Source organism: Martes martes (genome assembly GCF_963455335.1).
Source record: "Martes martes genome assembly, chromosome: 7".
NCBI classification, from domain to species: domain Eukaryota; kingdom Metazoa; phylum Chordata; class Mammalia; order Carnivora; family Mustelidae; genus Martes; species Martes martes.
The window spans coordinates 79211826-79333721 of record NC_137894.1 but is presented as its reverse complement, the minus strand read 5'-3'; the positions used below and the strand labels follow the sequence as shown (position 1 = coordinate 79333721).

At 36.4% G+C, this 121896-nt stretch overlaps 1 protein-coding gene across 3 annotated transcripts; it reads right to left on the bottom strand.

The window, feature by feature from the left end:
• Positions 1-4687: 4687 nt before the first annotated feature.
• G2E3 (G2/M-phase specific E3 ubiquitin protein ligase) lies at positions 4688-63948 on the bottom strand. 3 transcript variants are annotated; one of them, XM_080807896.1, is made up of 15 exons: positions 63836-63946; positions 43814-43854; positions 39973-40070; positions 37396-37497; positions 33359-33483; positions 31948-32113; positions 24438-24544; positions 23646-23762; positions 19767-19891; positions 19531-19663; positions 16535-16842; positions 14237-14418; positions 10653-10825; positions 5993-6183; positions 4688-5192 (listed from the first exon to the last, which is right to left on the bottom strand). In XM_080807896.1, the coding sequence occupies exons 2-15, from the start codon at positions 43848-43850 to the stop codon at positions 4936-4938; spliced, it is 2121 nt and encodes a 706-aa protein (XP_080664022.1). In that variant the 5' UTR covers positions 43851-43854; positions 63836-63946; the 3' UTR covers positions 4688-4935. The 3 variants fall into 3 exon arrangements, with proteins under 3 accessions (XP_080664022.1, XP_080664021.1, XP_080664023.1); XM_080807895.1 differs by lacking the exon at positions 43814-43854 and having other exon boundaries at positions 63836-63948; XM_080807897.1 differs by lacking the exon at positions 39973-40070 and having other exon boundaries at positions 63836-63921.
• Between the last annotated feature and the right edge of the window lie 57948 nt (positions 63949-121896).

Sequence of the window (121896 nt, the reverse complement as noted above, 5' to 3'; positions counted from 1 at the left end):
TTCAGGGAAACAGGCAGTTTTGGAGCATTGCTCTAAATTCTGGCAGATTTCCCAATCTCATCCGTTAGGCAAGATGGTCTAGTTTTATACTGATTTTGCCTACATGTACACAGGAGCTAAGAAGCTACAAAATGGCAAATTGGTAGCCTCCTCCCTTTCTTTTAGGTAACTCCAAGATCACATAACGGGTGGGGGAAGTTGGTGGACAGAGCTGGTATTTTAGCAGTCCATCGCCTTAACCACTTGGGGACCTCGTCCCCAGAGCTGGTATTCTAACGTGCGGGTGAAGCCATGATTGACAAACGTATCTGCTGATTTTAGTTTTTGTGTAAAAAAGTTTTTCGACTTTGAGGTATATCTGACAAAATTTGTAGTTTACATAGTTATGATTTAATAGAATTATAACACTATTAAAGGATTCCCCCCATCTAGTCATCACATCCATTACCTCAAATATTCATCTTCATTTATTTTGGTGAAAATATTTAAAACCTACTCAGCAAATTTCAATTATACAATAATTACCAACTGTAGTCACCATACTATATATTATGTCCCAGGCCATATTCACCTTACAGTTGAAAAGTTATCACTACATCAAATGAACTAAAAAAAACAAAAACAAAAAAACTCCAAATTCATGTAAATAGACCAAGAGTGGCTACCAGGGGCTGGTGGGTGGGAAAAATAGGTTGATAAAAGATTATGAACCTACATTCTTTACCTTTAGGAATTGCATCATCTCTCATTTTTACAGCTAACTGGCATATTCACTAAGAAAATTTTTTTTATTCAGTGTTATTTTGAAGCAATATTTTGAAGGAAACACCAATGATCTAAGTGTACTGTAATTAAACAAATGACAATTCCTGCCCTAGGGAAAAATTCTACTTCATTGCTTGTTCTCATGGAATGTAAAACATACATTTATCTTCTTCCAATATGTGAGAGCCCAATCTTGTGGATTTGGGTACTTTCACTTTCAAATGCAAATCTATCAGCTAACCATGTCAGTTCTATCACAGACTTCTTCCCTAGACTGAGTCATATTAATATAAAACATTAAGACAATGTTTAACATTTATATACATATGAAATGATAAAAACTGTTTTGACTAAGGTGTGCACATAGGGTGGACAAAAAAACCTTATAAAAAAAATACCCCACAAAATGGTGGCAGTAGACAAATAGACCCTGTAAGGCTGAGACTGAGAAAGGAATTTGTTACGCATTCTTAGAATCAGCAAGAATCAAACTATGGCTTCAAAGTGTTAACCTAATTTACTGTAGACTTTTAACTAACTGGCTCTACCTATCCAGATTTTTGGCTTAAATAATTTATTCTGGTAAACTATTATTTTACATTAGGGAATAGTTTTAACACAATGTCTCAATATGGCTATTTAAAGAGAGGTTCTCAGGTGTCAGTCAACAACTGCTTACAGGATCTCTCAAATATGAAAAAGATCTTGTTTATCTATTTAGCATTGTCAGAATCTTAAAATCCTAACGAGTTATTTAAAATAGTTCATATAAGCACTTCACATTTAGTAGCATGAACATATTTATTTAGGAATGTCATTATCAGTATCATGTTTTCTGGTTACATCTGAAGTCAAAAAAAGGGGAGGGAGGAATAGGCTGCCACATCAACTATCACCTAGCATAATACCTGGCATACAGCAGGTACTGGATGGAATATGTTTGGCAATTGGAAAAGATAACAGTCAAAATGAGAACTTGAAAATTGGGTCTTTTCAAGCAATCCAAATTTTTCTAAACTACATATACATTCAAGTAATCCATTATACAATGTGATGTTCTACTTTGTAATGAATTACTTAAAGCATAAAACTTTGTATTGCATTACTTAAAGCATAAACACTAATTTAATAGCTTCTTGTAAAACTAACAATGAAGAAAGTGATAATCCCTATATAAAAGAATTACATTTAAATGGAATTTTGTTCTAATCATTTTCTTACAATGACTAAATACTAAAGGCAAAGTCATGGAGAAAACTTACCTATTACAATCTCCTTCACTTCGCGTTCATCACTGAGTACAATAGCTTCCACAAATTTAGGGAAAGAATTATTACAAGTTTGGCATAAAGTAGAAGCCAATGTGAATTCTCAGGTTAGTAATCAAATGAAGGCTTTTTACTTGACCCAAATAATGGCTTATTCATAATATAGAAATTAAATATTACAATGTATAAAATCATAACCCAGTTTCTGATGAGATATTTTAAAGAAACTTTAACCTTAAATACTAAAACATTAAAATGACTACAAGAATAGTAAAGAATTGTATAAAAGGTCTTCAGATGAACTTCCCATACCAAAAGGTTTAAAAAGTGTCTAAAAACAATGAATTTAAAACTAATCAAAGACTGTTAATAGATATACAATAGATGACTTTATGGTTTTCCTCAATATTGAGTATAGAAAACACACTCGAAATATAGGGCATTTAGACAACTGAAATAGTTAAATACAAATACACATTTATAAGGGTTTATAGCATAATTACTTTTAAAAATCAATGTCAGCAAGAGTTGTGTACTGGTTAGAACAATGAACAGAAAAAGAACATCACAGTATCAACCATATGACAAAGTAACACTGCAGAAAAATAAATAACCTATAGGATTCTCTACTATGCCTTGACTACACAGACTAACTTAAAACTCAAACTAATGGAACATCCTTAAACCTAGAAAATGTTTTGTAATGAGTATGCATCACTTTAGAAATGTGAATATATGAAATTATTTACATCACACCACATCCCAAAGGCCCTGTCTACACATAAAATAGTGAAATGAGGAACTGAAATACTTTTTTTAATTATAGTCAACCCAAGCACATCATTTCCCTACCACCCCACTCCACCCAAAATCTGTGTGAATGTTCATCAATTTTAATTACCACTGTAGGAAAAATTAAAACTACAAATGACAGAAAATAGCTTTAATTAGATTTTTTGGTTTCTATTTGTTTAATGGCTTTTTAAATTTTATAAAAACTGGGTACGGTTGAGAAATATCCAATTTATCAACACATTTGGAATAAAAACTATATGGCAAATTTGAAGTTTAGATATTCAAACTCTTAAACAATCCTTGAATTACTTTTGATGATCTAACAATGCAATATAAGACGGGGGCACCCAGGTGGCTCAGTCGTTAAGCGTCTGCCTTCAGCTCAGGTCATGATCCCAGGGTCCTGGAATCAGGCCCCACATTGGGCTCCCTGCTCAGAGGGAAGCCTGCTTCTCCTCTCCCACTCTCCCTCCATGTATTCCCTCTCTCGCTGTCTCTCTGTCAAATAAATAAATAAAATCTAAAAAACAACAACAACAATAACACAATATAAGACAAATAAATGCCTTCTATAATGTTCTTAAAAACTTCAAGTCAAAATGAAACTTTAATTTGCTGGGTCTGTCAATAAGTATAACAAGGAAAATTATACTAGGAATATGTTTTAGCTTTCCTTTGGTATTAAAGAGTTACATCACCAGTATCAAATCAATCCTGTTGTTTTTCTTTGAAAATATCAATAATTTAAGGATATCTTGGGAAGGATGAGAATATGATGATAGTTGATAACTGCTTTTGTATATAAAAAAATGTGGTTAAAACCAACCTCTCATAATGATTTAACTCTCATGCAATTTAAATTTACTTTGGTGGAAAACACATTTATGTTTGATAATGGATTAGGAACATAAAACTTTTCCACTTTCTTCTCTTGCAAGAATACAAACATGGGGACATAACTATGGGACTATGTATTTTCAAATTGTTATTACATGATTTCTTGTTACTTTAAGGTATTCTTTGACTTTCAATAACAATAAAGTTTAAAAGGAAAGGAAAATAGTTTATAGTAAGAATAAATGAAACATACTAGTTAATTCTGCACTGTGAGATTAGAGTGGGTTTTTCATTCTGTTTGTACTTCTTTCTTACACATTTTTCCACTGCTTATATAATAAAGATATCTTTCAAGAGCAAAGAAGGTAATGTATAATGCAATGGTACCAGCTTACCTATCATACAACCAACTTGATAATAAATGTCAAAGACTCATGGTAATCCACAAAGATAAATGACACACCCCAAATGATATCAGAATCTGAATCAGACATAATGTGGTTTTAATACCACACATGGGATATAGAGAAAAAAAGAAAGTCCTATGATCAAAGCCAAGCCTTTAAACACTTTTTAAGTTATTTTCAAATATATTTTATCCACCTCAGAAGTGTTCTTAAGACTATGGAATGTCCATAGGTTCTTACAATATTTGTGCAATTCTGCTTTTTCATAATACTTCCCATTAGGCATAGTCTAATTGCAGTGTGGGTCTGTTTCAATATAAATCAGTAATCTAAAAACATTTTTAACCAATTCAGTGCCATCCTAGGAAAAATATTTATAACACATACCCCAGAATATATGCCTTTGATTTATATAACACGATTTATCAGTTTGCTTTTCTATTTAATGCTTTAAAATAAAATAATAATTTGCAAATTATATAAAACTAGAAAAATCATTGTGGCATCCTATAGCTAATCCTAATTTGCAGAAACACTGAATACAAGTTTTTTTCTTTTATATATATATATATATATATATATCTCAGGTTATTATACTTGAACAAAGTCTGTACAGCTGTTTTAAAACTATTTATATTAAAGTTTATGATGCATGTATATTAAGAAAATAGAAAAATATCAACTTTGACTGGTACACATTAACAAAAAATTTTTTAGCTTAAGTGGCCAAAAACATTCCTTTATGTTCATATAAATTTTATTGGGCCAAGAAGCTGACAAGTTTGTTCAAATAATGGACAGATTTCTGAAACAAAAAGTATCAATAGCAGCTTTTAAAGAAGCATTTCTTTGTTCAAAACATTTTAATGTCCAATGTAGTGAGAACTTCCTTCCTTTTCTAGTCTTAGGGTGTTTCTTATGGCAAAGTCCATATTTTCTTGAAATTCTTGATATGTATTGGTGATTGGAAGAGCTAAACAGTTATTACACTTGTTCCCAACAGGAAAATCCATATGAAGGCACTCAATTGAAGGAGTGGGTTTAAATCCTGCAGGTGGAATGGAACTGCAACCGGTTGCAAAAATAAGAATGTCTTCCATTGTTATTGCAGATTTACCATCTGAAAAGTTTACCAAAAAAGAAAATCCACGTTATATATATATATTACTATCAATGTAGATGCTTTCCCAACTAGACAGGGAATGTTTAAGAGACTCTAACATCTATCTATCTTGGGCAAAATAAATCACCAGATCAAGCACAGTAACAGGAAAATAATACACTTAATAAATGTTTACTTGAACCTCAAAGTATGACTCAGGAAGTCATTTAGTTGCTACTCATTATATATTTGAATGTCTTCTCTAATATAAAATTATTATACAATCCACGAGGTTCAGGGGGTATGATAATAAAAATAATTTTAAGCCATTTTTAGATCATCACTATTTGACACACTAGTTCATCAAACTCAGAGAGGAAAATTAAGTGGTATAAACTAACTGAATAAACTAACTGAATAACCTAGCTAAAAAAGAATTTCAACTCATATCATATTAAACAGGATGATTTTACACTGCTAATGCTCAATGATATTTAACTTAAAATTGAAAAAGATGAAATAGAAGATAATTAGCTTTAAGATTATGCTGTGGCAGTCACCCATATAAAGTTTTCTAGGAAGAATGCCTTTTACCTCAAGTTATCTAGAGGAAAACAAATTGCAAAATTGAAATTTACTCTGTAATCTTTCCTCATCACTTTGAACTCAGTCATATACACTTGTCTTGAAAAATATTTTGTAAATGTGGAGTTAGCAGATGAAAGTCTTATCATCAAAAAGCAAAACTCAAAGAAATAAATTAATATACCAAAACAAATGTTTTATGACAGTTAAATAAAAATAAAACATCCGCATACCCTCAACAGCCTGTAGATAACTGTTCCAAAATCCCAAAGCCTGTACGTCAGATAATGTGCGTACTGTAAAAAGATCACTAAGGATTTTTGCAGTAAGATTCTCAGGTTTATGACAGAAGATGCTATAAAAGGCTTCTGGGTAAGTCTGAATTTTCTCCAAAACACCAAGAGTTTTCAGACCCTGCTTAAAACTTATAAGAAGATAAACAATAAGCCAACATTCATACATGTGTTTGGTATTACAACTACAAATTAACATTTCTAGCTAACTCACTATCACACATAGTTATATGTGAGGAAAAAACATAATAATATAGATATACATGATACGATACTTTTAAATCAATAACAAGCAAGTATATTTATAAAATTTTATCTGCCCATGCTATTTGATTTTGTAAGATAGTTTTAAAACTAAAACAATAAAAAAAAGAAGTAAAATTAAGCTAACAATTTTTAAGAGGAAAAAAGTAGACATGTGAAAGTATTTTATACTTCACAGCTAGAGTATAAAATGAAGTTTCCTAGAAACTGCAAAGAAAAAGAGTAATAAATCTTAGCCACAAAAAAATTCAAGTATGTACTGCTAAAAAGAAATTAACAAAGGCAAAAACAAAGTGGTAACATATATGACAGAAAACTAATTTCTCTAATACACAAAAAATACAAATCATTTTTCTAAAAGAACAATTTAACAGGAAATTAGCAAAATATGAAGGGATAATTAACAAAGTACAAGGAACAAGTAAATTATTTTAAATGCACATTCTCACTCGTTAGGAAAGAACAGAGGTATATTTTTATCTATCAGACTGATTAAGCCCTATCTGTGGCTCTGGATCCCCTACCCACCTCCTCAGGTACCCTGTTACAGATTCATCCCCCCTTCTACTGGGTTATTCTCAAGAGCACAGAAATGTGCTTATTTTTTCCATCTTTAAATGGAAAAAAGATTCATTCAACGCCATGTTTTCCTTTAAGACAACCTATCTGAAAGACTTACCCACATTCACTATCTTCCTTTGCTAATTTCCAACTCACTTTTATTCTACTCTTGTCTACACCTGAGGAAAAACTGCCCTAATTTATGAATGATCTCCTTCTATGGCATCAGTCTTCTGATTTCCCTTCTTTAGCCAGATCTTTTCAGTCTCTTACAAAGCTGCTTCTTTCTTTACTTTGCTTTAAATGTTGATGTTTGTGTCTCATGGATCTGTAACAAGGCCAATTTCTCTTCTCTCTTATCCTCTCCCATGGCTGTATTTAGCAGGTATACACTCATCACTATAAAATCTATTATTTCAGTGAGCCTGGGTGGCTCAGTCAGTTAAGCATCTGCCTTCGGCTCAGGTCATGATCCCAGAGTCCCAGGATTGAACCCCACATCGGGCTCCCTGCTCTAGCAGGAAGTCTGCTTCTCTCTCTGCTCCTCACCCTGCTCATGCTCTCTCTCACTTTCTGCCTTTCTCTCTCAAATAAACAAATAAAAATCTTAAAAAATAAAATCTGCCTTGTCTTTAAAAAAAATTAATTAATTAAAAATAAAATAAACTCTAGTATCTCTAGCCCAGAAATATATCCAACAGGCTAATGGTAGCATATATTTCAAGTACTCAAACTTACTAAGTGCAAAAGAAAGTTCATCACCTTACTACTAAAATCTAAACCATAACTGATGGTATATGCCTCTATTACCCATCAAATTAGTATAGCTGAATCTAAAAGTCCTCTTTAACTGTTTCCTCTTCCATTTCTTATTACCAAGTCCTATGAATTTCCTTGTCTGAAATCCCTTTTATCTGCTCATTTCTCTATATACCGCTTTACCACCCTATTACAAACCACCTGCAGAAGAACTGCTTTACCAGGTGTGCAAATTCCCGAGTTCATTCTCCATGTTGTAGCTCCAGGGACGTGCCAGAAATAAATCCCAATACTGTCATTTACCCTGATGTAGACTGAATGGAGTCCTAGCCCCCCATCCCTGCCAATAAGTCTATATCCTATTTCCTAGAACCTATGAATGTGATCTTATTTGGAAAAAAATTCTAAACAGATAAAATTAAATATCTTGAGATCATCCTATCTAGATTATTGGGACTGGCCCAAAATCCAATGACAAGTGTTTTTACAAGACACACACACAGAGGAAAAGGCCACGTGATATAGATTCTAAAAATAGAAGTATTTACCACCATGAAATGATCTCCAGTATATATTGCCAATTTTTAAAAGTGACTAGAAAAGGGTGGATGTAATGTTACTATTTATCTAATAAAAGAAATTACTACAGACGCACACATATATTTATCTATCATTTAAAAAACCGACAAATAATGGCTAAACAATGTCACTAAAATGTTGACTTCATAAGGGGATGAAAAGTGGATGTGATAAGGATGAAAGCTATACTTCTTTGAACGCAATTTGTATCACAGAGCTGAGTTCTTTTGATATACTTTCATTATAAATTTGATTTTGGAACCATGTAAATATTTTACAGAACCTTAAAAAATTTTTTTTTAAATCACTAAAAATGAAATAAAAAATGAAAATAAAATGTATATATAGCTCATAGTAGAACACCACAGAATAAATATTCCAAATGTCTTTAAAATATAGTAAGTTGGGGCACCTGGGTGGCTCAGTGGGTTAAAGCCTCTGCCTTCGGCTCAGGTCATGATCCCAGGGTCCTGGGATCAAGCCCCGTATTGGGCTCTCTGCTCAGCAGGGAGCCTGCTTCCCTTCCTCTCTCTCTGACTGCCTCTCGGCCTGCTTGTGATCTCTGTCTGTCAAATAAATAAATAAAATCTTTAAAAAAATATATATATATAGTAATTTGACTACACAGCCCTAGAAAAATAATGTTAACCTGTTTTCAATAAAGTTATTGGTAATAATGTTGGTAATGTTACTGAGACTACTGTTTATGAAATGTGGAATAAATGAAGTCAGTAATTATTTCAGTAAATATTACTGAAATATTTCAGTAAATATTTCTAATTATTTAGAATAGTCTAATTATCCTGTGTTGTTGAGCTGATAACGGAGGTTCTCAACATGGGACAAAGAAAAGGTTAAAAATCTTATAGCAGTGAATTTGAAGTATCAGTAAAACTCAAGATGTATTTTACCTTAAAAAGCTGAAACCAAAACCAAACCAAAACAACCCTATATGTCCTAGTTTGGGTCCACTGAAAAGGCCTACGAACACTGAACAATCTGGCAAAAAAAGCATCCCTAGCAACCAGACTGTATTTTGGAAATCTCATTCACCATTCAAAGAAACAAAGGTTCCTCAGTCGAAAATGCACACAATGAGCCTTAAATACCCTGCTATATACCAAGAAAGCTATCAAAGATCATTAAGGTCAATATCAAAAGAACTCAAAAGAAACATAAGAACATTTACAATGGCCAAACATGGAGACAATGAGAACTCCAGTAAGTTTAAGAAGTATAACAGTTGTGAACACATCAAATATATTTAAATCCATAGGTTAATGATACTTAAATTTTTTTAAAAAAATGATCACTTCTGAGATGGTATTACGTTTGGAACTTGCTTGAAAATAATCCTGGAGTCAGGGCGCCTGTGCTCAGTCGGTTAAGCATCTAACTCTTGGCTTCGGCTCAGGTCATGATCTTACTGGGTGTGGGATCGAGCCCCACATGGGTCTCATTGCTCAGTGGGGAGTCTGCCTGAGCATTCTATCCCTCTGCCCCTCCCTCCACAGGCACTTGCTCTCTCTTTCTAAAATGAATAAATATTTTTTAAAAATAAAAGAAAGAAAAGAGGGAAAGGAGGGGAAGGGAAGAGAAGAGAAGAGAGGAGAGGAGAGGAGAAGAATCGAATCCTGGAGTCAATAATAAAGGTAGGCCAGATGAACAAGACCTGCCACAGGTTGACTGGTAATTATTAGATCTGTGTGGTAACTGCATGGTGTACCATTCTCCCTATTTTCATATACATTTTATACATACACAAACAGAAAAATGTGAGAATAACTGTAAGTTTACAAACTTCTTTTAAGAATTATAAGAACAAAAAGTCTGAAGACCAGTGCTCTAAGGTAATGAAGAGCAAGACTCTTATCTACCTTGTTAATCAAAGAATGTTTAGTACCCATTACCTAGCAGACAACAGGTACTCAATAAACAGTTATTAAATGAATGAAAGGAAATGGAAGAGTTGACTTACATGCTAAGAATTTAAAATTTTTTTTAGAAGGATAATTATAAATTGAACTAATGATTACTTTTCCTACCCAAGCATCATACATTCACACCAATTCTGTATAAAATGGTTAGAACGGCAATCATTCTTAAGGCATTACTTTTAAAGCATTACTTTAAAATAGCACTTAATGGAGGTGCCTGGGTGGCTCAGTGGGTTAAGCCTCTGCCTTCGGCTCAGGTCATGGTCCCAGGGTCCTGGGATCAAGCCCCACATCAGGCTCTCTGTTCAGCAGGGAGCCTACTTCCCCCTCTCTCTCTGCCTGCCTCTCTGCCTACCTGTGATCTCTCTGTCAAATAAATAAATAAAATCTTTTAAAAAAAATTAAAATAAAAAAGCACTTAAATTTTTATCAAATATATCTCATTGTAAGACAATCACTTTAAACATGTAATTTGAGAGAATCACATATAAACAACTTACCTTTCAAAGGGTGCTTGGACTCTCTTAATTACATGATAAACTAGTATGTCTTTTGCCAACATATATTTATCACTTAATGAAGTTATAAGTCTTAAACATCCAATAAGCTCTAGGTAGTTATAGCATTCATTTACTACTGAGTTTAAGTCAGCCACATTTGTTGCAGTATTTACCTATAACAAAGAAGAAAATACACCTTTACTCATTTACTTGTAAATGATTTTTACATTTCAAATAACACTTATTACTTTATACTCAATTCTGGAGAACACCAGTGTGGAGTGAAAGTATATCAAGAATTATTTTTCTAGAATAAAGGACAATCCAGTTTAAATAATATTGTCAATTTCTGCCTTCAAGAAACCTATAGTAAACTGGTACTTTAATATAGGAAATTATTTACATAAGAGATAATAATTGACACAGAACAGTTATATAGCACTAGAGAAGTAAGTGAAATAACCTGAGATTTCATGAAAGAGAAAGAATATCAGCTGTTAGACTTGAATGAGGGCCTTAAAGACTTAATGAGGTACTTAAAACAGGGATAGAATCAAAATAGTTCAGGAAATAGTATAAAAAAAGGAACACTTGACCATTAATGTGCCAGACACTTTCATATAGATTAGCTCTTTAAAAGAGTTACACAAGGAAAGAAAGACTAAAAACAGGAAGCAGTCAATGGTCTATTTGAATACAAATTTTACTTTTTATATCTTCTTTCCAAAAAAACTCTTTCCCAGTGATTTATATGATTCCCCTCATTCACTTCAGATCTCTGTTGAAATTCCAGAAGTTCTTCAACTACCCTGTTCAAAATACTACCTTCACACACTGTCACAAGTAGTTGGGTAAATATTACCTTTGTTCCCAAACCCACTACCCTGAATTTTAGTTGACAGCCAAACTTTCCTTGCAGCTAAATCTGGCTGTATGTGACTGAGAGCTATCCAAAAGAATGTGAGTGAAAATGTGTCAAACTTTCCAGAACTCTATTTCTATTTCTTCCCTTAAGAGCAAGCCTCATGTAGATGAAGATGATATCCTAAGTGATTACACAGTGAGAGGAAGGAATCCAATTCCCTAGATGTATCATAACCATATTGCTAAAATACAAGCTGCTTGAAAGGCCAGACATCTTATGCTTTGTGGGCCCTAACTACTCAACTCTTCCACTATAGTGTGAAAGCAGTCATAGGCACATAACAAATGGTAAGTAGGTATGGCTGTGTTCCGATAAAACTTTATCTACAACAAGAGAGGCAGCAGGCCAGACTTGGCCTGTATCTATAATTTGCCAATCCCTACACTAAAATCTAGATAACAAATTTTAGAGAAATAAAACACCTGTTGGGGTCTCTGTTACAGAAGCATAGCCCAAGTTCCATCTTATTATACCCCAAACATTATCTCCTTTCTCTTATTCTTTTTACAATACATTTTACTATACGGCAGTATATTATATATTTATCTTCTGTGTTTTCTCTAAAATGTAAATTTCAAAGAGGCAGGGACTTTGGTTCACTACTATATCTTCAGTGATGAAACAATATGAGGTACATAGTTATTTGTTGACTAAATGAACAAACATTGGATAGGAGCACAGAAACAATAGATAAATCCGTGAGAAGAGCTAGAAGTCTTAAATACCCTAATGAATAGCTTGAACTTTGTTCAATAGGCAATGAGAAGCCATTGAAGATTCCAAAGAAGGCAATGTTGTCAAAACTATACTTTTAAAAGAATCATCCTGATTATTAGAATAATATCCTAATTGTTTAAACCTAGAAATAATTTGAGTTTGGTATAGTAAGTACATTAGAAATAAGAGGAAAATGCTGAAGATAAACTTCACTTTTAGAGACAGATGACTTGATACATTCTGATAAGTGGAATACGGCAGAATGAAAATGACACTTCTCCAGAAAGGCATGGAAATAAGAAATCTTTTGAAAAGAAAAATCAGGCAAGCAAGCAAACAAACAAACCAAAAACTCTGGGGGAAAAAACAGTTGGCTTAAACATGTTGGACTCAGTGTGTTAGTAAGACGCAGACCCTATCTAGATATAAAAGTCTAGTGGCTCAAAAACAGAGGTCTGGGAATCATTCAGAAAGGTTATGGGCAGGAAGCAGCTTTCCAAATAGTACAGAGGGAGAACTAGGATAACACAGATTAATAACCCAAGTTTCAGGAGTAGGAAGAAATGCAGTATTAAAGAAAACAGAAGGGATGAATTCAAAGACAGTGGTGATCACAAAAGGAGATGAGGAATTATTAGGAAAGAAAGGCCTTTGCATGCAGTGATTTAGATCCCTGGAATCAGCTAAAAACTAGCTGACTTGGAAGAATGCTCTGTGGTAACAGAAGCCTGAAGTAAAGAAATGAGCAGGAAAAGAGGAAGCTGAGACAGTGAAGTCATACTAAAGTACGTGTTTTGGTAAAGAGGAAAAAAGGAAAACTCACTTGAGTTAAAGGATAAATTTTAGGATAAGACATCTTGGGCCAAATAAAAGGACACACTTCCATGTTATTTACTTTGTGATTTTGAAACTGAGGCTTAAGATTAACTAAGGTCCCCAAGGTCACAGAGCTTATAGTAGCTATTTCAAACTAAAATCTGACTTCTGAACATTTGCTTTTTTTTTTTCTTTAAGATTTTTATTTATACATTTGAGAGAGAGAGAGAGAGTGAGAGTGAGAGAAAGCATGAGAGGGGAGAAGGTCAGAGGGAGAAGCAGACTCCCAGTGGAGCTGGGAGCCCGACGCAGGACTCCATCCCGGGACTCCAGATCATGAACTGAGCCCAAAGCAGTCACTTAACCAACTGAGCCCCCCAGGCGCCCTGAGCATTTGCTTTTCACCATTAAACCATACTGCCTATTAAGGGAGACAATGGATAGAGTAGGCTTAAGCAGGAGGGAGGATAAAAGAAAAAAAGTTGGACGACTTTCATTGTCTCAATTAGTTTCCAAATCAGTAACATGTAGGCAATGATACTTAGAGGGCATTATTATAACTAAACTGAGTTTGTACAGGTAATATGTAGTACAGGGCTTAATAAATGATAACTATTTTTAGGTAGAAACATTGAGTCTCCCCACTTGTTTCCATAAAGAAATTCAGCCTGGCCCTTCTCTGCACCTATCACACTTATCTCCCTGTAGGAGTGAGACTAAGTTTTTTGAGTGGTAAGCTAAGTCCTCCCTCCTTGCAGATCCACCTGCCTATAGAAAGTGCACTTTCCCCTGCTATCTAGCAGACAATAAGGAACCTGCCTTATATTGTCTCTGGCAGGGTAGATAAATCCATTTAACTCTGAGGGGTGGTAACAAACCATTCTGACCACAGACTAAAGTCAAATACATTATCTAACTGGCCATATCAACATTAAATGTGGCCCTTTGATCTTAGCTGTCTAACCTTAACATCTATCTCTTAATTGTTTGTGAACTCTGCTGGTAAACAGAAATATTGATACCTCTTGATACCCGCACAAAGAGTATTATTCTATTGTAGATCCATCATTTACATTCATATAACTAGAACGTAGTCTGATTTTTAATAAATAAGTACATTTCTTACCCTGATTATAATTTGTGCCACGTCAAAGTCTGAAACATCATCTAAAATTGGTTGGGTATTTTCTGGTCCATAAACAAGGCAGTTATACAAGGTTTTAGAAAAGAAACCAGGTGAAGGACCACCATGGACCAAAGAAATAGCAAGGATTTTGCCAGCTTCATAGTAAAGATTCTCTTTCAGAGCTGTAGATACAGATGAAAATACATCAAATATAATTCTTTTATTATTATAAGATAATCATATATAATGAATATATATACAGTAAATTAAAAGCCCCCAAAAACTAAGAATTAGATAAATGTAAAATAATTTACAGAAACTAGAATCATATATAAAATACAGATCTCACCTAAATATATTTTTCTGAATACAAAAATAACCTATAATAGAAAAAATGTAAATACAGGAAAATTTAATAAAAATTACATATAATACCATCACAATAACCAGTATGCACATTTTGATGTGTATTTCTAGTATGTATATTAGTGCAAATAGTTTGACTTGTGCTTTTTTTTTTTACTTACTATATTGTAAACTTTTTCTATATTATACACAATTATTCAAATCTACAGTTAATGACTGATTAAGACTAAATTATAGATGTGCTGCAAATCAGACCATCTCCTTATTACTGGCTACTTTGTCTAAGTTATACTTTCAACTATATGAGACACAACATTATAATCAACATCTATTCCCATATTCTTTTTTATATATCTTTGATTATTTGATTAGTATAGAGTCCTACATATGCTGTTAGGAGGTCATAGGATATAAATGTTTTTAAGGTTGTTAATAAATAGGGATAAATTATTTTCCAAAATGGCACAAAGGTACTCCCAGGAGTATATGCTATCTAACCATGTCATCACAGCTTTCAGTATTTTTTAAATTGTCATTTAAAATGTTTTAGCTATGAAGCAAAATAAGTCAGAGAAAGACAAATACGGTATGATTTCATACACATGTGGAATTTTAAGGAACAAAACAAACAAGCAAAGGGGAAAAAATGAGAGAGACACAAACACACAAATCAAGACACCAACTCTTAATTAGAGAGAACAAACTGATGGTTACCAGATGGGAGAAGGGTGGGGAGGTGGGTGAAATAGGTGGTGGGGATTAAAAACTGCACTTGTCGTGTTGAGCATAGGCTGATATATGTACGTGTTAAATTACTACCTTGTACACCTGAAACTAGTATAACACTGTATGTTAACTTAAAATAAAAACTTAAAAAGTTTTAGCTACCTTGATAAATCAAAAAGATATAATGTAAATTTTCCTTTATTTCTCTTAATATTGTTAAGAGCAAATTATTAATAAATAACATTATCACTACATGAACTAATAAGAAAATCTCAACAATAACCTTATATGCTATGTATTAGCAGTAATACTTTCTGTATCTGTTAAATGAATTCCAGAGAGACTATGTAATTAATCTAAGGAAATAAAGCAACTGAAGTAGGTTTGTACAAAACTGGATTCAGATTTTGTGAATTCATGCACTCACCTACTATACCAAAACTGTCTTGAGTTAATGTTACTTATTATTTAGAATGATTTGTTTTAGGGAGTTTTGAATTAAACAGTGAGTACTACACATAGTACAAATAAACCCTGGTAGTTTCTCAACTATTTTAATGACACTTTAGGCAACAATAAGGAAGTTCTAGGGACTATACAGGAGAAAATTCAAGTGGAATGAAATAAGTCTTCTCACTTGTCTGAATTTCCTATTACAGCAAAAGTGGTGTAAAAGCTCCTAAAAAAGAATGCTAGAATTAATCACTCTTCTGAAATGCATTTTTAAAATTCATCTTAAGACAGAAAAGTATCATATACATATATGTGCATGAAAAATTCTTGAAAGCAAAAATACATTAAAAAATCTGTTAGATGAGGACCAGAAAATTATGTGATAAAATCCTAGGTTGTGAAGAAACATCCTATCTGCAAATTCCAAAGATGTGAACAAGAAGGGCTCAAATAATCATCTGTTCCATTTGGTGACTCTATTCAAATGAATATAAGGTACATTTTTAAATAAGTTATACTTAATTATAAATTCACTCTAAGAAGGATATTACTAAAAAAAATTAAGCATATTCTTAAATAAAGTTTCCACTAGAAAATTTTAAAAATACCACTCCCCTTTCTCTACTCTTCCGTGATTCAATCAGTATTTTACAACCAAGTAAACTATACATTTTGACCACAGGGACTAAATATTAATTCTAACCAGCTATCTCTTTCACATGGTATATTCAGCAGATACAATAATAAAATTACCTTGAGAATTTAGAGACAAATTCTTTGACAAGGACCCTTCAAATATTGGTGAATTCTCAAGATGTTGCATTAAGAGACTTAGGAATTCTTGCTTTGATCCAGGATGCTCTCTTCCAAAGTTATCATTTTCATCGACATATGCTACTTCAATTGTGTATGAAGGATTAAAGTTTTGATTTCTGAATCCATCTAAGGCACTATTCCAGACATTGGCTTTATTAATCCATAATCTTTTAGTTTTTTTTTTAATTTGAAAACCTAATTCCACCATTATTGTTGAAACTTCTTTTCTAAATTTATTGCCTTGCCTATAAGACATGAATTTAAACATAAAAGTTAAGTACTCTAAAGTACTTTACATGACAGAGCAGTTATTCAGCCAATAAAAAATAGAAAAATTAATTAAAAAGGAAATTCTTTCCCAGCTCCCACCCAAAAACAGACAACAGCTGCCACCAGAACCAAAAAGCTATTTGACTTGATTCTAAATTCTTGACTCCCTCCCCAATTTCCTACTAATTAAAATCTAGTATCATAAATGATCTATGAGAATACCAACACATCACTATTTCAAATTTGATAAATTCAGTGGATTCAGATGTAAGAATCAGAAGCTCAGAATCCTACCCTCCTGGCCAATGGCTCTAACAAATAGTTGCTTCAAAAAACAAAAACAAAAACAAAAAAACCCAGTTGCTTCAAGTTTACTAGATCCTTTAAAAAATAGAACAAATGTAATCTCTGCTTACTCTATGAGAGAACCATAGTTTTAAGAGAGTACACAATGTATTTCTCATCATAAAGTTAGTTAACAGTAGAGTTAATATTATGAACACAACTCACAACCATTTCAATAGTACTTTTTAGTCTATAGCTATAATTCTTAAAGTGTGGTTCCAAACCAACAACAGCAACAGCATTTGGAAACTTGTTAGGAATGCAAAATTTTTTCCAAAGACTTTAAAGTAATCTCTACAACACCAAATGTGGGGCTCGAACCTACAATCCTGAGATCAAGAGTTGCATACAGCATGGACTGAGCCAGCCAGGTGCCCCAGAAATGCAAATTTTTGAGCCATGACAGCAAGTAAACAGAATCAGAACCTCTGAGCATGAGGCCTAGCAAGCTGTCTTATTAAGATCTCCAGGCAATTGTACGGACCAATCAAATGTCTCTGCCTCAATTTCTCCATCTGTAATTGAAATTAATGTACTCAAAATGATCTCGTTTGGAGCAATGTCCATGGATCATCTTTCTACATCAAGTATAAATTTTTCTCATCATAAGACATTACAATGCCCCAGTGAGGATCAGGCTTTGCTTTTTCTTTCTTCACACACCCCCTATTCATTAACCCAGGTTGCAGAAAAACTTAAGTCTTTTGGAAGTAAAACAATCCTTCAGAAACATGCCTTTGTGTAGCAGGTTGATTCCTTGGCTCCTACCTGGAATGAAAATGCTGTTATTCTTTTAGAATATGATGTTAAAGCCTGAAACAAGGAATCAAACTTCCCTGGTATAACATCTTTGGAAACCTACATATTAAAAGTTTTAAAAGTAATGTGAACATCTTTTTTGATACTAAAAATATTGTAAAAAATCTGTAATAAGTTTTCAGTTAACACAAGTGATATCTTAAAACAGCAATTCTTCACTTTTTGAATAGTACTTCATATTCCACTTCTATCTATAAATCTACTTATCAAGTATTTTTGCAGAAATTCTCTTTACCTTCTAAGTTTTAACTTGATACTATTTTTCTTTAAGATTTTATTTTAGAGAGAGAGTGTGCATGGGTATACGTGCTGGGAGCAGGGGATGTGGGAAGATGTCAGGGGAGAGACAGAGGAAGAGTGAGAGAATCTCAAGATTTCGTGCTGAGCACGGAGACCCACGTGGGGCTGGATCCCAGGACCCCAAGATCATGGCCTGAGTCAAAACCAAGAGTTGGACAGACACTTGACCAACTGAGCCACCCAGGTGTCCCTAACTTGATACTATTTTTAACAAAAAAGTACTTCATCTAGCTACTTATGTTTTGTGTATTTCTTCTAAAAGCTACATATACTTAAAAATTCTAACTTAAACTGAATAAATAAATACCTGGACATGGTACTAAGTTATAATTCTAGTCTTATTTAAATGTTATGAATGATTTTAAAAGTTACTTATTTTACTACATACAGTGGCATACACCTGTAGTCCCAAGTACTCAGGAGGCTGAGGCAGAAGGATCACTTGAGCTCAGGAGTTCTGGGCCGTCGTGTACTATGCCAACTGGGTGTCTGCACTAAGTCTGGCATCAATATGGTGACCTCCCAGAAGCTGGGAACCACCAGGTTACTTAAGGACAGGGTGAACCAGCCCAGGTAGGAAAATATGTAAGCAATAATACCACATAATAATACTTGTAAGTATGCCTTGAAATTTCTAAAGAGGTGACATTTAGATCTCCAATACTGACAGCAAATATATTAAGCACATGATTACACAATTAAAAAAAAATCACTATATTAAACATGATTCCTTCCTTTCAACCAAGTAACGTGGTGTACTTGATATTTTATACTACCTTGACAATGATCTATAATATGTATTTTATATCACGATTCAGTATACAATAAAATAAATTTCATATATATCCTATTTGCAACGCAATCTTGTATTTTACACTCTATTCTATGTTGTTTTGTTTTCTTTTTATTAATGCTGGCTGCAATGACTTCATGATCAAATCTTGGTCCTGCAGTTTGAAAAACACTCTTCCAGAATACTAAGGTCAGTTAATATTCCAAGTGCATATATATATATACCACTTCCCAGTCTAAATTTTCTCAAAATAGAGCTTTATAGGGATGCCTGGCTGGCTCAGTTGGGAAAGCATGTGACTCTTTAGCTGAGGGTAGTGAGTTCAAGTCCCACATTGGGCACAGAGCTTACTTTAAAAAAAAAAAGGAAAAGAGTTTTGTATTTTTCTACATTTCAAAATACATACCTCAGGAGATCTTTATGCTGGGCTCCAGGTGACTGTCTGGGTAATTTAGGTGATGATTCTTCCAACAAACAATCAGTTATTCCCACACTGTTAGTGTTGGGTAATGTATGTTTTTTGGCTTTTTGGAAATCTTCTGTATATTTAAAACCCAATGTTAACATTACAGATATACAGGAAGAATTTTAAAATAATATACATTTCAAAAAACATCTTTATTCAAAATTACAAAATATTACCTGAATTGTAGAGAATACCTCTACATTCCAAACACTCCCAATTTTGTTCCCATGATCGTAATGAGGAACAAGCTAAATGTGTTCCGCTAGAACCACAACACTGACAGCGCTTTATTTCCCATTTGCTGAGGACATAAACAGAAGCAGATGTTTACATTTTGGTATTAACTTGGTCTAATTCCAACCACCTGCACTGCCACAGGACATACTGCCCATCTCACATATAAACAACTATTCTTCCAAAGGAGGGAAAATAAGATTATCTGCTTTGAAACTACATTACTCTTTTTCTTTTTTCTCTTTCACTTATGTTTGTAACCTCCTCCTCTAAATATTCACTAACTTAAAATACCTAAACTAAATATATGCATGTATATGTACATACACAAGACCATAAGCACCAGAAAGAATAGGATTAAGGAGGAAAAAAATTTCTTTTATATTTGGAAATTACTAGCTCATAGGGAAATTGCTATATAAATGTAGCCAACATGGAAGAAGCATCAGTAAATACATTATCTTACTTAAAATATTTTTTTCACATTCATTGTTGAGGAATTACTTCCTATAAAACTTGTTTAGGCACCCAGTATTGTGCAGCTCAACAGGATCCAGACTTACCATCTTGCCCATATTTATATTTTCTTATTTGCTCCCTTCCAACCCCACCTCCATGTTTCTCTACTGGATTGTGTGATGTATGCCAGTCCATACTCACATTTTTTGTATAGGTGTGGGGCCTACTTTTGTTTGGTTATGAGTATACTTTCTATGAATAAAAAGAGATATACTCCCTGAGAGTGTGGATGTGTAGGTGATGAGAGAGGTAGTTGGGGGGCACCTGGGTGGCTCAGTTGGTTAAGCATTTGACTCTTGATTTAGGCTCAGGTCATGATCTCAGGGCCGTGAGATGGGGTCCTGTGTCAGGCTCCATGCTGGGTGTGGAGCCTACTTAAGATTTTCTCTCTCCCTCTCCTCCTGCCCCCGCTCCCTGCGTGTATGTACACAATGCTCTGTCTCTCAAAAAAAAAAAAAGAAAGAAAGAAAAAAAGAGGTAGTTGGATACCCTCCCCTCCATTAGGTGTGGGTGAGTCTCTCTGTGTGGATATGGGTATGGAGGTGTGTGTCCTCCCTGCATGTCTCCCCCACTTTCCCAGATAGTTCTGCGAAATGATGAAAAGAAAGAGAAAGGACAACTAACATGAGTGCTTACTATATTCCAGCCCCAGTTCTTAGTCTACATAAAAAGTTTAATCCTCATAATTTTAAATGATAGGAAAAATCGCTATTATCCTTCATTTTATTTTTAAAGATTTTATTATTTATTTGACAGACAGAGATCATAAGTAGGCAGAGAGACAGAGAAGGAAGCAGGTTCCCTGCTGAGCAGAGAATGAGACATGGGGCTCGATCCTAAGACCCCGGGACCATGACCTGAGTCAAAGGCAGAGGCTTTAACCCACTGAACCACCCAGGCACCCCTTATCCTTCATTTTAAAGAGGAGGAAACCAAGGCATGAAGGGGTACATAACTTGCCTAATTAAATTCACATGGCTGGTAAGTCCCAGAGTGGGGGCTTCCAACCTAGTCTACCTGGCTTCGGACCCATTCTCCTAACCACTACACCATGGTGCCTTTCAGCAAAACCAGCTTCCTATCACTAGGATGAGGGAGTGAGATTAAGAAAGAAAAAAAAAAAAAAAAAAATTCAGATGGCTAGTATTGTGTCCCAGGAGAAAAGACTAGGGAAAGCAATCTCAAGTAGCCGCCAGAAAGGAAGAGAATTTGATAGATACTGACTGGGTGATCAATAATATATAAGCAATATATACAGGTTAACTAAAAGAGCCCAAAATAGCGGCACCCGGGTGGCTCAGTCAGTTAAGTGACTGCCTTTGGGCTCAGGTCATGATCCCAGGATCTGGGATCGGGCTCTTCACCAGGCTCTCTGCTCAGCCAGGAGACTGCTTCTCTCTCTCCCTCTACCTGCTGCTCCCCCCGCCATCTTTTGCTCACATGCTCTCTCTCTCTGTGTCAAATAAATAAAATCTTTAAAAAAAAAAAAAGCCCAAAATAAATTTAGAAAATATCAATATTCGTAAATGTATTGTTTCTTACAAATCTAAAGTGCCTTATTTTTCACAAAGCACATTTATATACATTATCTCATCTGTGCCTTAGCACAACCCTTTAGAGGTTTACAAACGAATAATCAGGGTCACCAGTCACATAAGCAAGAATATACCATACCTGACATCTTCAGTAAGATCTTTGCCCTTAAATAATTTTTAGTCTAATGACAAAAACAAATTCCAATAATGTCAATTACACTGTAACAGGCAAACAAAAGAAAAAACCCAGCCCAGAATGGGAAATCAGGAGTGGTAATAGCTGCTTAGGGAAATTTCTCAAAACTGGGAAGACATCAGCTGCAGCTTTGCAAATAAGAGATAGCATACTCAGCAAAATCACTTTCCATGAGAAACAAGGCTCCCAATATTCTGCCTTGCATTTTAAGTTTCAGCTTGCGATGTTAAGATTGTATAACAGATATTAAAAATTTATTGAAATATCCTTCATAAATTCAAGAAAACTGAATTTGTTACTGTTTATTCTGCATCTTAAAAAATGAAGACAGTCTTGGGGCACCTGGGTGGCTCAGTGGGTTAAAGCCTCTGCCTTCGGCTCGGGTCATGATCCCAGGGTCCTGGGATCAGGCCCCGAGTTGGGCTCTCTGCTCAGCGGGGAGCCTGCTTCCTCCTCTCTCTCTGTCTGCCTCTCTGCCTACTTATGATCTCTATCTGTCAAATAAATAAATAAAATGTTTAAAAAAAAAATGAAGACAGTTTTGATTTCTAGTATCCAACACAGTATAGTGTACATAGAAGGCACAAAATAATGGTCGACTTAGAGACAGTATCTACTGACATTTCAAAATAATAATCAATAAATTTCAAATATCAAACCCTTTTTATAGTGATCCAAAACAACATTGCTAGATTACTTTAAATTAAGCTCTAGAACAGTGCCATCCAATAGAAATACAATGCAAGTCATTTCTAGTAACCTGATTTTAAAAGGTAAAAGAAATAGGTAAAATGAATTTCAACATTTCTAAATTATTATTTGCTTGACATGTAATAAATATAAAAAGTTATTAATAAGATACTCTTAGTTCTTTTTGTCTTACTATTATGGGCTGGATTGTGTCTCCTCCAAATTTATAAGTTGAAGTCCTAAAACCCAGTACACCTCACTATGTGTATTTGGAGACAGGGCCTTTAAAGAGATAATTAAGATAAAATGAGGTCATATGGGTAGGCCTTAATTTAGTATTACTGGTGTCCTTATAGGAAAAGGAGATTAGGACAGACAGAGGGACAATTATGTGAGGACACAGCTTGTAGGAAACCATGTGCAAGCCAAGGAGAGAGGAAACAAAACCTGCCAATACCTGTATTTTGAACTTCTAGTCTGTAGGATTGTTAGAAAACAAGTATCTGTTGTTATGGCAGCCATAGCAAATTAAGACAGTGAGTCTTCACTATGTATTTCACAATTATAACACCTCTCAATTTGGAATAGCCACATTTCAAGTGCTCAATTAGCCACATGTGGCTAGTAGCTACCATATAGGGGAGTGCAGCTCTAGAAAATGAAGCCTCATGAAAATACACCACAGAAGTAAGTTACCAACTATGCTGATAGCAATAATTTCTCTGTAAACAGATGTAAACATGCATTTAATAAATATACTCTTATCAAGTTAAAACTTCAAACATCCTAAGAGCAAAACTACATTTCTTTAACTAGAAGACCACTTCCTCAGCTGACAGTTTAAATAAGTACAATAAGCACAACTGGACTTCCCAATATACCTATCAGGTGCATTATAGTCTCGCCCTTCTTTGCAACGACATCTTCGGACATCACAATGCTCATAATGCTGCAGAAGTTCTTGATAAGCATTTTCCTCTAATTCCCAAGATGCATCTCTGTAAACAAAGAAAGATATAAAACACACTTTGAACCAAATGTTACATAAAAGGATTAGTAATGAAATCTAAAAACAAAAACTTGTCACACACTTAGGAGCAAGGAAAAAACTTTTTCTTTCCAGGATTAATCATTCTGTTCAAGATATGTATCTATTAGAGTCATTTTATCCTGCAGTTAATTATTCTCACAGTGAATTTTCAAATGTTAAATGAAACATTAGAAATTTTTAAAAACTTGCATTTTTCCTAATATTTCACTTCTAATTTTTAAATTTCAAGTTAATAACATTATTTCTGGATTCCTCATCTATAAGTAATAAGAAAATCCTTATTATATATTTTAAACCACATCTTGATTCTCTTAGATAATTTATACATGCCATTTTGAAATCTATTATACTTGTGTATAAGTCAATCAATTAATATTGTACACACTTGAGGTATTTATTAAGAGACTATAAGTCAACTAATGAGACATTAAAGTCACAGTCCCTGCTCTTAAGAACTAGCAATCTGGGAAGGAAAAGGAAGCAGTGGTAGGGGCAAGTTTCAATTTCCCCATTTAAGATGACTGCTTCTCTGTGACAGACGTTAAGTGATTACTTCCATTGTTATTAAATCCTACATTTAACGAAAATAAATCTTTTTGTTAAAAGACTAAATGGTACTCACTTTTCAGGAATATGAATTCCCATTCTTAGCATCTCTTTCTGAAATATATCACTATTATTGCATATTGTGCATCTAAAGAAAAACACTCCTGCATTTATTGCTTGAACCTATCACGGAAAACAGGAAATCTGTTGTTAACAATTTAACCAGGTATCAGGTCATAAATTATAATAGCTAACAGAATATGTGCTACTTTTCACTTAATATATTATGAAAACATATTTTCTATGCCAGTTCTCAAGCTTTGATAAATGAAGTTATTCTACTGCTAAAATTTCGAGATCCCCCCCCAAAGTTAATGAATTGGCTGTTCTTAGCTTTACATCTATCTTTCTCAACCTTTTCATTCAATGTCATTTCCCCACATATCATGCTGTCCATCACTCTTAGTGAATAAAGCAGTAAAAATATCGAATTACTTCATCTAGGAGGAATGTTTAAGTGTTACTTTATAAAACATCCTTGATACTGTTTTTACCTCAATCTCTAAGCTAGTATTCCTCCTAAAAGGGGAGAAGTATAAAACCTACTCTCACTGCTTCAGTAGATAGATATACGGAAGCCACAGACAGCGTGAACTCAGGAACAGAAAAGTATAAACCTACTAGAAAGAGTAGCCAATCCCTAAAAACAAAACAAAACAAAACTAGTAGCACACACTTAATAACTATTTAACCGGTACTGTGTCAGTAACAAACACTAGTTTATGTACCAAAAATAGAAACAAAATAACTTAGATCCTATTTTTAAGGAATAATGGTGAGATACAATTATATTACTTTGTAAAATGTGTGTGTGTGTGTGTGTGTGTGTCTATGTGTGTTTTAAAGTATATACATGGAAGAGAAAGGAATAAGTACCTAAGCCTATGTAAGAGTCTGACAAAAATGTCAAAAGAATAGTGAGGTCAAAGTTAAGTTTGGAAGAAGAAACAAAGGTTTGCCAGGAAAACAGGACAAAAGGCATTACAAGGATAGGGAATTGCGTATATCAAGTCTCTATGGCAAGAGTACGACATGATCCGGGAACTAATTAATAATATGCTTAGGGATTACATAATGGCAATTATATTACGTGTCTAACTCAGTAATGAGATTAGACAGAAAAATCAAAGCCAGTATTGTATGTGAAGAATTAATATAGATTAAGGTATGCAGGAGAAAAGGCCAGTTAGTAGGCCCCTTCAAAAGTCTAGTTATTTTTTTTTAAGTGTCTAAAGTTATATCACAGAGGGTTTAAGGCAGAGGTTAGGAACAAAAAAAGATATATAAAAAATATCTATTAGGTAGACCTGATAGACTTGGGGATGGTTTATGAATGATAAAGAAAACAAAAGAATTCAGGTTCAAAAAGCACCCGCGGCAGGGCACCTGGCTGGAGTGGTCAGAAGAGCATGCAACTCTTGGGTTTCAGGGTCATGGGTTTGTGTCCCACATTGGATGCAGAGATTACTTAAATAAATAAATTAAAAACAAGCAAGCAAACAAAAATTAGTCGCAAGTGGGACATACACACAAAGAATGTGGGAGGAAAGCAACCAGTTACTGAAATGTCTGAACCTAAAAGGCCTTTAGGAGTAATTGTACACAGATATCAAGATCTTAGTAAATAGATATGATACAAGGGAGTGCCTAGTATGGAGCCAAAAAAAAAAAAAAAAAAAAGAAATAGGGCATAAAGAAGATACAAGACCACTGCAATGATGGAGAAATCCAAATGGAACAATAGTGGCAATTCTCTATACACACAGAATGAGAAGTTAGCTTTAAAATACTAATCTGTACTCTCTCCTTATAAAATCCCAATGTATATAGCATTGTAGAGGCCACAAATGATGAAATATGCTTAACTACATACAATCCTCATTCTATTATATAGGACTGTTCTTCCTTCAACTCTTGTATTAATGAAGTTCAGAGATTAAAAATATTTTTCTTCAGGTATTGTTATATAACAGGGTAGACTCCATTCACTATTACAGTTAAGACTTGTGACAAAGTGGAAAAGGCACTGTAGCTCCTTTACAGAACATGACTCAAGAATTAGTTCTTACTGGTCTCTAATGAAGTAACAATTGCATGCTCATATTTATTTATGTCATAGAGAAGTGTTCATGTGGCTGTGATTTTGTTTTACATTTGCACAAAGTAGACCTACATTTTTGTAAGTAATATTATTTTCACTTTTTAAAAAAAATTTTTTTTAAAGATTTTATTTATTCATTTGACAGAGAGAGATCCCAAGTAGGAAGAGAGGCAGGCAGAGAGAGAGAGGAGGAAGCAGGCTCCCTGCCAAGCAGAAAGCCCGATGCGGGACTCGATCCCAGGACCTTGAGATCATGACCTGAGCCGAAGGCAGAGGCTTAACCCACTGAGCCAGCCAGGCACCCTATTTTCACTTTTTAATGACAGGATTAGATATTTGGTATTTTCAGTGCTCACAAAAAGCTCTATGAATACTAGAGTCAAGTTTGAGAACCTCTCTGCATCTCGTTACTAACAAATAACTGAAGCAAATCCTTTTTATTTTCTTATTTGTTGACTGAGGCAAATCTTAATTGTTTTGAAAAATAACATGCCCTTATAAAATTAACAAGATGACATATTTGACAGCAATTACATTCATTCAAATACAAACTCTTAATTAAGATAAATTACTTTTGTAAAATTCTCATACAATGTGAAATTGTTCCTCATTAGGTAAAGATAAGTTTTTATGCTATTTATGAACTACACTCCCTAGATACTTTTATAAATACTTCTTTATAAGAAATAACAGAATATAGGGACGCCTGGGTGGCTCAGTTCATTAAGCGGCTGCCTTCAGCTCAGGTCGTGATCCCAGGGTCCTGGGATGGAGTCCCACATCCAGTTCCTGGCTCAGCAGGGAGCCTGCTTCTCCCTCCCACTCTATCTGCTGCTCTCCCTGTTTGTACTCTCCCTTTCTGTTAAATGAATAAATAAAATCTTTAAAAAATAATAATAATAATAATAATAATAAAATTTATAAAATTTAGCCAATAGGCTTCATCCAGACACTTTTAACAGAATAATCCTAAATATAAAAAAGTTCAAGCCTCGTGCAAAAAATTAATCAAGTACTTTTCTTTAACCAAATTATGTTTTTATTAGTAAAACAAGTAAAAATAGTTTAATCAATCTTCACACAGACTGCAGATGAAGGCGTAGTTTTAAAACAAAATGCACCACATATATAAGGGCTTTGGTTCTATGGTCTCATTAACTAGAATTGTCACACTTCTTTCCATATACCAGATGCAAAGCCTGGAAGTCAAGGCTTTGATACTTATATAAATCACCTGTAATAATCCTACTTATTTAAAAAATATCCATTTGCATGATCATAATCATGATCTCCTACCTTTTGTTACATTTTCAGCATTTCCCTTTACCCCACTGTAAGCATGGATATATAATTTCATAATTTTTTTTAAATGTATAGTTATTTCTTTTTCTTGATTTCATTTATTTATACATATTCCTGGCCATCTGAATATTTGCTCTTTATAAAAATATATTATCAGAATAAAGAGATGGCTTCAGTGTTCAAATTTTGCTTTTTCTTTTTCCAGCTTTTCTTCAGTTGTCCTAAATATGATTACTTTGTTTTACAAATACACGATACTGCCATCAAGTCATGTTTAGATACTGAGGGTCCCAACAGTAAGGCATTTAAACCTCTCTGGAAACCAAAGCTGTCGGTACTGCTGCTATTGCTGGTTTTGAAAACTGTACTTTCCCAATAGTAATTTCTTGTGAAAGTTCTGTGGGACACCAGGCAGATGAAACAAGCTTAATCTTGTTGCTCTATCATTGGGTTAAAGATATTTTAAGCTTCCCTGTGGAAGACTCGCACTGTGTCGTGTCACCTACTTCTAAAGTCAATATATGGTGTGACTTTATAGACATGAGTCTTTTAATATCTCCTGCAGTTCACTGGGCACCATCTGTCTGCATCTTCGTAGAACATCAGCACTGACAAGGGCAAAGTACAGAATAAGTAGAGGAAAGTTATTTTGCGCAGTTTCATTTCACTAAATGAAATGAAATAAAAGTTTTATCTTAAGGCACTTCTCTCAGGTAAGGCTTATTAAAAAGGGACACACGTGCTTAATCACTAAAAGGGGAAAAGAAAATAAGTTAACAAAAGACTACTGAACTATACATATAGAAGAAAACAATAAAGAAGAAAAGAAATCACTTAAACTCAAGAGACTGGTACAGTAGGAAAAGCTTTGGGATATTTCACTGTATGTTTTTATAGACAATGCAAGCTGCTTTCCTTTTCATCTTTATACCCTATATGCAGGCTGGCTTCACAGAGTGGAGACATTTTTAGGGAAGACAAAGAAAAGGCCAAGAGTACCAGGAAATCATGAAGTTTGTCCCCTGTCCAATGGCACCATGAGGCAGCTGTTTTTAAAGAGTTAAACCTTGTTTCTTTTCTTAATGTAAGTAGTGTTTCACCTAAGGCTTTAAAAAAAAAAAAGAAAGAAAGAAAGGTATGAGGTGCCTGGGTGGCTCAGTCAGTTAAGTGGCTGACTTTTGATTTTGGCTCAGGTTATTATCTCTGGGTCCGGGGATCATGCCCCATGTTGGGCACTAGGCTCAGTAGGCAGTCTGCTGGAGGATTCTCTTTCTCCCTGTTCTTCCTCTGTCCCCTCCCCCACAACACTCTAGTTTTCAAATAATCTTAAAAAAGAAAGAAAGCCTCTGTTCTATTCCTTCATCCTATCAAAATTCAGTAGTGACATGAGGGGCAAAAGGTATTGGGCACTGAGGGTTATATGTTAGTGATGAATCACTAAAATTCTACTCCTAAAACCAGTATTATACTTTATCTTAACTAATTTGAATTTAAATAAATTTTTTTTAAAAAGGTGCTGGGAACACCTAGGCATTAATACATTGAGAATTGTCCACAATGGGATCCTGGGAAAACTACATGATTAGGCAGCAGGCAATCAAATCTTCAGAACTGTCCATGACATTGGACTGAGGTATTACCACCTCTGTGGGCTGTTATTTAACATTAGCAGAACACCATCTTGCCACACCTTCAATTTGACAAAATCCTAGGAGGCTGTAGAACTTTGATGACAGACTAGTTTCTTGAACTTCAGATGTGATTTTAGAGACATAGGGCCTTTTGGCTCAGAAATGCCTTGGCATCTTTCACTGTTCACAGCAGATTGAGGCAGTCAAGGATGACTCAAAGAAATACAGCCAGTACAATTCCATGGAGACCCCTCATCATTTTCTGTGTCTTGAGTCCTTGTTTTTTTTTTTTTTTTTAAATTAACATATAATGTATTATTTGGCCCAGGGGTACAGGTCTGTGAATCGTCACACTTACACACTTCGCAGCACTCACCATTGCACATACCCTCCCCAATGTCCAAAACCCAACAGCTGTCTCCATACCTCCAGCAACCCTCAGTTTGTTTTGTGAGATTAAGAGTCTCCTATGGTTTGTCTCCCTCCCAATCCCATCTTGTTTCATCATGCTGAGCGAAATAAGTCAATCAGAGAAAGACAATTATCATATGATCTCCCTTATATGAGGAATTTGAGAGGCAGGGTGGAGGGTTTGAGGGGTAGGGAAGGAAAAACTGAGTCCTTGGTGTTTTAATGGTGGACCCTTGATCTTTGGGTTTTGGTGGTAGAGGATCTACAAATCAAATTCTGTCATAAAGTTACTAATAGTACTAAAAATAAAATGTAGTCCTTGTACCTGAAAAAGATAATTTCTTTTGTAAATGTCAATGTTAATCTGGAGTTGTCTATTACAGATTCTCAACGGCTGCCTTTCTCTGAGTGAAGGTATTTGGGATATGGAATTTGATCTTTTCAGGTACCTTTGAATTAGATTATTTTCCATTTCATTGACCTCAGATTTTAGTTTACCCAGCTTTTTCTTGTGAATGTCAAGTTCTCTTTGAAGTCGTTCCATTCTGGTCTTTTGGTGTACCAACAGACCTTGAGTGTAGGCAGCAGCAAAAAATCCCATACTCAACTTCTGTGCTTCACTCATTCTATCCACATGTGCTATAAAGTAGGGTCCATTAAGATACTGAATATTCTGTTTCTACATATAATCAAGATGGCGTAGAAGATTTATAACTTCAAAGGCAGGGGACATCACCCCTAGTGAAACTGCAGGGGTTTAGTAGGATAAACTATAATTTTGAAAGTATATTTTGCACTAGGTTGAGTGATCACTACTTAAGAAGTGGCATAATTACTGTCTATTGCTCGATTCACTCATGTACTTTGACTATTATTAGTACTTTTAAGACTTCCTTGAAATATAAGGGGATTTACAACATCTCCTAACTTTCAAAAATACTTTTGTGAATAACCTGTAATCATTAATAACATTTTATTTTACTAAACAATAATAAAAGTCAAGCTCTAAAAAAAAGTGTTAAATTTAATTAAATCCTTTGTTATTTGGCATTCTATTAACTGTAATTATCTATCAGTTGGCACTTTCACACATGTACACTATTATATTTGATGTCATTAATAAGTGAGACCTTCCTAAAATCTTCAAGAATTTTCTGAATCAAATAAATATTAAAGTGTTTAATGTTATATGTTTTATGATATTTGCCTAAAAACTCGTTATTAGGTGTGCCTAGGTGGCTTAGTTAGCTAAGCATCTGTCTTCAGCTCAGGTCATGTTCCCTGGGCCGAGTCATGGTCCCTGCTCAGCAGGGAGTCAGCTTCTCCTTTGCCCTCAGCTGTCCTATCCCCCTCCCCTTACCCCTCCCCGGCTCATGCTCTCTCTTTCTCTCAAATATATAAAATCTTAAAAAAAAAAAATCAAAACATCAGGTCATCAGGTTTGACATATAAGGTGGCTTTCAAAAAGAATACCTTTAATTCAATAAACAGTAATCAGTCCCTGTCAAGAAGCTGTGATCAAGTGTTTACCATATTTTCTTTAAAAGGCCTCAACATTTAAATATCTTAGCTTCCCATTAAATTATCATTTCACATATCTTGGTTTTCTAAGCTTAAATATGTAAATGAACTTGGTAATTAAATCTGTGTTTTATTCATTGTGAAATACAAACAAAATCCTTAGGTCAAAACAACAAAAACTTTTAAGTGTAAATATACATTAAAAGGTAGTGTTCTAAAGTATTTATTAAAATATTAGTTGTACACTTTAATAGAACAAATTTTGTATGTAAAATGTGCTATAATAAAGCTGTTTTTAAGTTACAAGTAGAGGTTGACACAGGTCAACTCTTTACAACTGGGGTGGCTGGTTGGCTGTCAGAAGAACATGCAACTTTTTTTTTTTTCCTCTATGGCAAAGGAGACCTGAGACGCGAATATGCAACTCTTGATCATGAGTTTGAGCTTTATGTTGGGTGCAGAGATTACATAAATCAGTAAGTAAATAAACTTAAATAAAATAAAATTCAAATCAGCAAGGAACAAATTTTATATCAGAAAAAGCTTACAAAAGAACTTACCTGTAAACAGTCTCTATGAAACCAAGCGTTCTTACAACAAGGACTTCGTAATATGCTATAAGTTGGAACAGGCTCAAGATATTCCAAACAAATGGTACATGGTAAGGAGTCTCTATAATTATTAGATGTAATTATTTGAACAGGTCGATGTTTCCAACAAAATGACCTAAAAATGTAAATTATTTAAAAACAATACTTAATGAATTACAAAACACAATGAGGCTAGCATTACAATTCACATTTATAAGAGGAAACTCATTTGTATCTCCCTCATAATTAACCTACAAGACTGGAACTTTGGCACTCTTAATCAGTCTCACAAACTATGACCAAGGAGAGCAGGACTTTCAGAATGTGAACTTTTTGGTGCTAAGACTTAACTCCTAGAGGGGCACCTGGGTGGATCAGTTAATTAAGCGTCTGGCCTTGTCTCAGGTCATGATCCCAGGATCCTGGGATTGAGCCCCACGTTGGGCTCCCTGCTCAGTGAGAAGCGTGCTTCTCCCTCTCTTCCCTGCTACTGCTCTCTCTTAAATAAATAAAATCTTAAAAAGAAAAAAAAGACTTAACTCCTAGAATTTCAGTAACTAGTATTATGTTGAGAATTCTATGTAATATTGTTAGCAACACCATTATACTCAATATTACATAAAATTAAAGAGGGAACGTAAAAAGAAATATTTTAATTATGTAACATAAAATATAAATAAAAACCTATTCCTAGCCCACTAAATTTATTTCCATTTGCTAAAGTCCAGTTTTATACATGCTAACAATCCATTAAATAAGTCAAGAACACAGAGACTAAAAGAAATAGAACATTCATAAAATCAAATACTAAAATTCATAAATCTTGATGTTTAAAGCTGGATTCAGAAAGTAAATATTGTCAGGAGCACTTCAGGGCACAATATTAACTTTTTTGGACTCCACCAAATTTAAGTGCCTTCAATTTACTCAATGAGAAATACATACGGCCTTTGGAAGAAGAGTGGACCATAAATCTTAAGAGTGACATAAAAATCTAGAATTATGTAAGCTGGAAATTTTATAAAATATTAATAAATTAACAGTTTCATATTATATTCTAGAGCTGAAAATTGAAGGTGAATATTAATTGTTAAGCCCAGTTAAGACTGGCAGTTCCCAAGACTTTGCAGATAGAGATGACTCCAAAAAGGAAGAGGGAAGCAACTAAAAAAAAAAAATATATATATGTATATATACACACACATATATATATTTATATATACACACACACACACATATATTATATATTATGTAACATATACATGTAAGCTCAGTACAGCTCTGAAAAGAAATTTTACAAAGGATTTATATCATTGGGATATCCATATCCATTTTCCACTTTTCCTTAACACTTATCTTTCATATTCAGTGATTAACTTACGCAAAATTGCCAGTAAATTGGAAAATACATTCTCTCTGAAGTCCACATGGGAAATGATAACTTCGTTTACATCGGGGTGTAACACATCCGATTGAAGCACCAGTCTTCTTGCAAATACAGCATTTCTAGAAGAAAACAGAGGTCATAACATACAAAATCTGAGTAATATAGTATGACTAAGGTGTAAGTGAATATTCCTGTGGGCAGTGTGAAAATTATTTTCATCACACAACAGCTATGATGATGGTTTATTTAAGCAATTTCTACCCAGAGACAGTCTAAAGACACTAAAGACTCACTCCTATAACAATTTCTGGTAAGAGTCATCTCTAATCTAACATGTGGATAGGACAGAGAAGCTTCTTTTCTTCCTAACTGGCTAAAATATTTTCAACTGAAAGGTTTGTAAACATAATGGCTATACATTAAAGTCTCAAATCTCAATTAAAAAAAAACACATAAATAGGAGGCGGCGCCTGGGTGGCTCAATGGGTTAAAGCCTCTGCCTTCAGCTCAGGTCATGATCCCAGGGTCCGGGGATCGAGCCCCGCATCAGGCTCTCTGCTCAGCGGGGAGCCTGCTTCTTTGCCTAATTGTGGTCTTTGTCAAATAAATAAAAATCTTAAGAAAAAAAAGGAAAAAAAATAGGAAATATTCATCAAGGAGAACAGCAAAACAACACTAAAAACCAATCTGTGAAAATAAATCAGCTAGGCTCACCCTATTCTAACCAAATGAAAGAGTGTTACATACCCATAACAGGTTACGTAGTGACACCCCTCATCCCCCACAAAGATATGTTCCAGTCCTTATTCTTGGTACCTATGAATGTGACCCCCTTTAGAAATAGGGTCTTTGGGGGCACCTGGGTGGCTCAGTGGGTTAAAGCCTCTGCTTTTGGCTCGGGTCACGATCCCAGGGTCCTAGGATCAAGCCCCACGTCTGGCTCTCTGCTCGGCAGGGAGCCTGGTTCCTCCTCTCTCTCTCTGCCTGCCTCTCTGCTCTGCCTACTTGTGATCTCTGTCAAATAAATAAATAAAATCTTTTAAAAAAATAGAAATAGGGTCTTTGTTTTTAAATATTTATTTATTTTAGAGAGAGAAAGCTAGCGCCTGTGCAAGTTGGGAGAGAAGCAGAGGGACAGAATCTTCAAGCAGACTCCCAACCAAAGACAGGGCCCAACTTGGGGCTCAATTTCACCACCCATGAGATTATGACCTGAGCCAAAACCAAGCGTGGTACACTTAGCTGACTGAGCCATCCAAGCATCCCAGAAACAGGGTCTTTGTAAATGTAATTAAGTTAAAGATCTCAAGATGAACCCATCCTAGATTTAGGGTGGTCCGTAATCAAATGACCGGTGTCCTTATAAGTGAAAGGGAAGGAAATTTAAGACATATACACACAGACGGGAAGACCATGTGAACATGTGAAGCTTGAAGCAGAGACTGGAGTTATGTTGCCACAAACCAAGTAATGCCAAAGGTTACCAGCAGCCACCAGAAACTTGGAGAGAATCACAAATAGGGATTCGCCCTCAGAGCTCCCAGAAAGAACCAATCCTTCTGAGAGCCTGATTTGAAATTTCTAGTCTCAAAATTATGAGAACAAACTTCTGTTTTAAATGACTCAGTTTGTGGTATTTTATTATGGTAGCTCAAAGGAAAAAAATACGGTACTGCTGCCACTAACTAAAATAAAACAGTAGTATATGAACACAAAGACTTAGATGATTCAGTCATTACTAAGATACAGAGCAGTACCTAAAACATCTTGGAACCCTTGAAATAGCCATTATAAAATGGTCACTGATGAAGGGATTATACAGTCTTACACACACCCATGAAGTAACACTAGGTTACTGGAGAATACCTTGCCAACATGAGGCTCTTCCAGTAAACTGACATAAGGAACTTTAGCTTAATGTCACAAATGGAGACAACTTCTTCAGGATAAAGATATTCTCCAAGGTTCACAACAAGGGAGTCCGGGTGGCACAGTCGGTTGAGCATCCGACTCAGTTTCAGCTCAGGTCATGATCTCAGAGTTGTAGGGTCAAGTCCCAACTTGGGCCCCACGCTTAGTGCAGAATCTGTTGATATTCTCTCTCTCCTTCCCCCTACCCTTCCTGCTGGTGCTCTCTAAAATAAATAATCTTAAAAAAAAAGGGGGGGTTCACAATATAGTCAGAGAGGATTCAGATGTTTTAAGAAAAAGGCATTTCCAAAACTGAAGGTTGTTGAAATGGAAGGGGGTGGGAGGGATGGAGCAGCTGGGAGATGGGACACCAGGGAGGGTATGTGCTATGGTGAGTGCTGTGAATTGTGTAAGATTGATGAATCACAGACCTGTACCCCTGAAACAAATATTACATGTTAATTAAAAAAATAATAATAATCTTGGGGCGCCTGGGTGGCTCAGTGGGTTAAAGCCTCTGCCTTTGGCTCAGGTCATGATCCCAGGGTCCTGGGGTCGAGCCCCACGTCGGGCTCTCTGCTCAGCGGGGACCTTGCTTCCTCCTCTCTCTCCGCCTGCTTCCCTGCCTACTTGTGATCCCTGTCTATCAAATAAATAAACAAAATCTTAAAAAAAAAAAAATCTTCAAAAATAAATAAAGAAAGAAATACCCCCCAGATATTTCCAAAATGCAAGGAGACCTTTTGAGGTCATCTTTCACCACAAGTTCACTAACATCAGGAGGTTGAGGAATTTTAACACAAATACTCTCACATGGTCCTTAGATAAATGCCACTGCTAACCCTTCTCCCAAGATTTTCTCTTGTGTCCCATAGCCTCTATTTTACCATCTGGTCCCCAGAATCCTCAACATCTTCAAAAATAATTGCCTCCATTTTTTTTTTTTTTTTTTGCCTCAACTAAAATAAAGGTTTCTATATGGTTGCTTCCCTGGTAGGATTTCTTGAATGAAGTTACTTATTTTCCCATCCTCCTTTACTCTTATCCAGACTTGGCAAGAGTTAGGAGTAGGGTATCGAAAAAGGCAAGGGTGGGGGGATCAGAACATTATTTTAGTTCTCTGTTGCAGATTGTAGGCCACAAATTTGCCTTCATTCTTCAAAGAATCTGGTCCTTTGAGCCTGATGCTATTTAACCTCTGTCACCTACTAACTTCCTCCACACTTTGGCACCTTTCTCTATATTTATCTTGCTACCATTGTAAACAACTTCTACATTGATGAGACAACCTTTGACTCCTTCAACTATGATGGGTCAATACCTTCTATCACCACTCCAGTATAATAATGAATTCTCTCATTACCCAAATCTGCTCCTCCATTGAAACCATCAGTTCCAGCTATATTCTCTGAAGAAAATTCCCTGTACTTCCAACATTCTCATTTTTTTTAACCTTATCATTTTCTAACTCATTATTCCTACTCAGACCAAATGGAAACCTAAAATCCTCTCCTTGCACTTAATACAGTAGGTATCAAAGAGAAGATTTACAAACTACAATTAAATGAACAAGGGGTTAAAGTGTAGAATACTTATCTTGAAGAACATGAGAAGGCAATGAACAAAGGTACACAATGTCACAGAATGTCCACAAGAGATGGAGATATCATAAATTACTGGTCTGCATAGCTGTGTAATTTTTACCTCAACCCATCATGTCAACCCAACAACTGAGGTATAAGAATGAAAAGTGAACATCCAGGTTGACTGAGTGGAAGTATGGTCATTATTCTGATGGTAGGAGTGGGTGAAATGATGGATAGATTGGAATAAAATAAGGACGTGAAAATAGCATTGTCACATCTATTATTCAGGGTTGGTTAATCTCACTTTCATTTGCAAATAGTTCTTCTAAAATTTACCCAAAAAAACACTTTTTTGTAAATTTGCAAATAGTTCATTTAAAATTTAAAACAATTTCTTCTGAAACTTACCTTATTTGACAAAAATAAGCATTTGAACATAAAATTAAAGTCTTTTAGGTTTCCAGAACAGAAAAAACTTCCCTAGTATGATTATATTTATGGTATTTAGTATAATGAGTAAAACAATTTACTTACCAGTTTAGAAGCCCTGTTCACTTCTTTTCTGATGTCTTCTATTAGAAAACCGTAAACTCCTTCTTCTTCTTTACCTCTCTGCCAAATTCCACTTGACATCAACTATAAATATATTCTCAATTAGAAAACAGACTTTAAGAAATTAGAATATATATATACACACATATCTGTATTTATATACATATATATGTAAAATGTGTGAATATATGAACATATATAATGCATGTGTGTTTATATATATTAATATACACATATAACATATATAATGTTCCAATAAAAAATGGACATAACTTAAATTTCAAGCAACTCATATATAAGTTATATTTCATGGTCAAAGTAAGAGGCTACTCACATTCTTTGATTTGGAAGACACTATACATTAATATAGCTCATGTAACCAAAGTGATTTCTAAAAGTATTCTAGGAAATAACAGAAAAAGGAAGAATGCAAGGCAGAAAACATCTATAATGAAGATTTAGGAAAAAAAGGTGGTAAATGCTGAAAGGTGTAAATGTAATAATAGTAAACTTTTAGGAGCTAATTCAGTTTATCAGTGCTATTTCAGGCTAACTTTAAATGTAGCTGGATTCTGAATCATAAAAGGTGTATTTATGGAAACCTATTGAATCATGGTTAACATAAATGTTTGAGTTTTTAAAAATCTTTTAACTTCAGTTTAAATATGTTAAGGAAATATGAATCAAGAAAACACATGGAACTGTGACTAAGAAATCCTGGCTTGCAAACCAGGCTCTGTGTCCAACTTTCTGGAACTCCAGGCAAGTAATTTAATGTCTCTCACCTTAAACACAAAAATAAACACTGTACTAGGTTGTCTCTAAGTCTCTTTAAGCTCTAACATTCCATTACCATTTATAACATTACTGCACTTTCCTGTTCACAGTGAAATAGGATCTTGTAAGTGTTGAACTTAAGGTGGGTATCTTTTGAATTATTATATTCATTAATGAAAAACAGAATATAAAGGATATTTGATCAAATTAAATATATTAAATAATTCAAAAATACTTCAAATTTGTGATTAGAGGATTATTTTAATCAGTATAATATATCCTAGAGAAAACAAAAAAATACATATTACTTAAGAATTAGTTAAGAAAAAAAACCCCAATGACTAATAAAATAGCTCTCCTAATTCTACTGCATAAAAAGTAAAATAAACTCTCCAAAAAATGAAAAGGTTTCCTTTGGCGATACAAAATATAAGACTTCCAACTTAGAAACAAATTTGGAATGCCAAATTCATGTTCCCTTAAATCTCAGTACAAAGTAATTAAGTTCCTAGACCAATCTAGAAGTCTATTTAACCCACAGAGTACTTGAGACACAAAACTGTAGTCTTAGAGAACCACCAAGAAATATGTTAGATGGTTTCTCAAGGAAACATCTAGAGTTTTAAAAATGGATGCTGGGTGGATATAACAACAGATCTACAAACTTGTTGATACTTCTTCCTTTAAGAGATGGGGCCTAACTCCCTTCTCTTTGAATGTGGGCTAGCCTTAATGACTCACTTCTAACAAAGAGAATAAAGTAGAAGTGAAAGTAATATGTGAAGACTAGGTCATATGGTTATATCTTGGTGTCTTGTCTATCCGTCCGTCCCTCCCTCTTTTATCACTTGCTCTGGAAGAAGCCAGATGCCATGCTGTGAGTACCCTATGGAGGTACCCAGGAAGTAAGAAATGGAGGCCTCCTGTCAACAAAAGCCATGTGAGTGAGCCATCAGAAGTGGATTCTCCAGCCCAGTCTAACCTTCATGTGACTGAACCCTGGCTGACATCTCACTTACAACCTCATGAGAGCCCCTGAGCCAGAACTACCCAGTTCAGCCAATACCAGATTCCTGACCCTCAGAAAATGTTAAGGAAAATAATTGTTTAAGCTGCTAAAATTCAGGATAATTTAAGTGGCAATATATAACTCATACAGTATTAAGAAATGCTGTGTCTATTAGCTGCAGCCTTGGCATGCTAAGGCAGTGATGGTGCCATTAATATCTTAAGACACAGGTTCAGGGAGGTGAAAAGTTGGTGGAGGGAAGGGGAAACAAAGGAAAGACTAATTCTCAGTACGAAACCACTTTTTCTTTCTTCGGAGTAACCCATAAATTCATCTACTTCCTTGCCCACAAATTTTTAATACCTTTATTTAGAACTTTTCTTTCCAGGTTATCTGCAAAATAAAATACTTCCCTTCCTCTCCCTGAACCTTCAAGCAACTCTTTTCTGAGATTTATCACTAGCAATAATGGAAAAAAAGTGGTAAAAAGACAACTCCCTTAGAGACCTAACCATTTTTTTCCTTTTTTCATTTAGGCCCTAAAGGGTAGGCAAAAATAAACAGATAATGATGACAGATCTTCCTACATACATACCAAATAATTTCACAATCTTACAATTTGATAAATGAATAACCTTATTTTATATATATGCAAAATCAGATCCAGAGAAGCAAAATGACTTATACAATTCTCAGAAACCAGCCATCAAGATCTAATTGTCTTCTTTAGAAGAATATCAAATTTCCAGGATTTAATTGTAAATTATACTCACCAAACAATAGTAATGTACAGTGAGATTCCATTTCTCATTAGTTTTCTTTTCTCCATATTTATTAGGACAGTCATCATTTTTTCGACAAAAAACACAAGCTAACAGTGAAAAAAGTAAATAGATATAAAAAATATTTTTAAATTTTTAAAATAAAACCTATGGAACTGGAGCTTCTCTCAAGTGATGTATTCAATTCTTTCTGAGAGCAAATCACATTATATCATCAGTAACTTAAAAATTTCTAACACCTATTTCTAAAGCAATAAACATCACTGTTTTAGACTTCACATTTTAAAATAAATTTTAATGATGAATTCCAGTGCATAATTAAAATGGCAACTTGTAGGGTAACATCACAGAATGTAACGGATTAGGAAACTCCAAAACACTTATCTCCCCACTAAAGCAACAAATTAAGCTGCAAAAACTATCAGAATCAACTTTTCAGAAATTCTGAAAGCTAATTTTAAAAATTACAACAATTAGGAGAATGCTCAATAAAGAAACAGAATGGTAAATTCCAGTGAGCACTTTGTGGCATTTTAACTTACTTGCCTACCATCCCCCACTCTTCATCTGAGCAATTAAGGGCCTTAGGTATGATGGCCCATGTTCCAGGTTTGCACTGTTCAAGAGGAGGTAAAATGAACCTCGTTCTTAAAGAAAAGTGATTATGTGGTTTGATCTGTGTGGTGGATCCCTGAGGGATGGGCTCAGATGCCTGCCACTGTTTTGCCTGCCTCAGGACTTTCTCTGTCAAAAGCATTTAAGACTAGATGAAGCACCTGGAGTAAAGGGGAACAGACAGGACAAGCAGATGACAGACCAAAAGACCAAGGAAAGAAGAAGTTGGGAAAAGGAGATACATGGGTAAATAAAGGCTTTGAAAAGCTCCCGCAGATAACAGGGAATCTAGAGGACGCACACAGGCTCAAGGCTGGATGATCTTTATGTAAGCCAGTATGAAAAAAGAAAGACCCCCAGATCAGTAACAATTTTAACCTTAAAGAACTAGAAAAATAAGAGCATATTAAACCAAAAGCTAAAAGAATACTGAAAGATACTAACTGTCTTTACTATTTTAATCATCAGGGAAATGCAAATCAAAACCACAATGAGCTATCATTTCACATCCATTAGGATGGCTATAATCAAAATGTAAAAAAAAACAAATGCTGGCAAAGATATGGAAAAATAGGAATCCTCACACACTGCTGGTGGAAATGTAAAATGGTACAGTGACTTAGGAAAAATAATTTGAGAGTTCCTCAAAAGCTTAAACATAGTTACCATGACACAATACTTCCACTCCTGGGTATATATGCCAAAGAACCGAAACTGGATGTTCAAACAAATACTGGTATACTAATATTTACAAGAGCACTTTTCTCAATAGCCAAAAAGGGAAAATAAACCAAATGTCCATCAATGGATGGATGAACTGGATAAATTAATATGTTATATCCATACAATGGAATAGTATTCAGCTGTAAAAAGAAATAAAGTACTGATACCTACTACAACATGAATGAGACCAGAAACATTATGCTAAGTAAAACAAGCCAAGCACAAGAGGTCACATACTATATGACTCCCATTTATATAATAGCTTATATTTTCCAGAATAGGTAAATCCACAGAGACAGACAAAAAAGCACATTGGTGGTTTCCAGGGACCAAGGAGAAGGGAAATGAAAAGTAACTGCCTAATGGGTAGTTTCCTTTGGGGATGATGAAAATGTTCTGGAACTAGATAGCGGTGATGGTTGTACAACATTGTGAATGTACTAACTGCCACCAAACGGCACACTTTTAAAATAGTTAAAATGGTTAATTTTATGTTTTATATATATATATTACCATAACAATAATAATTTAAAAAGGCAAATTGTAGAGTCAGGGAGATCTGAGTTAAATCTTGGTACTACATTCTTGCTTGGCTAACCTTGGAGAAGTCACAAGTATAATTAAAAGGGTATGGCAGCTACATATAACTGAATAAACATTAGTATAATTATCAATCTTTTCTAACTTATGATGTTAACATATACAGATAATTTCTAATAACATATTAATAAAACAATGAGAAAATCACTGGCTGAAGAGAAAAAACTGAGAATCTCAAGACAGCATATGAAAGGAGATTGAAACTCTAAGTGATTGCATGGAACAGAAACTCCCCATTTGTTCCAACCCCTAACCGATCCACACTGAATTATAACGTAAGGAAGTAATAAACTTTTATTGTGTTAAACCAGTAAGACCTCAGCATTTACCTATTACAGCAGCTAGTTCTATTTACTAATTATTTAGCCAATATATATAATCAAGAATGGATATTATGCATTGAAATGGTACATTTGTTAACAGGTTAATCACAAAATAGATTTCAGGACTAGAAAAAAACATCATGAGCTCATATTTAATGTCATTAAAATATCTCTCCTATATTTGCCCCCCCTCACTACAGGTTAATGAGATAAGCCATAACTGAAAGCCCTTTCCTCAATCTTTCAAAAGATTAAAACTCCCCTTTTTTCTGACATAAACTCCAGAAAATTGCCATTTGTTTATTGGACATCTTATGCCGGCAGCTCTCACCTTAATTCCATCATCCCCAGTGCCTATACTCTTAGCTGTAAATGTGCATACAGCTCTCAAAAGGAAAAGGAATACAACAAATGAGCTGAGACTTGAGAACAGAAGTACTCATGATGAGCGCTGGATGGAGCTGCTTTTGATATTACGCTGTGGACCAGTAGCTTTTCCATTTGTTCCCTTTCCCTCTCTTCATCCAGTATATGGAGACACTGGATGCAGAACAGACTAGGTTTCAGGCATGCATTTTTTTTTCAGGCCTGCATTTTTATAAGTAGGCTGCTTTTGTTCATATTTGTACTTAGTTGTTTTTTAATTTTAATATTTAAAATTCAGTAACATTGTTCTGACTTCACTAAACTAGGATCACCTTCTAACTATGGCAAACGATACTGGCTGTATTAAAATGACAAACACATTCATGTAAGTAAAACACTAAGTCAATCTTAGGAAGAATAAGAGTAAAGGTAGTATTTTCAGCCCACAAATACATGAAGGTAGACCATGAATTACTAAGTTTCAGAACAATCAGCACAGTAGACAGAAGTCTACTGGTAGAAGCAGAAAAGCAAAGTAGAGGGAGGATTAAGAGCACAAATTTCCTTACCCAACACGATGTGGAGTTAACAGATACTCTCTATCAGTGATGGTCAAAACAGGGTTTTAAGTATCATATTTTAATTTGTGAGGCAATAAAAAAATAAATCTTAAAAAGGGTAGATGAGAGGAGTAGTGGCAAAAGAATATAAAATAAAACAACTTAAATTTCTCATTTGCCATGGTAGCAAATAAATACATACTGTTAAAACTAATAAATGAAGAAATCAACAACTAAAAGCAAAAGTCTCTGAATCTATTTTAGATTATTGTGAGCACCTACAGATGAGTTTTCCTTTTCATGTGAAGTTTTGTTTAAAATGTTTAAACAATTTTAACCATAGTTTAAAACGGTCTCACCTGCCTTTTTCCTTATATAAGAAAAAGTCACACAAAAAGATGATAAAAACATATAGAGAATACAAATAAAATTTGGCAAATTGTCCCCTTACAGCAGATTTTTGTTGAAATGAATACACGTAATACTATACTTTCATATGTGGATGAATGAACAAAAGCACGGATTAGGGAACTCATTCCTATATTTTGAGTCAGAATTCTAAAAAGTTTTTATAATAAAAAAGCAAGAATAAAATATCTTAATATTTTAAGTTATATTGGAAAACGTTTTAAGTATTTTACTTACCGAGATTTTGTGAGGCACCAGGTTTATTTTCATTCATTTTACTAGGAAAAATGAGAACATACAATACAGCCATCTTAATTTCCAAAGTTTCAAATTATCCACCTTAATAAAATTTAGTCACTGCATAATTACAAATAAGTTGTATAATTATTTATTTCCCCTAGTACTTAATTTTCCTTACCTTTCACACATCTAAAACCACTGGTTTTCAACAAACATGTTAAAGTCTGAGATCAGTGTTAAAATCAGAGGAAATGTTTTTTAGTGGTCAAGAAGATTAAGATGGCTACTGGGATTTAGTGAAAAGACGTTAAGACTGCAGGATAACCTTAATGCACCAAAAAGACCTACACAACAAATAGTCTAGACCTCCAGATTTCCAGCTGGACATTTGAATAGGTTAAAAAATATTGTAATTACAAATAACATGGAGGACATGGGGAAATGGAGAGGAGAAGGGAGTTGAGGGAAATTGGAAGGGGAGATGAACCATGAGAGACTATGGACTCTGAAAAACAATCTGAGGGTTTTGAAGGGGAGGGGGGTGAGAGGTTGGGGGAGCCAGGTGGTGGGTATTATGGAGGACACGTATTGCATGGAGCACTGGGTGTGGTGCATAAACAATGAATTTTGTTACGCTGAAAATAAAAAAAATTTTTTAAAAAAATTGTAATTACATTAGCCTAGAACCTAAGCCCATTTGACACATAAACACAAAGTCTTTTTTTCCTTGCTATTTTAGAACAAAATTAATTATTTTCAAACTACAACTCCTATGTAAGTCAAGAAAATCCGTATTTTAGTTTTGTTTATAACTTTATCAGGAGTTGTTCATTATTTAGGGGGAAAAAAGTTGCATCATCAAGAGCAATGCCACTGAGTAGCCTACAAAACAATCCTTATCAAGCTATATTTGTGACTTGCATTTGCAGGGATTCTTCACAGAGCTGCAAGCATCTGCCATATCACATCTTCTAGTACAACGTTCAACCTTGTGCATACTGAAAACAGTGATCTGCCTGTCTCCTCACTCCCTACTAGTTAACAAAGTTAACTTATATTCATTACTGAAATATACCTTTTTCTAATTGTTCTCTAGTTTGAAAAGATCAGAAGAACATTATCTTAACTTCAAAGTTTCACTTTACCAAAAATATATAAACAGCCTACTTAAAATGCAATGAGATTCAAGTAGACAATTTATGTATAAGCTCTTGGAATTTAAGTAGAAAAGAATAAACTTAATAATGCTATTGGGTAAATAAATGTAATCTCATTTTATTTTTCAAACCAATGCTCAGAGAAGTTAAATATCTGTCCAGAGTCAGAGCTCATTAAGCAGGAAGAGACTAACCTGTAACTGAGTGACTATGCCATTTCACATGAAAATAATAAAAGACCACAACAAATAACATAGAATATTAAAAGGCAAAGAAAGGACAAAAGCACCCTGCAAAGATTACTATCAAATTCCATCAATGCTTTTTTACAATTTGGAATTTATATTTCATACTGATTGTAAGAATTGTTTTGGGTTTAAATACTGATTTTCTCATATCACTTTTGTGTTTTTATAAAAAATCACAGTCCAAATTTGGATCATATTGTGTCCAAGCCTTCAGTATTTCCTGGATCGTCCTTACAAAAAATCATATGTGCCAACGAGATTGGTAGTTCTTAAAAGAATCCATAAAACAGGGGTGCCTGGGTGGCTCAGTGGATTAAAGCCTCTGCCTTCGGCTCGGGTCATGATCCCAGGGTCCTGGGATCGAGCAGCGGGGAGTTGCTTCCCCCTGTCTCTCTCTGCCTGCCTCTCTGCCTATTTGTGATCTCTGTCTGTCAAATAAATAAATAAAATCTTTTTTTAAAAATCCATAAAACAACTAAAGAGCCCCACAGTAAGTAAGCTTTGCAATTAAGTAGGTCCAGCCTATCTTTCCCATCTCCTCCCCACAATCATTCATGCAATATTAAAGTAGTATTTTAGTGTTTTCTAGGGGTGCCTGGGTGGCTCAGTTGGTTAAACATCTGCTCGCTAAGGTCATGAGGGTCCTGGGATTGAGCCCCCCATTAGGCTCTCTGCTTAGCAGGGAGTCCGTTTCTCTCTCTCTCTCTCTCTCTCTTCCCATCCCTCTACCAACTCGTCCTCTCTCTTTGGCTTACTCTCTCTCAAATAAATAATATATTTTTTTAAAAAGTATTTTCTAGAGGTTTTTTTGTTTTGTTTTGTTTTGTTTACTTTTAAGAAGCACAACTTTTACTCTACAGGCATACGACAACACTTTTGATATTTATACATGTTCCTACAATGACTGCGGACTGCCCCACTGGCCAAACTAAGGACCACAACCTGATTTTGTTTTGTTTTAATTTTTTTAAAAAAGATTTTATTTATTTATTTGTCGGGGAGAGAGAGAGCACAAGCAGGGGGAGCATCAGGCAGAGGGAGAAGCAGGTGCCCCGCCGAGCAAGAAGCCTGATATGGAACTCGATCCCAGGACCTCGGGTTCACAACCCGAGCTGAAGGCAGACGCTTAACTGAGCCACCCAGGCGTTTTAAAACATGCTAAAAGATGTATGTAGATAGGGGTCCATCTTAAAACTGATGAAATACAATAAATACAAAAACTAAATGCCTCTTTTATTAGGAGTTCTTTATAATTCAACTTCCTTTTTCCCCCCCAGTTATATTATTTTCATTGCTTCAGAGGTAGAATTTAGTGATTCATTGGTTGCATATAATACCCAATGTTCATTACAACAAGTGCCCTCCTTAATTTAATGCCCATCATCCAATTATCTACTTCCCCCTACCCACCTCCCCTCCAGCAACCCTTGGCTTATTTCCTAGAGTTCAGCCTCTATAATTCAACTTCTGATGAATTCTGTATAAAAATCTATTCACACATAAGTATTCAGGAAAATTCCATAAACATAACTGTAGTTCACCTAAACATAAAAATTTTAATTTATAAGTGATGTTTAATCAATATCCAATAACAAAGATTTACATCTGAGAGCCACTCTCTCCAGTTTGTAATTCCTTACCTTCTCCCAAATTGCAACTGTTTTTTTACTTTAAGCTTCATTGTAATTCAGAATAATGATTGAGGTCCACAACACAGACAACTATAATAAAGATGTCTTAAATTCTCTTGATGACCTTAAAGCAAACATTAACTACATATTACTTTGTATTATGTTTATTTCAATTTTTTAGGTCTTCAGCTACACTGGCAAATTCCCTAAGGGTAAAATTCCCGTATCATTCAGCACAGTGCTAATACATGTTTTTTTAAAGATTTTATTTATTTATTTGACAGACAGAGATCACAAGCAGGCAGAGAGGCAGGCAGAGAGAGAGGAGGAAGCAGGCTCCCCGCCAAGCAGAGAGCCCTATGCGGGGCTCGATCCCAGGACCCTGGGATCATGACCTGAGCCAAAGGCAGAGGCTTTAACCCACTGAGGCACCTAGGCGCCCCAGTGCTAATAAATTTTTGAATATGACTGATACATATTCCAGAGATATTGATATGACAGGCAATGTTCTACATTACATTTTCTATGTGGCTACATCTCTTCCTGTTCCCCTTCCCACCACAAGGACCCAAGACATCTGTTGGTGGATAGTGGGATGAAGTTCTATCTAGATCTTTGTAACATATATCAGATAATTATGTTACCTTAAGAAAAAAGGTGTCTGAATTTTTTGTTATTACTAGTCTCAGAATTCTGCACTATAACAACAGCTTTCTCCTAATTACAAATAAATATAAAAGAATTAAAAGTGAACATCAATCTCACGTCATACACACACACACACACACAGATATACACACACACAAATATCATAGAAGTATGTAGAGAACCATGCTGAAAAGCCTCCAAATGTCATTGGCTATAAGCTGATCACAAGAAAGATCTCCAATGCTAGCAAAACACATATGGGCAAGATTTTTCCTATGTATGCCAATACCTAAAAAGCACTTTATGTAGCTTTTTAAAAGTGTATTAATATACACAATTCCACATAGACCAATGGAACAGAACTAGAAAGTCCAGAAATAGATCTTTTCCCACTTATTCAATTTTTAACAAAGGTAACAAAGCAATCAATGGGGAAAAGAAAAGCCTTTTCAACAAACAGTGATGGAAAAACTGAATATCCATGTGGAAAACAAAGGAACAAATGAACCTTGATCCATACTTCACACCATGGAAACACTAATTTCAAATGGATCATAGACCTAACTGTGTAAGCTACAGCTACATAAGTTTTAACAGAAGAAGTAATAAATTACACTACATAAAAATTAAAAGCTTCCATTCATGAAAAGATATGACTAAGAAAGTAAATAAGTATGCCACAGACAGGGAGAAAGCATTTGTAAAAGATGTGTCTGACAAAGACTTGTACCTAGAATATATAAAGAACTCCTACAACTCAACAAATACAAAGCAAACAATCCAATAAAAAAAAAATGGGCTAAAGATATGAACGGACACTTCATGAAGGAAGATAATGTGAATGGTTAATAAACACATGAAAAGATACTCAACATCATTTGTAATTAGGATAATAAAGATTAAAACCAAGGCACTGCTGGCTGACTCAGTCGGTAGAGCACGGAACTCTTGATTTCAGGGCTGTAAGTTTGAGCCCCAACATTGGGTGTAGAGATTACTTAAAAATAAAATCTTTAAAAAAAAAAAAAAGATTAAAACCACTATGACAGACCACTTCACACCCACAATAATGGATAAGATTAAGAAGACTATCAACACCAAAGATTGGAAAGGATGTGAATCAACTGAGAAACTCACATAAATGGTTGGTGGAAATGTAAAAGTGCAAGTTCTGGCACTTTCTTAAAGGTTAAACATATACCCAATACACTAGCCTTTGATGCAGGAATTTCACATCTAGTTATTTATCCAAGAAAAATAAAAACATAGAAGCCTTATGCAAGAATGTTCATAGCCTTCTACACGATACTCCAAAGCTGAAAACCACTAGTTTACCACTAAGAAAATGGATAAACAAATTGCAGTTTACTGATAAAATACAATACTACTTAGCAATAGTGACACCTGGGTGGCTCAGTCTGTTAGACATCTGCCTTTAGTTCAGGTCATGACCTCAGGGTCCTAGGATCTAGCTCCACATCAAGGTTGCTGCTCCGGGGGAAGTCTGTTTCTCCTTCTCCCTCTGCCCCTACCCCCACCCGCCCCATGCTCACCCTCTCTACCCCAAATAAATAAAAATCCTTTTAAAAAGTACTACTTAGCAATAAAAAGGTAAGTGCTGTAAGATGCAAAAAAACAAACGAACCTCAGAGATATTCTGCTGAATAAAAAAACTACATACCATTCATATTTATATTATTCCATTCATATATTCTGAGGCGGGCAAAATTAATCTACCATGAAAATATCAGAACAGTGCTTGTCTCTCAGTCAGGGAAATGACTGGAAAAGGATATGAGGAAACTTTCTGATATATCCCATTTTTGCTAAGAGGACCTAAATCATTAACTGATACAGAGAAGAAATTTCAATTTCCAAAAAAAATACACAGCTATAGATATGGGTTTTCTGAACACAACATTTCTCCTTCCTCTTAATTTTGTAGTTTTCAAGGAACAACACCATAGGTCCACTGTGTAGTCCAGATCTGATGCTGACTCCTTTAGTTTACACACAGCCCTGGCTTTGCCTGACCTTATCAAAACACTAGTTCATTTAAATTTCACCTAAATGTCACCATTCTCTAAAATCCTTTAAGAAATTGTTTTACCCTTTGTTTGGTGAGAAACCCAGTGGTTCCTCTGGTCTGCAATCTCTCTCACTACAATGAGTTAATAAACCTAACTTTACCACATTGTACAGGTTTATCTCTGGTGGTTTTCGGCTTTTAGGTCACAAAACAAACAATTGCTGAATATTATTCAGGAGTTCTGTATACTATTCTTATAACTTTTCCCTAAGTTTAAAATTATATCAAAATTAAAAGCTACCCCCATACTGGATGTTCTAAAGATAGTACATAATTCATACTTTCTACCAGTTGACATTAGCCTTCTTCTTAATCCCCAGATCTGAAATAAAACTTTTTTCTAAATCCTGAATGATGATCATTTTCAGTCTCCAAAACAAAACTTTAGCCAAAAAAAAAAAAAAAAAAAAAAGAGGGGGCATCTGGGTTGCTCAGGTCATGATCCTGGAGTCCTGGGTGAGTGGTGGGCTCTCTGCTCAGCAGGGAGCCTGGCTCTCTCTCTCCCTTGGCCCCTCCCCCCGACTCATGCTCACTCTCTCTCTCTCTCTCAAATAAATAAATAAGTAAAATCTTTAAAAAAAAAAAAAGACTATTCACATATTTTAAAATTGATTTTATCATTTGTTTTCCTTCCAGTGTATGAACTTTGAAACTTCCTAAGTGGAAGTAGGAAAATAAGATTATGTAAATCTATGTCTCAATTAACAGCCCTAGTCTCAACAGACTCGGTCTTCTAAATAATAGCAAACTATTCTCTCCTTCCTTGAGACACCATGAAAATTTAATGAAGAGTTCCAAGAAGCCACTGTCAAAAAGTATTCTGAGTCTCTTCCACTGCTTACCTCCACTTAGCCAATCAGTGATACTCCTCCCTTCAAAAGGTGAAGGCTGATTTCCCTCTCCTTGAGGGAGTAACTTGCTTAGTAAATTGCTTCTACCAAAAAGGCTCGCAGAAATGACAATGTATAACTAGGTCATAAAAGTCACTGTGACTTCCTCCTTACTCTCTGTCATGGAGGAAGCTGTCAGGATATAAAAACTTTGAAGATGCTCCTGGGAAAGGCCTACTTAGAAAGAGTGAGCCATTTTAGAAGGAAATCCTCCAACACCAATTAAGCCTTCATATAACTGATGACTAGCTAACAAACTTGAGAGTAACTTCATGGGAGACCCTAAGCCAGGACAACACAGCAAAGTTGCTCCCAAATTTCTGACCCACAGAAACTGTCAGATAATGTTTGTTGTTCTAAGTCACAAAGTTTTGGGCTGATTTGTTACACAGCAACAGAAAACTAATACAATAAAGTAAGCCAAATTCCCTTCTTGTTATAGCTGGATGGCTATTCCAAAAGTTTTTTGGTGAGATTTTCAGCATTTTCAATATATAAGATTGCGTCATCTACAAATTAGACAATTTTACTTCCTCCTTTCTGATTTGGATACCTTTTATTTCTTTTTCTTACCTGATTGCTCAGGCTAAGAATTTCAGCCATATTACATAGGAATGGTGATAGTGGGCACTCCTGTTTTAATCCTGATCTTACAGAAAAAGCTTCCAACCTTTCCCAGTGAGTATGTTAACTGTGGGGTTATTATGTTTGGCCTTTAATATGTTGAGATACGTTCCTTCTGTACTCAATTTGTTGACAATTTTTATCATGAAAGGATGTTAAATTTTCTTAAATGCTTTATCTGGATCTATTGATATGACCATTTGATGTTTATTTCTCATTCAATTAATTTGATGTTACACATTTACTGATTTGCATAGATTGAACCATCCTTGCACCTGGAATGAATTGCACTTGATCATGGTGTATGATTCTTTTTTAAAAAACTGAAGTATAGCTGACATACAGTATTAATTTCACATGTACAACATAGTGATTCAACATTTACAAACATTACAAAATGCTCATCAAAATAAATCATTACTATCTCTCCCCATATAATATCACTGATTATATTTCCTATACTGTACTTTTCATCCCTCATGACTTCTTTATTTTATAATTCTAAGTTTGTACCTCTTAATCCTCTTCACCTATTTTACCCATTCCCTCTCATACCCACCTGCTCTGGCAACCATCAGATTGTTCTCTGTATTTGTTCTTTGTATTTAAAAATCTATTTCTGGTTTTTTTGTTTTGTTTTTTAGATCCCATATATAAGTGAAATCATAAGGTATTTGCCTTTTTCTAACTTATTTCACTTAGCATAATACCCTCTAGACCCATCCATGTTGTCACAAATGGCAAGATCTAATTTTTCATGCCTGAGTAATATTCCAACATGTATATACACATACCCCATATCTTTTCTATCTATTCATTTGTAGAAGCACACTTGGGTTGTTTCCACATCTTTTAAATAATGCAATTAATATAGGGATGGAGGTTATCTTTTGGAATGAAGTGTTTTCCTTTTCTTCGGGTTACTATCCACATGTGGAACTACTGGATCATATGGTATTATGATCATTTAATGTGCTGTTAAATTTGGTTTGTGGGGTATCTTGTTGAGAATTTTTTCACCTACACTCATCAGGGATATTGGCCTGTAGTTTTCTTTTCTTATAGTGTCCTTATCTGGCTTTGGTTTCAGGGTAATGCTGGCCTCAGAAAATGAGCTTGGGAGTTCAATATACAGTTTCAAAAAGAAATACAACAAGACCAACAAACAAATGAAAGAAGGGAAGCTGGGAAAAAAACTACAATTCTGCAGAGTGTCCCTCCACATATGAATTTGAAGGATCCCTGGATAGTCAAAACCAAAAAATAAAAAGTGAGTGATTTGTACTTCCCAATTTGGACACTGACCACCACAGTTATAGAAACTGGAACAGGTTAGCACTGGCATGAGTATAAACATATGGATCAAATGAAAAGAAGACTACAGAAATAAAGCCATACATCTAAGATCAATGAATTTTTGACAAGTGTGCCACGACTATTCAATATGGAAAGAACCATCTGTTTAATAAATGGTGGTGGGACAAATGGGTAACCTGGAATGAAGCTGGATCCTTACCCTGCACTAAATGCAAAAATCAACTCAAAACAGACTGAATGCTTAATACGTAAGAGCAACAAGTATAAAAATCTTGGAGGAAAACCACAGGGTTATGTAAATCCTCATGACCTTGGATTTGGCAATGGTTTCTCATATGTGACATCAAAACCATAAGCAAACAAACAAAAAACAAAACAAACAAAAAAGCCCAAAATAATTTGGACTACACAATCAAGAGAGTAAAAAGACAATCCACAAAATGGGAAAAAATATTTGGAAATCATATACCTGATAAAAGAGCAAGCATCCAGAAATAGATAAGAAACTTTTAGAACTCAACAATAAAATGACAACCAAATTTAAAAACGGGCAAATGGTGTGAATAGACATTTCGCTAAAGAAAGTATTTATACAATCAATAAGCACCTAAAGAGATGCTTAACATCATTAGTCATTAGGAATATGCAAATTAAAACAATAATGAGATACCACTTGATGTCCACTCCAGTGATTATAATTTAAAAACCAAGAATATAGATGGGTGCCTGGGTGGCTCAGTCGGTTAAGCATCTGCCTCCCGCTCAGGTCATGATTCCAGGGTCCTGGGATCAAGCCCTGTGTCAGGCTCCTTGATCATCAAGGAGCCTGCTTCTCCCTCTCCCTTTGCCTGCCACTCCCCCTCCTTTTGGTATCTCTCTGTCAAATAAATAAATAAAATCTTAAAAAAAAATTTTTTTTAAAGCAAGAATAGAGAGAAATTGGAAACCTCATATATTGCTAATGGGAATGTAAAATGGAGAACCTACTATAGAAAATAGTCTGGCAGTTGCTCTACACATCACATGTAGAACTACCATATCACCCAGTAATTACACTAGGTACTTACCCAAAAGAACTGAAAGCAAATTTTCAAACAAAAACTTGTACACAAATGTTTGTAACAATACTATTCACAATAGCTAAAAAATGGAAATAACTCATTTGTCCATTAAACTGATGGTATACAAAATGTGGTATACCTATAGAATGTAATAGTCAGCTATTAAAAAGAATGAAGCATGATATATGCTACAACATGGATGAACCTTAGAAATAAGCTACGTGAAAAGGTCAGAAATAAAAGGTCACATATTATATAATCCCATTTATATGAAATAACCCGAACATGTACATCCATAGAGACAGAAAGCAAAATTATGGTTTCCAGGAACTGGGGGAATAGAATACATAGAATGATTGCCTAATGGGTATGAGTTTTCCTTTTGGGGTGATAAAAATGTTTTGAAACTAGATCAAAGTGATGGTGATCGTACAACATTGTGAATGCACTAAATGTCACTGAATGGTTAAGATACTTAATTTTATGAGTGAATTTTATTTCAATAAAGTTAAATGTACATTTATCATATGATGCAGCCAATAATAATAAAGACATGTCCATAGTGGCTAAAAAATGTCTTATTCTTATAGCCAAAAGCCATAATAAACAACCTAACTGCCTATCAACAGACATTGGATATGATAAATTGAGGTATATTCATATAATGGAATACCTTTATTAAAAGTAAACTAAAGGGGCACCTGGGTGGTTCAGTGGGTTAAAGCCTCTGCCTTCGGCTCAGGTCATAATCTCAGGGTCATGGGATTGAGCTCAGCAGGGAGCCTGCTTCCCCTTTTTCTCTGCCTGCCTCTCTGCCTACTTGTGATCTTTGTCAAGTAAATAAATAAAATCTTAAAAAAAAAAGTAAACTATATCCATAAATGGGTGAATTTTACTCTATACAAATTCTATTACCCGAAAGATACATAAAGATAATATCTTTGTTAAAAATAAAGATATTTGCTTAAATTAAAAAGAAAAGCAGCATGTGAGCAGGTTGTTAAGTCCCCACTCCATCCTGACAGCAAGAGCTGAAAAGACTGAGAAAAAAAAAAAAATCAACCTTTTTTGGATCAGTAAAAGGTAGAGGGACCAGACAAACCACTGCCCCCAAGACAGGTGAGCACAAGGAGTCACAACTTACTCTAGCAGAGACTTACCAGCTGGAACCACGGTGGGATCCAGTGCTGGGGTAGAAAAACCTGAACTGTAATTGAGTAATGGCTGGAGACTCAGTGTTGACAATTTGAGAGTTAAAAACATCAGGGGGATGTTATGGGGACTCCCCACAATATTATTGAGATTTATCACCAGGAACTTGACCAGGATCTCAATCACAATCCCACAGTAAATATCATGAAAGAAATCTTGTCATTCTGGCAGAAGAAGAGAAAAGGTACCATTCTGAAATATGTCAAAGCATTCTGTTCTTCTCACTAAGGCCTGCCCTCAGGAGAAATGAGTTAACCAGAGCCTAACCTGCTAGGGTATTATCAGAGCCTAACTGACCTGGGGAAAAGGAAGTAACTGACTCTAAGCTACTCTAGCCATCCTATCTCCTATGAGGGGGAAGATGGGGGAAGTTGAGAAATAAATGTAAGTTCACAGACATACGCTCACGAGAAGACTAAGACCTAATCATAGGACTACTGAACTCTTTCCCTTCACCCACACCTTAACACAACATTACTAACAGCCTATTTACAGTGATTCCTTTTACCCAGTCTGGCTATCAAGAAAAAATTACAAATCACTGTGGCAAAAGGAAAAATTCAAAAAGACAGAGCAAACATCTAAACCAGACATGGTAGGAATGTTGGAATTATCAGACTGGGAATTTGAAACAACTCTGATTAATATGCTAAGGGCTCTAACAGATAAAGTACACAGTATACAAGAACAGATGGCAATGTAAGAAGAAAGATGAAAATCCTAAGCAAGCACCAAAGAAATGCTAGAGGTCAAAGAACATTGTAACAAAAATGAAGAATGTCTTTGATGGGATTCCAGGTAGACTGGACACAGTTAACTAAAGAATTTCTGAACTTGAAGATATCTCAACAGATACTTTGAAAACTAAACAAAGAGAACATTGAAAAAAGAAAAATAAAACAAAAAAACAGAACAAAATATCCAAGGACCTTGGGACAATACAGAAGATGTAACATAAACATTTTAGGAATACTGTAAGAGAGGAAAGAACAGAAGGAATATCTGAAACAATGTTAATGATGAGTGCCTGGCTGGCTCAAATGATAGAGCATATAATTCTTGATCTTGGGGTCATGAGTTCAAGCTCAAAAAAAAAAAAAAAAAAAGGCTAAAAAAAAATTAATGACAAGTCACTGTCAAACATCAAACCACAGATCCACTATATTCAGAGAGCACCAAGCAGAATAAATGCCAAAAATCTATACCTTGGTATTTCATTTCAAACTACAGAAAATCAAAAATAAAGAAAAAAACACCTTACTTATAAAGGAAGAAAGGAAGGAAGTACATCTGATGTCGCCTCAGAAAGCATGCAGGCAAGAAGTATTGAGGGGGAAAAAAAAATTCCAATCCAGAATTCTGTCTCTTGCAAAATTATCCTTCAAAAGTGAAGAAGAAGGGGCATTGGGGTGGCTCAGTTGGTTAAGCATCTGACTTGATTTTGGCTCAGGTCATGATCTCAGGGTCATGAGTTGGAGCCCTGCATCAGATTGTGAGCTGGGATGGAGCCTGCTTGGGATTTTCTCTCCCCCTCTGCCCCCCAACCCCAACTTGCACACATGCACACACTCCCTCTTAAAAAAAGAAAAAAGATATTTCTCAAACAAAAATTGAATTTGTTGCCAACAGACCTGCTTTATAAGAAATGTTAAATTTTTGAAAGAGAAGGAAGATAATATTTAGGAATTCAGATCTACATAAAGAAAAGAAGGTCATCAAATAAGGAATAAATGAATGTAAAATAAAAACTTTTATTTTCCTTATTAATTGACCTAACAGAGAACAGTTTGTTCAAAATAACAAAACCAACAATGCTCAATTATTGTACTAGTTGTAAATGCATATTGCAAATTCTAGGACAACCACTAAAAAGTTAGGAAGGAAATATAGCTAATATCCTAAAAATGAAAAAAAAATCATATGAAATGATTAATTAAAACCACAAAAGGCAGAAAAAGAATGGAGACAAATAGGAACAAAAAACAAAGGCAGCAAATAGAAAACAGTAACAAATAGAGTAGACATTAATCCAACTATCTCAACAGTCATGTTGAATGTCAATGGTCTAAATGTACTAATTAAAAGACAGATTTGTCAGGCCAGATCAAAAAATAAGACCCAACTATATGTTTTCTACCAAAAAATCCACTTTAAATATTAATTAAACATAAATGGATGGAGAAAAATACAACATGCTAAGACTAATCAGAAGAAAGCAGGAGTAGCTATATTAATTTCAGACAAAGCAGACTTTAAGGAAATTACAAAGGATAAATAGGGCATTAAATAATGATAAAGGGATCAACTCTCCAAGAAGATGTAACAATACTTAGTATGTATACACCTACGAACTATGTTTAACTATGTTAAATTATGTGAGGCAAACTATGGGAAGCAAAAACCAATTGCACTGTAAAGAGAAACAAGTAAATCCATAACCACAGTTGGAGACTTAAACACCACTCTATCAGAAATGGACAGATCTAGTAGGAAAAATCAGTAAAGAACTGATTTGATAGTTGAACTGAACATCATCATGAAACAACTAGATAGAACGGACTACTTTATCCAACAACAGCAGAATGCATTTTCTTCTCAAGCTTACATAGAGCATATGCCAAGACAGACCATGTACTAGGCCGTAAGACAGTCCTTAACAAATTTAAAATCAAAATCAATGTCTGCTCAGACCACAATGGAATTAAGCTAAAAATTAGTAACAGAAAGATAGCTGGGAAAACTGAAAAATATGTAGAGATTAAACAACACAATTTTAAATAACACAAGAATCAAAAAAGAAATCTCAAGAGAAAATACAAAATATTTTGAACTAAATGAAAATGAAAACACAACTCATTAAAATTTGAGGGATGCTGTGAAGCAGGGCTTGGAGGGAAACTTAGATCATTGAATGATATTAGAAAAGATCTAAAATGACTCATCTAGGGGCGCCTGGATGGCTCAGTGGGTTGAGCCTCTGCCTTTGGCTCAGGTCATGATCTCAGGGTCCTGGGATCGAGCCCCATGTCGGGCTCTCTGCTCAGCGGAGAGCCTGCTTCCTCCCCCTCTCTCTCTGCCTGCCTCTCTGCCTACTTGTGATCTCTGTCAAATAAATAAAATCTTTAAAAAAATAAAATAAAATAAAAAATAAAACTTTAAAATGACTCATCTAAGCTCCTACTGTAGAAAACTATAAAAAGAAATTAAATCAAAGTTAAGTAGAAGAAAATAAATAAGATTTAGAGCAGAAATAAATGAAATTGAAAACAAGAAATCAATAGAGAAACAAAACCAAAGCTGGTTCTTTGGAAAGATCCATGAAGTCTAGATGTGCTAAGAAAAAAATCAGAGAGGACACAAATTACTAATATAAGAAATTAAAGAAGGGATATCATGACAGATTCTATGGCATTAAAAATATCATAAAGGTGATGATATAAAAATACCATGAAGGTGATGAAGATGCCTGGGTGGCTCAGCCAGTTAGGTGTCTGCATTTGGCTCAGGTCACAATCCTAGGGTCCTGGGATGGAGTCCCACATTGGGCTCCTTGCTAGACAGGGAGCCTGCTTCTCCCTCTGCCTGCCTCTCCCCCTGCTTGTGCTTGCACTATCTCTCTCTCTTTGACATATAAATAAAATCTTTAAAAAATAAATAAAATAAAGGAATACCGTGAACTCCATGCACACAAATCCAGATGAAATGGGCCAATTCCTTGAAAGACAATTTGCCAAAACTCACACAAGGGGAAATAAAAACTCTGACTAGGACTGTATCAGAGAAACTGAATCAGTAATTAATCACCTTCCAAAAGAGAAAGCACCAGGCCCAGATGGGTTCGCTGGTGAATCCTACCAAACATTTGAAGAAGAAATTATACCAATTCTCTACAACCTCTTTCAGAAGATAGAAGCAGAAGGAATGCTTTCTAGTTTAGGAAGCTATAAACTATCATCATTACCTTCATACCAATGTCAAAGACATCACAAAAGAATTTCAGACCATTATCTCTCATAGATGCAAAAAACCTCAACAAAATATTAGCAGATCAAGTCTAACAATTTATTTAAAAAATTATACACCACAACCAAGTGGAATTTACCTCAGTTATGCAATCACGCTCCTTGGTATTTACCCAAAGGAGGTTAAAATTTACGTCAAAGTCAAGGTGTTCACATGTTCACACCATCTTTATTCACAAATGCCAACCTTTAGAAGCAACTAAGATGTCCTTCAGTAGGTTAATGGAAACTATGGATCATCCAGACAAACTATGGATCAAAAGAAATGAGCTATCAAGCCATGTAATGATGTGGAGAAAACTTCAATGCATATTACAAAGTGAAAGAAGGCAATCTGAAAAGGCTACAAACCATATGATTCCAATTATCGGATATTCTGGAAAGGGCACAACTCTGAAGACAGTAAGAAGATCAGTGGTTGGGAAAAGTGGAGGAGTGTAGAGGATCTTTACAACAGTGAAAATACTCTGTATGATAATATAACGATGGACACTTGTCATTATCCATTTGTACAAATCCAAACAATGAACAAAATCAAAAGTGAACTGTAATTTCAACTATGAACTTTGAGTACTTGTCAGTTTAGGTTCAACAATTTCAACAAGTGTACCACTCTAGTGGGGTATATAGATAACGGGAGAGGCTATGCATGTGTGGGGACAATCATTATCTTCCCCTCATTTTTGCTATCAAGCTTAAACTACTCTAAAAAAATAGTCTTAACAAAAGGAAAAGCAATAAAGTTAAGTTTTACTGACTTTTTTTTTTTTAAGATTTTATTTACTTGGGGCGCCTGGGTGGCTCAGTGGGTTAAAGCCTCTGCCTTCGGCTCAGGTCATGATCCCAGGGTTCTGGGATCGAGCCCGGCATCGGCATCGGGCTGTCTGCTCAGCAGGGAGCCTGCTTCCTTTCCTCTCTCTCTGCCTGCCTCTCTTCCTACTTGCGATCTGTCAAATAAATAAAATCTTTAAAAAAAAAAAAAGAAAAGATTTTATTTACTTGACAGAGAGAGAGACACACAGCAAGAGAGGAAACACAAGCAGGGAGAGTGGGAAAGGGAGATACAGGCTTCCTGCTGAGCAGCGAGCCCAGTGTGATTTGGGCTTGAACCTAGGACCCTGCGATCATAACCTGAGCCAAAGGCAGATGCTTAACCACTGAGCCACCCAGATGCCCCAGTTTGACTGACTTTTATAAACTAGTCTCTGGAAAACAGGTTGCCCTCCCCCACTGTTTATTGGCTTCGTATGCCACACTTTCTTATTCATGATTCCACTGTGATCTCAGCAGTATAAGGACCTTTCTGGCTTGGCTCCAGTAGTTTTTGGTATTTCAATCCCAAAATTCAAGAAGAAATAATCTGAGTGGTCTAGATATTCAGCTCTTATTCAAATATCTGGTACTACTTTGGCTGGAGAAGGTGTGTGGAATGGGAGCATATTAGGATCATAAGCTCCTTAGACCAAACCCTACCCAACGGTCTTTAGAATGATGTCCCTATATTTTTGGGCAGCTTTTTAAAGAAATGATTATGGGCAAAGAGATCAAGTAACCACTATTCAAACTCAAAAGGAAAGGCAAATTTTGCTGTTTTTTCACTCCCCAATATTTTCTTAATTTAGAATTGAATTAACATAGAAATGAATACTCATGTATGTACTTCTCAATTATAAAGTTAACTACCTAATTACACTAAACATTCATTCTTACTCTAAAAAAATTCCACCAGGAGAAAATTAAATGCAAAAAAAATTTTTTTAAGTTACTAAATCTTTTGATGACTATTTTCTTCATCTTAATATGGGGATAATAGTAAAGTCGCTATAAGGAATAAGTGAGAAAGCATGTATAAAGCATCTGGAGTTCTGTGAATGTTAGTAAATAGTACTTGTAATTTTTTACCACTTGAAATGTCTTCTGAACCTACAATTTCTATACATGTTTTTCTGTATTTGTGAAATTTATAGACCATATGGTATCACTAAAATCTCTACTAAACTATCCAGAATTACATTCAATCACTTCAGAAAAAAAAGTTTAAAAATAAAACAAAACAACCTTCCTCAGTATTTCACAAGACACAATGTGTTAAATTGTTAAAATAACAAGCACTCACGAAACATATACAGTTTCAGAGTACAAAGACACTCACTGTTCCTGAACCAAGAATTGCAGATATAAAGACAAAGAGGACAAGAGCTCTCAGTCTAGTGCTATGTTTACAACTAAATTGCACTGAGGAAACACTCCGCCTGGGGAAGTCTAGGAAAGTATTGGAAACCCACTGGGTAAAATCTTACAGGGACCTAAAAAAGTTGATCGCAAAGTATATATAAAAATGAGAGAGGGGCGCCTGGGTGGCTCAGTGGGTTAAGGCCTTTGCCTTCGGCTCAGGTCATGATTCCAGGGTCCTGGGATCGAGCCCCGCATCAGGCTCTCTGCTCAGCATGGAGCCTGCTTCCTCCCCTCTCTACCTGCCTCTCTGCCTACTTGTGATCTCTATCTGTCAAATAAATAAATAAAATCTTAAAAAAAAAAAACTAATGTATAAATAAAAAAAAATGAGAGAGAACAGATTTGGACAATGGTACTAGTATGGATAGAAACATCACTGGTTGGAAAAGAGTGGTGGAGTATTATGAAGCTTGCAAACAGAGGCTGGAACCAGACTGACAGAGCTTTGTAAAAAATGAAAAAGTTAAGAAATCTTGAATTATATGTGGTAGACAAAGAGGAGTGATCAGAGATTTGTAAAAGGCAATATTTGGAAGGATGGACTGCTGAGAGGCTGGAAGCATTATTTAAAATAATAATGACAAAAAAAGAGACATAAACTTTATAATTAAATGTAGTTTCTGAACCTGGTTCAAACATTTCGGTAGTTGTGTAAGGACTGAACCCTCGTAGCCTCCATTTTCTTATCTGAAAATAGTAAATATTGCAATGTTATATGTGAAGATTGAGATAATGTATATAATGTGGCTTGTACAATGCTAAGTAACTCAATATAATCGAAGATATATGTATCATTTACTATGTGCTACACACTAAGATTTTTATATGTGTTGAGTCATTTGACTCTCACAATAATCCTACAAGGTAGGTATTGTTATTATCCCATTAACACAGGTCAGGGATTTGAAACACAGAACGATAAAGCAGCTTGCTTGGGTCATACAACTACCAACTGGTGGAGATGAAATTCGAACTGAGGCAATGTGACTCCAGTTCCCTGCCCTTAACAGTATATTATAATGCCTCTCTAGGAAAGATCAAGTCAGTGCTCTTAAAACTCTTGTCAGAGGGGAGCAGTTGGTTGGGCTGCTGACTCTTGGTTTCTACTCAGGTGGTGATCTCATGGGCTGGGAGATCAAGGCCACGATGGGCTCTGCACTGGGCATGGAGTCTGCTTGGGACTTTCTCTCTCACTTTCAAATAAATAAATCTTTATTTTTAAAAAAAATTTTTTAAAAGATTTTATTTATTTGACAGACAGAGATCACAAGTAGGCAGAGGCAGGCAGAGAGAGAGGGAGGAAGCAGGCTCCCTGCTGAGCAGCGAGGCGGATCTAGGGCTCAATCCCAGGACCCGGAGATTTTGACCTGAGCCGAATGCAGAGGCTATAAACCACTGAGCCACCCAGGTGCCCCTAAATAAATAAATCTTTTATTTTGAAGTGTAGGAATCAGCACCTAACGAACCCTTCAAGGTAATATGTACACAATAAAATTTGAAATTCGCTAATGATTTAGGTAGGTAGAGCAAATATAAATGAAAAAGTCCAGGTAAGGCCAAGAAACATATTAAAATGTAGAAACTAATTTTTTAAAATTAACTATTTCCTGGTAACTCATGTAAAATGAGCAGAACAGCTGTCTGCAATTCTTAGGAAAGTACAGCTAATGTCTCTGCTGCAATCTTACACAAATCTCTACAATCATAAATACTGAATATTTAAATCTATTTTTCCTGGCTAATAATGAAACAAAAGTTCACTAGCAGGGTTGGGAGAGTAGGAGCAGCCAGTAATAGATGAGAAATCTCTACTTTTTAAAAGATATTTATACATTTTTATGGTACTATACCCTGGTGTTAAAATCTTAAAAGAAACATAAAATACCGGTTTCTATAAAACAACACATAAGGCAAGATGTAAAAGTTCTATACATTTAAACTCATTTATATTTTAGATGTAGGGTACACACTTAAACTACTCCAGAAGAAGGCAGACTTTCCTATGTGGTTAAACAGCGTTTGATATTTGAGGTAGTTCACCAAAAAATAAAATAAAATAAAACAAACAACAACAACAAAAACCAAAACAAACAAAAAATAAAATCCAATTCTGGAAACATTAGTAGAATGTTTCCATAATAACTCCACAATAACCCTGTTGGCCAATGAATGGGGGAGGTGAAAAGGCAGATCCGTGGAATTAGCTAAACCTTATCCCTATTGTTACCAAACTAAAACCTTTATGACTTACCGCTGTTACTGTAGTCAGTTTAAATGACCAAGAGCCTCGGATTTTTGCGGTACAAGAAAAAAGTCGATCGTGAAAGAAAAATATCCGGGTTTTATATACAAAGGATACTCAGATTTCAGTTTAAATCCCCACCGGGCATTTCAAAGACTGTCACTTCCCCTGCGGTCCAGAGTAATAAAGACTACGCTGAGTATCCCTCTTAGGAGGAACTCGGAGCCATGTACAGTACAGCATCTCCTCATTCTAAACCTGCCCCCAACCTTCCATCTTTAATAAAGGAAGATTCTTTTACCTGTCGTAACGCTTTCGCAATTAGATCTAACTACTGTTCAGCTTCAGCATTCGAGTCCAACTGGCGGAAATACTAAACTGCGTTTACCAGAAAGATTAAACTAGTCTTAATGTAAGGGGCGGGGGACCTCGGAATCCTCAGTATGTTCTGAGTTGGCTCGTGTGCGCCGTCCTGGGAGACGCTTCCCAGCGCCCCGAATTCCAGCCCAACCCCACCACCCGACAACCCCAAAGGCACTCCGAGGCCTCCGCTGCGCTGTCCCCCCTCTCGGGTCTGTCCCATCCAACGGCCCGAATTCTGTCCCTGGAATACTCAGTTACTTCCCGTTCTCCATTCACTCACCAAGGAGCGCTAGGCAGAAGTTCCAGAACGATCGTGTCACTTTTCCCTTCTTTCGCGGAGCCGCAAAGCAGACCGCGAGCAACCCCATCCAACGGTCCACAAGATTCAAATTCATCTACTTCCGCCTGCAATCCGGAAGGTGCTCTAGGCTCCGCCTCCTGTGTGGCGGGGCCCGCGGCATCGCGGGACATGGGGGTGGGTGAAGTACGCAAGGCTTTTTTCTGGAGGAGTGTGTTCTCTGTTGTGCTGCTTGCGCTTCAGTGTCTTTTGTCTGTGTTCTTACTTCGCAGGTCATAGAAGAGTCCTGGCATAGAGTCGGCGTTTCTGCCCGGTGACTCTTGAGAGGATCTTTCTGTTTATGAAATGGACAGAGACGCACTGAAGTTTAGTTCCTTCAAGGACTGGAGAGAATAAAAGCACTAATGGGGCCCTGACGTTTTTACTCCTCCCATCGCCCCCGCGTAAACAACTACAGCGAAGAGGAAAAAACAAACCCTGCGCAAACCCATTTTCCCTGGGCCACCTCAATTCCCGCACAGTCAGGACATTTAACCTCCCCTCCCCTGTTTGAGGAAGACAAAAAGCCAAGCGCACCAATCACGCTTATTCCAATCACAAACTGAAAGTAAGTGGTGGTCTAACGAGTTCCCGGTACCAAATAAAGTACTTGAGGATAAATGTTAGAAGGCGACAAATCCCCCCTCCCCCCTGCCTCCGATAAGAGACTATTTTACATGATTATTACGTAGTTGTCCTGTGAGATTCTTAGGAGAACAATGTCATTTTCCTTTACCAAGGACTGCTTCTGAAGGGGGAGGAGAGTGCGTCAGGGATCTATAAGAAAGGAAAGAAGACAACATTTTTTAGCCCCAAACCCCTCCAAAAAGGAAACTAAACAACTTTTTTTTTTTTTTTGACATTGCCACCAGATAATCCTCACATCTGATAGTACTGATTTACCTAAACAGAGCATTTCAAACCAAGCCGTGACAGAACACCTTCGGCTTCTGTCAAAACTACAATTTGGAAGTTTAGATTTCTATGAATTTGTTTTACAGATAATCTGACAGAAGGGAGTATAAAGCTATTAACGGGTGTACTGTATTTAACTGTGGAAAATAGGAAATAACGTGTTTATCAATAAGGAAATGATTAAATAAGTTATGATACTTTAGGATCTGATACACTCAACACTGTACAGAAACTAAACATAAAGATGTAGGTCAGTAGGTACTCAAATGAAATATTAAAAAAAAACCCGTAGAAGAACTATATATTGTATCATTTAAAAATATGTGTATGTACATGGCATACAAAGTTTCCAGATGGACAGTAGACTGTAAAAAGTTACCTCTGATAGATTGGTGAATGGAGATGTGAAGAGACTTTATCTTCTGCTTTATAACCAGTTGAATTTTTAAAATAAGAACATGTTTTACTCTTGGAATTTTAATTGTTTTTTTAAAAGAAATTGTTAGAAATTGTATACTCTAGATACAGAATCAGACTTAATAAATGTATAAAAGTATAATGTTTGAATAGTCTGTCTCCATTCATTCATACATTCATTCAATAATTATATGGTAATGGTTTGACCACACATTTTATCATCCATGATATGTAGTATTATTTAATGTCATTATTTAATGTATTATTTAATGTATTTAATATGGCCACATTACATACATTGCTCCTTCAAGTTCTTTGAAGGCAGAAATGATGTCATATTTTCCTATGTCTCTCATAATTCTTGGCAACTTCCCACCATTAAATTTCATCCTTCACAGGAATTAAATTCTCAAGTTAATCTGAAAGCAAAAGTTAAATATTCAAATTGCCCTTGAAAAGCCCCCAAGACAATTATAAAATAGACATGTTTTGTATTGTCTTAACTTACTTTAACTGTTAACTTTTGTTTTAGTGTTTTCCTCTGAGTTTTCCTTACTCAGATTTTCTTTTTGGACTCTAAATAAATTCAATTTCTTCCACCAAGATGTTGACAAAGTTATTACTAGCAGCCCTGCCATCAGTCAGATCAATGATATTAATTTCTCATCCACAAAGGAAGGTCCCTTAAAGTCACTGACATATTTTTTTCGCAGAGGACTAGCCAGGCTTTATTGTATAAATTGTCTAGGGCTTGTGTTTATTGAGTGGAATATCAGGTGATTTGCACTTTTTAAACTTTTACCCCCCCACCAAGAGTGTATATAGATGATTTTTGAATACAATCAGTATTCAAGTAATGCTATAGCATTTCATTAACAAAGAGGACCTGCAATAAATACCCACTGACTAAATCAAAGAGCCTAAGTAATTAGACTTAAGAACATTTTAAAGAAAATATCCAGGGGCACCTTAGTGGCTCAGTGGGTTAAGCCTCTGCCTTCAGCTCAGGTTATGGTCTCAGGGTCCTAGAATCAAGTCCCGCATTGGGCTCTCTGCTTGGCAGAGAGCATATTTCCCCCTCTCTCTCTGCCTGCCTACTTGTGATCTCTCTCTCTCTGTCAAATAAATAAATAAAATCTTTTAAAAATGTACATTAAAAAAAGATAATATTCACTACAGGATATATTTAAATCTAACAAATCAGGCCATCAAGCTGTGCACTCAGATACCTAATAAATTTTTTAAATTAAGTAAAATACACTGATATGAGTATTCCTCTTACTAAAAGCTACAAAAACTGGAGGAAAAAACCCCACAAAAGTATCTTATTTAGTTTCCAATAACCCCTCAGTAATCTGAATTAACTGAGAACTGTCCCATAGAAAATTTGAATCATATCTAATATAACCCTCTCTCTTCCCTGCTATCCTCCTCCTGTTCACACTATATGTTGCAGAAAACAAGACAAAAACAATTCTGGGACCAGTGGTCATCAGTTCACACACAAGAGCCAACACAAAGTGCTTTGGCAGAAGAGCTCCTAGAACTTACTTTGAAAGGTTCTTATCATAAGCAACATGACTGACAAGAACAATAAAATGCCTAGAAATAAATGTTTTTAAAGTACAGGATATATAAAAAATCTGAGAATATAAATGATTTCAATATTTACAAATGGAAGATGAATATTTAAGAATGGTTTAGAGAAAGAAGAGTAGCAGAAGCTGGTAGTTGGCAATGTGTCTTACTAGATAGTAAAACTTAACACAAAGCTATTATGATCAAGGAGTTGTAATGGAAAAAATTATTGGCATTAAAAAGGATAAATACATAGAGAATGCAGAAAAATTCAACTGTACTTAGAATATTAATATAAGGGTGGCATTTCAGTTTAGTGGGCAAGGAATATTTTCATTCATTAATTGGCAAGAGAAGGCAATAACTGGCTATCTATCTGGAAGATAAAAAGTTAGGCGTCTACCTGGCACCATATGGCAGATAAATTCTACAAGAATTATAGGTTGAAATATAAAAATATAGCAAAAGTGTATTAGGAGAAAAATTAGAATAACTGTGACTTTAGGTAAAAGAGATTTCTTAAGGAAGGAAGGAAACTTAGAAGCCATAAAATAGAAGATGCATAAGCCATGCCAACACTTCGGAATAAGAATTATTTTGAGCTGAAGGCAACTGAGAAACAAACACAGGAAGAACTCTACCTTCCCCCATCTAACAAAAGCAGGGCATAAATTTCCCTTTGCGAAGATGTTCCTTTCTTCTCTAGTACCCAAAGGAGGAGAACATCCCTTAGCACTGGAGATGGAGTTGGCAATGGCATAAAAAAGTCTTACTAAATAACATTTATCTACCGTTAGTTTCCCCCATTCCTACAATTTCCACTTCTGGAAACCCAAACTCCTCTTCCTTTGTCTAGTCATTTCACAATTTATTCTCCTTCATTAAAATAGCGTAGAGGCTCTCAAGCCTAACCACTTTTTTGAGTCTTTACTTTTTTCTGTGGACCCCTGTGCATGTAAAATTAAAAAGAAAAATTTACAGCTTTCTTCCTGTTAGTCTGCCTTTGCCAGTTTAGTTTGCAGGACTCCAAGTTCTACCAAGAGGATAGACGAAAAATCTTCCCTCTCCTGCAAATACACATGGCTATGTTAAAGCTTAAAGTATTTAGATGGCAAGATTCACCATCAAACCTCAAAAGATAAATGAAAGAGTTGTGATAACATTTAAAATACATATGATTTAAGGTTAACAACTGTAATGTAAACAATTTTTATAATTTGATTTTTTTCAAAAAGTAATAAAAATGAGCAAAATAAGGGGCACCTGGGTGGCTCAGTGGGTTATGCCTCTGCCTTTGGCTCAGGTCATGATCCAAAGGTCCTGGGATGGAGCCTCTCTCTGCTTGGCAGGGGGCCTGCTTCCCCCATCGCCCATCTGCCTACTTGTGATCTCTCTTTCTCTCTCTCTCTCTCTCTGTGTCAAATAAATAAATAAAATCTTTTAAAAATTAAAAAAAAATTTTAAACGAGCAAAATAAGTGATGAGGCAAAGAGAAAATGAGAAAGGACAATGAACAAGAAAATACTCAAACTTACTACCACACATCCAAAAACCAATTTTCCTTTCTTGGAGTGGCAAAAATTGAAACAAGTCATAACCTCTAATACTGGGAGGGTGTGGTGGTAAAATGCACATTCTTGTCTATTGGGTGCATGCATTACTACAACTCTTTGAAAAACAACTCTTTGACCAAATTTTCTCACCTTTGGGATTCTCCTACAGAAATATGCATGAGAGTATGTTTTGAGGCACTCCTAATTAGAAACAACCATCCATCAAGAGGGAGGTGATTGAGAGTTAGGGTACATCTATACTATCAAAAGACTTCACAAAACTGTATTGCTTTGTCTCCTAAACTATTGCCTCCAAAGTTAGGGCTATTGAACCCCCAAAGACATATAAGTGAAAATAAAGAATGGCATTATTGAATTAGAAAAGTAATAATATTCTGCTCTACAGTAATACTGATAAACCTGGCCCTGCAAAATGGCATTCATTCTTACATTAGCACTCACCAAGAACTGACATACATTGATGGACTAAATTGTTCTTTACAGCAACTCATTCCTCCCTGAGTTAGTCACATTGAACTTTTGGTAATCATTTCTACCTTTCACATGAGTCAGATTTTCTTTCTTCCTTCCTTTCTTCCCTCCTTTTTCCTTCCTCTCTCCATCCCTCCCTCCCTCTTCCTTCCTTCCATCCCTTCCTTCCTTCCTTCCTTCTTTCCTTCTTCCTTCTTTTTTTCTTTGACAGAGACAGAGTGAACAAGGTTTAGAGCACAAGCAGGGGGAAGGGCAAAGGGAGAGGGAAAGACAGACCCTTCACTGAGCAGGGAGCCCCACTTGGGGCTCAATCCCTGAGCCAAAGGCAGACTTAACTGACTTAGCCACTTAGATGCCTTAGCCACCCAGGTGCCCCAGATTTTCTTGATCCTCGTCTCCTAATGACACTTAAAGCAAACAGTTAACCCAGACTTTCAGCAGATCCTTGTCTCCCCTTATTCCCTGGTAGGTCCCTAAATGTCTGTTCACCCTGAGGATAAACTTTTAGCTTTCCGCCATTAAATCACTCCTTATGAATCCCTATTAATATTGTGCCTGGTACCCAAGGTTACCTCATCTAACTCTCCTCACTGGTGACCGTCCCTGAGACCTTGGAATGAAACTTTTTATTATATCAAGTTTCTTGCTACTCAGAACCCTATCAGAGTTATACAATGAGAAATGTACCTCTAGAAGAGACCACTCAGAGTCTAATCAGGGGCACCTGGGTGGCTCAGTCAGTTAAGCATCTGTCTTTGGCTCAGGTCAGGATCTTGGGATTATGGGATTGAGCCCCGAATGGTGCTCCCTGCCTGACAGGGAGACTGCTTCTCCCTCTTCCTCTGTCCCTCTCCCTGCTTGTGCTCTCTTTCTTGTTCACTCTCTCTATCTCTTTCAAATAAATAAATAAATAAATAAATAAATAAAATAAATCTTGGGTGCTCCTGCTTGTGTACTCTTTCTTTCTCTTCTTTCTCAAATAAATAAATAAGTAAATAAAATCTAAAAAAAAAAAAGAGTCTAATAAGAGGCATACTCAGGTTCTTATAATAGGATACCTAGCCTAGAAACAGCATGGGTGTGTTTGGGTTAGGGTGGGGAGGGAGGAAAGGAGAGGGTTGGGTATTGGTAGCTGAGGAGTTAAGCAAGCATGTAAAAATAGTGTAACTTTTATTTTTCCCAGTCATGATTTCACACTTCTTTCTTCAGCATCTCTTATTTTGTCATTATAGACTTGACTCAAATGTCAACATACTGCTTTACCAAAAAGGTATTTCTTTTGGAGATTATGCTAGGGGAGCAACAAACTAGACTAGGTCCCATTTAGTCTGTCAGCAAATTCTTTAGACCTGCATTGCCCAAGACAATTTGTTAGCCACAAATAGAGTTTTCAGTTTTCTGGTAACCACCTCAAAACAAACTAACAAACAAAATAAACAGATGAAATTAGCTGAAATAATGTATTTTATTTAACCCACCATATTTAAAATATTTAAATGTTAATATGTAATCAGTAGAATCAATTATTCATGAGATATTTTACAATCTTTTTTTGTGTTAAGTCTTCAAAATTGATTGACAATTGACTATTGAACAATATGGATTTGAACTGTGCAGGTCCATTTACATGTGGATTTTTTTCAATAAATACAGTAATAGTACTCTAAATGTCTTTTCTCTTCCATATGATTTTCTTAACATTTTCTTTTCTCTAGTTTACTGTATTGTAAGAATACAATATACAATATATACAATATACAAAATATGTGTTAATTGACTATTTATATTATCAGTAAGCCTTCTGGTCAATAGTAGGTTATTAGTAAAGTTTTTTGATGAGTCAAAAGTTATACATGGATTTTTTTTTTTTTAAGATTTATTTATTTATTTATTTCACAGACAGAGATCACAAGTAGGCAGAGAGGCAGGCAGAGAGAGTGAGGAGGAAGCAGGCTCCCCGCTGAGCAGAGAGAGCCCGACACGGGGCTCGATCCCAGGACTCTGGGATCAGGACTCGAGACGAAGGCAGAGGCTTTAACCCACTGAGCCACCCAGGCGCCCCATATACATGGATTTTTTACTGCATGGGGAGGTCGGTGCCCCAACACATGCTATGTTCAACAGTCAACTCTATATTTTACACTTACATCACATTTCAGTTGTACTTCCTAGCCGTATTTCGAGTGTTCATAGCCACATGTGACTTGTGGCTTCAATACTGGCCAGCACAGTTTAAAATATGTCGCAATTAGTCCCTCCAAAGAATACAGGCTACCAAGAGACTCGTTTCCCCAAATTCTTTTTCCCTAACTCCTAACAAACATTTGAAAGCATGAAATAGAAGTAATTATCTTTTCTCAAACTAACTTTGTATCTTAACTATTCCTACTCTACTCACGATCTTGTTAATTCTTCCATATATACCTCAGATTTGTTGTTTTCACTTTCTTCTTTAATGACCCTCTCTGTGCTCATTTTTCTTTTCTGTTCCATAGGCTTTTTTCTACAATTCTCAGTAATATTCAAATACTTAGGAATATACTTATTTGCAAAACAAATTAGCCCATCTAATTGATCACTTCTTATGTACGAGTCATAATGAGAATACTGTGCAAAATAAGTATATGGCCATTATTAGTGTCTGATTCCATGATCAGTAAGTATTTATTAAGCATCTACTATGCTATCAGCAGTACTAATGAATTTCTGAATGGAGTTTTCCCTGTGTACACTAAAATATTCCGTATATTAGTTTGCCTGACCAGTCTTTTTACATCAATTTTTAAACTTGAATCAGCATACATTTTAGAAGAAGTAGGCTGTTTGCTACCAAACAGAATTCTTTTCCTCGGTGTCTCAGTCACATAAATGTTTTGATCTAAATTTTTAACCTAACTGTGGTTTGCTGTCTTTTAAGTCAAACACACCACCTCCTGGCAGCAGGAAGCACCACCCAAAACAGCAATTTCAGGTTTCTTGTTTCAGGGTTGTTTGGATAATAAGTAGGTTTATTAACAACAGTGATTTGGAATGATACCATTCCTGCTGGGTAACTGTGTGATTTTAGCAAGAAGGGCCCAAAGTTTGTTTGTAGCCAGTATGAAACATGGTGTTCTAATATAGGTCAAAGTTATGATCTGTTTTGTTAATATTCTTCCTCTCTAGACTGGTGTTTCAAATGGTTGTCTTGTTTGCTTTTCTTAATTGCTGTCTTTTGGCCTGAAGTGTTTACATAGAAATCAGAGCCCTCTTCCAGTTAAAAGTAACTCCACATGCAGGCACACACATTGGTAATGCCACCCACAATAAATCCAGTAATGAATAACATGTTTGAACTGAATCTTAAAAATTCTTGGATACAATTGCTGGCAATCAAAACTGTTTTCAGGTTATTTTGTGTACTTTGATTTTTTAATCCCTCCCAGAATACTTGAGGGAAATTATTTCTCAAGTGAGTTGATAAAGTGATTCAATTATAATGAGCTCAATTCTCACCTGCCTGTTTTGATGGGGGTGGAAGAAAATTTCAAATTCTTACTAAGGTCCAGGGCACAGAATTACCATTTAGGAAGCAGGCACTTGCTTAAATCCTAGACCTTGATGGCTGTTCTTTAGGGAAAATTCTTCAAGGATACCAATAGTACAGTGCTAAGACCTAAACAGTCAGGAATTTAAATACCAGCACTATTACTTACAAACTAAGTGTAAAGGACTTTCGACCTAAACAGTCAGGGATTTAAATACCAGCACTATTACTTACAAACTAAGTGTAAAGGACCCAGTCCTCTGAGTGTCACTATTGGTTTATAAAATGTAGTTACTACTACCTCACAGGTTTGTTGTAAACTTTAAATGCAAAGGCATTTTATAGGTAGTTATGAGTAGGCAAAATGGGCATAACATAGGTCAACATCCTCTTCCTTCCCTCAATGGCATGAAGCATGCCACGTCCAGTTCCTTTAGGTGTATGGTCTGCTTGGTGTTGCCCAGACTCTCCTCCCAAGTGAATCTTCACCTTGTTTATCCCCTTTTCCCTCAGAGCTGATGATAAATTCCTCAGTGACTTGCTCTTCACGTTCCACCTCGGCAACTAGTCTGAAAAACTTATCCTTGTTAATGAGTGAACGGATTAGTTTTAATAAACTCTACCTGTAGCTCAAAAGGACAGTGAGAAATTTGTGGATAGTCAGATATGATGTTCAGTATCTAACTTTCCCTCCTCTTTTTTTCAATAATTTCAGTTTATAAGTCTGGTCTCTCAGAAGCAGTTCACATCTTTTTTCAGCATTTGTACAGTAATAGATATTAAACTTCAGTATGTGGGCAGTGATTATAATGGGTAACCAGATTTCTCATAAATGGGATTAACCAATGAAAGGCATATAGTTGGAAAAGAAAAAGGGAACTAACATTTATTCAATAATTTCCATATTCCAAACACTATACTAAAACTATTCAAAAGCTGATTTACTTAATTCTGACTACTAAAATACGAAATGAAATTAAGTTTTAATGCAATTAAGTAATTTACCCAAGTCCACAGCAGGCAGAATTGGAATTTAACTCCAGCTCATTTGCATACAAAACCTGTTCTTTATCCATCACAATGTTTTAATTCACACACCCCATGAGATAAGAGCAGCTATAGGAAACCTGACATTAACCTAAAACAATCAACTAATAGTATAGTTTGGCTTTTATGGGAAATCTGTTTACTTATCTGCAGAATTATAAGATGTTAATTTGGTAAAAGGCCTTACATATATTGTCTGTTCTCTACCCCATAGCATGTAGAATCCTCCCAACGTTCTGGGCCTTTTGGAGAACATATATTCAAGAGAACTGAGGGAAAAAGAAAGCAGTCCAGAACTCCCCTTGAGCAGATAGGGTTTGGATCTCAAATCAAGCTCCAGTTTTCTGCTCATGTAATTATCTATATATTTATTTTTCTAAGAGGGGCATTGACGTCTAAAATGAACCCAGATTGATGTCTCGCAACACTTTACCAAGGTACAATCCTTGCCCAATTTTCAGGTAGTGGCCAGTATGCTTTTGTAGCACAAATCCCATACCTGTGGTTGACCACTTGATGATCGGTTTTCTACTAAAATAGTCCCAGGAGTTGTCAAATAGTGTGGTAACGTTTTGACATCACTGGTACCAGGCAATGCTACCTGTAGTACTGAGATGTTTAAGATAGATTTAAAGCAAAAGAGATGCAGTGTATCTCATTTATAAAATCTTTGGCAGTGAGACAACCTTCCAATACACATTATCTGCTCCTTAGAGGTCTTTAAAGTTCTATTCCTCTAAATAATTGGTTACAAAATCTAGCTCCTATGAAAGCACCTTAATTATTATTTCAGCAAAGACTGAAAACTCCATTTCTATCATAGAGACGATATGATAGGGGATTTTAGATTTATGGCTGTCTGGCCCATTATATTGTTTACAATCTAAATATCCATCTAATGATTGAGTCCAGTTACCCAGGAAACCTTAGGTTTCCTTGATTCATTACAAGAAACTGGTGCCAAAGAATGCTGAGTGTCTCCCAAATGTATACAAACCCATGAGTCAGTAAGATTTTACACTTTAGTCAATTCAAGATTAAATTGCAGCCAGGGGTTGGATTCATACCAGCAAGTGACTAAAAGCACAAAAACTAATATTAAAAGCAAGAGCTTTAAAGAAAAATAAAGCATTTAGATAGGAAAGAAAGAAGTAAAACTTTATTTGCAGGTAACATGATTATCTATATAAAATTCTTAAGGATCTACAAACAAGGAGCTAGAGCTAATATGTGAATTTAATAGGTTTTTGGATGTACAATCACTACACAAAAATAAGTTGTATTTTTATATACTAGCAATGAACACTTAGAAATTGAAATTTATGAAATTATCTGGATTAGGTAATGACTTCTGAGACTCAATACCAAAGCACAAAAATAAAAGAAAAATTTGATAAACTGAACTTCATCATTTTAAAAAATATGTGCACTTCAAAGAATACCACTAACAAAGGTAAAAGACAAATCCACGGGCTGGAAGAAAATATTTGCAGATCATATAATATAACAAGGAACTTATATTCATAATATACTAAGAATTCATAACTCAACAATAAGACAACCCAATTAAAAGAGGGACAAAAGATTTGACTGAACAGTTCTCAAAGAAAAATGTTCAATCAACACATGAAAGAATGCTCAGTGTCATTAAGCAGTAGGGAAATGCCAATCAAAAACCACAAAATGGGGTACCTGGGTGGCTCAGTCATTAAGTGTCTGCCCTTGGCTCAGGTAATGATCCCAGGGTTCTGAGATCAAGCCCCACTTCCGGCTCCCTGCTCGGAAGGAAGCCCTACTTCTCCCTCTCCCACTCCCCCTGCTTGTGTTCCCTCTCTCGCTGTCTCTGTGTCAAATAAATAAATAAATATTTAAACAAAGAAAAACAAAACAAAATAAAAATCACAAAAGAGTGATGCCTGGGTGGCTCATTCAGTTAAGTGTTTGCCTTCGGCTCTGGTCATGGTCTCTGGGGTCTTGTGATAGAGACCCACGTTGGGGTTTCTGCTTAGCGGACAGTCTGCTTCTCCCTTTGCCTCTGCCCTCACTTGTGCTCTCTCTCTCTCTAATAAATAATAAAAAATATCTTTTAAAAACCCACAAAAGATATCACAAGAAATATAGTCACTAGAATAGTGGTAAAACAAACAAAACAGAAAATAACCAGTATTGACAAAGATGTGGAGAAAACAGAATATAACTGTGTCCCAAGCAGCCTAGAGACAACATATCTCTAACTCACAGAACTCTAGCCTCTGGCTTATAGCTTGTGGCTTCTAGCTTGTAGTTTGACTAATTATGACTTCTTTGAGATTTCAGTAGACCACTGACTCAGGGGAAACATGGAGCACTAGTCACTCACTGCTGCTAACGTGAACAATTGTTGGAACAGTCATCCACAGCCTTGGTCAGCATGGTTATCTAATCCTACAGTTATCCCCGTGTATAATTTTACTCATGTATCCCCTTGAATGATAGATTTGCTTCCTGTGTCACTTACTGGGTCCATCTAGTAAGCCACCATCCAGTCTCCTATTTCTTCCTTACTCAACCCCTCATCAAACATCATGTTCAAAGCAGTAGTGAAGACACACAAACTTACAAATATCTATTGACGGAACGGAATCCCTCAATTAACTACCTATTGTAAAAATTCTACTGTTACGGTCTTTGCAGAATCGCCTGCTCTAAGCTATTTTATTGAGAAGTGCTTCAACTCCTCAGATGGAGATCATCAGACCCCCGTTTGTAACATAATACACCAATAAAGAACATTCATTAGGATTTGGGAAAATTAACTGCCTGCTAGTTAAGAAGGAGAAAGTAAGCTCCCACACACAAACTCTTGGTTCCAAAATTTAACACCTATTACACCTATAAATGCCTCTCTAAACCTCCAGTCAGGGTTGGGTCCTGTCTGCACACCCCCTAGATATGTTTTCAGCTCTGGGGATAATAAGAGGACTCCACCGGCTCATGGTTGTTTGAATGGTTGGACAATGGGAGGCGTGTGCTTGTTAGGCTTTTTCACTACTCCCTTCTCAGTTCACAGTAAGTCTAAAATTGCCCATTGGACTAGCTCTTTCAAATTATTCATCCAGAACACTGGGGACCTCCCTGGGGGAATACCAGAAGGAGATGAATATTTCTTTGGTTATATTTTGCTCCCCTAGTGGGGAGATTTAACTCATCAACATGTGTTAGAAAATTTGTCTACTGGGCATTAAGGAGGGCACTTATGATGTAATGAGCACTGGGTTTTACATGCAATTAGTGAATCACTAACTTCTACTATAGAAACTAATAATACACTATACATTAATTAAATTGAATTGAAATAAAAAATTTAAGAAAAAGAGAAATTTTGTCTATTGCTAACAAAACAGCTAACTCTCCTGCCATCCTGCAAAAATGCCTGGACTCTTTGGTGAAAGTGGTAGTAGACAACAGAGTAGCCTTAGACTGTTTTAGCAGATCAAGGAGGTATATGAGTAATGGCCAACTCTTCTTATTGTACTTAAAATAACACCTCCACGCAGGTTGAAACTAGTAGACAAAATTAGACAGCAGGCCACTTGGTTGTAGCAGAGCTTAGAACATCACACCCCTCTGCTTCAAGGGGGTTAAGATTTGTTTACTGGCCTGTTTTCTTGGATGCCCTCTAGTATCAGATCTATTTTAGAGGGAGTAATAAAAATGGGCCTTACAGCATTACCGATACTTATTAGAATATACTTAGGGGCAAAACTACTAATGTTATGTACCAACAGGTTATGCAAAAAGTGTCCAAAGTGTTAGATAAAGAACTACCTCTGATATCCCCCTCTCCATCTTAGAACAAGGGACCAAGACTTATGTCCTACACTATGTCAGGACCTTCCATTCCAAAATCCCTTCTGTGCCCAGATTCAGCTTGAAGCAGCTACAGAAGACAGACTGTTGCCCCATATTCCATAGAAATGGAATGAACAATTGACAATGGGGATTTGTAACCATGTCTCAAGCATCCTAAAGGTGACATATCTCTAACTCACTGACCTGTGGTCCCTAGCTTATAGCTTGATTAATTATAGCTTCTTTGAAATATCGGTAGAAAACTGACTCTGGGAAACAAGAAACCAGAGCTTCCTAGAAGATCAAGCCTGACTGTGCTAGAAAATAGTGTGGTGCCAGCAAGTCGCTTGAGATCATATGGAGAATGATTAACCGCTGTACCACTGCTTCCCTTGTGGTGTGGACCTTTACTACTTCCCTGTGCCTCTCCCTTAAAAACTCCCTGCCTGATCTGGAACTTTGGAGATGGTCTTTGGACATTACTCTTCCATCTCCTTAGGTTGCTGGCCTCCTGAATAAAGCAACCTTTCCTTTCCAACCAAGGAGTATTGACTATTCAGGGGCAAGAAGATGAACTTGGGTTTCAGTAATAAGAACCCTTACACATTGCTGGTGGGAATGCAAAATGGTACAGCCTCTTCTGAAAACAGTTTGGCAGACTCTTACAGCTTTTAACAGAATTATTTTATGACCCAACAAAATTACTCCTGGGAATCTCCATAATAGAAATGAAGTATGAGTGCTCAAATAGAGACATTCATAATTCCCAAAAAGGAGGAACAGCAACTGTTGAATGGATAAAAAAAAAAAAAAATTAGTGTATCCTCAGAAAGAATACTATTTAACAATTAAAAGGAATGAAGTGCTGATACATGTTGTAACATGGATGAGTCTCAAGAGCATTATACTCAGTGAAAGAAATAAGACACAAAAAATCATATTCTGAATGATTCCATTTATATGAAACGTCTAGAAAAGGCCAATCTATAGAGACAGAAAGTGATTAGTGATTGCCTGGAGCTGTCAGGAGGGGATGAGGATCGACTGTTAATGTGCCCAAATTTTCTTTGTTCGTGTGATCAAAATACCCTAAAATTAGATTGTAGTGGTTTTGGTACCAGTCTCTAAATACACTAACTGCCATTGCATTGTAGACCTATCATGAGTGAATTTATGGCATGTAAATTATATATCAGTAAAGCTACTTAAAAAAATTGTAACTTCTGTCTTTTTGGATAAGAGTTTCCTGGAAAAATAATGACATGTCACGTCAATAATGACAAAGGAATAATAAACTCTTGTTAGTGAAGACAGCAGAATAGTAAAGCCAATTTATGTAGACAGTTAACTTATGGAGTTTATGGTTTCAGTTTTTAAAACCAATATACATCTTTTTAAATCGTAAACACATCAGATAGTTAAAATTTCAATGCAAAAATTAAAATATAGTATGTGATAGAGTGAATGGGTGGCTATTCTAGATTAAGCATTCAGAGAAGAGTTTTAAGAACACACCTTTTTAAAATTTATTTTACTTACTAAACCAGAGATTTGAATGATACAAAGGAGCCAACTTTGTGAATATGGAGGTGGTGTGGGGGAGAAGAATGGGAGGAACGTTTCAGCAAAGGAAATAGCTGGTACAACTAGGAGGCTCTTTAGTTAATGTAATATAGTTAATATTTCTCTAAGGCCCTAAATGAACTCTTCAATTCCATCTCTACTTCCATTTCTCTCCAGTTCCATTCTTCTTTTTCCTGCCAGTGTTCAGCAAACTCTTGAATTTATTGGTCCTTCTTTAATTAAAAAAAAAAAATCTTCATTGAGCTATAATTCAGACCATAAAATTTACCCATGTTAGGTGTACAATGTAATGATAGTGTATTTACTGATTTGCTCAAAAATCACCACAATCCAATTTTGATGACCTCAAAAAGAAACCTGGTAAATAATGTGACTCCTCTTTATACTCCTCTCCTTCTTTCCTTTCCCTCTCTCTCTCATCAACCAAAGGTTGGTGAAAACATTTTCACTCTTCTGCATTGGCCCACTGACCAGTGGGAGCCACAATTTTATAGCAGCTTCCAACACTAAAATTTTATGCTTCTCTGACTTACCCATTCTTTCATTGTGCTTTTCTTTCTTTCCTGAACTTCCTAAATTATTTTCTAGTTGACAGGGTAGGGGCCAAGGGCAGGCTTGCCAGGCCAAGATGGGTATTTTGGCATGAAGATGATTCGGGGTTGAAGGCAATGGAGAAATTTTGTCCCCCCTTCACTATATAGAAGGATCTAAACTGGGGGTCTTTTCCAGAATAAGGGTTAACAGCGAGATAAATTTTATCCGAACGATCCCTCTGTCTAGCAGGGCAAACATCTCATTACCAGACATGTGCTCTTCCTAATGCCCTATGAAGTATGGTCCTTTCCTCTGAAGTCCCAGCCCTGACCACATTCTCCTTAGTTCAGAACGATATGTAGACCTTGTTTTGCCTGTCTTCGGAATTTCCATGTCTGTGTTGATTCCCCATACATACACTATTAAATGCGATTTTCTCCCGCTTATTGACTCATGCCAATTTGATTCCTAGTCAAGCTAGAAGGACCCTTGAAGGGGATAGGAATTCTTGCTCTCCAACAATGGCATTATCTTTATTATCTCAGGGAAAATTAGAATTGTTACGGAAGAAATCAAGGCAAGTTTTACTATTTTTAAGACTTTAGCTAAGTCTCTTAAGAATAAAATATTAGGGGCACCTGGGTGGCTCAGTGGGTTAAAGCCTCTGTCTTCGGCTTGGGTCATGATCCCACGGTCCTGGGATTGAGCCCCGAGTCAGGCTCTATGCTCAGTGGGGAGCCTGCTTCCTTCTCTCTCTGCCTGCCTCTCTGCCTACTTGTGATCTCCGTCAAATAAATAAATAAAATCTTAAAAAAAAAAAAGAATAAAATATTAAAGTGGCCACTGGGTGGTTTGGTTGGTAAAGCATTTGCCTTCAGCTCAGTCATGATCCCGGGATCCTGGGATAAAGCCCCCCATTGGGCTCCCTGCTCAGTGGTGTGTCTGCTTCTCCCTCTGCCTCTGCCCCTCCCCACTGCTAGTAGTTTCTCTCTCTCTCTCTCTGTGTCAAATACCCACCCCCCCAAAAAGAATAAAATATTAGGGTCCTGAAAGGATAGAAACACAAAATTAGTGCCAAAACAAAGAAAAAAATACTAAAATAGATGCATATATACCTAATTTCTTCCAAGGCCTCCTGCTACCTCCTCAGTACACCTCATTCTGCCCTGAGACTTTGTTGAGGATACAATTTAATGCACTGTATGAACACTCTCCTTTTCTTAACAGAACAGTAGTAAGCTTCTTCCCCTAGTAGAGGATGGGGGTCCTTAATCTCCTACAGTCCCTGTGGGTGACAGCAGTAAAGAAGGGAAAGCTCCGGTGGAATCAGAGGGGGTCAGAATAGTGGGAAAACCTCCCCTGTTTCTAATTCATTTAGTAAATATTTATACCAAGCATTCCAGACTCTGACTGTGCTATGACTTTATGACAGTGAAATTTTAGGTGAACAATGCACTGTAAAGAATTATAATTTGGTAGATTTTGTAATAAATATTCATGAAATTTATTGTTTATAACATTCTGGAATAAAAGTTTCACTATGTTTCCATCTATTCAAGTAAATTAATGTCAATAGCCCTTGTCAATGTTTTTACACTGAAAACCATGCTTTTAAAAAACTGTTAACCATCCACTAAATAAATTCTATACTTCCTCATTTGCCTTTTGAAAATAGTAAAGTCAGCAGGAGAGGAGTCCTTGCCAGCATTTATTCAGGTTCCCTCCTGCTATCCTTCTCTTGCCTCCAATCAACCTTTGCTAACTCTTGCTAACATTTTGTTTGCAGAGGGAAGATGTAAATAAAAATTTTCATTGAAGAAGAAATAATAGGCTTGTTCCAATCAAAATTCTGACTAGAAGCCAAATACTATGCATGGTGTTTTTCTGGACCCCTAATTTTATTTATTTTTATTTTTTAGAGATTTTATTTATTCATTTGAGAGAGAGAGAGAGAGAGCAAGCATGAGTGGGGGTTGGAGGAGAGGGAGAAGCAGGGAGCCTGACACAGAGCTTGTGATCCCAGGACCCTAAGATCATGACCTGAGCCAAAGGCAGTCACCAAACAATCAGCCATCCAGGTGCCCCCAGGATCCTAATTTTAAATGAATTTTTAAAGCAGGTTTTTCTAGATAGTTATTAGATTGTCCATAAGAATTTATAATCAAATATACGCCAGAAAATATTGGTAAGGTAAAAATATTGCCTTATTTTTACCTTACTGTACTTCATATATTATCTTTTTCAACACAAATTTATTAAATGGTTATATTCAGCTATTTGAGGAATACTACAATGTATTCCATGCTGGCATGGCCTAAAGAGGATGCCAGACTCCTCTCCTGTCCCTTCTTTTCATTTGTCACCCCACCTAGGTTTTTCTTGAGGCTTGGTTTCTGAGATTTTTCTCTTCTGTATGGAGCAGATGAGAAAAGAACTGTGTAAAATGTGCCTTTGAATTACCTGCTGGAGAGACAGAAGAGAGGGTATTTATTTTCAAGCTCCCGTTCCCCGATTTATCAAGGGGTCTGTAGGTGTACCAGAATGGCTGAGAGGGCTCCCAAGGCATCCCAAACGATGACAGAAGACAAGTCTGGCAGAAAGTAAGACAGCCTTGCTGCACCTCAGACAAGGTGCTGCCTGGCCACACCTTCCTATAGTTTCTTGTGGCAACAGTTCTGGAACCAAAAAGTGAGCCAAGATCATGTAATACAAGACATAAAGGAAGTGCAACACAGCCCAACGGTTCTGGACCCAATTCCAGTGTGTGTGTGTTGGAGGGAGGGTCAGTTTTTCACATCACCAAGCAACCCTCAGACAATAGCTGGGTGTCTAGAAATCCAACTCAATTCTGACACTGTCTACTGGGAGATAGCATCAGATTCCCCTGGTTAAGGGCTCAGTCCCACAAGATTGCTTCTCGGTCCCAACTTCAGGCCCCAGTCAAAGACCATCTTATCACCTGTGCTTCTGACTGACATGCTACAGATTGGGGGCTCCAACAACCCGATTCTTGGGCTTCAGAAGTCAGTCAAAAGTCCATGTCATGGGGCACCTGGGTGGCTGAGTGGGTTAGGCCTTCAGCTTGGGTCATGATCTTGGGGTCTTGGGATAGAGCCCCGCATTGGGCTCTCTGCTCAGCAGAGAGCCTTCTTCCCCCACCCCCCACCCCCGCCTGCCTCTCTGCCTACTTGTGGTCTCTGTCTGTCAAATAAATAAAATCTTAAAAAAAAAAAAAAAAGTCCAGGTCATTACCTATACTTCTGACCAATTGGCTGTGTATCAGAGATTCCCACACCCCCTCCTTGGGTTTGATTAATTTGTTAGAATAGCTCACAGAACTCAGGAAACGCATTTGTTCCCTAGATTCACCCATTTACCATTTTACTATGAAAGGCTATAACTCAGGAAGACAGAAGGGATGCATCAAGGCAAGTTATGGGGGAAGGAGGTAGAGTTACTATGCCTCTCCAGGCACAGCACTCCCCCGAATCTCCATCTGTCCACCAAACTGGGAGCTCTTTGATTCCCATTCTTTTGGGTTTTTATGGAGGCTTCATTATATAGGCATCAATCAGTTCAACCTCTATCATCTCTCCCCTTCCTGGAGGTCAGTGGTGGGACCGAAAGTTCTAACACTCTAATCACATGGTCAGTTCTCCCAGCAACCAGACTTTCTTCTTAGGTGGGATCCAAAAGTCACTTCATTAACATAAAAAATACACCTTCATTGTCACCTAGGAAATCCCAAGGGTTTAAGAAGCTCCAGGAGCTCCTGGATGGCTCAGTTGGTTAAGTGTCTGATTCTTGATTTCAGCTCAAGGTCCTGATATCAAGTTCCACACCAAACCCCATGTCAGCCTCCAAGTTCAGTGGGGAGTCCACTCCTCTCCCTCTACCTCTCCCCCAGAGCTCGCTCTTTCTCAAATAAATAAATCTTTAGAAAAAAGAAGCAGAAGCAGCAGCTCTGCCAAACAGGGATGAACACCAAATATATATTTCTTATTATTAGTCACAATATCACACGGTCTACTTCTAGCCTAGGCAAAGGGAGAGCTTAATGGGTCATGCCCAAATCAACTAAGGACATTTTTTTTAAGATTTTAAGTAATCTCTACACCTAACATGGGGCTCAAACTCACAACCCCAAGATCAGGAGTTGCACACTCTACTAAATGAGCCAGCCAGGTACCCCTCAATTGAAGACTTCCAAGTTTGGAACAAAGGTCTCATGGTAACAAAGATTATACATTTCTCTAGTGTTATCTTCTCTGGGGAGTCTGGCAAGGACATTTAGCTATGGCATAATGAGATTTGGGTGTTTGGGGACCTGGATTCTTGCCATCTCTCCATACCATTCTACCTGGTAGGTATGACTGAAATAGGCCATGGCTCTTGACCTCACACAGCTCAAGTGTTTCTGGCATATTGTCAACTGAAATGTCTTACCTTTTTTTTTTTTTTTAAATTTTATTTATTTATTTGACAGACAGAGATCACAAGTAGGCAAAGAGGCAGGCAGAGAGAGAGAGAGGGAAGCAGGCTCTTCTCTGAGCAGAGAGCCTGATGCGGGGCTCGATCCCATGATCCTGAGATCATGACCTGAGCTGAAACCAAGAGTTGGACACAACTGATGGAGCCACCCCGGGCCCCATCATTTAGATTTTTAAACTTCCTAGAGGGACTCCTTTGGCTTGGGTCATGATCCCAGGATCCTGGGACCAAGTAAGCATCAGGCTCCTTATTCAGTTGGTAGCCTGCTTCTCCCTCTTCCTGCTGCTCCCCCTGCTTGTGCTCTCTCTTTCCCTCTCTCTGTCAAGTAAATCAAATCTCAAAGAAAAAAAATAAACTTCTTCTTACGTCCTGCTTTAATTTTATGACTTCCCATAAAATTTGATATGTTATGTTTTCATTTTCTTTAAATCGAAAATATTTTCCAATTTCTTATTTTGATTTATCCTTTGCCCATGGATTATTTAGAATTATGCCATTTAATTTTCAAGTATTTAAGCATTTGCCAGAGATCTTTTTGTGATTAATTTCTAATGAAATTCTACTGTTGTCAAAGAATATACTTCATATGACTTGAATCATTTAAAAACTTTTTTTTAAAGATTTGTTTATTTGACAGAGAGAGACATAGCGAGAGGGGAAACACAAGCTGGGGGGAGTGGGAGAAGGAGAAAGCAGGCTTCTTGCCGAGCAGGGAGCCTGATGCAGGGTATCTGGCACCTGAGCCAGAGGCAGACGCTTAATGACTGAGCCACCCAGGCACCCCTTGAATCATTTAAAATTTATTGAGACTTGTATCATGGTTCAGAATGTGGTCTATCTTGGTTAATGTTCCATGTGTACTTATAAAGAATTCTGAAGTTCTTTGGTCGTGTTTTTATAAATTCAATTAGATCAAGTCAGTTGATTACCTTGTTCAAGTCTTTTATGTCCTTACTAATTTTCTGTCAGATATAGAGACTAGTATGGGGTTTTGAAATCTCTGACTATTATTATAAATTTATTTATTTCTTTTATCTATTATTTATTTATTTAATTAATTTATTGATCAGTTTTCTTTTATTTATTTTCTTTTATTTTATTTCTTTTATTTATTTTCTTTTATTTATCTATTATTTGGTGCATACATGTTTAGGATTTTTACATAATCTTTATGATTTACACATTTACCTTTATAAAATGGCCTTTCATGGTAATCCTCATTCTAGAGTCTACACTATATGATATTAATATATTAATATAGCCATGATAGCTTTTTGGTTTGCCTGTTTATTGTAAGCATGATATGCCTATTTCTATCCCTTTACATTTCCATAGAAATTACACAAGCCAGAAATCAGTGCAGCAATATCTTTAAAGTATTGGAAAAACAAACAAACAAATAAAAACTACTGTCAACCCAGAGTTCTATGCCTCATGAAAATCTTTTTCAAAAATGAAAGAGGAGGGACGCCTGGGTGGCTCAGTCAGTTAAGCTGCTGCCTTCGGCTCAGGTCATGATCCCGGGGTCCTGGGATGGAGTCCCGCATCCGGCTCCTTGTCCAGCAGGGAGCCTGCTTCTCTCTCTGCCTCTGCTTGTGACTCTGCCTGCTTGTGCGCTCTCTCTGACAATAAATAAATAAGAAATCTTTAAAAAAAACTTTATAAAAAAAAAGAGGAATAAAATTTTTTCTGAACTTTTTCAGACTTTCATTGCCAGGAGAACTGCATTCTAAGAAATGTTAAAGAAATTTCTTCAGAGAGAAAGAACATATACATGATACCAGGTGGGAATTTAGATCTATGCAAAAAGATAAAGTGTTCTAGAAATGGGTAAGAATGAGCACAGCATTATAGTATGTTTCCAGGAATTGTCCATTACTCATGCCTCTTCAGCCTTTAACTATAGTATAAATATTTAAATACATTTGAGCAAACTTTTGATAGATAAAATGGAAAAACATTTCTTATTATCCTCTGAAATACTACCAATTCATTTTTTTATACCTCAGGTTTTTCAAGCTATATCTTTTATGTATGAAATCGTTTTCATTTCATATATGGAATTCATAGGCAATGTTTCCTATTAAAATAAGTTTATAGCACTTGTGTTTCTGTAAGCAGAAACATAAATCATAGGGCTAACATCATTTACTAACACTCTGGTGACAATCAGAATGAGTACAAATGGCATCTTGACTGAACAAAAGTCCTGTAATATATGGTCTAAAGCCATTTATGTCTTGGGGTGCCTGGGTGGCCCAGTCAGTTAAGCATCTGACTCTTGGTTTCGTTTTGGGTCATGATCTCAGGGTGGTCAGATCAAGCTTGCATTGGACTCTGTGCTGGGCATGGAGCCTGTTTGGGATTCTCTCTCTCCCTCTCCTGCCCCACTTCCCCCTAAAAAAAGAGAAAGAGAGAGACTATATATGTCTTGGCTCTCCTCTTTTAGAATATTTATTTATTTTAAAAAACTATTCATTCGTACAATCAACAATGATTATTGAGTACCATGTATTGTTTTAACCCCTGAAGACAGAAGAGTAAACAAAATCCTTATTCTCCTGGAGCTCATATTCTAGTGGAAAGAGACATAAAATAAACAAGTAAACAATATATATACAATATGTCAGATGATGGTAAGTACTGTGAAGAAAAATATAACAGAGCAAAGTAATAGAGAGGAGGGAGGTTTTAAAGTGAGAGATCTTTGAAGTCTTTTCTGATAAAATGATATTTGAATAGCAATGAATAAGGTCAGAGAATGAGATCCTGGACAGACATGTGCTTGACATGTACTAGGAATAGGAAGGGTCAACTGGTTGAAATAGAGTGACTGAAACAGGATTGAAGGAGATGAGGTCTTGGGGCGGGGGCAGATTATGTACACTTTTGGTCTATAATAATGACTCACATTTTATTCTGTGTGAGATGGAAAGTTACTGAAGGTTTTGGGGCAGGGAAGGGACACCATTTGACTAGTGTTTTAGTTTTTTTGTTTTTTTAAAGATTTTATTTATTTGACAGAGAGAGAAAGATCACAAGTAGGCCGAGAGGCAGACAGAGAGAGAGAAGCAGGCTCCCTGTTGAGCAGAGAGCCTGATGCGGGGCTCGATCCCAGGACCCTGGGATCATGACCTGAGCTGAAGGCAGAGGCTTAACCCACTGAGCCACCCAGGTGCCACTTGACTAGTGTTTTAAATGTATAACTTCAGCCATTCTGTTGAGAATAGAGCGAATGAATGTCAAGAGAAGAAGCAGGAGAACGTGTTACAAGGATAAATCACATGACATAAAGAAGCTTTAGCTCAACTCCATGCACCTTGTGCTCTGCTGATAATAGAATCTAAGTGTCAGTTGAAGGAGCAACTGAAACAGCGCTACTTCGGAGCTTCCTGGGCTTGTGGCTCTGTAAAATGGCCTTCGCGTCCATTTGGCAGCCACTCTGAGGAACTGTTCTAAGCATTTGGGAGGCAGCTCATTTTGGTGTTGTTCCAGTTATCTATCACTACCTAATAAATATCCTTAAAACTTAGAGGCTTAAAATAATGGCATTTGTTTTGTTCACAAATCTGTCATTTTGGCAGGGCTTGTCAATTCAGATCTCTGTTCCACTTGGCAACTGCGGAGAGGGCTGGAATCCTCTGAAGGCTGGGTCACTCACATCTGGCATTTGATGCTGTCAGCTGGGTCCTTGGCTGTGGTTGTGGTCAGAATACTCACAGATGATCTTTCCATGTAACTCCACGGCTCCCTCACAGCACGGTGGTTTAGTTCTAAGAGCCAGTATCCCAGCGGTGGCTGGGTTCCAAGAGTGAGCCACATGGAGGCAGTATCACCTTTTCTAACCTTGCCTTGAAAGTCATGCAACACTCCTTCTGCTGCCTTCTAGTCATTAGAAGCAAGTTTGCAAGGCCAGGCCACATTCAGGAGGCAGGGAATTATTTGCCACCTTTATGGTAGGAGGAACAGCAAACCCCACTCTGACGCAAGTTGAATTGAAGACTGGATGGCCTTCGTAATATCTCTAGGCCTTGATAAAAGAAACTTTCTTTTCTTAGGTTTAAGAGGATGCAGAGTTTTGGAAGAAAAGCATGTGAAATACAAGGTTAAAAAAGAGAGAAAGCATCAGAACCAAACTTGATAGCTTATTTTCCAAACAAACAGCTGAATCCTTGTCACATTTTAGGAATCCCAACATGCGTCCCAAATGCAAATCTTTGAAGAACCATGGTCTAATGAAGAGAAAACACACAAACAGATTGTGAGGTCGTCAATAGAAGGGCCCATTTCTCAGTCATGCATTCTCAGTGCCTAGCACTGTTCCTGCAACACATTAAACACTTAACAAATGTTGGGTAGTTGAATATTCTATTGTAACAAGTGTTATATACAAATATTTTAGAGAGTACAGAGCAGGGGGAGATATACCATAAGGGGATCACAGATTTTGCAGAGGATGTGGCATCTAAATTAGGTCCTGGAGGTGCCTGGGTGGCTCAGTCAATTAAGCTTCTGACCCTTGATTTCTGCTCACTATCTCAGGGGTGTGGGATGGAGCCCAGAATTGGGCTCTACACTCAGTACTGAGTCCGATTGAGACTCTTTCCCTTTCTTCTTCCCCCTCTGCCCCTCTGCTCTTCTGGTTCAGGCATGCTCTCTCTCTCTAAAATAGATAAATAAAAAATCTTAAAAAAAAATTAGATCCTGGGTGCCTGGGTGGCTCATTGGTTAAACATCTGTTTTCAACTCAGGTCATGATCTCAGGGTCCTAGGATGGAGTCCTGCATCTGGTTCCCCTGTTGAGTGGGAGGAGCCTGCTTCTCCTTTTACCTTCTCACCCTGCTCGCGTGCTCTCTCTATGTCAAATAAATAAATAAAATCTTTTTAAAAAGTTAGATCCCGAAAAATAAAGAGGCATCAGAAATATGTGTAAAGACTTTGAAGCATGAAAACCATGATTGATTAAGAGAACAGCAAGTTCAGATGACTATGTGGCTAAAATCTATCCTTGATACAGAGTAGGCACTCAGAAATTGTTGAATAAACGAATGGATGAAGAGTGTTGGATGGTCAGCCTAGAAAAGTGAGTTTTATGTTGGGTTGTGAATCTTTATGTCATGTAAAGAACGTTGGAATATATCTTACATGCAATATGGAGCTATATAATGTTTTTACACAGGAAGTGATGTAATTAGAAGTGTTTAAGAGAGGGAACTCTTGTAACAAGAAGAATGGTTTGAGGTGAGGGAAGATTGAACGTTGGCCAGACTAGTTTGGAAGCTACTTCAAGAGTAAAGTAAGACAGTAAAGTAAGAGGAAGAGAGAACAGATAAAAGAGATAGTTTTGATGGTGGAATTGATAGGGCTAGATAACTCGAATAAATCTTGGGGAGTAAAAGTGAAGGAGACGATACTTGTTAGTTTTCTAGTTGGGTGATTATATGCTGATTATGCCATCAAATGAGATAAAAAATATGGGGGTCAAGATATGCTTTATATGTTTTGTTTTGTGTAGATGTATGATATAATCTGATCAGTTCTCTGTATTGTATACTAGATCCTCAAGTGGGACATACAGAGGGAATGACTAGTTTACATTTAGAATGATGTAGGTAGCATAGGTTTTTCTAGGGCCCACAGGCTGAGACATAAAATAATATTCAAATGAGAGATTTAAAATTGGATCTCATTGAACTACCTGGAAATCTAGCTTCATATTTTTTCTTCCTGGTTCAACAGTATTTCTGAGCTGTTTAATGTGTCCTAGCAGGTGGAGGTAATAACCTACTTCTTCCTTCCCTGAAACATTCTCTCAGTTTCCCCCTGAGGCTATCAATATCAGGAACTCGTTCTGTGGTTGAGCACTGATTCTTTTTTATTTTTTTTTTTAAAGATTTTATTTACTTTTAGAGAGAGAGAAAGGGAGAGAAGGGGGGAGGGGTAGAGGGAGAGAGAAAATCTCAAGCAAACTCTGCACTGAGCGCAGAGCCCCACATGGGGCTTGATCTCACGACCCTGAGATCATGACCTGAACTGAAATCAAGAGTCAGACGCTCAATTGACTATGCCACCCTGGCAGGCCCTAAAGGTTTTATTTTTAAGCGATCTCTACACCCAACATGGGGCTCGAACTCACGACCCCGAGATCAAGAGTTGCATACTCCACTGACTAAGCCAGCCAGGTGCCCTGTCACTGATTCTTCAAGACAGTTCTTGTTTCTGTTTCATTCCTTGATTTTTCACTTCCATTGTGGGGAGCTCACTCAGAGAGCTCCCATGACGATGCTCTGATGACAACTTGGAAATTTCTAAAGGTGGCATGGCTGTTTTTCCATTCTAATTCAGGAGACACCATCATGATGAAATAAGAAAAAATACTCTCCCCCATAGTTGTGTGCTGGCCATCGAGGTGTGCCTCCTACACGTCCCTTCGAGATAATCTCTTCTTACTTGCTTATTGACTAACAGCCTGCAGTCGCACATCTTTGGATCCAGCGTGGCATTTATCCTGGAGCTATGTTTCTGGAGGGCTGTTCCCAGTCAAAAACTGAGCATGGCTGGGGGACTAGAACTGAGCTACCTCAACCCAACATAGGATTCCTCTAAGCACAACCTTTGCTCTGAGACATTCCAGTGGTTTGGTGGAGGCTTTCTCAAAATGACACTCTAGTTTGAAAATCTTCCTGTCTTGTGATCCTAAGTTTCTTCTCATCTATTCCTGTTCTTTCCCCCTTTATCTTTCACAGGTGTTTTTCCCCAGGAAGTTTCTTATACATCTAGTCCTGTTTGGCCATTCGATTTTTGGAAGACCTGAACTGACACGAGTGGTCCCAAGAGTGGGGCTGTGAAGCGAGAATTCCTACTGTCTATGTTCCTATCTATGTTCCCTTCCCTCAAATCAAAGGTGGCATTTTTTTTTCTTAAAGTGGTTCCAAGTTGGTATTCCAATGGGCATTTTTTAGATGCAAACCCAAATCTTTCTGAAGAAACTCACTTTAAACTCGGTCTTCAAATTTCATATACGAAGTTCCAATAAGTGTGAGTTCACAATAAAAAAAAATCACAAAACACATGAAATATATGCCTTTGAAGAATAAAACTCATACCTGTAAATGGGAAAAATGGAGCAGTATTGTCCTATACAAAGATTCATCACAATTGATAGATTGATAATGCATATAAATGGAATAAAAGCAAGAATTACAGACAATTTTATCATAAAATATGGTAAAATATCTTGGATTTATTGGTTTATAACAACTGAACACAAAGGTAGGATCCTCAAATTCTGGTTTTGTCAAGAGAAAGAACATGGGATGATAATGAGAGGCAATAAATAATACAATTAGTAAATACTTCAATGCTTAGAATTGTTTGGAAAATATACCCCCTAGGAGTACTTATACTCTCCAAATGGTATCTTTAAAATCATTTAATAAAACTTCTATTCTTTTAAAAGTGAGTTATTTTATATTTGCAGAAGTTTTGACACTGATGTCTTTTAAGAAAATCCAAGACCCTTGAGACTGGTGTATCTAATTAATAAAATGCTCTTTGCAAACAAAATAAATTCAGCAAAATTCATGCCACAATTATAATATTGAGATAAACATTTGCATCAAAGCAATTTGATTTCAGATGTTGCATCAAATAACAAGCTGAACACTTCACACTGTATTTATAGACATTCCAAGAGACTAAATTATGCATAATTTATTGTAACTTTGAGCTTGCCACTCACTATGTAGTGTTAGCAGCAAATACTGTGGGATACATATAAGTATCAAAATAAATTATGGAAGGTGGGAGAATATGTCTTTAAAGCTAAAAGCCTCATCAGCTCTTTTCGTATTTTCTACAAAACAAGAATTAAAGTCCTGTCCTTTAAGATACCAAATAATGGTAAATAAAAATACTCTTGTGATCAATTCCCTCTAGAGCTTCTCACCACAAAGATGCTTATTTTTCCAGGTTAGTTTGACAAATACTTTGGTAAGCTTGAAAGTATGGGTCTTTTCTTATGTTTCTCTCTTCCATGTTTGAATCTATCCGCTTTCTCTAGATGATTTCTGTTATTAACTATCAGCTGAAAACAGCAATGCAGGCCTAGGTTGTACGATGAGCACATCAAGATTCTACGTCATTAGACCTGTACACTACATTACCACCAGCAGGTCCAGTTCAGGAAACTGCTGAGTCATTCTTTCCATTTGGGGTAGATGTGGGACCAAGGGCTTCTGCTATGAAGAGGGAAGGACTGGCCTGAGGAATTTCAGAGAAGGCAGAGGCAGCAGCCTCTTACAGCCTTATACCGTCAACATCCTGGGATCTCACTGGGGATGAAGAAACATGGAAGGAAGTGCAGGAGATTGGAAGTGTGTGAATTACCTGATATAAATGTGATGTTCTTTGCTCACAAGAAGGCATAGAAACTGTTTTCTTTATTTCTTCCTTCCTTTCCTTCTTTCTTCCTTTTTTAAAAAGATTTTTATTCATTTATTTGAAAGAGAGAGAGTGAGAGAGGGAACACAAGCAGTGGGAGTAGGAGAGGGAGAAGCAGGCTTCCCACCAAACAAGGAGCCTGATGTGGGGCTCGATCCCAGGACTCTGGGATCATGACCTGAGCCGAAGGCAGATGCCCAAAGACTGAGCCACCCAGGCGCCCCAACGGAAGCTGTTTTCAAAAAAGACCACTGTCAATTCAGACTCTGGTGCCAGGAATGCAGGGACCAAAGAGAGATGGAAAGAGAACACTAGAGATGGAACGAGAACACTAGAGATGGAAAAAGAACACTTGAGGTTTTAAGTAGATGCAATATATGGTAGGTGGAGAATGTGGCTTTGGAAAAGACTTTATGAGTAGAGGTGCCCCAAATGCAATTTGAATGCAATATGAAAGAAAACAGGAAGGGATTCAAGTATGTATTCTCTGAGGGAGGCAGTGCTGCAGTATGCATAAATGATGGATTTCCCGCTGGCTCCCCCATCCCTTCCGAATATGGAATTGTAGGGTCACACCTCCTCATGGGCTCTTGCTCCTAAGTGACGTTTAAGTTCACAGATGGGAACTGGGATGGGTTGACTAGCATCCCGGTTAAACTAAAACCATTAAGGTTTTTTTGTTTTTTTTTTTCCTTCTCTTGTGTGTGTGTGTGTTTTGCTTGCTATAGTTTATGGCTGGTAGAAATCCTGTGGGAACTGATTTAAGTATTTCCTGATGTAGGTGCATTGGTTTTTGTTTGGGAAATAATATTTAACAAATAATTGATACTTGTATTGTAAATTGCTGAGGCAGTGGTCACATTTGTTCTGGGAGTTAGTAATTGTGTTTTGTAATTTTTTTTGTTGAGTGTGAGGTTTGCGATCATATTCTTCATTCCACCATGCTGTACCTCTGGCATTTAAAAAAAGTAGACATGATATGTTTGTGGTCAGAGAAATTCAATTTTGTAGAGGCTTACTGAGGTACATTAATTCCAGTGGAAGACTGGAGGGGGTCTATTTTTAGTATTGTTGCTTGATTAAGCCTACCACTATGATAACGAATTTTCCCCAAACACAGGACACTGTTCTGTGGTGCCTTTAGTAGGAATCTTACGGTAAGAGAGTTCGTGGCCAAACAAGTTTGAGAAAAACTTTCTTGAGAAGACTTACCTCATTTTTCTTTTTCTGGAGGACTTCCAGTTTTTAATTCATTAATATGCATTTTATTTTTATTTTTTTAAGATTTATTTATTTTAGAAGGAGTGGGGGAGGGGTAGAATCTTTAAGATTTCCTGCTGAGGGGTGCCTGGGTAGCTCAGTGGGTTAAAGCCTCTGCCTTAGTCTCAGGTCATGATCCCAGGGTCCTGGGAGCCTGCTTCCCCCCACCCCCTGCCTACTTGTGATCTCTCTCTCTGTCAAATAAATAAATAAAATCTTAAAAAAAAGAAAAAAAAAGATTTCCTGCTGAGCACAGTCCTGGACACAGGGCTTGACAAGGGGCTCAATCTCAGGATGCATGAGATCATTACCTGAGCTGAAATCATGAATTGGGTGCTTAGCTGACTGAGCCACCCAGGTGCCCCAATATACACTTTTAAATACCAAGAGGGAAATATACAATGCAGTATTTCCATGATATTTTTGGTCAAAGAATACTTACCAATTAACATCTTTTAAATAGTTTCTTAGGAAAAGAGTTGAAGAAACACCAAGCTATGGAAAAGGACTTAGGTACTGCTTCTTGTTAGTTCATACTCTGTGGCTTTGGACCAAAGCTTCATAGTGATAAAGAAGGGACATTTACCTGGCTTTAGGCTCTGCCTAAATTCCTTAGGCATCTTGCAAGGGGGCTAGGGAATTAAGGGTAGTTCGGACAGAGGGAAGGAAAGGCAAAGGAGAGGGATGGTTATGGCAGGACAAAACACAGGCATTTAGAAATCTTCCATCCTGGCCAAATGCTGTTTCACTTGCACCTTTGAAATGTCTTATTGAACCCAGAGAGATCTGGGTTGAAATCAAAGCTATACTACCTATCAACAAGGTGACCAAAGGAATGTTACTTAGCCCCTTTAAACTTCAGTTTCCTCATCTATAAAATTGAGGGACTCTAACTAGCTCATTGAATTAGCTTAAGGGTTACTAACAACCTACCTGGCACATAAGAAGCATTCAGTAAGTATTCACTGAACAAGTGTACCTAGTTTAGTGTCTGGCATATAATCCTCAATGACTAGAAGTTTATATGCTTACTACTGTCATTATGAGGTCTGAATCACAAATATAAATGCAGTCAGAATGGACATCAGTGTTGAGAAAGATGTATTCACCAAACCTAATTTTAGACATGCTTATGGATATTTTTTGAAGGGATCATATATGGGTCTATAAGTTATCATAGAGCTAATTCTAGACTTACAACTTATCATAAAGAATATTAAGTGTCCAGATTGGGGAGGAACAATGTACCACGTAACCAGGGCAGCAGACATCTCATCATTGCTCGTGCTAGAGAAAAAAATGGGCCCAGATGTAAATAATAAGTTCTCTGCTCATATCAAACTATCCTACACACCAATGCCAGAGGAATCTTCCCAAACCTAAATATGTCAGTTTGAGGCTCACTACCTTTAATATTTGCCTATTAACAGAGCAGCAAACCCCATCTAGAATCTGATGACAGTTATGGATATCCTCCCTAGAGAAATGCATGTATGCTTATGCACAGAATAACTTCCCTATTCTAAGAAATTCTTGGACACACCCAAACCCATATGAACCATGTATACAGTCCATGGATGCCACCATCATAATTTCTGGGATTGAATCTAATGAGATATAGTCCAGCATTTTAATCATGACATTAAGACCCCATACAACAGATCTACAATAATTTTATTTTCTATCTTTCCCACCCCTGTTGACCACACACACATAAAGTCATTTTTTCAGGGAAAGGATTTATCTACTGTCTTTCAAAAATGTCAGAGCCAGAAAATTCTTGTGTCTGAATCTTGTTTGTAACCATTCCTCCAGCCTGAAATATTGTTCTCAGTCTTCTCTTGTTATGTAATTCCCACCCTCCCTTTAGAGACTATTTTATTTTATTTTAATTAATTAATTAATTTTTAGAGGCAGGGAAGGGCTGAGGGAGAGGAAGAGAGAGAATCTTAAGCAGGCTCCATGCTGGCGTGCCTGGCTGACGTGGAGCTCCATCTCACATCCCTGAGATCATGACCTGAGCTGAAATCAAGAATCGGATGCTTAACTGACTAAGCCACCCAGGCATCCCTAAGGCCATTTAGTCCCATGTATTCCTTTTTCAAGCCTTTTTCAAGCAAAGGTGACCATCAAAAACCATACCTTCCTCAGAATTCTTATAATATCTGCCCTTCTCACTTGATAATACATGTTCTCTTTTATCACCTTTTTGTATACATATGTCAAGTGTCTTGTAACCAGGGACTGTGTTTTGTTTCTGGGCTCAAGGGTGAAACACTACAAATGGTAGTCCCATGTTTCTATGGACTGAAATAAAATCTTTTAGAAAACTTACAAAATTTAGCCTAACTCTTCACATAAATACAATTATCTGATACAAGCATGGATATAAAAACAAAAAGACATTTAAATCAAGGTGAAATGTATTTTAGAATTTGGGAGAATTACAATCGCTTACCACTAGATGGAGGAAGTGATTTTCTTAGTGTCTGAAATTGAAGTTTTTCCTTTGAAGAATTACAAATGCTTACTTACTTAGGCCTCAGATTGTTATAGATAGGAATTAATCAGATTATCAATATCTTTGAGAAAACTAGTTTTCTTCCTAGTTTTATAAAGATTTCCTCTCAAACCCCCACCACTAACAAAGGCAAAACAAAAAAAGCAAACATAAAACTTTATGAAATGAAACCCACTAAATAAGTGATTTAAAATACACCTTTAGACTCGGGAAAAAATTTTATTATGATTTCATCATATGTTAGCATAATTAATGTCTTTTTATAAGATAAGATCTTATTTATGTAGATAAGATCTTATTTTATAAGATAAAATAAATGTGCTGATGTTTACAGACATTTATAGACTTCAGTGTCTTTCAGGGTAACATGCTGTTTGACTGTATTTATTGCTAGTGTTTATTTTAGACATCAAGCACGCCAACTTTTGTTTCAATTTACTTTTGTTTTGAAAATCCCTTTGTGTTCCTTCAAAAAGGTAAACTTGCAACTTGGAAAAAAAATGAACTCTACATAACGGTGAAAATCACTTTTCACTTAGAGCAAAATTGGTATCATTGCAATTGGTTAGAAAGTAAAACCCTTCACCTTTCTTTCTTTCTTTTTTTTTTTTTTTGGTAAATGTTGTTACTTTTCTGTAACTCTAGCAGAAATGTTAGAATTATCATAAATGAGCTTTTGCGCATGCTGTTATTTCATCTTCTGTAAAAAATTTCAATCATATTCTTAATGTTTCTGTTTCCAAGCCAACTGTTTAATGCTCAAGGCTTTATTTCGGATTGCAGCTCAGACTATTCATTTATGCTAACAGTAGAGCTTGAACAATACTCTAAATTAAAGAAAATGTAATTTTGGGATTTGTCTTATAATTTACCATTTTCAAAAAGCACTCTCTGGAGAAATTAATAGCTTAAATATTACTGGAATAATGAGGATCAAGTTTGAGGAAAATATAGCTTGAAAGTCTATTACTGAAAATGATGGAAATAGGCATTTTTGTATTGCTATCTGAGCAAATATAATACCATACCATTTATCTCTAATTATCCCTAAGAAAAAGAACAAGAAGCACTGAAAAAACAAAGAATAAAGATTTAAATGGATCTGTTATTCTCCTGCTTTCCCTCACCTACTATTTCTGTTATTATAAATATTAACAAAAATCAGCAAATAGAACTACAGAGTAAAAACAGAAGGCCGATATAGTCTTTGGGCCAACAAAGAGCTTCTACCTAGCACATTGAAAAATCTTGAGCCTATTATTCTGAGAAAATATCCTCACATATAATCCAAATGTTCATTTTCAAATCCATTCATGTTCAATGAAGTGTGTGATTTTTCTATTCAAGTTAAAGAAAGCCAGATTGAGAATTTATCTAAATTCAGCTAATTACATTTGGTCAAGCATTGTCCTTGGCACGATTAATCTCCAGATCTAAATTTTTGTACTTTTAATCAGCTATGGCTGCAGGGGCCATTGGCTGCAAAAATAGGAATTTTAATTACCTCGGGATACGGTGCTACCACTAGACCTTTATATTTTTGTGTTGCTTCTTCCTGTCCAAATACATAGTTAGGTTTATGCAACAAATGTGTCCTAAAGAGGTAAAACAGGGACAGACAACATGGAACAGTTCAGTGAGATTAATCTGTATCTTAGTTCAGCTTTGTCAAGTTTAGAACTTAATTTCTGAATGGTAGGTAGCTTTTGACAGCCATATGCGTTGTATCTCTTATGGCAGAGTTATCATTTGGGCTGGGCAGTTTCGCCACTACCCAATTAATTTTTAAATTATACCACAAGGAGTTGACACATTGTCTTGATGCATTTACATCTGTGATCTTGAAGCTTTGATGCTTCCCTTACCCCTGCCCTCCCCAACTTGTGAGAAAGACTTCTCTCCTTTGTAAAGGCAGGGATATGAAACAGAAAAGAAGCAGGCAGAATTTTTACACCTCCTCTTGTCAGTCTGGATGATTCACTAAGCCTGGTAGGCTGTATGCCCTGTATCAATACAATTACATAATCATTACCTGTAAGTTAAATCACTTCACACACCCACTGGCAAAAATATAACAATAAAGCTATTCTTACGATTTTTCCCTTTCAAAGTAATTATATATAGTTGAAAAACGAAACTGCCTTCAAACTAATGTAACTTCAAACATTACCTTTCCCCTTATAAAACTTTTTGCTCTTCTTATCTTGCACTATACTGAATTAAAAAAAAAAAAACTAGTTAGGGTGAAGAGATAAAATGAATTTCTCAGCTATTCAACAGATATATTCAGAAAAAAATAATGGAAAATGGTAGCATTTTCACATTACCTAACAGGTAGTAGGTGCTCAAAAAGCACCCATCAAAGAAATGTCAAATACATAAATTTCTTTCAAAATGACCTGAAAAAAAAGTCAAAATTTCTAAGACTAAAAATGTGCTTAGGGGATTATTTTTCTATAATAAATGCAAGCACTAATAAAATTTCCATGAATTAAGGGTAAAATAAGGATGACTTTCTGATTTTATAATTAGTTAGCTTTGAAAATTAGTATGCCTACATCCTGAGTATTTAAAGGATTTAGTGATAGGGGAGGAAGCCATGTAATTTCCAGGGGCATGCCTTTGAATCCAACGAAGGTTGTCACAGAAAGTTGATACCATTTGACAACTATTTTGTGAAATGAGCTGGTCTCAGTCCAGTGGACAGATGTCCATACCACAAAATGCTCTAATTGGCAGTCTTAGTGGCAGAGCCAAGAATGGAACGGGCCTGGAATCTGAACCCTCTTCTCACTCTCTAGAGGGGCAGACAGAGGTTCATTCATAAAGGGAGCTTAAAATTGCCGATGGCAATCATATATATGTTTTATGGATAAACAGAAGACTTGGTGTTTAAAAGCTGTCAGTCTAATTTTTCAATATACTCAAGTACTTTTAATAAGGCTCCCCCAAGTTGAGGCAAGTGTTCATTACTTTCTGGGGCAAAGTAATATTGCGAGCTTGCGTTTTGTTAAAGAAAAACCAGAGCTGGACAGTATTTAAAGCAGTAGAAACAGATATTTTATTCAGGAACAGTTGTAATTTGGAAAAAGGACCTCAATAGAGAACTGGGCTCAATTCTAAATACAGCATGGAGAAGTGAGGATCAATAGCCAAGGAGCAGGGTGGTGGTTGGGCGGGCCGGGGGGGGGGGGGGACAGCGAATGGAAAATTACTAAAAGAAAGCATCAGTTGTAAGGAAAGGTTCTGGCTAAATCAACTTGATAGGATCCTTGCTCAAGACAGGCCTGGGTCATCATATCACCTGGGGGATGAGGAATTGGATCAGATACCAAGGGTGATCATACACTGAGGGTGGGGATTCTTAGTAAACTGACTTACCAGGGTTTTTGTGAAAATTGGGTGATATAAAGTTAGACAGGTTGAGGCCTAGTTGAGAAGATAGTTTAGAGAAACCTGACTAAAGTTTGCTTAAGGAGAGAGTCTTTGTCAAAACACTAGTGCGTTTCTCCTATAACATGTGCACTATTGTTGGGTTTAATGACTATCAGCAGTCAGCTAAAAATATCACACGTGCCATGAAAACTGGCAAGTAAAATCCAGTAAGTAGTTGAACTTAGAATATTTTGCCTGTGGCTTAAAATATGCCCAATCTGCTGTAGCTTTTCTGTGTGCCACATTGAAGCAGATATTCCCAAGGTCTGCGAAATCAGATGCACTGAATTACTGGCAATGTCCTTTTAGAATTAATGACAGAGCAGTAGGGTTGATGGGGTCTTGATACTGAAAAATGACAAGTGACTGCCTGTTGATATGATTTTAGCAGCTATGAGAATGCCTATTGTCTCCATATGCCTAAAATTCCAACCTGAAGGGTCATTCTTAAAGCTTTGGTTTGTGCCTTTGGGAGAGGTCATTTTCCACAGTCCATGGAAAACCATTAGCTCTATAGCTGTTCCACTAACCTCCCCTCCCTCCCCATCACACCCAGAAATGGGGGGTGTGTTTTTGTGTGTTTGTGATTCTCCCACCATACAAATTTGGGGGAAACTTAGTTAAATAATGTTAAATAGGTTTATTTACATAACATTTACAAATCCTTTAACATACAAATATGTCTTTTGACTCTCAAAGAAGAGAGAGTATGCAGAATTTCATCTAACTCCGCGGAAGCCCAAGGTGGCCCCAGACTGGCCCATTAACAACCCAGATACCAAACCCTGCCCACAACAGCCAGAGAGCATTATTGCAGACAAGTGGACTGAATGCAAATGCAACTTAGCGGCAACAGTAGGGAGCTTGCAGCCCACCCAGGAGACCCCCACCCTCATCCCCGGGAAGTGCCAGGTTCTGGTGAACAGGGCATACTACACTGGCAGGTGCAACAGGACCTCCTCTTTATAAGGCCACTACTTTTAAGAGCAGGAAACGTAGCTGACTTTCCCAACACAGAGAAATGGATGCAGATAATTAGATGACAAGAGGAGACAGAGGAATAGGTCTCAAATGAAAGAACAGGACAAAATCACAGTGAGAGAGCTAAAAGAAACAGAGATAAGTAATATGCCTGATAGAGAATTTAAAGTAATGGTCATAAAGACACTGGACTTGAGAAAAGAGTGGAGGACCTCATTGAGACCCTCAACAAAGAGATGGAAAACATAAACAAGAATCAATCGGAGACTGAGAACTCAATAACTAAAACATATAATGGCCATTAACATCGCTGGAGACTAGTGTTCTAAGGACCACAGATTGAGATATGGTTTTCTCAGTCATTTAGAGGTTGGTGTGAGCCAATTGCTAATTGTCACCTGACAGCAGAATTTCCAAAGGAAAGGGGGGAAATGGGCAAAATTTGTTACCTGGAATTCCTGGGGACGAACTGTTTTTCTACAATTCTGCTGACATCAAAACACTGTTAGAAGAAATAAACCTTTCCGCAGAATGAAAACGGTTCCCTCTCTGAGAAGTTTAGTAGATTCTCAGTAGTGTGTTGCTACGGGTAGACTATTCTCAGTAAATCCTCAGGACAGTTCAATTTCTTGTTATCAATTTTCTTTGAAATGTTAGATGAGTAAAGTGCTATTTGGAGTCCTTCAGTGCCCTTTCTCTTTAAGCCTGCAGTCCCCCTCTGCTTGGGATTGTCACAGCAGGCTACCACCAGTAACATCTGCTTAGTGGAGGAAAAATATATGGGACACGTATTCAGGAGAACTATTTGTGGAAAATTCTTTCAATTATCATATGTGGAAAATTATGGGATTTGATTCTCACTGACTCCAGTCAATTTTTTCCCTGTCAGAAATATATTTGATAATGGAGCGGAGACAATTAAAATTACAAATGTGCCACTCATTTTTTCTTGATTAATAGGAACTGCAAAAGATAGAACTTATTTTATGTTCCTACTTGTAGGGCACAAACTTGTAGCAATACTATTATTCTTTCTATAATGAGTATTGTAAAATCATTGCCATATGAAAAAGGATTCAAAGAATATGAAGTCAAAAGATATGGGGGAAAAGTATCATAGAGGTGTGTCAGGTAGTTAATTCACAAAAATATTATATCATTGTTCTGGCATTTGGGATTTACATAGCATTTGTAAACTTTTAATATTTTTAAAGTTTTGATTACTCTCGTTAAAAATTAATATTTGCTTTTATACTTAATTTTGTACTATTTAGCTTTAGGCACCACAAAACCTGGCTCTCTCCCTGATATACTGATCCTAAAATGAATTAAAGTAGTATTCTTTTATATGTTACTGTTACCTTAGTCCAGCATGCTTTCAATTAAAAGAATCAGGGGACGCCTGGGTGACTCAGTTGGTTAAGCCGCTGCCTTCGGCTCAGGTCATGATCCCAGCATCCTGGGATTGAGTCCCACATGGGGCTCCTTGCTCCGCGGGGAACCTGCTTCTCCCTCGGCTTCTGCCTGCTACTCTGCCTGTGCTCGCTCTCTCTCTGACAAATAAATAAATAAAATCTTTAAAAAAAAAATCAGAAAAGAATTCTCTTTCTCTCTCTGTCTCTGTCTCTCTCTGTCTCCAATTTAGAAGGAAATCCTTAGTTGATGAAAGTTAATTTTAAAAAAATTGTGATAACTCCTCAAAAAGACATGTGTTTGATTGGGTGAAAAAGCGGAGCTCAAAAGAAGACTAGAAATAAGGACATGAGGAAAAGATGAAAAAAGCGGTAGTGCAATTTGAAAAGAAGAAAGAAAGTTAAGGCAGAAGAGAAATAAGAAAAAAAAAAGGAACTAGCAGAGAACAGAAAAAAAAAGAGAAAGGCAAGAGAAGAAGAGAGAATGGATAAAATACTAATGGGGCTTTATAAATAGTTACTGACGGCTGACTTCCATAAATTACAATCTCTGAGTAGGAAACATAGTGTAATGATCAATTTTCTGTGGCTGGCTTGCTTGCTTTCTTTCTTTCTTTCTTTCTTTCTTTCTTTCTTAGTTTCATCTGTGTTTTATACCATACACACTCCCCCCTCACACGATCTAACGCTCATTCATACGAAAGTGGTAGAGATCAATTGTATTACATAGGAACTTAGGAATTACCACATTTGGGTGAGATTTATGGTCTCTCAACTCAGCATTTTGTTTAAACAGGGCCTCCAAGATGTGGGACAAAGTGTTTTCAAACTGTGTTTATATAGATTTGAAACTGCTGGAAGTATTCTTTATTTCAAGCAGTCCATAAGGAAAAGCTAGACCAAGAGAGTTTAAAGCATTCTGTTTATCAAGGAAACCTAAGTAATATAGGACCAGTGAGTTTGTTCATGTACAGCTTAAATTAGCAGATTTAAGTTATAACAATTCCACAGATTAAGTGAAAAAATACAATTTTCTATTAAAAATGTTTATTATATATTTTGTGATTAAAATTGAAATAATTAGGAAAAAAACTGTAATTCATGGCCTGATAAAATCTTTGAATCACTGACCTCCTGATCCTCTATTTTTTTTCCCCCATTTTTATTGATGGAAGCATGATCTCTCCTGTTATTTAAACTACAAATTTTGGAGCTCTCCCAAATTTCTGCCCCCTCAGCCACAATATCCCATTTGTCACCAAGTCCAGCCATTTCTACCTTCTTAATGTTTCTGGAACTGTCTCCTCTGTAATTTCATGTCCAGTGCTCTAATTCAAGCTCTCATTATCATGATTATTGCAGTTACTTGCTAACTGATCTTGTTGCTTTGGGATAAATCATCTAATCCAGGGGTTGGCAAACTATATAGCTCATGGGCCAGATCCAGCCTGTTGACTGTTTTGTTTTGTTTAAATAAAGTTTTTATTGGAACACAGTCATGCCTATTCATTTACCTATTGTTTATGGTTGTTTTCATGCAACAATAGCAGAGTAGAGTAGTTGTGACAGAAACTGGCCCATAAGGCCCCAATATTTACTATCTGGCCCTTTATAGACATTCGGCAACCTCTGATACAATCCATTCTCCACTTGGTAGCCAAGGTGGTATTTCAAAAACTCAAATCTGGTAATTACTCCTGTTTAATATCTTGTACAACTTTCCATAATCCATAGAAGAAAATTCTTGTACTTGTATACCAAATATAATTCAAGGCCATTTTTTTTTTTTTTTTTGGCCCATGCCTACTTTTCTAGTCTTATTGTCTATTTTTCCACCCGCTTTCTGTTTTCTATTATGAAAAAGTACTTGCAGTGCCCTGGGGTTGCAATGTTTTTCCTCAAGTTCTTGCTGCTGGTAAACAGTCATTTATCAGCGCATGCACACTGTTGATCCTTAATGAGACTTTCCAGGTCTCTCCATGCAGAATTAGATTCTTCTTATGAATTTATCATTTTTAAAATAGTTATCATTCATTTTAATTTGTCATTTTCAATGACTGCTCTGACCTTCCTGATAGATTATGAGCCTTTGAAGGATCTGGATGGTATCTTATTTATTCTAGTATCCCCTGTGTCTAACACAGTGCCTTATGTATAATGAACATTTAATGAAACATTGCTGAATAAATGAATGAAGCAGCTTTAGCTGAATCTTCCTTGCATTAACTTTAATGTGATCTGTGGAAAAGTGAACTTTTTGCCTCAAAGAGGGTAAAACACTATTGAATGCTTTTATACCAAAATTTGCTGAGGACTATAAAAGTAAAACAGAAAAATAGTACTTCTCCATTAATTTATGTAGAAGAATAAAAATCATTGTTTTAAAGTCAGAGGAATTACAAAAAATTTTAATGAGAAAAACAAAAAAATGTTTTTATTATTGATTGTGACTATAAATATACTACTATTTAAATTAAATTATGTTGTTATAAGTTGAATTCATGAAGAGATTCAATTTGGACTCATAACATAAGATGATTTTTTAACCTTCTAATAATGCTTTACCAGGTTTAATAAACTGAGCTGAATTGCAGAGACTAAAGTTAGGACTTGAAAGGCTTTACACTTCTTTCTTTCTTTCTTTCTTTCTTTCTTTTTAGATTTTTTTGTTTATTTATTCATGAGAGACACAGAGAGAGAGAGAGTGAGAGAGAGAGAGGCAAAGACAGAGGGAGAAGCAGGCTCCCTAGAGCCAGATGTAGGACTTGATCACAGGACTCTGGGATCATGACCCAAGCCAAAGGCAAACGCTTAACTGAGCCACTCAGGGACCCCTGAAAGTCTTCACATTTTTTTTTTTTAAAGTCTTCACATTTCTTATGTGAAGGCAAAAATTAAAGGTGCTGAATCCAAATAACCAACAGATGTAATGAATACACCTATCAGAGCACACAAAACATATCATATGGTAAATATCCATGTAAAAAGACAGAAAATAAAATAATAATTGGAAGAAACAGAATATGAAAACATATATTAGATTTAAGCTTTTAGAAATAGCAGAGCAACTTAGCCAGAGTAATCTTTTTGCAGATAACAATTATATATATATATGAATAAGATATATTTAATACCCTCCCCCACATCAAATATTTAAAAGTACTGAAGAACATGAAAATACTCAGATACCAGAGGGAGCATACCCCTGAAAGACAGAACTGCTACTAGTCAGCTTTGGGAATATGTTTTTGCTGGAGGGTACATCCCAATCTGTACCAGACTGTTGGTACAACTTTATGGCTTGAGATAAAAGAAGACAAAATTCTAGGCAAGCAGAGAAACTAGGAAAACTAGGGGGGAAATCCCAGAAGAAAGGAGGCTAAAAAAAAGGAGTGAACCTCAGGGTCTGTATATAAATTCCTCTCAGACTCTTGACTGACCACTAGACTATACATGCTCCAGAGATACTCCAGCATGCCTGGTGAAAAAGCAGCATCTGGAAGAGGAAGGACTTGGGCAGAGATTCTAGCCACTGCCCACCATAGGGAGATACATTTGGGATTCTAAGTATAGCCAAGTTAACTACCTGCTGTAATTAAAAAAAACAAAAACAAAAACAAAAACAAAAACAAAACCTCTTCAAAGAAATGTAACTGAATCCAGAGTCTTTAAAATATAGTTTTCTTTCTTTCTTCCTTTCTTTCTTTAAGATTTTATTTATTTATTTGTTCAATAAATGGCACTGGGAAAACTGAACAGCTAAATGCAAAAAGAATGAGATTGGACCACTTTCTTACACCAAACACAAAGATAAACTAAAAATGGATTAAAGACCTAAATGTAAGACCTGAAACCATAAAACTCCTAAAAGAAAACATAGGCAGTAAACTCTTGGACAACAGCCTTAGCAATATGTTTCTGGATATATCCCGCTAGCCAAGGGAAACAAAAGCCAAAAATGAACAATTGGGATTATACCTATTTTGGATATTAATCCCTTATTGGATAATTGTTTGCAAATATCTTCTCCCATTCAGGAGGTTGTCTTTTCATTTTGTTGATGGTTTCCTTTACTGTGCAAACTTTTTAGTTTGATGTAGTCCCAATTATTTGTGTATTTTTAGAAGGTTTAGTTCTTACATGTAGGTTTTGGGTCTTACACTTAGTTTTTCAATCCATTTTTATTTTATTTTAGAATTTATTTAAGTTCAAGTTAGTTAACATATTGTGTATTATTAATTTCACGGGTTAGAATTTAGTGATTAATCAGTTGCATATAACATCCACTGTTCATTACATCAAGTGTCCTCCTAAATGCCCATCACCCAGTTATCCTATCCTCCCACCCACCCTCCAGCACCCCTCAGTTTGTTCCCTATAGTTAAGAGTCTCTTATGGTTTGCCTCCCTCTCTCTCTTTTTAAAGATTTTATTTATTTGAGAGAGAAAGAGAAAGAGCATGCGTGTACAAGCAGTGGGAGCTGCAGAGGGAGAGGGAGAAGCAGGCTCCCCACTGAGCAGGGAGCCCACTGCAGGGCTCTAGCCCAGGACAGTGGGATCATGATCTGAGCTGAAGGCAGACACTTAACCAACTGAGTGGCCCAGGCACCCTTTCCTCTCTGTTTTTATTTTATTTTTCCTTCCCTTCTATGTTCATCTGTTTTGTTTCTTAAATTCCACATGACTGAAATCATACGGTATGTGCCTTTCTCTGACTGACTTATTTTGCTTAGCATAATACACTCTAGTTCTATCCACGTCATTGCAAATGGCAAGATTTCATTATTTTTGGTGGCTGAATAATATTTTATTGTGTATATATACTACATCTTCTTTATCAGTTCAGTTGGTGGACATCTGGGCTCTTTCCACAGTTTGGTATTGTGGACATTGTTGCTATAAACACTGAGGTACATGTGGCCCTTTGAATCGCTATTTTGTCTGTTCTGGATAAATACCTAGTAGTGCAACTGCTGCGTCATAGGCTAGTTTTATTTTTAACTTTTTGAGGAACCTCCATACTGCCTTCCACAAAGGCTGCACCAGTTTGCATTCCCACCAAGAGTATAAGAGGGGTCTCCTTTCTCTGCATCCTCACCAAGATCTGTTGTTTCCTGAGTTGTTAATTTTAGCTATTCTGACTGGTGTGAGGTGGTATCTTATTGTGGTTTTGATCTGTATTTCCCTCATATTGAGTGTTGTTGAGCACTTTTTCATACGTATGTTAACCATCTGTATGTCTTCTTTGAAGAGATGTCTGTTCATGTCTTCTGCCCATTTCTTGGCTGGACTTTTTTGTTTTTTAGGTGTTGAGTTTGATAAATTCTTTGTAGATTTTGGATACTAGCCTTTTATTTGATATGTCATTTGCAAATATCTTCTCCTATTCCATAGGTTGCCTTTTAGTTTTATACATTTTTTCCTTTGCTGTACAGAAGTTTTTTTTATCTCAGTGAAGTCCCAATAGTTCATTTTTTCATTTGCTTCCCTTGCCACTGGAAATGTGTCTAGTAAGAAGTTGCTGCAACTGAGATCAAAGAGCTTGCTGCCTGTGTTTTTTTTTTTTTTTTAAAGAGTTTATTTATTCATTTGACAGACAGAGATCACAAGTAGGCAGGCAGGCAGAGAGAGAGGGGAAACAGGCTCCATGCTGAGCAGAGAGCCCAACGTGGGGCTCAATCCAGGACCCTGGGATCACGACCCGAGCCGAAGGCAGAGTCTTTAACCCACTGAGCCACCCAGGCGCCCCGCTGCCTGTGTTCTTTTCTAGGATTCTGATAGATTCCTGTCTTACATATAGGTCTTTCATCCATTTTGGATATATTTTTGTGTATGGTGTAAGAATGTGGTCCAATTTCATTCTTTCACATGTGGTTGTCGGTTTTCCTAGCACTATTTGTTGAAGGGACTGTCTTTTTTCTATTGGATATTTTTTCCTGCTGTCTCAAAGATTGGTTGACCATAGAGTTGAGGGTCCATTTATGGGTTCTCTATTCTGTTCCACTGATCTATGATACAGGAATTCAGGAAAGCTACAGGATAAAAAATCAAGGCACTAGAAGTCTGTTGCATTTCTGTTCACCAATTATGAAGCAGCAGAAAGAGAAATCAAGGAATTGAGCCCATTTACAACTGCACCAAAACCCATAAGCTAACCTAACCAAAGAGGTAAAAGATCTGTACTCTAAAAATTATAGGACTTATGAAAGAAATTGAGGAAGACAAAAGAAATGGAAAAAGATTCCATGCTCATGGATTGGAAGAACAAATATTGTTAAAATGTCTATGCTACCCAAAGCAATCTATACATTCAATGCAATCCCTATCAAAATACCATCAGCATTTTTCACAGAACTGGAATAAACAGTTCAAAAACTTGTATGGAAACCAGAAAAGAGCCCAAATAGACAAAGTAATGTTGAACAAGAAAACCTAAGCTGGAGGCATCACAATTCCAGACTTCAAGCTGTATTCTTTTTTTTTTTTTTTTTCCAAGCTGTATTCTAAAGCTGTAATCATCAAAACAGTATGGTACAGCATTTTAAGTTTATTTATCTGTATGGTATAAGTAAGTGATCCAGTTTCATTCTTTTGCATGTAGCTGTTCAGTTTTCCCAAGACCATTCATTGACTGAATGAAACTCTTATTTTTTGATCTGGGTGCTGTATATATGGATATGTTTACTTTGTGATAATTCATGGAACTGGACATTTTTGATTTGTATGCTCTTCTCGATGCATGTTATACTTAGGTATATATGGATATGTTTACTTTGTGATAATTCACAGAACTGGACATTTATATTTTGTATACTCTTCTCGGTGCACGTTATACTTAAATAAAAATGTTTATTCACAAAAATAGGCTAAGATCAGGCTGTGTAAATTTAGAAAGATACTATATAATTAATCATTTCCCTAGTAAAAGCATATCAGTGCAAAGAAATAGTATATTTTAAGTCAAATATGTAAAAGAAATATTCAAGTATAAAAATTAAATTTTAAAAAATCTCCATAGTTTGGAGCTATGGGGAGTGAAACCCAGTCATGGGTGACTCCATAGAATTCTCTGTAAATGTTTTTTTTCGAAGTTCATTAAAGAAAAAAACAAAAACAAAAACAAGAAAACCAGTACCATAGTTAAGGAGAGTACTGATGTCATTTTGTAAATCTTGGATTTGTAATAATGTTTTTATTACCATCTTTGCACTTCAAGATCTCCTTCCTTCTATATTCTTTTACAAATCACTTATAACTTTGTTGTACTATGTTGTAGATAATATTCATAATAATCAAAATAAGAGCATTGTATTTTTCTTTGTGGTATTATGACTCAAAACTGTCAACTCCCACGACTAGGGTCATGTTTTTGGTGTCAGAGAGATGTAGTTATTTGGATGTTTGAGATGGGAAAATCCTTGACTTATTATTACTTAATTAACTCAGACTAGCTGGGCTCATATTTTTCAAACCTGCTCCTTGGTATATCAGGTTAACTGATGTTTCATTTAATAGTATCTTGCCAAAGCACCTGTCTTCAGCTCCTTTATCTTCAGTTCCCTTGAGCTAACATATGCAGGAATACAGCTCTAATACTGCAGTTTATTTTCTTCCAGCTCTAGCTATCTAAGAATTCATTCCTAGATCCTCTACTAATTCTTAGCTGTTTCTTTACCTTTCTTTTTGAGTTTTAAGTCCTTCTTTTTCTGATATTCCCATTAGAAGTGACTACAGTTTGAACATATATTGAAACTTCTAGGGTTTCCAGAAAAGTATACTGAAATAAATTCAGACATTTCATAAGGGTTACTTGTGGTAGGCACTAGTACTGTATACCATATTAACAATGACTATCTCTGGCTTTTAGAATTGTAGACTATTTTCTTCTCATCTTTCTAGTATTAAGCATTTTCAATTTTGTATATCAATTACCATTATAAACAGAAAAGAAAAGTCCTGAAAACAGAGTCAACAACCACTTGTGGAGTGCTAGAACTGACTCTTACTGGATCAGGGGAACAGGCTATGTCCCTTTCTTCCCAACTTCTGCTCAGCGATCTCATATTGGTAGCTTGAAATCAGCCATGGTGGGAACAGTTACACCATGAAAACTGCCAACATCAAACATCAGGACTTTAGTTTTAGAAAGTCTGCTCACCAATGCAACATAGGCAACCAGTATCTCTACATGAACTGCAGTAGTCAGTTGGCTCTATAAACGACAACTAGAAAGTCCACAGACACACAAGAGTTGGGGCAGGCCTGCCCTTATACATCACTCCTTTTGGTAAAACCCAGCCACAAGCAATGCTGGTGAAGTGCTCACTAGAAATGAAAACATTAAACTGCTGGCTGGTTGGGTAGTGAGGAACCAACTGGGATGAGAAAAGTAATCGCAGCTCTCAATTCTTTGGTTCACTGTAAACAAAGCCACAGAAGGCCTGAGAATTATCTTGTTCCTTACATAAAAAAAAGAAAAATCTATTAGTTTAATTGAGGGTTAAATCAGAAAGGGCAAATTTACATTTAGCTGTATGTGCAGTTTGGATTATATATAAATCTTGTGAACTGCTAGAATATGTGACAAAATTAATCACCTAAAGTCTCTTCCTTGGTGACTTTTCAGATAATAGAATGCGTTTTGGGGGGGTTGGGTTTTACTTTTCCTGAAGACAAGGGAAATTACATGGTATTTTCGTGTTTCCTTTGGACTTCTGTGCTTATAAAAATTATTTTGGTGGACACATTTTTATAAGAGTTATATTCACTTAAAAATAGTGGGAGAAATGCTATTTTCTTCTCAGTCAGAGTTACTGGGTCTTAGTATAGTGCTTTTCTCACCATGGTAGTGTCAGGGAAAAAGACTACTGCTGAGGATGCATTATTACTATTCATAGCAATATTTAAAGACACAAAAATAGAAATGTTGATACTCAGCTTTAATGCACTAATCAAAGCGATTGGAATTTGCTTAAGTGGACCAATTTTAAATCTTCTAAATGCAGAAGACTTCTAACCTAATACCAAGCAAGAAATGTGCTAGAACCTAATGATTAGAATGTTGTGCTTGAAAATGATTTTACTTGGAATTTAATTTGATTGGATTAAACAGACATTTGTGAGTTATTTTTTATGTGGTGGCCACTGTTTCAGAAATTAGAGAACATTGGGGAGACACACAGTGCTGGCTCTCAAGGGGTTCAAAGCCTAATTGCAGGGACTGTCATGTTAAAAAAAAAAAGGCCACCATTGTTAGGGACCTATGCAAATCCCAATAACTCTAGATTCATGATATTTGATAAAATATTTCAGCTCTCAGAACCTTGAAAAAACAGGTTGTCTGGATGTCTGCCATTGTCATATAATAATTACTACAGTTGAAAGTCTTTTTATATGCCAAAAAACAATTCAGTTATATTGTACAATAAAAAATGTTACTGAAATTGGTTGTTTTATAAAATTGAAAAAATTAATTGATTTATTTTAATAAATTGTTTGCTAGATTATCCACATAATTGCTTTTCTGATTCTGTACTGGTTGTTTGACATAATGAGCAGAGTGAACCTCAGGATCCTGAAAATACTGCCATTGTGACAGAGAAGACAGCAAAAGAGACATGCCTGCCACCCAGTGCTGGCAAAGGCAAAAGGAGCGGCTTGTGGATATTATGAAATTATCTAGACAGGAGAAGTCAATGGCTAGGTTTTTTTTTTTTTTTTAATGTTTTTTAAATTTATTTGTCAGAGAGAGAGAGAGAGAGAGAGAGCACAAGAGTGAGCAGAACCAGGGGGAGCAGCAGAGAGAGAGGGAGAAGCAGGCTCCCTGCTGATCAAGGAGCCTGATGTGGGGTTTGATCCAAGAATCTCGGGATCATGACCTGAGCCAAAGACAGATGTTTAACCGACTGAGCCACCCAGGCATCCAAGGTTAGGTTTTGCTTCCACATTATTTCAGCTTAGTGAAGCTGGGAGCAGAGCATTTTCTTCATTTTTGTTTTTGTTTTTTTAAGTTGTTTTCTTAGATAGGGGTTATTATACTCAAAATACTTTTGCCAAATATACTAAGAGTTTTATGTGATCAATACATGATTGACAATACCTTGGTTTGCTAAGTAGTAGGTAAGAGAGTAAAGAAACCATTTGAAAAAGGAGCCAGCAACATGAAAGGAGAAGTAATTTTCCTAAGAAAGCAAAGCATCATCTAAAAAATAAATGGTGGTTTATCTTGGACAACTTTCAATGGTCTGCATATTGTATCAAGTTCACCGATTTCCAAGATATTTCTCTTCTTTTTTTTTTTTTAAAGATTTTATTTATTTATTTTATGAGAGAGAGAGAGAGAGCATGCAGGCAGAGGGGAAGAAGGAGAGAATCTAAAGCAGACTTCACCCCTAGCATGGGATGGGGGGCTTGATCCCACAACACTGAGATCATGACCTGAGTAAATCAAGAGTTGGGTGCTTAACCCACTGAGTCACCCAGTCATCCCTAAGATCTTTCTCTCCTGATGTTCCTTGGATTTATGCAGAAGCCACCTTAAACCGACAATTAAAAAAAATTTTTTTTTAAAGATTTATTTATTTATTTGTCAGAGAGAGAGACAGCAGGAGAGGGAACACAAGCTGGGGGAGTGGGAGAGGGAGAAGCAGGCTTCCCACCGAGGAGGGAGCCCAATGCTGGGCTCAATCCCAGGATCCTGAGATTATGACCTGAGCTGAAGGCAGATGCTTAACGACTGAGCCACCCAGGTGCCCCTAGACTGACAATTTAAAAAAAAGTAAGGTTCTATGCAATAAACCCATTCTGTCCCTCTCCAAAAATGAGATATGGATAAATGAAATCAACAGAGTTTCAAATCTCATTTTAGATACTATTTTTATCTTACACCTCAGCACCTGTACGTAAAGGAGGAAGGGAAAACCACCCCCTAAAAGTTTCAAGTTTTCTCTTCCAATTCTTCCTGATCCATTCTTAATTGCAAAAAACTAATAAAAACCAAAATAAACAAAAACTGTCTCTCAAAGGTGATATCAAGAACAAGAACAATTAACAAACCTGTCAGTCTTACCCTAAAAATGAGAAAATTGTTCTTAACAACTAAGAACATAAGCAGAAACTCCTAAGTCTGTAGTGGTGTATTTTTCCCCATGGTAGAACATCAGCAACAACTAGGTCTAAAGTGAAATGACCTACTCACCACAAGAAAGTATTACTGAGACAACACCCAAGAGGGTTTTGGGGGCAGTGTCTCCATAGCATTTCACATTAAAGAAGGGATCAGTTTCAACATCTATTTCAGAAAGTCTTTTGGTTGGCTTATTATGTAGGTGTGCTATAGATGTAAAGATATAAATTAGGTTCTTTCTCAGTTCAGTTAATTAGTTTTACAGGGAGAACTCAAGAGTTATTTAAAAGGAAGGGTTTGTGTATGTGTGTGTGTGTGTGTGTGTGTGTGTGTGTTCAGTGCAGGTGATATTTATTAACAAGTAGACTGTGTGCATAAAGAATATGTTTGTATGCATGCAAAGTGGTATTTTATTGAATAACGCAAGGTAGGTTGTCATGGAGATTAAAAGCCTTGAAGTGTTATTCACTGGTGCTAGTTATGGTTGCTGGGCACTAGGATATTAGGTTCTGGCACCCTGAATCTTTCATTGTTGTAAAAATAATTACACTTTTATCTTCACTGTAAGCGCTATTCAAGTAGGGTAAATAAATACAGACACAGGAACAGACCTAAACTTAAAGGTAAATATAGCAACCCTATGACCCATCCCAGTGTAAAATTATGTAGCTGTAGTTACCATACCATCAAAATGCTTGATTTTCATTGCAGGGTCATTGAAGCTGTTTATAAGATGAAATTACAAAATGCACAAAATCTGCACTTACATTGAAAGGCAAAAGAAGAATGAAAGCTATTGACCATTAGTATGGTCACTGGTAAATATAAAGGTTTCCTTCAGAAGCAGAGGAAACAAATGAAAAGCTTGTAATATGTTTTGCTAGCATTTTCTTGAAATACTATATTTATATGAGATTTCCAACCTCACTTTGAGCTCTATGTAAAGCACAAAAGTGATTTTTCTGGTGTTCTTTTCTCTTCGACAATTAGATGAAATGATCTTGACAAGTTTACCTCAGTGAGAAACTATGTATTTTCTCTATAAAGAGAACACTTATGTCTGGCAGAATCAGTATGGACATTTTCTTAACCAATAAATCAATAGAGAGAGTTGGTATATTCCAAACTACACAACATACACAATATAACACTGAAATTTGCAGCAGTAAGTAATGTGGTTTTCAAAACTGCCTTAAGTGATGATTAACTAGAATTATATATATTTATATTTAAACTGACACCACAGAATTCTTTTAAGGCTTGACAGATATGTGGAATATTTAAATGTAGTAATTGTAGTTGCTAAACCTCCTGGGATTAACCTGCTGGAGAGATAGTGATATCTTAGGCAGAGAAAAATGATTTATACTGTGGGGGGAAAAACTAAAAATGAAGTAATTCCATGTGTGTTTTATATAACTCTTCGGAAAAAAAGTTTATTGTAGCTAATGAATTGGTAATATTCTGTAATAATCCACCACGTGAATAATTATATAATTTATATAAATGTAGGCATATAATTTAGTTTTTTCAACACTGATTTTTAGGTTTCACAATATAGCACAGTTCACAAAAAGTAAAACAGAATGAGAAGTAGCTTAGCACTGTATTCATGTTAATGGTAGGAATCTCAGATTTTTGTTTAAAGGTGGGCTCCATATTACCTTATTTCCATTAATGGGGAAGGATATAACACAGTACTTCTCAGGTCGTTTGTTGTGTGCTTCCATGCTTCAAGCATATGTTTCAGTGAATTTAATTGAAGTCAAGAAGCAAAATCATTAATAAAGGGAGATACTATTGATATGTTTTCATCAGATTAAATTATATAAAATAAGTTTATGGTATTGCCATATTATCTATAAATAGCAGATGTGTTAGTCATAAAGATTATCTACTGTCCCTGGTATTTAAAACTTCTGGGGAAGTTCTTTGAGTTTATCTACATAAAATAATCAAATAGTCTGCAACTTGAATTTCAGAACCAATTTTAATGATCTTGACAAGATATAAATCTTTGTGCATAAGTATAGAGGGAGAAGATATTGGGAAATCTCTACTTGGGTGGATACTTTCTAAGTTGAAGCCTGTCTAGGATTCTAAATATCAAATTGTATCTCAAAGCTTTAACATACTTTCAAAATTGGCAAATTTATATCCATAATAAACCTGAGATAGTGGGATAATCTATTTTACATTTTGGTAGATTGAGGTAGGTATTTAGTAGAAGTATATGTTGCAGTTGTACACAAGACAGAGGGGCTATTGGGTAGAGAACCACAACTCTTTTTTTTTTTTTTTTTTTTAAAGATTTTATTTATTTATTTGACAGACAGAGATCACAAGTAGGCGGAGAGGCAGGAAGAGAGAGAGGGAGGAGGAAGCAGGCTCCCCGCTGAGCAGAGAGCCCGATGCAGGGCTCGATCCCAGGACCCTGAGAACATGACCTGAGCCGAAGGCAGAGGCTTTAACCCACTGAGCCACCCAGGCGCCCCAAGAGAACCACAACTCTTAATTACAACTGTGCTTCTGGCCAACTGTGTCATTTAAAATAATTTGTTTATTGCATTGGCAGAAAAATGGTGGGCCACTGTGTTATGGCAATTTCTCCAGTGTGGCTGCCATTACCACCATTGGAAAAAGGGACATTCTTCCATTCAACAGCCTGAAGGGTGGCTTTCCCGACTACCTCTTCCCAGAATCCCTACACTGTAAGGAGTCTACTGGTTCCCTTTCTAAGGATAGAGCAATACTATCCTCATGAAACTTACAATTGAGTTGGGAAAGACGCGCACTAAACGAGGTATTACAAGTGTGAGAAGATTTACAAAAGCTGAGTCCAGGATGCACCGAGACTATATATCTGCTTCGAAGAGCTGTAGATGGAATATCCCCACCATAATGTCCCCACGGAATGTCCCCACTATGACTCCAAAATGGCTTTAGCTCTAATCTCAGCCTCTTTTCAGAGTTATAGAGCTATGTTCCCAATTATACACTTGCAGTTTCAACATAAATGGAATTAGCTCTTCTAATTCAACATGTCTAAACCCAAATTCACCATCTCCTTATCCACATAATGCTTTTTCTAACTTTCCTATTTATTTTAGTGGCCCTGTCCTTTTCCTAGTCACTTATCAGCAGACCTAAGATCCATCTTGTATTCTTTTTTGTCTTTCACATCCATTCTGTTGTCATTTGTTAGGTTCAATTTTGATAATGGCCCTCCCACCTCATTATTTTTTCCATTCCTGTATGCACCAGCATTGGGTTTTTAAGTAAATTAAAATCATTATTATTTATCCAATAAATATTCACTTGCTTATTCAATAAATATTTGAATGCACATCATAGACTATGCCTTGTGCTAGGGATATAATAGCACGCAAAACATCTATTGTCTTGCTTTCATGGAGTTTACGGGGTCATAGTTGAGGTAGATATTTAATGAATGATCTTTCCTAGAGTACACATATTATCTACAAAATACAAATGCTATAAAGGTAAAGTATGGGCTACCAAGCAAAAGAATAATAGGGGTACCTGATATATTTTGTTGGGGAGAAATTCTCTGAGACCTAAGGGAGGAGTAGGAGTTAGCCAGAGAAGGAACAGAAGTAAAAGCACTCCAGGTAGAGGGGAAAAGTCTTGCAAAGTTTCTGTTTCTAGAGAGTGTAGGGTATTTGAAGCTGGAATGAAAGGCAGAAGTCATGCTGTGCAGGATATCAGCAGTATTTTTAAGGAGTTTGGATAAGGGAGTAAAAATAGAGATTTGAGATATATATAAAAAATAAAAGAAGCAGAATTTGTTGAACGATTGAATATGATGAAGTAGAGGAGAGGCTAGATTTCTGACTGAGGTAATTGGGTAGATGGAGTGCTGTTTGGTGAGACAGGGAACCCAGGTTTGGAAGGCAGGATGATGATTTCAGTTTTGGATATGCTAAGTTTGAGGAAAATAGAGGTATCTAAGTGTCTCTTTAGGAAGTAACTGTTTATTTGGGTATGTACTTGCTGTCAAGGAGACCATGCATCTAATGGGTGTTAAAACATGTAGAATGACTATATGAGAAGGTAGGTTATAGTTAATGCCACATTAAATCGGTGGCTCAGGGAAAAACTTATGGAGGAAGTGACGTGTGAGAGGACCTTGAAAGAGAAATAGAATTTTGACAAATACTCCTTGGTTGTCCACATTTGAGAATGATGCACTCTGATGCTGACAGGATGTTCTAAACTTTTTAAATATTTTTATTTATTTATTTGTCAGAGAGAGAGAGAGCACAAGCAGGGGGAGCGGCAGAGGGAGAAGCAGACTCCCCACTGAGCAGGGAGCCCAATGTGGGACTTGATCCCAGGACCCTGGGATCATGACCTGAGCTGAAGTCAGACACTTAACTGACTGAGCCACCCAGACATCCCAGGATGTTCTAAATTTTGAATTTGTTTACTGACTGGTATAGAATGATAGGCGATGCACTGATCCTTTCTTTGAAGGGTCCTCAAGTGACAGTTTCTACAGATTATTTCTTTTGGGCTGGTCATTTTCTTCCAGTTTCCTGCCCTGGAGTTTTAAAAGTTGGCTGCCAGTGTTCTGGAAGTGAAACGGGGAAGAGAGTTCTGGGTATTACCATTTCATAGATGAACTTTTCATTCTCTGTTTTATGACACTGCTGCCCTTAGCAGTATCTGATGACCCAAGACCAGAGTTCTTTAGGTTTTACTTCCCCAGAGAGTAGTATCTGCCTGGGTGGAAAAGAGGAACTCACCTTTTTCCTTGGGGAGGAGATCTGGAAATTTCACTGCTGTTTAACTTTTCAACAAATTCTCCAGCTTTCCAAAGTTCCTGGTGCTTCTAACTCCCAAGGCTTTATGAGGTTCTGAGGGGAAAGGAAGAAACCTCTTGCTGCTTATCTTCCTCCTTCAAGCTTAAGTTTATACTTCCTTTGGCCTGCTAACTCAGAACCATCCTTTATTTCCTTTCTAGATTCCAAACTTTTGTCCAGTTCTTCTGTTCTCTTTGCCTTTTTGTGCTATCTTCCTTCACTGTCTGCTGCGGTCTGAATGTTTGTGTCCCCCGCAGATGTATATGTTGAAATCGTAGTGCCCAATATTATGGTATTTGGAGGTGGGGCCTTTGGGAGATGGTTAGGTCATAAGGGTAGAGCCTTCAAGAATGGGATAATGCTTTTATTTTTTTATTTTTACCTTTTTTTTTTTAAGAAGAAAAGATTTATTTATTTACTTACGAGAGAGAGAGAGTGATTGGAGGGTGGGGGTTGGGGCAGAGAGCGAGGGAGAGAGAATCTTAAGTAGGTTCCATGCCGAAAGTGGAGCTGATGTGGGGTTTGATCTCACCACCCTGGGATCATGACCTGAGCTGAAATCAAGAGTTGGAATTTTAACCCACTGAGCCACCTAGGACTTGGGATTAGTGTTCTTATAAAAGAAACCCCACAGAAGTCCCTAGACCTTTAGCCATGCAAGGAAACAAAGAGAGTTCTGCAAGAGGAAGAGGACCCTCACCTGACCAGGCTGGCACCCTGATCTCAGACTTCCAGCCTCCAGAACTGTGAGAAATAAAACTCTGTTGTTTAGAAGATATTCAGTGTGATATTTCATTATAGCAGCCCAAATGGGCTAAGACACTGCCATTCAGAGAGCACTGGAATAAACTTGTGTTTAATCTGCCATGTGTACCAGCAATGCAATTTCTAAAATGTGTTTAACTACAACGATAGTAAATATTGGAAGATGATAGATTAATAAATTATATATTCTAATTTTCTCCTATAGTAACATACTTTAAAAAAAGATTTTATTTATTTATTTCGAGAAAGAGAGAGAGCACATGTATGAGCAGTGGTGGGGGTGGGTGGGGAGGGAGGGGGAGAGGCAGAGGAAGAGAGAGAATCTTAAGCTGACTCCATGCCGAGCCGGGAGACCGACATGGGGCTGGATCTCAGGACCCTCAGATCATGACCTGAGCTGAAATCGAGAGTCAGACCCTTAACTGAGCCAACCAGGTGCCCCAATAACATACTTCTTTAAGGGAAATATTTCATAAACTCAGACAGCATTTTGAGCTTCGATTATTTTACGGTTCATTTAGTGCCATTAGTGCCTTATATAACTTCAGGCATCCTTTTTCTTTCTTAAGTCCATCTGCATCAGATAATCACTAAATTAATGAAAGCATATTTATAGGAAACTGTTTAGAGAATGGGCTTTGGTTAAAAAAAAAAGGCTAAAGCTATTAGAAACAAAAGGCACAAGGACAAAAACAGCTACATTTAATTAACACTAAAGTTGTGAAATCCACTGACAACAATTAATGAAATTGGGAATTTAGGCTGGTAGTATAGACTGAAGTATAATCGCTCTACGCCTGAGGATGGCACTTAGAATGATGGCATCAGGTAATACAGGTGGTGGGATGGTCCAAGAATGATTTCTCAAGATCCCAAGATAATGCTAGCTTTAAGGAAATAATTCAAAGTTCTGTGTCTTTTCTTGTTTTGTTTTTTTCCTCTCTCCGTGTCCTTTCCCATCTTACCAAATGCTCTATTTAAATTACAGATTAAATTTCTTCAAATCTATATAATTAAACCTTAAGAAAATCAGAACAAGCTAAGACTTTCATAACATTTTCCTTACTTCTGTTAGCTTATAGTCCTAAACTCCAGTCCCAAAGATAAATTCATTTGTCACTCGATCAACTCATTCATTCATTTACTCATCCAGGAAATAATGAGAACCAATTTTTTAAGCACCAGTTCTGTTTGGAATATTAGAAGATACTGGTGAACACAGAAGTGAACAAAGAAAATGCAATCCCTGTGGTCAGGTAGCTTTTAGTCCGGGAGAGAAGACGGATATTAATTAACTAAGCCTAAGAATCAGATAAACTGAGATAAGTGCCCTGAGGAACAAAAGCCAAGTTTTGCTGGCAGGTATATAAAGAATCCTCCTACACCGAGGGCCAGGGAAAACTGGAAGGAAATGACAGTTGAGCTTAGATCTTAAGAATGCCTATTTAAATAAACTAAACGGAGAGTGGCAACATGGAATCAGTATTTACAAGCACAGTAAGGGAGTACAAGGTATTTGAGAGAGGAGACAAGCCCAGTGCGGGGAGGGCTTAAAGAGGACCGTGATTGGGCTGGGGAAGTAAAATAAATGATCAGATCATAGAATAATGAGAAGCCTGCAATATCAGGAGCAGGAATGTAGGAGTAATATAAAAGAAGAATTTTCTTCAAATAGCAGTACTTGCATGGGAGAAGTTAAAACTGATACTCCTGTTTCATTGCAGTTCTAACCAGGTGCAGCTGATAGAGGACCGTGAATTTGAGTGACACCCACCCCCACCACCTCAGGATATCAGACCCTTTACTAGATCTAACTGCAGACTCTTTTCTGATTAATGATGAACAATGAATGGGACTACTTGTTTTAGCCCATTATGTAAAGACCTATAGACTCATTTTATCCATCTAACTGCAGACTCTTTTCTGATTAATGATGAACAATGAATGGGACTACTTGTTTTAGCCAATTATGTAAAGACCTATAGACTCATTTTATCCAACCCAGAATGCTAGCTTTTAATGCTGAATTAGTATGAACGCCGTTAAGTTCTTTCTTTCTGGTACTTCTGAGTACCTCGACCCAGCCAGGATTTCTTTCTTTGCAGGTGTTTCCTTGCCTGGCAAGAAAATATTTGATTTTTAGCTTTTTAGCTTCAATGTTTTTTGTTTGTTTTGACAGTAAGACATAGGGTGATGGGGTCATTTAATATTTCAATCAGAAAAACATCCTCTCTGGTTGCAGTTTGGAGGATGTATTGAAAAATCAGTGGATTCCTGGAGCCAAGTCAGATGATGGCAGCAGTCCAGGCAGGAAGTGGTAACAGCCTGCTCTGGAATGGTGGCAGTGGAGACAGACACTGATGGATAGATTTGAGAGATATCCTGGAGGCAAACCCACAAGACTTGGGGATGGATTGGATATGGGGATGGAGAGAAGAGTCATAGATGACTTCTGGCCTTGATGGGATGGTGATGTCAGTCATTAAGTTGGGGAACCCTGAAAGACACCCAAATTGGAAGGTGCAAAGAGAAGACTGAGTTCAATGATGCTGTTTATCGTCATCCAAATTATTTACATGGGAATCAAGCTTTTTAAAGAAAGAATCCTGAACAGAATTAGGTTTTTATGTGTATTATATTTCAGAGTCATTAGACCTATAGTTTTTTCTATGTGATACTATTGATTTATTTGTTATGAATCTCTCTAGATTTTCCTTGGGCAATCCTATCGGTATTTTCCACTAAATAATGACCATAGTCATTTCAAATCACATTTTAAAGGAAATTACATATAAAGGTATTGTGTGGTTTTGCTATGGATCACTTATGCAGAGTGGAGCACATACTGCGAGTTCAATTCAAAAAATAAAACAAAAAAGGCAAAGGCTTTCTTACATTAGTGCATTGTAATGTGCGAATATTGGTTTGGATGGATGTAATTGTAGAAATCAAATATGGGCCTGGGGAAATGTTACCTATTGCTCACTTAGCATTGATTCGTAGTGGCAGCAGGTTTAGATAAAATCTGGGATCAATGGACTGTCACAATTAAATGATCTCTCTCATTTCCAAGGGAGGAGAAGAAACCCTGACTCTTTTGCAAAACTAACATTTTCTTTTCTGACAAAAGCAGTATGTTTTCAATATAGGAAATAGGGAAAACAAAAGTTTTATTCTAGAGCTTCCCCCCCCACCCCCCCCGATAGATGGCAGCTAAGAGGTTCAGAACAGGGTGCCTGGGTGGCTTAGTTGGTTTAGCATCTGCCTTTG

Excerpts from the sequence above, each read along its gene's own strand:
- G2E3 (XM_080807895.1), bottom strand. The coding sequence starts at position 63,923 with ATGGGGTTGCTCGCGGTCTGCTTTGCGGCTCCGCGAAAGAAGGGAAAA. Across the intron at positions 23,763-24,437 it reads GGAATTCATATTCCTGAAAA|AGATGCATCTTGGGAATTAG; the intron begins GTGAGTACCATT and ends CTTTGTTTACAG. Across the intron at positions 10,826-14,236 it reads TGGCACAAATTATAATCAGG|GTAAATACTGCAACAAATGT; the intron begins GTAAGAAATGTA and ends TCTTTGTTATAG.